Source organism: Oryctolagus cuniculus, chromosome 13 (assembly GCF_051225735.1).
Source record: "Oryctolagus cuniculus isolate XC-2025 breed Fujian yellow rabbit chromosome 13, ASM5122573v1, whole genome shotgun sequence".
In the NCBI taxonomy this organism is placed as follows: domain Eukaryota; kingdom Metazoa; phylum Chordata; class Mammalia; order Lagomorpha; family Leporidae; genus Oryctolagus; species Oryctolagus cuniculus.
In genome coordinates this window covers 3,694,514-3,838,692 of record NC_142879.1, presented here as the reverse complement: position 1 = coordinate 3,838,692, position 144,179 = coordinate 3,694,514, and the positions used below count along the sequence as shown (strand labels likewise).

General features: G+C 41.1%; 1 non-coding gene and 1 pseudogene across 1 annotated transcript; both read left to right on the top strand.

The window, feature by feature from the left end:
* Positions 1-82,865: 82,865 nt before the first annotated feature.
* On the top strand, positions 82,866-134,931 carry LOC127483490 (mortality factor 4-like protein 1 pseudogene; annotated as a pseudogene).
* On the top strand, positions 126,870-126,976 carry LOC127483665 (U6 spliceosomal RNA). The gene has a single exon (XR_007910086.1). It is a non-coding gene; the product is annotated as a U6 spliceosomal RNA (small nuclear RNA).
* Positions 134,932-144,179: the final 9,248 nt, after the last annotated feature.

Here is a 144,179-nt window from a genome sequence, read left to right as displayed (position 1 = left end):
GCACATAATTTGAAACACTAATCACTCCCAAACTTATGTCTCCAGGACCAACCACTAATTGTCAATTGACAACCTCTCCACCAAGATTAATAAGTTTACTTGCTTATTTAATATTTCTGTCCTCTTAGTAAAATATACCTCAAATAATAATTACTCCAGGTTGAAGACACCAGTACCCTCTAGCTTTTAAGCAAAGAACTCTTTTCTTTCACACTTCTAGCAAAATCAGCAGCAATCTTGTTGACTATATGCCACAAACACCACAGTCTGTCACCTCTCCTCCAGCTCCACTACCTACTCAGTTTATCAGTCCCTTCACTGGTGTTGAATCTTCTTTCCCCAGTGCAAACCATTCTCCTTAGAGCAGTGAGAGCAATCATTAGCTGAATCATTTCTAAACTTCAATCAGATCTTGCCTCTTTCTGTTCGGCATCTTCCTGTGGCTTCTACTACATGAGGGATAAATATAAACTCCGTACCCTATCCTATGTAAAGCTCAATGATCTATGCCTGGCCTATCTGATCTCATTTATTATAATTCCCTATTTATATTAGTCCATTTTCTGGTGCTACTGTAACAGATTACCTGAGACTGGGCATTTTTTTTTCAATAAAGAAATAAGGTTGACTTTGGCTCATGGCTCCAGATGTTGGGAAGTTCAAAAGCACGGCACCAGCATCCGACTGGCTTCTTTGAAGGGCCTGCACTGAGTCAACCACTGAAGGAAAGACTCAAGGGCAAATGGGCTCATGCAAAGGAGAAGGGACATTGTAACAGCTAAGCTGCATTGGGGAGTCCATTAATCCCTTCACGAGAGTGGAACCTTGTGACCCAAACACCTGTTAAAGGACCCACCAGCTCCCAATTCCATTACACTGGCAATCAGATCTCAGCACGAGTTCTGATGAGGACAAACCACGGCCTCACTTGTATTCATTGTGCTCCAGTCCCATTGACCTGCTTGTGATTTACTCCATCCGTGGAGACTCATAAGCTGTTGTGCCAATTGAGACTGTACTTCAAGTAGTAGAGGATGGCCCAAGTGCTTGGGCCCCCACACCTGCATGGGAGACCCAGAGGAAGCTCCTGGCTCCTGGCTTCGGATCAGTGCAGCTCCAGCCAATGTGGCCATCCGGGGAGTGAACCAGCAGGTGGAAGATCTCTCTTTCTCTGCCTCTCTGTAACTGCCTTTCAAATAAATAAATAAATAAATCTTTAAATAAATAAATAAAAATAGACTGTTTCAGGCCGGCGCCGCGGCTCACTAGGCTAATCCTCCACCTTGTGGCACCGGCACACCCACCGGGTTCTAGTCCCGGTCAGGGAGCCGGATTCTGTCCTGGTTGCCCCTCTTCCAGGCCAGCTTTCTGCTATGGCCCAGGAGTGCAGTGGAGGATGGCCCAAGTACTTGGGCCCCGCACCCCATGGGAGACCAGGAGAAGCACCTGGCTCCTGCCATTGGATCAGCGCAGTGCGCCGGCCACAGTGCGCCGGCCATGGCAGCCATTGGAGGGTGAACCAACGGCAAAGGAAGACCTTTCTCTCTGTCTCTCTCTCTCACTGTCCACTCTGCCTGTCAAAAAAAATAAATAAATAAAAAATAAAAAAAATAAAAATAGACTGTTCCTTCTGCAGATTTTCAGATGCTCCTTGACATTCAAATCTCAGCTCTGTCGCTCCCCCTCTTCGTGGAGGAACGACACTAAGCCCTGCCTAGGCTTCATATCCGAGTCACGGCACCATTATGTCGCTCCCCATCTTCGTGGAGGAACGACACAGGACCCTGCGCTGTTCTTTTGTCTGCTCGGCCCTCCCCGGGTTTGCTGCTGGTTCTTCCCGGGTTGGCTACTGTCCCTTCCACCTCCGTGGAAGGGTGGTTCCCCCTGCCACTTTCCCCACTTCCGCGGGGGAGCGGCACACCGCCGGCCGGCTCTCTCGGGGGCTGCACAGGTGTTCCCTCAGATGTTCCCCTTAGATGTTCCTGGTGCATGTTGTCTCTCTCCTCCTTTATAGTCCTCTTCCACCAATCCCAACTCGGCTGCCCACGCCGAGTATGCTGCTCTCCTCCAATCAGGATCAGCTCCTGCAGCTTGTCAAGTTGGTGAGAGGCAGCTGGGTAGAAGCTGTTGCCTCCTCTCCCAGCGCCATATTGTGGGAGAGCAGATGCACAGAATAAGTCTTAATTCCAGTAACTTAGTCTAGTCCGAGTTGCTCCCCACAAGCTCAAATTTCCCCTCCTAAGAAAGGCCTCTTCCTGCTACCCAAACTAAAGCAAATACTCAGGCTGTTGCTGCATTTTCTCTCTCTTTCTTTCTGTTTTTTTTTTTTTTTTTTTTTTTTTTTTTTTTGACAGGCAGAGTGGACAGTGAGAGAGAGAAACAGAGAGAAAGGTCTTCCTTTTTTGCCATTGGTTCACCCTCCAATGGCCGCCGTGGCCGGCACACCGTGCTGATCCAATGGCAGGAGCCAGGTGCTTCTCCTGGTCTCCCAGGGGGTGCAGGGCCCAAGCACTTGGGCCATCCTCCACTGCACTCCCGGGCCACAGCAGAGAGCTGGCCTGGAAGAGGAGCAACCGGGACAGAATCCGGTGCCCCGACTGGGACTAGAACCTGGGGTGCCGGCGCTGCAAGGCAGAGGATTAGCCTAGTGAGCCGCGGTGCCGGCCTCACTGCTGCATTTTCTTTATACCATTTATTTCTCCCTATCTGAAATGATTCTGTTTTGTGTGTTTATCGGTTTACTAACTTTACTCTCTCCAGAATTCTGTATCTGTGAAAACAAAGACCTTGCTGCCTTGTTCATTGTTCCCAAAGCAGTTTCTGGCATCTAAAAGGCATCAAAAATACATGATTAAGTAATAATAATAAGCCTCATGAAAGTAGACTACGTGGCAACTCTTGAAGAAAGAGTAAGATTTTGGAAAAGAGAAGTATTCACTTTGGGAAAGTCTGGCAGTTTCTTCCACAGCTGAACATTCACTTAACAATATGTAATGATTTCCATTCCCACTAATAAAAAATTGCTACAAATTTATCAACTAAAATTAGGCAAATTCATTACCTAAAGTTCTGGAAGTCAAAAGAAATAAGTCATTTGAGCTAAAATCAAGGTGTGAACAGGTCTATGCTTCCAAAAGCTCCTGAGGAATCAGTCCTTGGCCTTTAACAGCTTCTAGAGACTTCCTTTATGTCTTGGCTCACGGCCCATTCCCCCATCCTCAAAGTTAAGAGTAGCATCCTCTGCTGTCTCAGCCCCTGGCCCTCTTGCCTCCAAAGAACCATTCTGATCACCACAGCCCCACATACAGAATTCAATAAAATCACCCCCTTTTTTTATTTTTTAAACTTTTACTTAGTAAATATAAATTTCCAAAGTACAGCTTATGGATTACAGTGGCTTTTTCCCCCCATAACTTCCCTCCTACCCGCAACCCTCCGATCTCCCACTCCCTCTCCCATTCCATTCACATCAAGATTCATTTTCAAATTCTCTTTATATACAGAAGATTGATTTAGTATATATTAAGTAAAGATTTCATCAGTTTGCGCCCACACAGAACATAAAGTACAAAATACTGTCTCAGTACTAGTTATAGCATTAATTCACACTGGACAACACATTAAGGACAGAGATCCTACATGAGGAGTAAGTGCACAGTGACTCCTGTTGTTGACTTAACAATTTGACACTCTTGTTTATGGCGTCAGTAATCTCCCTAGGCTCTAGTCATGAGTTGCCAAGGCTATGGAAGCCTTTTAAGTTCGCCAGCTTTGATCTTATTTAGACAAGGCCATGGTCAAAGTGGAAGTTCTCTCCTCCCTTCAGAGAAAGGTACCTCCTTCTTTGATGCCCCGTTCTTTCTACTGGGATCTCACTCACAGAGATCTCTCATTTAGGTGTTTGTGTTTGTTTGTTTTTTTTTTTTTTTGGTCAGAGTGTCTTGGCTTTCCATGCCTAAAATACTCTCATGGGCTCTTCAGCCAGATCCGAATGCCTTAAGGGCGGATTCTGAGGCCAGAGAAAATCACCCCTTTTTCAAGATTCTTAATTTCTTCAAATTTACAAACACCCCCTTACCATGTCAACATATCCAGGGGCTACAGGGACTAAGGCATGGACACCTTTGGGAGGACCAATATTACCATATCATACAGCCCAATACTGCACTCTGAGCATTCATCCCAGGAAACTAAAAACCTATGATAATGCAAAATCCTCTGTGCGAATGCTCACAGCAACTTTGTTCTTGACCATCAAAAACTAGAAAGAACCCATCTGCCCTTCAATAGGTGAATAGTTTAAAAAAAAAAAAAAACAACTGTGGTGTATCTATGTCACGGAATACCACATAGCAAAAAAAGGAACTATTGAAACCTGAAATAGGAACTTGAAATGGAACTCATGGAAATTATATGAATTGTATGTAGTGAAAAAGTCAGACTTATAAAATTACCTACTAGGGGGAGAAGCAAGATGTGGGCTGAGTCATAAGCTCTGGCGACCATCTTCCCCCAGAGACACCAATTTGAGCAGCTATTCAGGCATCAAGTCCCCTTCACAACAGCTATGGAAGTCAGGTAAGAGACCATGGCGCCTGGTAAGAAGCATCACATTGAAGAAGGCAGGAAGGAGAGAGCTGCCCACATTACCACTCTTACAGCTGCAGGTAACACAGTATAGAGAGATGTCTCTTACTTAGAGGAGGAAGAAAGAATAAGTCCAGTCCTTAGACTTGAAGACCAGTGCGAGGCTCACTGCGATAAAACTCAGAGTTGGACAGGGCCCCACGGGCCTCTCTCCAGACCTGTATCTGCAGGCAGTATTTGGACTTTTACAACCAAGTGGCCAGGGCACCACCTCGGCCACACTTCTTCCAACTTGCAGCAGAAAGCACAGCAAGACAGAAGCTGCTTCAGAGCAGAGCAGGAGAGGGAGCTTAAAGCCTTGCCTTGGAGTTCAGAGCCAGGCCCAGCATTTTAAGACACAGCACCCAACAAAACCCAAGACCCCTCTTTCCAGGCCAGTGCTCACAAAAGGAGCATCCAGAGTTTCCCTGGCTTCTGGCAGAGATGTATGGTCAAGTGGCATGGACTTGTTCCAGCATGTATCAGCACCAGCCTCAGGTGGGCCTGGTGTGTACCCTGGACACTTCACAGGGCCTGGCAACTGTGAGACCCAAGTAGGACCCAGCTTAGGGCTTGCCTGGACAGATGAGGAACTGCCTCTGCCATCTCTCTTCCAACCTTGGGCAGACAGCAAGGAATCACAGAACTGTACTGGAACTCTGGTAAAACCTAGCATTGATCTGATCAATAGTCCTTGTCCCCAAGACTGCATCCGCAGTCTCCAGACCTGCTCCAGTGCCAAGCAGAGTTCTACGGCCCCAGGTGATCAGTCCTAGACCACAGCCAGTGTCATCACAGGCAGGCCTGAGTGGTCTCAGGCTGTGAATTCACCTCTCTAAGGTACCGAATTAGACAAGGATGCTACAGAGTCAACATGCAAAAACCAGTAGTGGATTATCTGAAAAAGAAATCAAGAAAGCAATCCCACTTCCAATAGCTACAAAAAAAAAAAAAAAAAAAAAAAAAAAAAAAACACCCTAAAATTAAATCCTTAGGAATAAGTTTAACCAAAGAAGTGAAAGATCTATAATGAAAACTATAAATCATTGATGAATGAAACTGAAGAGGACACAGAGGAATAGAAAGACTCCCACTATGGATTGGAGGGAACAATATTGTTAAAATGCTCTTGTTATCAAAATTTATTTACAGATTCAAGTCAATCTTTATCAAAATACCAGTAAAATTTTTCATAGAACTAGAAAAAAAAAGTACTAAAATATGTATGGAACCACAAAAGACCTAAAATAGCTAAAGTGATTCTGAGCAAAAAGAACAAGGCAGGAAGCATACCACTTGACTTTAAAATACATAAAAAGCTATGGTAATTAAGACAGCATGATACTGGCATAAACACAGATTCATAAACTAGTGGAACTGAATAGAGACCCTGGAAGTAAACCCATATAACTACAGCCAACTAATCTTTGACAAAGGTGCTAAGAACATGCATTAGAAATAGGAGAGTCTTCACTAAGTGGTGCCGGAAAAATTGAATACCCACATGCAGAAGAATGAACTTAGACTCCTATCTCTCATCAGTCACAAAAATAAACTCAAAGTGGATTAAAGATTTAACTGTAATATTTGATATGTGAAATTTTAGAAGAAAATATAGAAGAAATATTTATGGACATTGGAATGGACAAGTATCAAACCCCAAAAACACAACAAATGAAAACAAAAATAGACACATGGGATTTCATCAAACCATGTGAAACCTGCACAGCAAAGGAAATAATTAAACCTGCACATCAAACCTGCACAGCAAAACAAATAATTAAAAGAGTGAAAGGACAACATATCTGACAAGGGGTTAATACACAGAAAAAAATGAGGAACCCAACTCAATAACAAATTAGAGTAACAATCCAATTTAAAAGTGGGAAGTAGATTTAAATACACCTTTATCCAAGGAGGACAGTCTAATGTCCAACAGGCTCATGAGAGAATATGCTCATCATTACAAATCATCAAGGAAATGCAAATGAAAACCACAGTGAGATATCACTGAGTTAGATTGGATATCATTAAAAAGAAAAAAAAAATAACGAATGCTGGCAAGGATATGAAGAAAAGGGAACACTTGCACACTGTGGAAATGTAAATTAGTTCAGCCATTGCGGAAAACAGTATAGAGGTGCCTCAAAAAATTAAAAATAGAACTACCTTATAACCCAGTGGTATATATCCAAGGGAAATGAACTCCATTGAAGCATCTTTACTCCCATATTTATTACAGCACTTCTCGCAATAGTCAAGAAATGGAAGCAATCCAAGTGCCCACCTACTGATGAATGGATAAAGAGAATGTGGCACATACACCCAGTGGAATATTAGTCATAATCAAGGGTGAAATCTTGTCATTCACAATGATATGGGTGAACTTGGGAGTCATTATGTTAAGGGAGCTAAACCAAACACAGGAATGATCAAGTACTACATGACCCCACTCATGAAGTTAAAATGATGGTGATCTCATAGAATTCCAAAGTATGATGGTGGTTAGCCTGGGGAGGGAAGGGGGAAGGACAGATTGGGAAAGGTTGATTAATGAGTATTAATTTACAGTAAGACAGGAGTAAGAAGATCTGAGGTTCTCTCATGCAGGAGGGTGCCCATAGATAACGCTAATGTACTATTTCCCTGTTTTAAAAAAAACCCTAGAAGATAGGATTTGAATGCTCTCAACATAAAGGAATGTAAAGTGTTGGAGGACATAGATATATTTACCCTGATTGAGATAGATATATATAAAACATCACATGATATCCCATGAATATGTATAATTTTATGTGTCTGTCAAGAAAAATTTAAAATAAATAAATAGTATAGTCTGTTAGCTCTTGCTTAGAAAAAATGATTTCCTCTCAATTGCAGAAGGTTGGGATTAATCCTAAACTAAGTTTATATATTACATTTAATTTTAGTGCACACACACATACGTAACCAAAAGTTATATATGTTTATTTATATTTATATGTAGTATTTAACAGAAACCTTTCTAGGATTTCTAGTGTCAGTTCAAAAGTTTCACATGTGGGCATCAGAAAATGAGGCACTCCTCACATCAGTATGAGAAAAGCAACTTGACCTCTAAGGGGCAGAAGTGTCTCTTCTTGTGTATCGGAGACTCTACCCCTCACCTTGTTTTGTGGCAGGGAAATGTCTCTTGGTCATGTCCAACGTAGCTTTCACAGTGTCTGATTTCTGAACCATGTTCTGGTTGCTGGGTCCTGCCACATGGGCCCTGTACTCATTTTGAACATAACTGTGCTACATCACTCTTTTGCAGATTAGTATAATAAAGGAGGGATATGCCATAAGCAAAACAGACATTGAACAACAACAAAAATTACATAATATATGATTTCCTTTATATATCATTCTCAAAATTAAACTATAGCAACAGATAAAATATTAATGCCAGATCAGGGATCAGGACAATTAGAATGAAAGAACCTTGTTCTGCTTGAACAGTTCTGTACATGGTTGAGCTGGTAGCTACACAAAGCTACATATAAGGCATAACTGCATGGAACTGTACACACACACACACACACACACACTCAAATGTGTGTATAGATGGTAAAATCTGAATCAACTCCAGGACTGTACCTACGTACTGTCCTGGTTTTGATTCTGTATTCTAATTATATAAGATGTCAAAATTGAGGGAAGTGTTACAAAGTATGGATTGTTACTCCCTACAAGTTCCTTTAGAACTTCCTGGGAATGTATAGTTACTTCAAAATGAAATATTACAGACAATAAAAAGGAAGAGATTCAAAGTTCTTCTTGTGAAGAGAATAGGTTTTGGATGATTTTGAACTATGTGATTTCTTCTGTCATTTTATCTGAAAGGCGGAGGGGTGGAGAGAGAAGAGAGGGAGAATGAGAGAGAGAGAGAAAGAGACAGAGAGATATCTTCTAACAGTTGGTTCATTCTCCAAATGCCTGCAATAGCCGGGGCTGGGCCAGGCCAAAGCCGGACGCTAGGAGCCAAATCCAGGTCTCTCACATGGGTGGCATGACCCAAATACTTTAGCCATTACCTGCTACCTTCCAGGGTGTACACTAGCAGGTAGCTGGATTGGAAGTAGAGCCAGGACTGGAACCAGGCACTCTGATATGGGATGTGGGCATCCCAAGCAGCGTCTACGCTGCTACACCAAAATGCATACCTCATATGATTTCTTTAACTGTCATAAGCTGCCACAGTAGATTGCAATCTGAGTGGACACGCAACCCAAGTTGGGAAAATAAAATTCTCTATCCTAGAAATTTGAAATTAGGATAGAGATTCTAGATTAGTGTAACAATTTTTTACAGTTGACAATGGTATTAATGCAATCTAACTGGTAAACCAGAAAGTTTTTTTAATATTATTGGAACAAATGAATATCTATATGCAAAGAAAGAACATCAATTGTACATCACAAATTAATTCAAGGTGCTCATAGATCTATATACAAAAGCTAAAACTAAAAGGCTGCTAAAGAAAAAATAGGATAAGATTTTTATGAATTTGGGATAGGCAAAAATTTTAGAGAACCTCCAGGAAATACTAATCATAAAAGAGAAAACTAATTAAAGAGACTTCATAAAATTTAAAAAAATTTCATCAAAAGAATACATGAAGAAAATTAATTGATATACTGCAAACTCATAGAAAATAGTCACAATCACATATCTAACAAAAGATTTGAATATAGAATATATCAGTAACTCCAACTAACTAGCAAAAATCTCAAACAATAAAATTATACAAAATATGTAAGTAGGAAATTTGCAAAGCAAAATTAAATGAATTTCCAATAAGTGCATAAAACTGTGTTCAATATCATCAGTCATCAGGGAAGTACAAATTAAAACCATTTTGAGGTACCACTACACACCCACTAGTATCATTAAACTTTAAAAGATCAACTGTTGGTTGTTAATTTTATATGTCCACTTGACTACGTTATAGCACCTTTTTGGTCAAATGTTTTTCCAGATGTTGCTGTGAAGGTTTGTTTTAGATGTGATTAACACTCATATGAGTAGACTCTCCATAATGTGGTGGGTCTCATTCAATCAGACGAATGCCTTAAGAACAAGCAATAAGGTTCCCCAAAGGAGAAGGAAGTTTTAAGATTGCAGCATAGGAAGCTGTCTAAGTCTCCAGCCTCCTACCCTGGTCAGCATAGTACTTGTTAGGACAGATGGTGACTTCCAAACTCCCTCCTTGTAGGAGCAGAAATTGAAAGTCCAATAATTACATTTTAACAAGTTAATTTATAATTTAACATTATAGACTTAAGACCCTCAACATTGCTTTTTTTCCCTATTGTTTTCAACAAAGCTGCAGTTTAAAATAAAAAAATGATTTAAAATCATAATGATCCCTCAATCCCATACTGAATTTGATTATTAAAGACTCAGACTTTTGCAGAACTGAGCCATAGTCTGACTATAAAAGAAACGGAGTGGCTTCAGATACTTAGTAAAAATTGGGTAAATCATTCTGGTTTTCAATCAGACAAGATAATACAATAGACATTCAAAAGTGATCAGACTGGTCTCATTACAGTAACTCATGTTAAAGCCTTTAAATTAGATACAATTTATTTCAGCACACCATGTAAATTTTCTCAAAAAAGTAAATAGCCAATAAGCTTTTCCCCTGGGAAGCACTTTAGAGAACAGATTATTGCCTGATGGAAGTAAGGACACAGGACCAGTTATCTCCATTTTACATCCCAATCAACTTCTTTCCTAGATTTGTCATCACAGAAACCAAGTGCAAGCTGAGATCTGGGCTGCTCCTGACTCTTGACCGCTCACATTTCGGCTTCCCTTGTTCCCTTGCCCTCCGGGCTTCCTGCAGGTGGACTCTGTCCAGGTGACATTCACTTGCCCTTTCACGTTCCTTATTGTTCCTAGCAGGTGATGTGGCTGCAATATAGCGTGACTCCTCCTTGGCTAATGCCCAAATCCGTTCACGACAATATTCACAAAACACAGGGTGGGGTACATTTTGCATGCTCTTGAAGGAGTGTCTTCCGTTTACAAAGCACTCTGAAAGAAGTAAGGAGAAAAGGCACCAATGGGGAAGCAACCTTACTCCTTGCACAGAAAAAAGTGGGGGATGATGCAAAGGACAAGAATGTTCCTTTCACCCACACCCTGAAACCTAGCCTTTAAAATGTAAATTTTCTGAAACACCATGGTGTATTTTATGTAGACTTGATTTATCACTATTAAGTAATATTCTAAATATTGGGCTATCTGCAATGCTGTTTGAGCTCAAAGTAGTCTGCTTTAAACAGAGACTGAGAGATTTTGAATGTTAGAAGCAGTATAATTGTGTTAAAACTCCAATTTGGGTGAGTTAACATCAAATCGATTGATTCAGCTCTTCCTGTTCTCAAGTTCTCTCTCCTTATTCATTTAAAAGGTGGTACACATCATAAATGTTATTAGCAAAATAAATTTACATAACAGGTTAATGTAGAACAATTTCTAGTTTATATTTAGAAATTTAAGGTAGTGTTTGACATAGAGATATCTTTAATAATTACAAAACATTTGTGGATCTCTAGATTAATTCAGACCTGACAAGTCAAAAACATTAGTTTTCATAATTCCTGATGTGGTCTGAGTACTGCTCAACTTTCAGCAGCATAATTAATAAGAGCCCCTACCCCTCACCTGTAAAAGATAAAATGAAAACACCAGTGCCTACTAAGTTCTTAGTTCAGGATTTAAGGTGGCCTTTTTTTTATTTTTATTTTTTCTATTTCAGACTGTAACTTGAGGCCAATGGTGTGTCTGTTTCCTCATTTTTCAGTCATAACAAATCATTATAATGCTACCGCACGGAGAAGATAAATTTGAGACAGCAGCAGCAACGTGAGGCTGTAACCACAGCTTTCTGAGACATCAGAACGAGAATCTGCGGGCTTCAGTTTATTATCAGAAGTTTTGGAGAAGGCTGAATATCCTTTTCCTCATTTTTGAGTGCTAAATGAACATCCGCACGTCCTGCGGTAATGTAATACAGTTCCTTGTTTCTCAGTCCTTTGACTGTGCATGAGAAAGTGAGAAAGCGGCTTGACAGCTCGGGAAAGGGCTACCTTTTGTGTAGGTATTGCAAACATCACCTAGAGGGGGCCGGCGCCTTGGCACAGCGGGTTAATGCCCTGGCCTGAAGCGCCAGCATCCCATAGGGGCACGGGTTCCTGACCTGGCTGCTCCACTTCCAATCCAGCTCTCTGCTGTGGCCTGGGAGAGCAGTAGAAGATGGCCCAAGTTCTTGGGCCCCTGCACCACCGTGGCAGACCTGGAAGAAGCTCCTGGCTCCTGGCTCCTGGCTTCGGATTGGCGCAGATCCTTGTTGCAGCCAATTGGGGAGTGAACCAGCGGATGGAAGACCTCTCTCTCTCTCCCTCTGCCTCTCTTCTCTCTGTGTAACTCTGACTTTCAAATAAATAAATAAATCTTTAAAAAAAATTACCTAGAATGTTTTTTTTTTTTTTTAACTTGGTAGTTGTGATAGAAACAATAATATCTCCCCCTGCACACCCAAAGCTGTCCAAATCCTAATCCTTGGAACCTGTCAAATGTTACTACATTAGGTAGGTGAATAAAGGCTGCAGAATTAATGCTGCTAATCATCTGGCCTTAAATCATACCGGATTATCTGGGCAGCCCCAGTGTAATCATTACAGTCCTTAAATGTTAAGAGAGAGGCAGAAAAGTCAATGTAGCCGCAATGCAGTATGAGGAAGACTTGAGCAGTCTTGCCTGGCTTTGACGATGGACAGGGGTCAGAGACCAAGGAATGTGCGCAGTCTTCTGGCAGCTAAACAGAAACAGAAAGAAAACTTACTGTCCCCTAGAGGTTCCAGGCAGAAGTGGCATACCCAACAACATCTTGATTTTTGTCTAATGGGGTCCATTGTGTGATTGCGAAGTACATAACCAAAACGTATTAAATTAGTATTATTTTAAATAACTAAATTTGAGATCATCAGCAGTGGGAGATTAACATGCTAGATAATGAGGACAAGCAAGGAACAGGTTGAGTGCGATAGGACCCACCTCCTGTAGTGAGAAGAATCTCAATTACTCAAGATAAATATACATTTAGCAAATCATTTAGTGCATTTTGAGCTTAGTCTTCTACTACACACTAAGGTTATGGTCCCCTTTTGGATAAGCTGTGGGCATCCCATGTGAACTGGCAGAGAGGGGACTTCTTGCCTCAAGGTCCTTATACCTATAGTTATTTGTATTATTACTTAGTTTTCTTAGGTCTTCTTTTATGCGCTTGCTTTAAGTACAGTCTTTAAGTCCCTATAATTTATCACTGGATATTTTTGGATATTTTCCTTTTTAATTTTTTTCTCTACAAATTCTGGCTATACAGTCAATTTTATCTTTCTTAAATGTATGAGTGCTCTCTTCTGTATCTGCTGATATAAACTCTAGCCTATATTTTGTACAGCAAGGAGGGAGATTTTAAAGAAGGAGGTGTAATGTTTTGTGAGAATTAAAATTGAAAATGAATGCCTCCATTTGTCTACTTGTAAAGTAGATGCAACACCAAACCTTCTAGTCTCACAACATAATATCAGCTCAAATGAGAAAGCTAGTCTTAGACATTTCATGCCCAGTATCCTACAGCTTTCATGCTGAAGATGCAGAAGGAGGAAGCAACTTGACGATTATTAAATGTAAAAAATAAGTTTTTATAGTCAGAGAGTTAGACAGTGAGAGAGAGAGAGAGAGAAAGGCCTTCCTTCCGTTGGTTCACCCCTCAAGTGGCCGCTACGGCCGGCGTGCTGTGCCAATCCAAAGCCGGGAGCCAGGTGCTTCCTCCTGGTCTCCCATGGGGTGCAGGGCCCAAGCACTTGGGCCATCCTCCACTGCACTCCCAGGCCACAGCAGAGAGCTGGCCTGGAAGAGGAGCAACCGGGACAGAACCGGTGCCCAAACCGGGACTAGAACCCGGTGTGCCGGCGCCGTAGGCAGAGGATTAGCCTAGTGAGCTGCGGCGCCGGCCCACTTCTAACTCCTTAACATTCATTCTTTCACTAGGTCCTTATAACAGAATTATGATACTCTTTTTCCTGTTATTACCATGAAGCACAGGACGGGGGACATCTGAAATACACCTCGCTGGCTTCTTAGTGGCTTTGCTCTAGCCAGCACAAAAAGGAAGCTGCCGGTTGAGGCCGTGTCACCCTGGCAGATGCAAAAGTGATTTCCCAGCCTATCTGCCTTTGCTGTCATCGCCTACTTTGCAAGTCTGACAAAAACTCTGCACCTAATAAAGCCAGATGACACCAAAGAAATTCACAAAACTTCAGATGGCTCTTTAGACCCGAAACATGGCTGAAGTGAAGCACCTCAGGCAGTAGATTTTCCTGCAAAGAAAGGTAATTGGCAGTGACTTGGGAAAGACTTAGACAACTACACAAAAATGGAGGACAGAATTGCCACAGTAAGAGCTTTCAACTGAGAAAAGAGCAACTAAGAGATGGTTTGCCATGAATTTACTTCAGCAAGTTATTAATAAGGTTTCGGCACAAAACATGAGAAGAATGTTTAATGTAAATTATCTTTAGGTTTCTTTTAATCCCGAGTTACCCCCATTCTGTCTGGACCTGGTTCTGCTTTACAAAGTTAGGGCGTTGGTGTTACGGATTGAATGTGTCTTCCTAACGCTCCTATGTCGAAGTTCTAACAGTGACTGTATTTGGTGACGGGGCACCGAGGAATGAGCTCAGCCTCCCTCTCCCTCCCTCCCTCCCTCCCTTCGTCCCTCTCTCTCTCTCTCTCTCTCTCTCTCTCTGTTCCCCGTCTCTCTCTCACCTTCCTTCCCTTTGAACATGTACAAAGGAGAGGTCATGTGAGCCCACGGTGCGAAGGCAGGCTTCTACAACCCCCAGCAGGAGCCTCAACAGAAATCAAATTTGCTGGCACCTTGATTTTGGATCTCTCAGCCTCTGAACTGAAAGAAAGAGACTTCCTTTGTTTCCACAGCCCAGTGTGTGACACTCTGTTAGGCGTCCCTGGCTGACTGACACAGCTGGATTAGACCATCCTAGAGTTCTAGTACCACTGGTATTTCCCTGTGAATCTCTAACTGTCCTATTCGGGGTGCTATTATAAGGAACAGCTATAGATGGGCATCCTTTGTATCCTTTGTGAAATGATTCCCTGAAGTACAACACATTAGATTTTCTTTGTTTGGTAGACTTCACTACCTCTTATTTACTAACGAGGAAAAAGTGCACCTAGATTGATTAAAGATGATCATCTGGGGGAGAAGCTGCATCACTTAAATGCCGTTCAAGGCACGACCGTAACACATTGTTCTAAGTATAGCAATGTGAATCACTGTAGCTCCCTGGCATTTGTGACCTAAACACTGAAGTGCTGGAGTGTTTTTGGCGTGGGCAGTCAGGGCTAGGTTAGGACATTTTAATGTCCTAAATTAAAACAAACACAGGTATGATATAGCCTGGGAAAAATTATTTTTAGAGAAAGCATTTCAATAAAATAAATAAATTCAACAAGCACTCTTTTTGAGTGCCTCCTTTTCTGTACCTTCCAGTGAACATCTTAAAATTCTTTTTTTCTTTTTGTATTTTTAAGATAAAACATCTAAAACCAAAATATTTTTAATTTTGAAATTACTTAAAACACATCCTTGAACCATGCTTTTGCCATAAAATGGTTTCAATAATTAATATATTTTTATCTCTTAATGATTTTAAAATTCTAGGTAATAAGGTACAAAATTGTTATCAAAAATTTCCAACCCAAGGGCCAGCCTTGTGGCACAGTGGGTTAAGACACTGACTGCAATACCAACATCCTGTATGGGCACCGGCTCCTCTCCTGGTTGTTCCACTTCTGATCCAGCTCACTGTGAAAGCAGTGGAACACAGCCAAGTGCTTGAGTCGCTGCCAGCAACTTGGGAGACCCGGATGAATCTCCTGGCCTCAGCCTGGCCAGCCCCGGCCATTGTGGCCATTTGGGGACTGAACTAGCAGATGGAAAACCTCTCTCTCTCTCTCCCTCTCCCTCTCCCTCTCCCTCTGTAACTCTGCTTTTCAAATAAATGAAGAAATATTTTTAAAAATTCTCCAAACCAGTTACAAATACCGTCCAGCTTCCTAAAAACAGAAATAAGTGTGAAAGATATCCATATTCCCTGGCATTCACTATATCCCTGAAATAAAAAACATTTTGTTTCTCATTACTATTATAGGGCAACATATGGATAAAATTTTATAATGTCTTTTTTTTAAGATTTATTTGTTTAGTTATTTGAAAGTCAGAATTGCAGAGAGAAAAGGAGTGACAGAGAAAGAGAGTGAGCATGCAAGAGAGATCTTCCATCTTCATCTTCCCAAATGCCAACAACAGCCAGGCTGGGTCAGGCAGAAGCCAGGAACTTCATTCAGCTCTCCAACATGGGTGTAGCAGTCCAAGCACTTGGGCCATCTTCTGCTGCTTTCCAGGCACATTAGCAGGGAGCTGGATCAGAAGTGGAGCAGCGAAGACTCGAACCTGCACACATTCGGGATGCTGGCACTGCAGACAGTGGCTTAACCCACTATGCCACAGTGCTGGCCCCATAATGCTTATTTTCTTAGATGAATATAAGAAAAACTATATAATTTCCACAATAGTAATTATAAAATCAGATTCATAAAAATTATGTCAAGTGTTCCTGACTTAACAGTTAGTTGGGGACCAGTACTGTGGCACAGTGGGTTAAAGCCCCAGCCTGAAGTGCTGGCATCCCATTTCGCTGCCGGTTCAAGTCCTGGCTGCTCCACTTCCGCTCCAGCTCTCTTCTATGGCCTGGGAAGGCAGCAGAAGATGGCCCAAGTCCTTGAGCCCCTGCACCCATGTGTGAAAACCAGAAGAAGTTCCTGGCTCCTGATTCTGGATTGGCTCAGCTCTGGCCATTGCAGCCATCTGGGGAGTAAACCAGCAGATGGAAGACCTCTCTCTCTGTCTTTACCTCTCTCTGGAACTCTGCCTTTCAAATAAATAAAAATAAATCTTTTTTTTTTTTTTTTTTTTTTGACAGGCAGAGTTAGATAGTGAGAGAGACAGAGAGAAAGGTCTTCCTTCCATTGGTTCACCCCCCAAATGGCCGCTACGGCTGGTGCGCTGCATCGATCCGAGGCCAGGAGCCAGGTGCTTCTCCTGGTCTCCCACGCGGGTGCAGGGCCCAAGCACTTGGGCCATCCTCCACTGCATTCTCGGGCCACAGCAGAGAGCTGGCCTGGAAGAGGGGCAACCAGGACAGAATCTGGCGCCCCGACTGTGACTAGAACCCGGGGTGCCAGCACTGCAGGCAGAGGATTAGCAAAATAAATCTTTTTTGAAAAAAAAAAAGAGTTAGTTGTTACTGTGCACAAAATAATTTTAAAAGAAAGTAAAAAGGGACAAATTAATATTTCTGTATAATGACAGAAAACACATCCTAAGCTTGTTGACAAAATTAAGAAAATGTTAACTGTGCCCACATACACAATTTTTTCAGAAATATTCATTAATATTTAATTTCTGTTAAACAAATTAGTTCAGATTTGTCTTAATCTGCTGTAAAGGTTCCATTACACATTGTATGATACCAAGTCTACAAGGCTATATTCAGTTCAGTTTATAATCGAAGTTAGCTGGTGTGATCCAATATTAGCTACAGAAATAAGTACGCTCACATACCACTCAGCACACTTCTGAGACACCAACTAAGGGTGCTATCATTTAATTCCACTCTGATGCTCTCTACCTGGAAACAGATCCACAGCTTGAGGTTTCAGTCGCCCGGACTGCCGCCCCTCCACTGCGGATGTCAGTCACAACCCTGGGTTACAGCCTGTGCTTCCCACCCATGAGTACAAATTGGGGTTTCCATGACCTCTTCCTCCCAGGACTCGGAGGAACACTTCCCTGCACTTACCATCTGTTGTGTCAAGAATACCCTGAAGGCTGTAAAGGCACAGCTAGCTGAAGAGACACTTGGGGCAAGGTCTGCAAGGGCCTGGTGCCCCGCAGTTTCTGTCTCCAGACAGAAATGCCTCTTGGCATGTGGGTGTGTTCTTGTTTACCACCTAGAAACTCCACTCTGTCCTCCCGGGCTCTGTGGAGGCCTGGTTAGGGAGGCATGATTGATTGCTTCACTAGTCACTGGGGAACAACTCAGCCTTCAGTTCCCCTGCCCTCCTGCACAGGACGGGAGTTGGGCTGATCACGCCTTACAGGAGGTACAGCCCTCATCCTGAAGCTCCGTGGGAGCCCACAGCTGTCAGTCAACCATTCGCATACCAAAGGTCTCTTAAAAGCTGTGTATCAAGAACCAGGAGCAGAAATCAAACATGTATTTTTGGCCGGCGCCGTGGCTCAATAGGCTAATTCTCCACCTAGCGGCACTGGCACCCCGGGTTCTAGTCCCGGTTGGAGCGCTGGATTCTGTCCCGGTTGCCCCTCTTCCAGGCCAGCTCTCTGCTGTGGCCCGGGAGTGCAGTGGAGGATGGCCCAAGTGCTTGGGCCCTGCACCCCATGGGAGACCAGGAAAAGCACCTGGCTCCTGCCATCGGATCAGCACGGTGCGCCGGCTGCAGCGGCGGCCATTGGAGGGTGAACCAACGGCAAAGGAAGACCTTTCTCTCTGTCTCTCTCTCTCACTGTCCACTCTGCCTGTCAAAAAAAAAAAAAACATGTATTTTTTATTATATGTCAATATCATACCCAACATGCTCCCAAGGATAATTTGATGTTGCTTACAACAATTATGATAAAAATAATAAATAGGCCGGCGCCGCGGCTCACTAGGCTAATCCTCCGCCTAGCGGCGCCGGCACACCGGGTTCTAGTCCCGGTCGGGGCGCCGGATTCTGTCCCGGTTGCCCCTCTTCCAGGCCAGCCCTCTGCTGTGGCCCGGGAGTGCAGTGGAGGATGGCCCAGGTGCTTGGGCCCTGCACCCCATGGGAGACCAGGAAAAGCACCTGGCTTCTGGCTCCTGCCATCGGATCAGCGCGGTGCGCCGGCCGCAGCGCGCCGGCCACGGCGGCCATTGGAGGGTGAACCAATGGCAAAGGAAGACCTTTCTCTCTGTCTCTCTCTCTCACTGTCCACTCTGCCTGTCAAAAAAAAAATAAATAATAATAATAATAATAAATAAAAATATACGAGTCTAAAATAAACTAAATAAAGAAAAAAGAAGAAAAAATGCAAAAGTTGAGCTAGCTCTATTCTTCACAGAAAATTTCCAGGATGTTTTATATTAGATGTTTTGGACAATAAAATTTGTGATGTCCTAGAGAATAGTTACATATAAGACAGAGCAATTGCCCAGAGAAGGTTGTTTCTCACAAAAGTTCTGAGTAAAAATATCCTACAATATTAAATATATTTCTGTAAAGCAATTTTATTCAGTTAGAATTATATGGCCCAAGCATACAGATCTCTAAAAATAAATATGTCTAAATTGGGAGTAGTTTGATGCTGACTAACAATATTCCTTTTTCTCAAATGGGAAAGGATTCAGACAAGGAGAGGGGTCTGAATTGTGATGAAATACAGAGTTTCTGCAACATACAAACTTAAAAAAATACCTATAATGCTTGACAAGAGATTCCAAAGGCCTTACTGCAATAAAGTAGCTAACACTTAACAATAATAATGCATAATTCAAGATTCTTTGAGTCAAATTTGTACTCTAACATCCTAAAATTTTTAAAAATCAAATATTACCAATTGTTGGTTAAAAAGATTATCTTCTAATATATAGCATATTTCATAGAATCTTATACTATTAATACACACCATTATTTTATATACAACTAAGAAAATGCAAAGATGTTAATTGTAATATGCTATTGACCATGGATACATTCAGTACTAGTTTCTCTTATGTTAGAATGAGAACATAAAATGTGCATCCAATAATTTATTAAATATTATTAAAAATTTGTACTTATTGTTTATAATTCACTATCTGCAGAAATCACTTAACAGACAAGAAAGCAAGGGCTAGAAATACCATAAAATGACTAAATGTGAAAGAAATCTATGATGCCTAATTGACGCTTCAAACTAAGGACGCTATGTTAACTGAAAGGATGTGCCCTGTTTGTAGTCTAAAACGAGGTGACCTGGGGCTAGCATGGTGGCACACAAGGTTAACCTCCACCTAAGTGCCAGCATCCCTATGGGATGCTAGTTTGAGTCCCAGTTGCTCCACTTCTGATCCAGCCCCCTGCTAATGCACCTGGGAAAGCAGCAGAGGATGGCTCAGTGCTTGGGTCCCTACACTCATGTGAGAGACTGGAAGAAGCTCCTGGCTCCTGGTTTAGGCCTGGCCTAACCCTGGCTGCTGCGGCCATTTGGGGAGTGAACCAGAGGATGGAAGATATCTCCCCCTGCCTCCCCCATCTCTCTGTATCTCTGCCTTTCAAATAAATAAATAAATAAATCTTTAGAAAAAAAAAAAAAAAGGTGACCCAACCAACAAACAAAATCGTGTCCACACATCCGAAATATTGATGACACAGTTTCAGGATAAAATAGAACTCTGACTCACCGGGGGTATATTCCCAGAGAGCCAGGTTAAAATAAGTAGACTCCCACAGGACTGTAAATCATTTAAGAAGCTTGAGCCCATATTATACCAAGGAGGAAAATACAATATCGAGGAAATACCAGTTGACTGTTAAGCCTAATTTGCAAAGGCCAAAAATTGCTCTTTTTAGATTTTATTTTAATTTTAATTAGTTTTTAACAGATTCAATGTGATTTGTAGCTACAGTTCTAAAGGCATAATCATTTTCCCTTCCTCCCTCCCTCCTTTCCCTCTATCCCCCTCTTTCTTTCTCACTGTCTGTCCCTCTCTCTCTTTTCAGTTTTTGAGATAACATATTCTAAATCTACATTACAATAAAAAGTCTTCATTAAAAGAAGGTACTATATTGGTCATATCTCCATCAGTGTAATGAAAAACCTGAAGCAGGCTATTCTATAAAGAAAAGAGATTAATTTGGCTTATGGAGGCCTGGAGGTTCTAAACACACAGCATGATGCAGGTTTGGGTGGGAGCCCTTCCTCTGTGTGTCTCTGTGTGGTTTCCCCTCCTGACAGGGCCACCACGATTCCACCATGGGCCCCCCCCCCCAGTCACCTAGTCTAATGTAGTCACTTTCCAAAAGCCCCACCTCTCAACTCACATTAGGATTAAGTTTCCAATTTCTTTTTATCAGTAACGCAATATTTTGGGGATTAAACTCCTGTATGAGTTTGGGGAGACAAATCATGCCCAAACCATAGCAGGTGTAGGTGTGTGTGTGTGTGTGTGTGAGAGCGTGAGAGAGAGACAGGGAGAGAGATGGAATGAAAATTGGTCTGTTTCTTAATTTGGGGGATGAGAAGTCAGCAGAATTGAAAAAGTTCTGGTAGTAAATGGTCTCCCCTGTATATTTCCGTTCAATTCACTCAAAACGTATGGGTTCCTGGAACCCAGCAGGGAAAGTCTAGGATCTGCAAAATACTGAGTTAATAGTGAAGGACTTTGGAGTTGGAAGAAGAAATGAATTTCCCAACTGGAGGGAGCTGCACACAGCGGGGTTATGTTCACCACTCCCCCTGCCTGCTGGTGGAGGAAGGAACAGTCCTAGAATCTGCAGTCATGGTTGGCACTACTCACAAACACAGGACCACCCACAGAGAGCAGAACCTAGCTGGCTTTTATTATAATTGTTTTATTTATTTATTTATTTTTGGGAGGGGGAGATGGTTTAGGTAAAGGGTGGGAGTGGAAATGTTTATAAAAGAAAATAAATAAACTGAGTTCTTAAGTAACTTCCTCTGAATGAATCTGACTAATCTTGCCGGTGTTTTCTTGGCTTCCAGGCAATCTTCATCAAACCAGGAAGCGGGTCAGCCAGACCCGGGCAAACAGGACAATGGATGGTCCATAAACAACGGGAGGGCTTCCCCGGTGAGTCTGCAGGGGATTTGTAAAACTTCTTACCTTAAAATGTTGTTTGTCGAATCTCAGAGGCTCCCCCACTTCCTTCGCTTTGAAGTCACTGCTCCAATTAGGTATGCATCCGAATTCAAAGGTGGCAATATTTAGGAGCAGTTAGTTTATGAGAAAGTGGAAATGTTCAATACTACATGAGATGTTTGTCAGATAATGTTAAAAGAGGAGAAATAGATTAAATGCATGACCTTTTAGTTAGATTAAATAGGATGATCCTTTGTTAAAATGTTATTCCTCCTAGATTGATCCTGAAAGCTGCTATTTATGACCAGCAGGTCTTAGTTACAGGTTGATATGATGGCATGTTTCTTTGAATAAAGTAGCAAATCATAGAGATGCAGCTACCGACTTCTCAGTCCATATTACATTCAGACAATTCTTTACTAGGCATTGAGGATTTTGGTTCATGGCCCAGTCTTGCTCTTCCCCACAACTCTCATTTGTCTTGTAGGAGATTTCAGGGATTTGTAGATAAATCTTTCAAAGATCTATGAGTTCCAATTCTACCCCAGTCAGTCACCATCCACCCCTTTTGAAGCAGCCCTTATAATCAATTCACACTGTACTATCTCATAAAACTTAACCCATAATTTTCCCACCAACTTTTTTTTAAGATTTATTTTATTTAATTGAAAGGTAGAGTTACAGACAGTGAGAGGGAGAGACACAGAAAAAGGTCTTCCTTCCGTTGGTTCACTCCCCAAATGGCCGCAACGGCCGGAGCTGCGCTGATCTGAAGCGAGGAGCCAGGAGCTTCTTCCAGGTCTCCCACGCAGGTGCAGGGGCCCAAGGATTTGGGCCATCTTCTACTGCTATCCCAGGCCACAGCAGAGAGCTGGATCGGAAGAAGAGCAGCCAGGACAAGAACAGGCACCCATATGGGATGCCAGCACAGCAGGCGGAGGATTAACCTACTGGGATTAACCACAGTGCTGGCCCTTCCCACCAACTTTTATACCTAAGTTTTCTTTTTGTCTTCACTGAGACCACTTACTCTCCTACCTCATGCAGGCCTAGCCCCTCATTTCTCAGTTTTATTTCAATCAGTTTTTTGTTTTTTTAAAATTTTTGTTTCTTCTCTGTCATATTTTCTCACCATTCAAAGATAACTTTTCCTTATATCTTGGTATAAAGAACATTAAAATATTATTGTAACAAAAATAAATTTTACAATTATGTATAGTTAAAACTATTCTATTTTTTCTCCAGATTTTTGGGGGTATAACTGACAAAAAATTATACATGGAAGGGTACATCAAAGTCTTCATGTGAAAAAGGAATTAAAAGATAATGGAAATTTTTCATGAACTTTTTGAAGACCCTTTATATTTATGGTGTGCAACATGATGTTTTAATATATGTATACACTGTGAAATGATTACTACCATAAATCTACAATCACCTCACATCATTATTATTTTAAGTGTCATGATAACATTTAAGATCTATTCTCCGGCTGGCACAGTGGCTCACTAGGCTAATCCTCCGCCTACAGACCAGTACTCCAATTCTAGTCCCGGTTTGGGTGCCGGTTCTGTCCCGGTTGCTCCTCTTCAAGTCCAGCTCTCTGCTGTGGCCCAGGAAGGCAATGGAGGGTGGCCCAAGTGCTTGGGCCCTGCACACTCATGGGAGACCAGGAGGAAGTACCTGGTTCCTGGCTTTGGGTTGGCGCAGCGCGCAGGCCATAGCAACCATTGTGGGGGTGAACCAACAGAAGGAAGACCTTTCTCTCTGTCTCTCTCACTGTCTAACTCTGCCTATCAAAAAAAAAAAAAAAAAAAGATCTATTCTCCTAGCAATTTTCACATGTACATTATTAGCTATAGGCACCATGCTCTATAATAGACATACAGAACTTATCCTATTAAACTGAAACTTTTTTGTGTGATTTTAGATCTTGTTAAAAAGTCTATTCTACTAATATAGTTCTATGTTTCACAACTAGATCTTTAATCCATCAGGAGTCCACCTTTGCAGAAGTGGGGAAGTGAAAACCCTTCAAGGAACTGAAATCTGAGAGGCTTCCAGGAGCACAGGTGGCATGGGCTGGACAGGTGAGCTAAGACATTGGATGCCCTATCCTTTGCAGCCCTGAATTGCACTCCCAGCTGTACTCCCCAGGCAGGAGACCACAGGCGCACTTTCAGAAGTTAAGTCAGGTTGACTTGAGATTCCAGACAGTGGAGGGAAGAGTAAAAGAGCAGGTTTCCAAATAAGAAGAAAAAGCAAACAAACAGTGGGATCCTAGTGTACCCCCGTGTCCAAAACAAACCCATGTCTTCCAAACAAGAGATTGGAAACTTCTTTTCCTAAGACAGTAGATTGTGCCATGGAGAAGTTCTCCACAAGCCTGTATTTTGGTGTACAGAGCAAAAAGCCAGGGCACTGCCTGACAGTGCCACAGTGATTCACTGGCAATTTGAGAACAGCTTCCAGTAGAAAAGAAAGGGACCAAACCCACCACAAAGGCTCAGATGAAAAAAAGATAATGCTGGAAGTGTAGGAACATTCAGCAAAACCCTTACCTTAATCAATATGCTTAGATGAGAAGTTTTGACATTCCTAAAACAAAAGATTATCCTCTGAAAATGAACTAATTCATCTAATTAGCAAGTTCAGGGCAACTAAACATTATCATTGTCAGTAAAGAAGTGTATGTAGACAGCTAACCTCAAGACAGTCTCCTGGAAAGTAGAATAAAAGACACGTGAAGAAAATGGAAAAGAAGAGAATTAGCAAACCCAGTTTCTAATAGAGAGGAGATTCAGAAAGAGAAACAGAAAAATATAAGAACCTTTTGTTGAAATTATAAATTGAAGAATGTCCTACAGTGATAAGAAGTTAATGAATATTAGCCTGGAAAAGGAAAAAAGACTGCGACCATAAGGACATGGAATTTCAGAATGCTAGTAACGAAGAGAACCTCAGAATTTCAGAGAAATTAGATAAGGTAAGTGACAACGCAGATCATGAAAATCAGATGGCCTTGGTCTTCTCAGGACAGCCCTTGACACCATTTGTAGGACAGTGAAACCTGCCTATATCACAGAAGGACATGCAGCAGCAGATTTTGGAGGGATGGTGACAATTTCATTTTGGACTACACTGGTAGCTTAAAGCTGGTAGACATGACACCAGAATTTAAATCTGTGGATCACACCTTTGACCTTCAGCCCCTCATAGCCAGTGGTCTGCTAGTCATATTTCTTTGGATGTCTTCTTCACCATTACCTAAAGTCTAATCTCACCAAAACTATGATTATCTCCCCTCTACATCACTCCCCTTGCATGATCTCTCTCAGTTGGTGGTATCATCATCAATCCATTCACCCCAAACTACAAGTCTGGAGTGGGGTGACCATTTCCTTTCATTCACAACAGGCATTTTCTAAGTTCTGCTGATATGGTTACCTAAATTTTTTTTTACCATATGCTGTTATCTGCTTTCACTGACCTAGCCCAGTCTTTTGTCATTCAAGTCCTGAAGTACAGTAGTCAGTTTACAGTTTTGTATCTCTCAATTCTATCCTTCATATAATCACCTAAGTGACTGTGATCCTACCACGTTTACACCTCAACTAAATGAGAGATTCTAACACTTTTGTGTATGTTTGTGCATTTGTGTATACACAATTGATTTTGGAAAAGAAAAAAATTGAAAATATTAAGGTAGGGGCCAAAATACTGAAAGTCTTAATAATTCAGTAATAATTTCAAATCAATTTAACACAGTGACACAACTGCATTCATTTATCCAATCAAAGTGTAGTTATGGAGCACCTACCACTATGGACCAAGGGTGCTGAGGACTGTGCAGCAGCCAAAGCAATGAGAATCCCTGTTGAGGCCAGCACTGAGGCATAGTGGGTAAATCCGCCTCCTGCAGTGCCAGCACCCCATTTGGCGCCAATTTGAAACCCGGCTGCTCCACTTGCAATCCAGCTGTCTGCTGTGGCCTGGGAAAGCAGTACAAGATGGCCCAGGTCCTTGGACCCCTGCACCCACATGGGAGACCCAGAGGAAACTCCTGGCTCCTGGCTTTGGATTGGCTCAGCTCCGGCCATTTTTGCCAATTGGGGAGTGAAACAGCAGATGGAAGACCTCTCTCTCTTTCTGCTTCTCCTGCTTTCTGTGTGTAACTGTGACTTTCAAGTAAATAAATAAATCTTAGAGAGAGAGAATCCCTGTTGTCATGCAGCTTGCACACAGTGTGTAGAGACAGAAAACTAACAAATTAAACAAATAGATGGTGATAAGTACTAGAAAGAAAATAGTACATAAGATTGGGTAGATCATTTTATTTAGAGAGGCCAGTGGAGGCTTCAAGGATTAGGCAACATCTGAGCAAAGTCTTGAGAGAGGTGGGAGAACCCTGTGGGTAACTGAGAGAAAAATTAATCAAAGAGGAAGCAACACTTGCAAACCTCCTGCAATAGGAGTGCTTGGAGTGTCTGAGGAACAGCAAGGAGATGGGGGCAGAGAAGAAGCCATGTGTCAGATCATCTAGGGCTTCACAGACTACTGTAATGACTGGGTTTATCCTGAAAGTTAGGGAAGGGCTTTGAACGGAGGTGGGGTAAGAACTGACTACTCTAGCCGGCGCCATGGCTCAATAGGCTAATCCTCCACCTAGCGGCGCTGGCACACCGGGTTCTAGTCCCGGTCGGGGCACCGGATTCTGTCCTGGTTGTCCCTCTTCCAGGCCAGCTCTCTGCTATGGCCCGGGAGTGCAGTGGAGGATGGCCCAAGTTCTTGGGCCCTGCACCCCATGGGAGACCAGGAGAAGCACCTGGCTCCTGGCTTCAGATCAGTGCGGTGTGCCGGCCGCAGCATGCCGGCCACGGCGGCCATTGGAGGGTGAATCAACGGCAAAGGAAGACCTTTCTCTCTGTCTCTCTCTCTCTCACTGTCCACTCTGCCTGTCAAAAAAAAAAAAAAAAAAAAAAGAACTGACTACTCATCATGACTGTCCACCTGAAGCTTTACTTATCTATTGGTTTGAAAGGGAAAGTGAGAGAAAGAGAGAGGAGAGAGATCTTCCATATCCTGGGTCACTTTCCAAGCGGCCATAATGATGTAAAGGCTGGGCCTGGGCCAGGAGCCAGGAACTCTATCTGGGACTCCCAGGTGGGAGCAGGGGTCTGAGCAGCTGGGCCACCCATCCTCTGCTGGTTTCCCAGGCACATTAGCAAGGAGCTTGAATAGAAGTGCAGAAGCTGAGACTTAAATCAACACTCAAATAGAATGTGATCATCACAGTTGGTGGACTAACCCACTGCACAACAACACCAGTCCCCTCTGTACACTCTTGATTCATATAAATTCTTATCAATTACAACCTTTGTTATCTCTTCTGTCCTCCTTCTGCTGTCTTTGTAAGAAGAAGGATCCTGGAGCTGGCCCTGTGAAACAGTGGGTTAACCCACTGTGTGCAGCACCCACATCTGAAGGGTGCTGATTCGAGTCCCAGTTGCTCCACTTCCAATCCCGCTTCCTGCTAATGAGCCTGGGAAAGCAGTGGAAGATGGCCCAAATGCTTGAAACGCTGCACCCACATGGGAGACCCAAATAAAGCTCCTGGCTCTTGGCTTTGGCCATTTGGGGAGTGAACCAGCAATGGAAGATCTCTCTTTCTCTCTCCCTCTCTCTAACACTGACTTTCAAATAAATAAATATTTTTAAAAAGAAAATCCAATGTTAGCTGATTTTAAAGCATGAGTTGGGAGGAAATGAAGAATAGTTGAGGTCTTCAGTCCAAGATAAGGTCTCTTTTCTCTTAATGTACAAACACACCTATCACAGGATATTGATTTTATTTAACAAACTTTACTTATGATGACAGAGAGATTCTACTCACAAATCTTTGACCTTATTTTGAGACAGCTAATATTAATATGCCTGGTATAATTTTGCAAAAATAACATCCATTTTCTCCTTCCACTCCTACTCTGAATTGTGTTGCAAAGCACTCTTTTTTCTTTTTTGTTGAAAACTTTAATAAATATAAATTTTGAAAGTACAACTTTTGGATTATAGCAGTTTTTCCCCATAACCACTCTCCTACCTGCAAACCATCTCCTTCTCTCTCTCCTATCCCATTCTTCATTAAGATCCATTTTTAATTATCTTTATATACAGAAGGTCAACTCTACACTAAGTAAAGATTTCAACAGTTTGCACCCACACAGACACACAAAGTATAAAGTACTATTTGAGTACTAGTTATGCCGTTAATTCACATTGTACAACACATTAAGGACAGAGGTCCTACATGGGGAGCAAGTGCACAGTGACTCCTGTTGTTGATTTAACAATTGACACTCTTTATTTATGACCTCAGTAATCAGCAAAACACTCTTGAAAAGACTAACAATGAAGAGTGTTATGTCTAAATTAGCATTTTTTGCTCATTGTAGACTGACTTCCCCATGTGGAAGGAAAGATTAATTGATGGCATATCCTGATCACGTTGTCCATCTCTGAGACCACAAAAAGAATTCCTCTTCTCTAGTTTCAGTAAAAACTCCAAAAGGAAAGCTTCTGGTTGACCTGGCTGGGATCATGTTTATCCATGGCTCAATTGTTGTGGGTACAGGAGTGAATAAGCCACTCTGAAAGACCATGTCCCCAGGCTGGGTGCCTACCCCAGCCATGGGGAGAAGGTATTCTGTTGGACAAACTAGTAGGAAGGGGAAAGAAGACAAGACAGACAAAATTCATAAGCAACTCCTGTAGATGGCTTACACAGTCTCCAGACCACCTCCATCTCCAGTCTGGTCTTATGCCACTCCTTAATTCAGATTTCATGCTCCAGAAGAAAGGCAGAATGGTTCAGAGAATGAACTTTAAAGATAGCAGATCTAGGTTTGCAGTCCAAATTTGCAGTTTACTAATTATGTGATTTTGGGCAATTTTTTTTGACAGGCAGCATGGGCAGTGAGAGAGAGACAGAGAGAAAGGTCTTCCTTTGCCATTGATTCACCCTCCAATGGCCGCCGTGGCCGGCGCGCTGCGGCCAGCGCACCGCGCTGATCCAAAGGCAGGAGCCAGGTGTAAGTGTCCCCTCCTGGTCTCCCATGGGGTGAAGGGCCCAAGAACTTGGGCCATCCTCCACTGCACTCCCGGGCCACAGCAGAGAGCTGGCCTGGAAGAGGGGCAACCGGGACAGAATCCGGTGCCCCGACCAGGACTAGAACCCGGTGTGCCGGCGACGCAAGGTGGAGGATTAGCCTAGTGAGCCGCGGCGCCGGCGACTTTGGGCAATTTTTAAAAACCTCACTAAGCCTTGGTTTCTTAATTTCTTCAGGACAGTAATAGAGCCAAAGGATGTGACACAAATACTGGAGAAAGCTGGAGATGTGAGATTTTAGGGGACTGATAAGTAGCACCCCTCTTATTCTCATTCAAGATTTAGAAAGATGTGCAGGATCCAGGAGAAGGGAAACACCTTAAAACTTGTAGGATCATGTCCCACCTTTGTACCTTTGTCATTTTGGGAATGTTGTGTAAATAGAATCAGAGTACATAACCTTCTGAGATTAGCTTTTTCCACTAAGCATGATAACACTGAGATCCATCCAACTTGCTTCATGGATCAATGGTTCACTTTTCTTTTTTTTTTTTTATAGCTGAGTAGTAATTCATTGTATGGATATACCAGTGTTTGTCTAACCATTCACCCAGTGAAACACAATTCAGTTGTTTCCTCTCAAATTCATTTTTAAAAGTTTAACCTGCAGGTCTTTTACTTTATAAATAACTTTCAGGAGCCAGTGTTGTGGCATAGCAGGGAAAGCCTCTGCCTGTGAAGCAGGCGTTCTGTATGGGTGCCAGTTTGAGTCTTGGCTTCTCTGTTTCTGATACAGTGCCCTACTAATGGCCTGGGAAAGCAGTGGAAGATGGCACAAGTCCTTGGGCTCCTGCTACCCACGTGGGAGAGCTGGATGAAGCCCCAGGCTCCTGGCTTCAGCCTGGCTCCGTTCTGGTTGTTGTAGCCATCTGGGGTGTGAACCAGAAGATGAAAGATGGATCTCTCTGTCTCACCCTCCCTCCTCCTCTCTCTGCCTTTTGAATAAATAAATCTTTCAAAATCCACCTCAGCAATGACTCAGCCATTGAGTATTGTGAGCAAGATGAATGCAGTTAGAAGGGAGAGCAGGTGGCTCATGAAACCTGCTACCATTCATAATGAGCATTGCATGGGACATCATTCTGAATAAATGTGCTTTTCAAAGCATAGTTTTCAAACTCCCTAAACACTAATTAGCTAACAGCTTAATTATAAATTGTGTCAAGTCTCTGGAGGCTGTAGGAACAGGTAACCAGAGGGAGTGGGCGCTACACAAAGAGGCGTTGACCTAATTGGAATTTTACATAAGAGAAAGGAGGAGTGGTTAGGGAAACGGTGGCAGAGGAGCAGAGCATCATCTTTCCTGTGGTTCTGAAACAGGAAAGGTGACCACACAGGCATCAGTCACTTCCCTTTTCTCTCAAGTCGCCTGTGGCTGGACTATCACCGTCATAATTCCACGCCCCTTTAGCCCACATTTTATGCCTGGAAAGGATCAGTTCATGATTGATTTTACACAGCTATACATATATTTGAAAGGAAAATAAGAAATGACACTGTTTTGTGTAAGAATAAATTCAGAAAAAAATGTGTCCTACGTCAATTAAATTTCTACATATTTGAGGTCAGCATTAGTCCACCTTGGGAAAATAACTCACCCTATCTAAAGTGCAGTGGTTACACCTGCCAAGGACAATCACCTTATCTTCCTGAAGATAATGAAACAAGTTTCTTGTTTTTTTGTTTTTAAAAGTTTTTGAATAGCCACTCTCCTTATTTCATTAAAATACTATTCTGCCAAAATATTCAATGGGAAAGGGATTTTGTGATTCGCTAGGTACACAAATATACATATATTTTAGACACAGCCCCTGCTCTCAAGGGACTCAGAATTTTTTTTTTTTTTTTTGACAGGCAGAGTGGACAGTGAGAGAGAGAGAGACAGAGAGAAAGGTCTTCCTTTGTCGTTGGTTCACCCTCCAATGGCCGCCGCGGCCAGCGTACCGCGCTGATGCGAAGCCAGGAGCCAGGTGCTTCTCCTGGTCTCCCATGGGGTACAGAGCCCAAGCACTTGGACCATCCTCCACTGGACTCCCAGGCCATAGCAGAGAGCTGGCCTGGAAGAGGGGCAACCGGGACAGAATCCGGCTCCCCGACCGGGACTAGAACCTGGTGTGCCGGCGCTGCTAGGCAGAGGATTAGCTATTGAGCCGTGGCGCCGGCCTCAGAATTTTAACTGGAGAAAACAAATGTTGAATGTGTACACATGAGTATATGCAAATAGCATTATTATAGCAACTAAAATTGAGTATCTATTGCTTCACTGACATTCTCTTCATCAGTAAGTTTTTCCTCACTTACCTTAGACCACTTTCTGTTGCTATGACAGAATACCTGGGTATTTATAAAGACAAGACATTTACTTTGAATCAGGATTTTGGAGACTGGAAAGCCTGAGATTTGGTGGTTAAATCCGGTGAAGGCCATTTGCTCCGTTACCTTGTAGTGCAAAAAGGGAAGGGAAAGTAGTGTGGGCAGAAGAGAGCACACATGTGAGGGAGTGAAGGGCCAGGCTCTCTTCACAACAACCCAGGCTCCATCACCAGTCTCATGAGAAAGACAGGAATCCATTCATGAGGGTAGAGCCTGCAGGACCCAATTACTCTTAAAGGTTCCACTTCCCAACACCTTTAGTCTGGTAATCAAATCTCAACAAGAGTTTTGACAAGGAAAAGCACATCTGAGCCCTAACACTCGCCCCACCTTAGTTGTCCAATCTCATGGTTATCACCTAGACAGAGTCATCAAACAATTAAATCAAACATCCTGCTCTGTGGCCATACCCTCCTATCCTTGCAGGTTGCTTGTTCAAATATTCCCAGTGAGATCACTCCCGGATCTCCTCCAGTCCTCCCAACCTTTAAGCACTTCTACATTACCTGCTCTTTTCATTGCTTTTTAAAAAAATATTTATTTATTTGAAAGGCAGAGTTAAAGAGAGGAAGAGGCAGAGAGAGAGAAAGAGAGGTCTTCCATCTGCTGGTTCACTCCCCAGATGGCTGCAAAGGCCAGAGCTGTGCCGATCCAAAGCCAGGAGCCAGGAGCTTCTTCCTGGTCTTCCACGAAGGTGCAGGGGCCTAAGGACTTAGGCCATCTTCTACTGATTTCCCAGGCCATAGCATACAGCTGGATCAGAAGCGGAATAGCTGGGACTCGAACTGGAGCCCATATGGGATGCCAGCACTTATAGGTGGCATCTTTACCCACTACACCACAGCACCGGCCCCGATATCTCTCTTTTCTTTAGCTCCCTTCACTCTTCTCCCTCTTTCCAGAAGAGATGCAATCGTCCATTACCTTAGATTCCATGGCCCCCTTTTTATCCCTCTTTCGTTGTAAAGTCTCTGGAAGAAACAATTCACTTGCTCAAACATTTTCTCCACATTTACTCCACACTCATACTTTCTCTAACTTCCTCCACACTCATGAACCAGAAATGAAAAAGCCATACAGGAGAGACAACTGTTACCCTTACAGATTCATGATTACTAAATTCAGATGTGCCTTCAGGGTTCCTAATAAACCCATGGTATTGCTTTGACAGCTCTCTTTTGCCTTTCCAAGAGGGCTTTTTCACAGCTTCTGTCTCTGCAAACTTCTACCCTGGTCCCTTTCCTCCTCTTGCTCCATGATGATGACCTACTACAACTTAATAGAGAAAACAAAGGCCGGGAGATAGGAGTTCCCACAGATTCCTCCGATCATACCTAGAGAAGTTTCCTACTCTTGGCCCCACTCTAGCCACCTTCACTCCTGCTTCAGCAAATGTGCCCTTGTTCTGTTCAAAGCATGGTAACCTGGGCTCCCACTCTCTTTTGAACCTGATGCCACTCAGTGTAGCTTCTTTCTCTGGCCTCTTTACCACTTCCCCTCTGATCAGTCCTTCCCACCAGCATTTGATTGAACATGCATGCCTATCTCAGAACAGAGCTCCTCCCTTCATCTCAGGTCTTCCTCTTCAGCTACCATCCCCACACTCCTTTCCAGCTTACCCTATGCTATGGTTTGAGTATGTCTCCAAAAGCATGCACTGGAAACTTAATCCCCAATGAAACAGTGCTAGGAGGCAGGGCCTGCTTGTCATGAGAGGTCTATGCTCACAAATGAACTGTTGCCAGTTATAAAAGGACTTGAGGCTATGAGTTCACCCTCATGTTTTCTCTTGCCCTCTTTTCCCCCTTCTGGTATGGCAGAGCAAGGAAACCTTTGCCCAATTCTATCCCCATGGCCCCAGCCTCCAGAACCTTGACTCAAGCATTTTCTGTTCATTATAAATCACTCAGTCTCAGAAATTCTGTTATAGTGGCACAAAAAAATGCCATGAAAAAATATAGAACTGTTTACTATGATGACTACAATTTATCCCCATAGTTATCCCTAGTGCCACCCTCCCTACCTGACCCTCTTCTTGGAAAAGACCACAGCTCCACGGCAGACGTGAACATGTGCCCCAGGCTTGAGCAATTATGGTTATCCTTGAGCCTCACACGTCAGGACTGGCATGGCATACTGTAGAACTCAGGGTCCATGAGGCTAAACAGAAACCACGCTGGGTATTTCAAAGAGAAAAGAATCCAGGAAGCTTCTTCCATAAGTACTGGAAGGCTGAAAGAGCAAAAAGGAAACTGATAACTGCAGGAGGGAGTCACTACCCCCAGGGCAAGAGAAGGGAAAGAAGGGTGAGCTGTATAGACCTAAGAGCTCACTGGAGGGTCTCCTGTAGAGGTGGGGCTCCAAACGCAGGGGGAGCTCTCCACAGTGCGGGTGGGGATAACTCTGAGGAGACACTTGGCCAGAAAGATGCATGGACAACCCAAGGGATGAAGCCTAGTAGATGATATGAAGCAGGACAACTATAATTTCAATTGCACAAGGAAAAGGACAGTTGCTGGCTCCTCCAAGGAACACAATAGGAGAGTTCAGAAAGGAGCTGGAAGCTGGAGCCACACTTTCCTGCTGATGCATAGGGGGATAGGAACTGGGGGAAAGGGCAGTTCCTTTCTGCCCTCCTTTTTCCTTCTAATCCTCTTCTAGTACCCTCCACTGGTAGAGTCTGAGAGAAACTGGATGACAAAGGTGTCTGAGAAACATAATTAGCTGACTCCCAGCCCCAGTGTCATAGAGAACATTACAAAAGTTGAGACACAGGGCGGCACTGTGGCGTAATGGGTAAAGCCACCGCCTGCAGTGCTGGCATCCCATTTGGGCACCGGTTCGAGTCCCAGCTGCTCCACTTCTGATCCAGCTCTCTGCTATGGACTGGGAAAGCAGTGGAAGATGGCCCAAGTCCTTGGGCCCCTGCACCCATGTGGGAGACCTGGAAGAAGCTCTGGGCTCCTGGTTTGGGATCTGCAAAGCCCCAGCCATTGCGGCCAACTGGGGAGTGAACCAGCGGATGGAAGACCTCTCTCTCTATGCCTCTCCTCTCTCTGTGTAACTCTGACTTTCAAATAAATAAATAAATCTTTAAAAAAAGTTCAGACACATCAGCATTGATAAATAAAATTTGGTATATGAAGGGACTTCAACAGCTTCATGGAAATGGAATTAAAAGGTGATTATTTGGTGCAAAAAAACCTGAGATACATGGATCACTTTTTCATAATACTCACTTTCCATGAACTATGTGAAGACCTCTCACCAAGCCAGACTTAGGATGGAAGTCCAGATGAGTAAGAATCATGTTCCTCTCCAGTCATAGTGCCATGAGGACTGCTCTCAGTGAGCCACTGTCCATGTCCTAGGATTGTGACAATGTCTGACCAGAGGCAACACTAGAAGGAACCAGGCTGGACAGGGGAGTTTTCACACGGTCCCTGCCTGGCTCCTGAATCCCTGACGTTATCAGGAGAGACGGAATGCGATCTCCAACAGCATCCACCAGGGTGGGGGAGACTGTCCTGTAAACAGATTCTAGGGAACCTTTGAAAACTAAGTTATGCTTTGGTTCTGTCAGTGTATGTACTTATTCAATACAACAATGACTCCAGCGTCTCTGAAGAGGGTCCTGGAGCAGGAAAAGCCAGGGAAAGGAGTGGGAAAGCTCTTCATAGAGAGGCAAAAAGGTCAAACAAAGTCTTCAAAGTCAGAGCTCGACAGCTTTCAAGAGCTGGACAGTGGATTTAGTGCCATCCAAAGAATTAATATGCTGAATGACTGATTAGGATAATGATTTGTTGCTAGCAATCCCCTGCTAAACATTTGCAACCAATGATTCATTTTATAAATAATCCCACACCCAAAAAAACCCTTTCAGCAAATTCTTTCTAGATTCCCGATTCCATCTGAGGGCAAGATTCCTGGTTTATTGTTTGCAGAGTCTACTTTCTTCTTCCTTATGAAAAATGAAGTTATTAAGCTAAAAACTAGGCGACAGCCCCACGCTATTGCCCACTGAGTACACAGAAAACAAAAACATGACTTGGCTCTGTTGCCAAAGGAGCCACAGACCAGCAGGATGACCCCTCTGATTTGAACTGAGCAGGTCTACACCTCCAGCCAGCTTCAGGAAAAAGTCATGAATCTTATTCTCTGCAACAGACATATTAGCAATTAGTCTTTTAAAAATCAGAAAAGAGTTACTGGGTCATTTTTCCATTTCATATCCTGTGTGTTAGTTTGCTAGTGCAACCGTGCCACAAATAGGGTGACTTAAACAACAGAGGTTTTTTTACAGTTCTGAAAGCTAGAATTCCTAGATTCATGCCAGCAGGTTTGGCTTCTTCTGTGGCCTCTCTCCTTGGATACAGACGATTACATTCTAGCTACATCCTGAGACAGTCTTTCTTCTGTGCTCACACTTGTCTGTCTCTAATCCCTTCTTCTTATAAGGTCATCAAGTCTTATTGGATTAGGATCTACCCTAATGACCTCACTTCATCTTAATTGCCTTTTTAAAGGCCCTATCTCACAAAATAGGCACCTTCTGAAGTACTGGAGGGTAGGACTTCAAAATTGAATTTGGAGACCGAGAGACACAATTCAGTCCATAACCCCCTGAAAATCCATTCTACACAGTGCAGTGGTTTCAGCAGTCAAGTTCAGATGGTCCATAATAGTAGTGGATAGGGGCCAGTGCCGTGGCGTGGTGAGCTAAACTTCTGCCTGTGGTGCCGGCTTCCCATATGGACAACCATCCCTGTCCCAGCTGCTTTTCTTCTGATCCGGCTTTCTTCTACGACCTCAGAAAGCAGTAGAAGACAACCTAAGTGCTTGGGCCCTTGCACCCACGTGGGAGCCCTGGAAGACGCTCCTGGCTCCTGGCTTCAGGTCAGCCCAGCTCCAGCTGTTGTGGTCATCTGGGGACCGAACCAGTAGAGATGAAAGACCTTTCTCTCTGTCTCTCTCTCTGTGTCTGCAACTCTACCTCTCAAATAAATAATTAATTTTAAAAAAAGAGTAGTTGATAGTCCACAAGGATGAAGGTAATTTCCTAATTCACCAAACAACTTACTTTTTTAAAGAATAGGAAAAAATCGCAGTATTTTAAGCCAGACTCTAAAAACCTGCCTAGGAGGAAACATCGTCTACCTAGTAAAATGAGCACTTATAATGGGGCTCCCTCAACTCTCCGCCCAGTTGCCTGCTGACACAAGTCTTTGGACTGGGTCAGCTCCTCTGCTTTTCACGGCAATACCTGGATGCAGTAATTGCTATTCTCTTTCCAGTCCAGGTCCTTTACTGAAAAGTCCCTGGGGGTGTGTATGGTGTTTACTTTTTTTTACAGCCCTGCATGGCAACAGGACTTGCTGTCTCCCTCGTTTTAACAGCGCCTTTCCGTGTCTGTTGCAAGGCCCTCTAGGACGGAAACATTTTCCACAGATGCTGCTTGTGTCTCTTAGTAGCTGACTATACCTGTATGTTTGTTTCCAAAATACTGCCCGTTAGGACTTGTATAACTTGGAAGCAGGCATATCTGTTCCTTATGCAAAAGTCTACATTTATATGAAAATTTGCCTCCTTTTCCTGCAGGCATCAAGTTGCAGTGCCCTGCCCTTCGGAACCATTCACAGGGCTTAGAAGGGCAGGGCAACAGCAGAACACATTCACATCCCTGCCACCTATGAAGAACCGGCTGGTCTTAACGCTCCCCAAGGGAAAGTAGGTGACTTCCATTGGAAGACAGGGAGGGAAACCCTACAGCTTTTATTCTAAGAAATTCCTTTGGAGAACTGGATGACGTAGGAACCTGAGATGAGACTCAGCCTAGAAACAGTGAACGCCAAACAAATGTATAAACAAAAATCATCCTTACTAATGTCAGATCGTTATATTAATTCCCAAAGAGTGAATGAGTATGCTGATATGAACTCCAAAGTAAGACATCCATCTTTTAAATTTAAGACCTAAGAATAGCACTTCCCCCACAGGGAAACTGAGACACTTTTTTTTTTTTTTTCGGTGCTGTGATATAATTAACAGCTTTCTCCATCATGTCATACACGACTCAGGAGTGTACCCCAGAGGGTTTACAGGTGGGCCCAGCATTGGCCTCTCCAGCCTTCAGGCTGGCTGCAGGGCAGGCTTAATAAAGCAGGCTCTGTTTTCTCCATGTCTCTTAAAATAACTACATCATTTTGTTTGTGCTATGATATGGTAAGCGGTAAGAAGTCTTTAAACATGTAATCCTATTTCACTCCTTTTTCTTCTCTTGTATGCTGGGAAGCTCTGAGGCAAGTGTCAAGTTCAACGAAGTAAACTATTATAGTTAGGGTATTTTTTATTTTATTTTCTCACTTTGCTCTGATTTTCCATTTTATTGCCCTTATCTTTCATGTCTTTGTGCAGAGAAATCAATCATTTTGGGGGAAAAAAACACAAAAATTTCAATTGGTGTTATTAGATAAATTGAAATATGAAATGTACTCATACAAACATTTCCCTGGGTGCTTAGCAAATCCTAAAAAGACAACTAGATCTTTTATGAAAATCCTAAACTAGATTTCAGCTAAGCACATGTTTTAATATTAATTCATAGATGTTTTTCCACATGGTCATTCACTACATTGTTCAAAAATGAATGTCTAATGAATGTTCATTAAATCAATGCTATCGAGTTTGTTACCGAATAAAAACACAGTTAATGTGTAGTGGCTGGAATGAAGGACGGGCAGAAAGCCGGGCATCTCGTTCAGCCTTCAGTCCTATTCTACCATGTTCTACCTTTACCATGGTTTGTCGTACGTAGCATAATTTACCAAAGTCTTGCTATCAAAGAAATCAATACCTGGAATCAGCTCCACCATGGTCCACAGCACTAAAATATTCCACAAATCCATTTCTCCTATGACTGGTACACAGTAATGCTGAGATACTACTAAAATTGGATAAGTGTTATAAAATACATCAGAGTGAAGAGAGACTAAAAACATAACCAGCAATATAATTAATTGTTCATAGGAATGAAACAAACCTCCACTCAAAAGAAGCCCAAATATTCCTGGTTTTCAATTCATAAATGAACCACATCCTGTACTCACTGTGATACAATTAAAAAAAAATGGTTGCCAATACTTTTCCACTATAGGCTAATGTGTAATTCCTAAGATTTGTTAACAATGATGCATTTATGAGTGGGTATATTACATATCTCTAAGAAAATAGTTCAGAAATATTTGTTTTTTCTACCAACTCTTTTTCAAGTATAGAGTAGAAATGATTATGAGAATTTTACTCATTAATAAATGCTTGGAGCTAAGATTTTCAAGGCTATGCATTAAATGACTCATTAAATTTAATAGTAAAAGAGCTAGAGGTAGAACTACAACAATAACCTGTAATAATTTTAATGAGGATAAAAATCTAAATAAAAGGATCCTGCATCGCCAGATAACAGTAAATACATCAGTGAATGCATCAATAGACGTGTCTCTTAATTAATTTTTTTACTGAAAAAATGTAATTCAGCCCCTTTTCAAATTTTACTTGTATTATGAACAAAACCATAAATCTAGAAACAAGATTTTTGTATTTATCTACTCATAATTTTCATTCTAAATGTCTAAATTAACATAATACCAAAGCTGGTGTTATTTTGGACCTTAGCGAATTACATAACTATTCCAGCTCTTAGTTTTCTAATCTGTGGAATGGAAATGACAATATTCCCTACTTCATGGACAGTCTGAAAATACTATTTTATGAACATTATACAATGAACAGTATACTGAGTATTTGAAAATTAAAATTCCACATATAAGGCAATTACCACAGGTCTGGCACATACTAAACGCTCACATTGCTGGAAAGGAAAGGGAAGAGGATGAGAAGAAGGCAAGCAGGGAGGCAGGGAGGCAATATCTCAGAATTGTATCTACAAATCACATTGAGCCTCTTAAAAACTAATTAACATTAAAATAAAAAAATTTAAAAAGGAATTATCCCTATGATAGTGGTCTTTAACATCACCCTGTCAGCTCTCCTCCAGGGACCCTCACATTTAAAACCATCTCAGATCCCAGCTTTTTTCAATGTTTTCTTAATTTTTCTCCTACAGTATTAGACACAGGAACTCCAGGTAATATCCTGATGATGATGATGATGATGACGACAATGATAATGATGACAATAAAAACAATATCCCAAAATAAATAGTTTGTTACAAATGGTCAGAGAGTTTGAAGAATTTACATAGAATTGCAGTCATGAAAGCCAGGAATGCTTCAATCTTTACCTAATCATTTCTCCTCCCATGATTTTCACAAACAAGAACTATGCACAAGGGTTGATGGATTATGGCAAAGAAAAAATGTCCTGTGCTTAAATTCTAGTGTGGAGATCTCTAGGCAGCTGAGTTGGCAAATGCAGCCTGGCAAAAGGGATTCCTGTAAGTACCCTTCTCACCAGTTCAGGTAGAAGCCCCTGTCTCAGGGTCTTATTAACTTCATGTTGGCTGCTTATATAAATGATCAGAGAGATGAGTATTTGCGGATAGCAAGGACAGAGAAAGCAGAATGGCTAGATTTACTTCTGAGGAAGACTTTTTGAGTTTCTCTGGCTCCTACTTCAAGGGACAAAAGGAAGAAGGGAAACTCACAAGCAAAGGCAGGGCCTTTTAATGTACTACAAGCCCATCATCCACATGTAATTGTAGCTTAAGGATGGTTAAGACTTGGCTCCAAATGGATTAGTATTCACTTGAAAGGCTAATTCCTTGGAAGGAGACCCCCTTTTACTTTTTTCTCAATCAATGGTTCAATAACTCTTTGAGCCTATAAATTAAGAGGAAATATAACTCTACAATACATCAAAGCACGAAAATTTCTCCAAAATGTTCTCATTATAAAGAAATGTGGAGGTCTTGCCTTTTAAGCACTCTAGTAAAGCACGTTTCTATGAACTAGCTAAAAAGACCCCACATGTATAAACAAGAGCATCTTTCTGGGTCCAAGAGCTCTGATCAGCATAATAGGTTGTTTGTTGGTTTAACCCTCAACCATATAGTGATTAATCATCAATAAATACTTCTTTTTTAACTTTTATTTAATGAATATAAATTTCCAAAGTACAGCTTATGGATTACAATGGCTTCCCCCCAATAACATCCCTCCCACCCGCAACCCTCCCCTTTCCCACTCCCTCTCCCCTTCCATTCACATCAAGATTCATTTTCGATTCTCTTTATATACAGAAGATCAGTTTAGCATACATTAAGTAAAGATTTCAACAGTTTGCTCCCACACAGAAACATAAAGTGAAAAATACTGTTTGAGTACTAGTCATTGTGGGGAGCAACTCGGACTAGACTAAGTTACTAGAATTAAGACTTATTCTATGCATCTGCTCTCCCATAATATGGCGCTGGGAGAGAAGAAAACAGCTTCTACACAGCTGCCTCCAGTTCAGCCAATAAACTGTAGGACTTGCTCCTGATTGGAGGAGAGCAGCGTACTCGGCGTGTGGGCAGCCGAGTTGGGATTGGCAGAGGAGGATTATAAAGGAGGAGAGAGACGGCATGCACCGGGAACATCTAAGGGGAACATCTGAGGGAACACCTGTGCAGCCCCCGAGAGAGCCGGCCGGCGGTGTGCCGCTCCCCTGCGGAAGTGGGGAATGTGGCCAGGGGGAACTGCCCTTCCACGGAGGTGGAAGGGACAGTAGCCAACCCGGGAAGAACCAGCAGCAAACCCGGGGAGGGCCGAGCAGACAAAAGAACAGCGCCGGGTCCTGTGTCGTTCCTCCATGAAGAGGGGGAGCGACAGTCATAGCATTAAATCTCAATGTACAGCACACTAAGGACAGAGATCCTACATGAGGAGTAAGTGCACAGTGACTCCTGTTGTTGAATTAACAAATTGACACTCTTGTTTATGGCATCAGTAATCACCCTAGGCTCTTGTCATGAGTCGCCAAGGCTATGGCAGCCTTTTGAGTTCACCGACTCTGATCATATTTAGACAAGGCCATGGTCAAAGGGGAAGTTCTCTCCTCCCTTCACAGAAAGATACCTCCTTCTTTGATGACCCATTCTTTCCACTGGGATCTCACTCGCGGAGATCTTTCATTTAATGGTTTTTTTTTTTTTTTTGCCAGAGTGTCTTGGCTTTCCATGCCTGAAATACTCTCATCGGCTCTTCAGCCAGATCCGAATGCTTTAAGGGCTGATTCTGAGGCCAGAATGCTGTTTAGGACATCTGCCATTCTATGGGTCTGCTGTGTATCTCATTTTCCATGTTGGATTGTTCTCTCCCTTTTTTATTCTATCAGCTAGTATTTGCAGACACTATTCTTGTTTATGTGATCCCTTTGGTTCTTAGTCCTATCATTATGATCAATTGTGAACAGAAATTGATCACTGGGACTAGTGAGATGGCATTGGTACATGCCACCTCGATGGGATTGAATTGGAATCCCCTGATATGTTTCTAACTCTACCGTTTGAGGTTAGTCAGCTTGAACATGTCCCGAATTGCACATCTCTTTCCTCTCTTATTCCCACTCTTATATTTAACAGTGATCACTTTTCAGTTAAGTTTCAGCACTTAAGAAGAATTGTGTATCGATTACAGTATTCAACCAAAAGTATTAAGTAGAACAAACAAAAAAATACTAAGAGGGATAACATATTAAGTTGTTCATCAACAGTCAGGGTGAGGGCTGATCAAGTCACCGTTTCTCATAGTGTTCATTTCACTTTAACAGGTTTGCTTTTTGGTGCTCAGTTAGTTGTCACCTATCAGGGAGAACAAGTAGTATTTGTCCCTTTGGGATTGGCTTATTTCACTCAACATAATGTTTTCCAAATTCCTAACAGAGATCACTTTTCAGTTAAAATTTAAACACCTAAGAATAATTGTGTGTTAATTACAGAGTTCAACCAATGGTACTAGAACAAAAAAATACTAAAATAAATACTTCTAAATACACAGATGGAAATCTTTCACAACAGCTTCAAAATGCAAAAGAAAGCAGAAAGCTCAGAGATTCTGTGTATGTGTGTGAAGTCCTCACAGAGATGTCTGACAGTACCTAAGACCAAGAATATAACAAATAAGTGGGACAATATGCTTAGAGGCACTTAGTGCGCCTGCATAGTTCCAACCAACCACCTGACTACTGTAACTGACAGTTTTACTATAATCTCATTTTGTTTAGAACATTAAATACATTTTCAAAAGTTTATAGATGCAAAGCAAAGCACCAGGAAGACTAGTCCAATGTTCCCCTTATTTGATCATAGAAATAATACAAAACAATAGAATCTAGAACCTTTCTGAGCATTTTTAAATTTTTCTTTGTTGGGGTTGAATCATACCAGGTTGTGAGCATTTCACAGATCTCGGGAATATCAGTTACACTTCCATTTTTGGTTGTCCAAAACATTTTTATAAGGGCCTTTATTTTTAAGAGCAGTTTTAGGTTCACAACAGAACTAAAAGTACTGTGATTTCCTATATACTTTGTGTCCTGTCCCATGTATAGCCTCTCACATTATCAACATCCTCACCAGAGTGGTACATTTATTAGAAATGTATATGGAAATATTTTTATTCACACCTATGGAAGACACAACACCAAAGGTAAACCCTAATACAAACTACAGCCTCTTGCTGATAATGTGTCAAATGTAGGTTTATCTGAAACCATACTCTACAGGGTTAGTAAACAGAACTAACCAAAACCTTGAGATTTCAGAGAAGCAAGATAATTTTTGAGATTCCTAAGCAAAACCAGTGGGAAACCAGCCAGAACAACAAGACAACAAAGACTACATGTGCTATAGATTCACTGCAGGATGAACTGATGACATTTTGGGCCAGAATTTTCCCATAGGGGCTGGTGCTGTGGCTTAGTGGGTTAAGCTGCCATCTGCAGCACCAGCATCCCATATGGGTGCTGATTCATGTCCTGGCTGATCCACTTCTGATTCAGCTCCCTGCTAATGCTCTTGGGAAAAGCAGCAGAGATGGCCCAAGTTCTTGGGCCCCTGAACCTATGTGGGAGACCCAGATGGAGTTCCAGTCTCCTGGCTTCAACTTGGCCCAGCCTGCCCATTGAGGCCATTTGGGAAATGAACCAGAAAATGAAAGATTTCTCTTTCTGTCTCTCCCTCTATTTCTGATACCTACTTGACTTTCAAATAAATAAATAATTTTTTTTAAAAAATCTCCATTTCTTATTTAACCAATTAATCCCATATCCCATCCCTACCTTGCTTGCTTTCCAATAAATATCCTTTGTAGAAACTGTTTGAGGAGTCAGAGTTGAGCACTGCTTGATCATCTCACAGTAAACTTTTTCTTCACAAAAGATCATGGTTTTGGTACCTGGCTTTCCAACATAAGCGGGAAGAGATTCATCTCAGTTTGGTGAGATGCTCATTATTCAGACAGTTTAAAACTAGTTTTGAAATAAAATTGGCTCAGGCCAGTGCCGCGGCTCACTAGGCTAATCCTCCGCCTTGCGGCGCCGGCACACTAGGTTCTAGTCCCGGTCGGGGCGCCGGATTCTGTCCCGGTTGTCCCTCTTCCAGGCCAGCTCTCTGCTGTGGCCCGGGAGTGCAGTGGAGGATGGCTCAAGTGCTTGGGTCCTGCACCCCATGGGAGACCAGGAGGGGACATCTGACTCCTGCCTTCGGATCAGCGCGGTGCACCAGCCGCGGCGGCCATTGGAGGGTGAACCAACAGCAAAGGAAGACCTTCCTCTCTGTCTCTCTCTCTCACTGTCCACTCTGCCTGTCAAAAAAAAAAAAAATGGCTCAGACTCCCTCACCCATTTATCTGCTGAGAGCATAATCCTCAAAAGACACAATCAAGGGGCAGGGATGTGAAAGGGAAACCAGCCTGGTGCGGATGCAGGGACACAGTATTGTGCATGTAGAGGAGAAGAAAGTCACCGCCTGCAGTGACAGGGCAGAGGTACGGAAGAATTCAGGGATAAGGTGGAAAAGCTGTCTAGAAGCATGACTAAGAGAACCAGGTGGACAAGCAGCGCACGAGGGGTGGCGGAGGTGGAGGAAAGATCACCCCAGGAGGAAGAAGCTGTAGACACACACAGATGCATGGCACAGTGTGCTGCTTGCGGGGGAGTGTGGGGTTGGGGGAGATGTTGACAATCCTTTTGGCCTAAAATTCACAAAAGAACAACAAAAAAATCCATGACTTAGAATGTTTGGAGATGAAGTAAGAAGGTAAAGTAGTAAGCCGGTTGTAAAATTAGGCACAGTGAGAAGCTGGAAAGCAAGTCTCTCCTGATTTCTGAGGGAGGAATTAGTGGCAGCTAATTTGGAGAGTGTCTTTCAAAGCAAAGAAGGGATGTGAGTAAAAAGGCAATCGTTAAAATCAGTGTTTTATTGAACTTCAGCATGGAAATAACAGGAGGGATGTATTTAAGATTTAAAAGAACAGGACAGCAGGACAGATTAGATGTTGATAATGGAGAAGAAATTATCTAAGATGAATCCCTACTATGATATGAGTTAATAAATTATAAAAATACAGAAGCTCAAATTAGTGGGAGACGCCTGTAAGTTTGACTTTGCATGTATTGGATTTGAGATGCTTCAGAGACAACCAGAAGAAGCTATTACATTGCCATTTGGGTAAAGGAAAAGGAGTTTGTGACCAGGAGAGAGATGTGGGTAAGAGATAAAGATATGTAAGCCACTGACATTCAGTTGGCAGCCTCAGTAACTCAATTGAAGAAGACAGCCCAGAGAAAAAAATGTAGAAGAAAAGTGAGTCATTGCCTACTGCGTAGCAGCTGAGTCATCAGACGTGTTTCTCTGCTGTGCTAGTCTACTAATTGTACTGAAAGAAGACCTGGGTAGGGCTGAAATCCCCCAAAAGGCAAGGAGGGAGCTCAGTAAGTGCCCCACCAGTAAGGGTGGAAAAGTTAAGTTCCCTGGTCATTTTTTTTTTTCAGTTTACTTTGAATTCTTCTCACCCTTTCTATCCCTCCCTCTCTCCTGCCCCCGCTTTGTGTTTCAATGCTTCTACACAGTCTCCTGGCCCTTCTCAAACCTGATCTCAACTTCCCACAAGCCTCCTCTGCAATCCATCTTACACACTGTTTTCAGGCCAGGTTTCATTGACACCACTTCACCCCTTCCAACCATCTTGCCTCCTCTCTTCCCCCCAACCCCATCCACATGCACATTTTGTAAAAATGTCCAATCAATGAATTTCAGACACTTCACAGAAAGGGCAGTGCTGCAGAGTCAAAAGAGTTGAGCTTTGGGGCTGAACCAATCTGAACTCAATTTCAGTTCCTACAGAGAACACTATGTTGAACCATATGGAACTGCTGCAAATACTCCTAACTTTGTAGGCCTGGACAAGTAAAGTTAACCTCTTCAAACTAATTCTATTCACCTCATAGTTCACTAAGCTAGTGAGCCCTGACAGTTTTACAGGTGCTTTCCCAGGTCAGCTTTCTAAACTGAAGAGCAGTGAGAGAAAAGATGACTTTAGTCAAACTTATTAGCAATTCTTTTCTCCTTGGGGAAGAGCCAGAAATATAAGTAGAAAAATCAATTTTCTCTGGATGGAGACAGAACTGGCAAGAGAGGAAAGACTTGGGACCCAACAAATGGCATGTGGTAGATCCATCAGCAGAAGTCTTCCTGATTGGACTGGAGATAGAAAAGTCTGGCTTTCGTTCTTCCATAGTCTACTGTGGATCTCTCTCTCTCCCTTCCTCAGAAATGAGGGACATAGTATTTCTTCAGAAACATTAATATTAAGGAATGGACTGAGTCCATTCTTGTTTTTTTTTTTTATTTTTATTTTATTTATTTGAAAAGCAGATTGACAGAGGGGAAGAAACAGAAAGAGAAAGAGATCTTTCATATGCTAGTTCATTCCCCAAATAGCCACAATAGTCAGAACTGGACCAGGCTGAAGCCATGAGCCAGGAACTCCATCCAGGTCTCCCATTTGGGTGGCAGAGACCCAAGTATTTGGGCCATCTTCTGCTGCCTTCCCAGGTACATAAGCAGGGAGCAGGCTCAGAAGCAGAGCACCTAGGACTAGACCCAGTGCTCTGATATGGGATGCAGGTATCACAGGTGGTAGCTCAACCTTCTGCACCACAATGCCAACCACAGGTCCATTCTTATTCAGTTCCTAAGAACTACCTCTTTCTTCACAATGATTTTATCTATTTATGATCTTATTTATTATTTTGAATTTTATAGTTTAAATTTCAGAGGTAAACCTCATTTCTAAGTTCTTGGCTCACTGTGTTCTGACAGTGGTTCCTGGAGAGAGAAGAGAGAGAGAGAGAAAGAGAGAGAGAGGAGGTAAACAGAACATAGAAGATTATCCTACGTAACTGATGAAAGAAGAGCTGCTCCAGTTGAAGTAGAAGCGGGATTAGAGGCACAAAAAGCCCCAAGAACTGCCTCCGTTTTGCCCTTGATGCTCCACGTCTCCACAGAATCACCATGGGCCCCACAGTAACGGCTGAGGATCTTTCAGTGTGACTGAATTTCTGCCAAGTGTATGCATGTGTTGTGTGTGTTCATGTATGTGCATATATGTCATGTATTTGTGTGTGTGTTCTATAGTTCCAATTCAGAAGCCAATACACGTAATCCAATGCTCCTTCCAATGATATCTTTTAAAAATGATGGAAAACCTTAACAGACTGAAACGCAGACAATCAGGACATTAACTTGAAAGTCTGTCCACAGATAATGTGCCGTAAGCTCTCCAAGGAAGAGCATTCTCTAGCTCACCCCGACTGAGTTCCTCCTCAGCCACCGGGTTGAGTTGTCATGCAGCTGTTCACCGACACAGAAATGCACAGAAATGCTCAGGCCCAGAAGTGTTCTGGATTTTAGCTTTTACAGATTTATGAATATTTATCTTGAGATATCTTGGGGAGGGAACCCTAGTCTAAACATTCTGAAATTCATTGATGCCTCACATGCAGATGGCATGAAAGAACTTTTATACAGTATTTTTAATGTGCCTGTGTTTGGATTGTGATCCATCACATGAAGAGGTTAGGTGTGGAATTTTCCACTGTGGCATCAAAAAGCACTCACAAAGACTGGAAGTTTGGAGAATTTCAGATTTTTAGATTTAGAGATTAGGGATGTTCAACCAGTAGCTTAACACGACAAAATTTATTTCTCACCCAACGTTCAATGCAGGTGTTGGTGTCTGATTTTTGTCACTCAGGGAAACAGACAAATATCTAGACAATGTTGTATCATCATTGGTAGTGGGAAAGCAAATGTGGTTATCGTGTTCTGAGTTTTGGAGTTTCTGCTAGGAAATTATCATTTCTACTCAAATCTCTTTGGTCACAGTAAAGGATCTGGCACGTTTAACTTTAAGAAAGGGGCCGAAAGGGATCCTCTTCTGTATCCCAAGAGAGGACAGTGAGATTTAATGAACATTCTATTATCTTTCCCTCACGAGTTAGTTTTAGGGGTTATTCCCATTTCTGAGCTTCCATGAACATCATTACACATCTTTTTTCTCTGGAAAGAAAGACTTAAAGTTTTTCTCAGGAACAAGTGACCATATCCAGCTTCTAAACTATGGTAGACTTAATAAGGATCCTCATTAACTGTTTATGAAATATGATCTATTTATAATATTCTATTTATATGAAAGGCAGAATTACAGAGGGAGTAGGAGAGACAGAAAGATAGAGGAGATAGAGATAGAGATAGAGACAGAAAGATAGAGAGATAGAGAGATAGAGAGAGAGAGAGAGAGATCCTTCATTTGCTGTTCACTCCCCAAATGGATGAAAGGGCTGACACTGGGCCTGGCCAAAGCCAGGTGCCTGGAGCTTCTTCCAGTTCTCCCACATGGGTGCAGGGGCCCAAGCACCTGGACTATTTTCCACTGCATTCCTGGGAGCATTATCAGGGAGCTGAGTTGGAAATGGAGCAGCCAAATCTCAAACTGGCACCAACATGGGATGACTATGTCACAGGCAGAGGCTTAACCTGCTACATCACAATGCCGGTCCCTGTTTCTAATATTCTAAATTCTTCATTTGAGCTATAAATAATTTTACTCAAACCTTCCAAACTTAAAAAAATCAATCCCTTAGCTGCAGGTAACTTCAGTATAAAAATGTGCTGTTGTAATTTTGATAAGGTGGCAAGCTCATCGTCAGTTTTTATGGAAGAATGGAGTCAATGATGCATAGAACACGAGTGCCATAGTTCCCATTTCCCAACACTCTTGCACTCCAGTGGCATGCAGCACATACAAGCATTTGACTATCATCTCTTGTAAAGACATATCTATTCTTCCAGGTCTTCCCATAGGACACTGTAGAATTTTTGCACCTGCTTCACTGACCCATAATTGTCTGAGTGCCTTTATGCCTCATTAAACTGCAAGTTCATTCACTCAACAAATATTTATGTTTAATCTGCTTTACATTTCTGCTCAATACAGGGCCTAGCACACATGACCATTCATAAACTATAAATAAACAAATGAATAAATTAAGGAATACTATTATTGTAGTAGTATTTTTATAGTAGTACTTACTATTGAAAGAGAGCCAGGATTCCTAACTAATTTATTGAGCTCTTTTTCCATTCTGGGGTTTGTGGTAAATGTTTTAGCATATGACCTCTTAATCCTTGTAACATTCCCAGAATATTAGTACTATCCCTAACAGATGACTCCACTGCATCTCCGACACCTTAGTTATAAATAATGAGTGCTTGCTAATATTTTTAAAATTCTTCATTCATTTGAGAGGCAGAGAAACAGACAGACAGAGAGCTCCCATCCTCTGGTTCATTCTCCAAATGACTGTAACTATCTCTGAGGGGTGGAGGGAGAGTACAAAGCCAGCTAGAAATGATCCAGGTCTCTTCACAGGTGCCAGGGACTCAATTACTTGAACTTTTATCTCCAAGGTCTACATTAGGAGGAAACTGGAATCAGAAATGGAGCCAGATATCACACTCAGGCCCTCCAATGTAGGACACAGGCATCCTAATTGATATCTTAACCACTAGAACAAATGCCCATCCCTGCTGTAGATTTAACTTAATTCATTTATTGAAGTCTGAACCTCAAGGATCTCAGAATTTGACCTTATTTGGAAGCAGAGTTCAAATAAGATGGAATTAGATAAGATGAGCTCATACTAGAGCAGGCGATGACTAATTCACCATGACTTGGCTTCCATATTGTGTCCCAAGGTGAAATGGAAAAGCAGAAGGTTGGCTACAGCCTGCTTTTAAACACATGGATAGTTTTGCACATTAATTCTGTTTGCATATGTCCACCAGAGCTGAGGTACACAGTCACAATAAGCTAGAAAAGCTAAGAAATATCTTTAGCTCAGAAGCCATGTGCCTACTAAAAACATCTATTACTATAGAAGTGGAGAACAGATCTCAAGGGCAAACTGGCAACCTCTGTCAGTCTGGCCCTTTGGTGATCCAGAAATCTGTTTGCACTACTTCTCCACACACAGAACACATTCACCACCTATGCAAAGAAACAATCTCCAAGTATTATCCGTTTATTACATTTAGCTCAATGTCCAGAATTGAGTCAAGAGGGTGAAGCAAAATCAGTATCTCTGGGTGCTGTTGAGTCCTTTGTATTAGGGCTGGACATTGATTTCATGATCCAGTGACTCACAGACTAAATGAAATACTGTCTCCACAAATCCCTGCCCCAATTGGTACATAAATATGGGATAAGGACAAAGTATGTACAATACAAACTCCAATTTAGAAAATGAAAAAACTGGGGGATGGCACTGTGGCTTAGTGGGCTAAGCCTCCACCTGTGTCGCCGGTATCCCACATGGGCTCCGGTTCAAGTTCCAGCTGCTTTGCTTCTGACCCAGCTCTCTGCTGTGGGAGAACAGTAGAAGGTATCCCAAGTACTTGGGCTTCTGCACCCTCGTGGGAGACCCAGAAGAGGTTCCTGGCTCCAGGCTTTGGATTGGCCCAGCTCCAGCCATTGCAGACATTTGAGGAGTGAACCAGTGGATGGAAGACCTTTCACTCTGTCTCTCCCTCTCTGCCTGTAACTCTACCTCTCAAATAAATAAGTAAATAAAATCTTAAAAAAAAAAAAGCGAACAGCAATCCTTAAAAAAAATGAAAGAACTGGAAATGCATAATAATCACAAGTCTCTAACAGTTTTCAATCCCATCATAAGGAACTGGAGAAACTCCTAACAATGAGGTAAGCTTGGCTCCTTTAATTCTCAATGTCTGGTTCAGCTCTCTAGGAAGAATTCCCCTGCCCACTGTTTTTTGTGGTTATATCTGAAGTGGGTGGTAGGGCACAATCCCTTCAGAAAACTAAACTTCTTTCACACCTGCTTCCTGATGGCTCAGCTTTGAGACTCCGGTGAGGGTCTTCCTTGCTGTGTCATCACATGGTGGAGGAGGGCATCATGTGACAAGAATGACAGCGAGGGGATGTGTCAGTTTACATCTCTCTTCCTCATACAAAGCCGAATCCCATCAAGGGCCTCACCCTCATGACATCACCTGACCATGTCTCCAGGCCCCACCTGCAAATACTATCAACATATAAATTTGGGGATGAAGCTTCCAACACATGAATTTTGGGGGGACATAGTACATTTAAACTATAGCAAGAGGTTGATTTAAAAAGTTAAAATCATAGGATCTTGAGAGCCGGACTTGTAGATTGTTAGAAACACATTTCTCTCTAAAACTTGGTATGCTTCTGGTGTTTCCAGGCAACCATAGCAAAGCATATCAACTGGTATGGTTGAAATCTCTAATATTTTACTTCCTGTATTTGGTGCTCTATCTACACCCATACCCAACCACAAAATGAGGTTGTTCCTGCCTCCCCCAAAAACCCCTGTATAGGAAAGTAAACCCTCAATCTGACAATGAGAAACTTTGCCATGAGTAAGTTCGCACATCTACCTGGGAAAGCTTAATGGGGATGCTATTCTCTATGCCACCTCCCTAGAGGCAGACCCATCTCATATAGACAGCATGTGTTCAGGTCTGTCTTGTGACCTGTGTAAAAGAGGTAAGGAACAGGTCACTCACACTAATGCTGAGTTTTCTAATTATTTTCATGTAAATTGCAGGCTCTAGTAGCATATGCTTTGTGTTCACAAGAACAGTTCTACCACTCTAAACTAAAGATCCCCAAGTTTTCATTCTGCAATATCTGTCCTTTGTACTCCAGCCAGCCAGCCACCAAGCCAATGCTGTGCATTTTGATTTTGTTATAAAACCAGAGTTCCAGAAATCAGATTCTCTATCCATAAGGTATGAGTGCAAGAAGCAGAAAACATTTTATTATTTTAGGCAGAAATGAGCTGAAATCTAGGGAATTAGATGCTTTGCAAATTGTTGGATGGGCTGGAGAAGTAGAAATTTAGGCAGAAGTTACATTTTTAGATAGGTCTTACCTCTGACAGGAGGAAATCAGGGAGAACTTAGCAGGCTGTGCCTAGAGATAACTGAGGTCAAAACACACCCCTGTGTCTGAGATCCAGAGAGCAGGAAAGCGCACTCAGGATGTTACTACCATCGCTGCTGCCACGCTACTTCTCAACACTCATGGAGCTGGATGCTGGTGCAGAGACCACGCCTCTGTGGTATTTCACAAGAAACAAAGCAACAGGAGGAGCTTCACCCATGTCTGCTTTCCAAGTCTCTTGCTAGTGCATCTCTTTGGTGGCATTTAATTCACATCTAGGACTCCAGAATCGAGGGAGTTTTAGAAATGGAGGTTGCCGGCCGGTGCCGTGGCTCACTTGGTTAATCCTCCACCTGCAATGCCAGCATCCCATATGGGCGCCGGGTTCCAGTCCCAGTTGCTCCTCTTCCACTCCAGCTCTCTGCTGTGGCCCGGGAAGGCAGTGGAGGATGGCCCAAGTGTTTGGGCTCTGGCACCCGCATGGGAGACCAGGAGAAGCACCTGGCTGCTGGCTTCAGATCGGCGCAGCACCAGCTGTTGCAGCCATTTGAGGGGATGAACCAACAGAAGGAAGACCTTCCTCTCTGTCTTTCTCTCACTGTCTATAACTCTACCTGTCAAATAAAAAAAAGAAAAGAATGTTGCCACTTTTCAGCCTCTTTTGTACATAAGACATTCTGGAAGAATGTGCAAATAAAGAAAGACCACAAATTAATCAAAACAACCAAAGTGGGAGGCAGGGAGGAAGGCAGGAAAGGAAGCAGCATTATGTTCTTAGAATTGTATCTACAAATTACGCTGAATCTATTCTCTTTGTATTAATATTACATTAACATGATGAAAACTGCATTCTAGTAATTATCATGCATTTGCTATGACCCTGAGAATCTAATGTATTAATAAATTCCTTTAAACCAAACAAAACCTCTAGATAAGATATGAGACTCATCAGCTGAAGTCAATGGGGAGGAGGTAAACAAGGGGAAGAGAACAGTGGAAGAAGAGTTTTGAGGACAGAAAAAATTACAAATTTAAGGGATTATCAATCAAATAAGCAGATCAGAGTCTCCAAGAGGAGACTGGAATTGAAAAGCTATAGAGCTGGCGCTGTGGCTCACTAGGCTAATCCTCCGCCTTGCGGCGCCGGCACACTGGGTTCTAGTCCCGGTCGGGGCGCCGGATTCTGTCCCAGTTGCCCCTCTTCCAGGCCAGCTCTCTGCTGTGGCCAGGGAGTGCAGTGGAGGATGGCCCAGGTGCTTGGGCCCTGCACCCCATGGGAGACCAGGAGAAGCACCAGGCTCCTGCCATTGGATCAGTGCGGTGCACAGGCCGCAGCGCGCTGGCCGCGGCGGCCATTGGAGGGTGAACCAATGGGAAAGGAAGACCTTTCTCTCTCTGTCTGTCTCTCTCACTGTCCACTCTGCCTGTCGGGAAAAAAAAAAAAGCTATAGAGGTAGAAGGAAAACCAGGAGAGTGTGTTGCTTAGGATCCCAAAGAAGGGAGCATGAAAAGAGAAGGGTAATAGTAAGACCAAAGAATGCTGAAAAGAATTGAAATGGTAACTAGATTAAGTAACAAAGATACAACCTGATGATGATGATGTTCTTTCCCTGAAATGATGAGAGTAGGAGACTGCGCAATTTCATGATAGTATTTAATTTACTGTATCATGATGTTTCGCTTTCTTTGTCTTCCCACCAGAGAATGACCATCTCTTGTTCCTTGGGAATTTCTCTGGGACAGAATAAGCACCCAGTACATTGATGTTAAAGGAATAAAAGGTTCCTTTGGGGGCCCAACATCAAATTCTTGCATGGGTTTCCTCAGATGCCTTTTCCACTGCATTGGCCTAAGGGACTGTAATCGTGAGACAGCAGGAGTGAGAGTGTATTTACAGAAATCTGTCACTCAATCTTAGTTGTGTATGCAGGCCAGGAGAACCACTTATTCTTAAAAAAATCAGCATTTTTCCATGAGTAAGATCTTCAGCTCCACAGCTGGAAGACCTGGCTGAGTGTCTTAGCGCTGCCACGTGTTCTTGGGAGCTTCGTGTAAATCATGGGCAATTCTGATAGGCACACGTTCTCTCATGCACGTTACAGAGTTTTCTGGGGCCAGCAAGATGAGAGCAGATTGGAGAAATGTCACAGTTCTTATTTTTTTTACATCAAAAAAGTGGGATAAATTAAGGAAAACTGTTTAGCAGTTAGTTCTTGAATTATTTTTATTATACTTACCACTACTTGACACAATATTCTTATCTACTTGTATAATTAATTATTCCCTGTCTTTCTTTTTTAAAAAATTATTTGTTTATTTATTTGAAAAGGCAGAGTGAAGGAGAGGAAAAGACACACAGAGAGAGATCTTCCATCCACTGGTTCACTCTCCAAATGCTCACAACAACCATGGTGGACCAGGCTGAAGCCAGGAGCCATCTGAGTCTCCCAAGAGGGTATCAGGAGCCCAAACACTTGCTTATCGTCTACTGCCTCACAGAGGCATTAACAGTAAGCTGGATCAGAAAGCACAGAGTAGCCAGGACTCAAACTGGCAATCTGATATGAGATACAGGCATCCCAAGCCACAGCTTAACACACTGAATCACAACACCTTCCCCTGAAATTATCTGGTTTTATCACAATGTTAAAAACTAGTAAAGAGTAGTTCCAGGTTTATATATTTTGATATCAATTTCTTTTCAAGTTTATTTTTCCTAAAAATGTGCTTTGGTGGTAAAATCATCAAAGGTGGCCAGCACTGTGGTGCAGCAGGTTAAGCCACTGCCTGCAACACTGTCTCTCATATGAGTGCCAATAGGGGAAGTTCCACTTCTGATCCAGCTCCTTGCTAATGTGCCTGGGAAGTTGGCTCGTGGATTCAACCTTCTCCAGTCCCAGCATTTGCAGCTATTTTGGGGATGAACCATTGGATGGAAGATCTCTCTCTCTCTCTCTCTCTCTCTCTCTCATAACTCTACCTTTCATATAAGCAAAGTAAATATGTTTTAAAACTCATAACTGGCAAAACAGTCAAATATTTCTTAGGACAAAAAAAGTAAATAGCTGGCTTAAAAGAAAAGCTAATATGTTCATTAAAAGTCAATATGGACTCAGAGTAAAATGATACCATTTCCATGAACAACTGTAGTGAGCTTATAAATTTCAAATTAGGCTGGGAAGTCAATAATTTCTAACCAGAGCTATCTGAAATATGAAAGCAGACAAGTCTATTATTTTTTTGAAAAAATTTTCCATTTACTTATAAAGTAAAATTTCTTTATAAAGTAAAAACTGCAATCAAATGAAATTTCCTGCTGGAACCATTTACCCAACTCACTGTGTCAGTGATTGTTTTGGTGTCATGTAGATAAAGAATTTCCCAAAGGGATTGAAAAACTAATCAATAATAAGGTCCACCCTGAAAAAGTCCAGGTTTGCTTGATTATAAACCCAAGACCAGAGCGGGCAGGGCCTTGGCATCTCCCGCAGAAGCACATGAGTGGCTCTGGCTTCTGTCAGCATGAGCAGGTGGGCTGTCTAAACACCTCACTCAGCTGAAGTGGGCTTGTCCTAAAATAGCAATGGCATACCAGTTTCACTGACTGTCCCAAGAAGGAGAGACCATACTAAACGTGTCTAGTTAGGCAGGGTTTAAAACAGAGCCACATTATACTTAGAAAAGGCAACATTTTAAATCACAGATCTGCCACCCAAGCAAGGCATTTAGAAAGCAGTTCCAAAATGATTTTACGCACAGAGCAGAAGACTAGTAAAAGTGAGGTCACAGAGGTCATGTTGACAACAACTGCAGCTGAGCTCTCAGACCTGGAACCACCAAGGTAGGCACGAGCATCTTTCCTTTTCCTAGACGGCTCAGACTTTACATTTGTCTTTTAATATCTCAACATCACTAAACAGGCAAGCTAAGAAAGGAAACCGCTGAACCACAGAGCCAAGCTGAGGAAGCAGATGAGAGAACCAGGGGAACTCAGCTGAAGAAAAAAGGGACAGGCTTACCCAAGAAACGTGTTCAGAATTGTATTCTCGACATGGCTTCAAGGAGAAAGAAACAAGGAGGGAACTGCAATGCAGAAGCCTCTGAGAGATCAGTGCTTTAGGTTCTTCCAGGAAGAATGACAGCTAAAGACCTTGCCAACTCTGTGGCTCTTAACTGTTGTGATGATGAGAAAAGTGTCTACTGTCATTTTCTTGGACTATTCCTTGAACTGTGTTGCATGAACTTTGACTGTGTAAGACCCACATGAGTTAGCTGCAATTAACATGATCTGTTTAGGGTTCAAGTAAACTAACTATGGGTCCAGCACTGTGGTATAGTGGGTAAAACCACTGCCTACAGTGCTGGCATCTCATAGGGCGCCAGTTCGAGTCCCAGCTGCTCCACTTCTGATCCAGTTCTCTGCTGTGGTCTTGGAAAGCAGTAGAAGATGGCCCAAGTCTTTGGGCCTCTGCACATACATAGGAGACCTGGAAGAAGCTCCTGACTCCTGGCTTCAGACACAACTCCAGCCATTGTAGGCATCTGGGGAGTGAACCAGCGGATGGAAGACTCTCTCTCTCTCTCTCTCTCTCTGCTTTTCTGTAACTCTGACTTTCAAATAAATAAATAAAATATTTTAAACTGAATTAACCAATGGCTTCATTTTAACCAGTCTATTGTTGGTTGGGTTGTACCAGCCCTCACAGCTCTGCCCTCTGCTAAGCCATTAATCTCGGGCCCACTCACTGCTGGTGGAAACAAAATGGCCAAGGGCATAGTACAGAGAGCTCAGACATTTCCTTTAAACATTTATTCCAAATCACAGAGCAGCATTCCTGACCCAACAGAAATGGTAATTGGTGAGGAAAGTGGAAAGAAAGAACACATTCTGATTCAGTAAGTTTTGGCACAGTAACAAAAATTTTAGGTTGTATGTTTGTAAACCTACAAAAGCTCCACAATTTTTTTTGACAGGCAGAGTGGACAGTGAGAGAGAGAGAGACAGAGAGAAAGGTCTTCCTTTGACGCTGGTTCACCCTCCAACGGCCGCCGGGGCCCATGCGCTGTGGCCGACGCATCGCGCTGATCCAATGGCAGGAGCCAGGTGCTTCTCCTGGTCTCCCATGCAGGTGCAGGACCCAAGGACTTGGGCCATCCTCCACTGCACTCCCGGGCCACAGCAGAGAGCTGGCCTGGAAGAGGGGCAACCAGGACAGAATCCAGCACCCCGACCGGGACTAGAACCCGGTGTGCTGGCGCCACAAGGCGGAGGATTAGCCTATTGAGCCGCAGCACCAGCCAAAAAGCTCCACAATTTAAAACAATTATTCTATAACTTTTGTCACAAACACCTTTAGATCCACCCACATCTAAACTCCAATTTTGAATCTCACCATTAAGACACAGGTTACATCTGTGAAATGAAGAGAGGCTCAAGAATGAGGCAGGGTGGGAAACAGGGAGAGGGTCAGATGGAGCTAGGGATGGGACAAGTGACTAAGTATGGCTCAGAAACTGGGTAAAGCTGAGCCATGGGGACATCAGAGATGGGCTGAGAGTTGGTGAACCTGCAAGTCACTCCATGGTGAACTACACCACAGGGTTCAGGCAGGAGCAGTGCTACATTCAAGGAGAGAATAGCCTGGTACTGACCTAAGAATAAACATGTGGACCAATGGAATAGAATAGAGACCCCAGAAAGTAATCCACACATCTACAACCAAGTAATCGTTGATAAATGAGCTAAAACCACTCCCACTCCCTGGAGAAGGACAGTCTCTTCAATAAATGGTGTCAGGAAAATTGGATCTCTGTAAGCACAAAAATCAACTCATGGTTGATCAGGGATCTAAATCTAAGACTCAAAATCATTAAGTTACTAGAGGAAAACAAAAGGGAAACACTGAAAGACATTGACATAAGCAAAGGCTTCTTGGATAAGACCCCAAAAGCACAGTCAATAAAGCCAAGAATAGACAAATGAGATTGCCTCAAGCTAAGAAGCTCCTGCACTGCAAAAGAAACATTCAACACAGTAAAGAGGTAACTGGCACAATGGGAGAAAATATCTGCAAACTATAAACCTGATAAAGGATTAACATCCAGGATATATAAGGAGCTCAAGAAACTCAACAACAAAACAAACGATCCAGTTAAGAAATGGGCTAAGGATATGAACATGAATTTTTCAAAGGATGAAATACAAATGGCCAATAGACACATGAAAAGACACTTAGGACTACTAGTCATCAGGAAAATGCAAATAAAAACCACCATGAGGTTTCACCTCACACGAGTTAGAAAGGCTATCATCCAAAAATCAAAAAATAACAAATGCTGGAGAGGATGTGGGGGAAAAGGTACCCTAATACACTATTTGTGGGAATGTAAACTAGTACAGCCATTGCGGAAAACAGTATAGAGATTCCTCAGAAATCTGAAAATAGATCTACCATATAACCCAGCCATTCCACTTCTTGGAATTTACCCAAACAAAATGAAATCAGCATATGAAAGAATTATCTGTAACCCCATGTTTATAGCAACTCAGCTCACAATAGCTAAGATGTGGAATCAATCCAGATGTCCACCAGCTGATGACTGGATAAAAAAAAATTGTCATATAATGGAATTACACTCAGTCATAAAAAGAATGAAATCCTGTGTTTTGAAACAAAATGGATGCAACCGGGAGACATTAGGCTTAGTGAAATAAGCCAGTCCCAAAAAGACAAATATCATGTTTTCCCTGATTTGCGGCAGCTAATACACAAAACATGAGAAAATGTAATGTATATGTGTGAAACTGACATCTTGTTTTTGATTATTGTTTATAGGCCTTCTCTATACTCTTGAGGAACAGTTTTTTTCTACTTACTACTTGATGAATTCTTTAGTTAGTGGAAGATTAAGCATATGATTATAAAATAAATTGAAACCATGGCATTGTAAAAATTAAAAGAAAAATAAGAAATGAAAGAGGAAGGAGGGTAGGAATGAGGGAGACGGAGGCTAGGGTGGATAGTATCATTATGCTCTTAAAACTGCATATACAAAATACATAAACTTTGTTCCCTTTATATAAATTTAAATAGTTTTTTAAAGATTTATTTATTTATCTGAAAGTCAGAGTTACACAGAGAGAGAAGGAGAGGCAGAGAGAGAGGTCTTCTATCTGCCTGTTCACTCCCCAATTTGCCGAAATGGCCAGAGCTGTGCCAATCTGAAGCCAGGAGCCAGGAGCCTCTTCCTGGTCTCCCAGGTGGGTGCAGGGGCCCAAGGACTTAGACCATCTTCTGCTGCTTTCCCAGGCCATAGCAGAGAGCTGGATTGGAAGTGGAGCAGCCAGGACTTGAACCGGCACCCATACAGGATGCTGGTACTGCAGGCTGTGGCTTTACCAACTATGCTACAGCACAGCCCTAAAATTTTTTAAAAGGAAGTCTGACATTGATTTATGTTCATCTTAATGAGAAACCAAGCTCTGAGATCTACAGTAACTTGTATTTCAGTTTCTGTCCTTCTCAATTCTCTAATATCCTGAAAATTCAAAATACTCATCACCTCCCTACCCAGGAAGGCACTCTCAATACTGTCATTTTGTTTTCCTAATCTCCCTGATATATCTCTCCTCTCTGAGCTGGAAGTTTCCTCAGAGTTTGCTAATAATATGTCAAATGCTCTGACACCATCAAGCCTATAAAGGGATCAATGTATCTTTGCTTTTCATTCCTTTTCCTAAACTATTTTTCAAAAATAGTACACAAAATTTATCTTTTTCCATACTTCAGATTCTGCACAATGTTCTCTAGATGCTGAGTGAGGTAGAACCTTTAGGAAACATAAGAAAAGCAAAATCTAAGAACATCATATATTAGCAATTTTTGTCCACTCATTCATACACTACATGGTAATTTTAAATACATTATTTTCAAATTTATTCAATTATGAGAGAGAGAGACCATGCTCCCATTTACTGGTGAATCCCCACATGCTCACAATAGCTGAGCTAGGCCAAGCTGAGGCTTGGAGCCAGAAACTCAACTCAGACTCTCATGTGGGTGGCAGGGACCCAACTACTTCACCCATCACCACTGTCCCCAGCGTCTGCACTAATGGGAAGATGAATTGTGAACAGGGTAGGAACTTAAGCATTCTGATGTGGAATGTGGGCATCTTAACCAGTGTCTTAACCACTAAGTGCTTGCAGGACACAATAATTTTACAAGATATCTATTTAAAATTTTAGTTGAAAAACAGGTATGAAAATCAACATATCCACAATAACCTAAACAATGGTCATGGTGAAAGGCCACTACTCAAGAGAAGAGGACAGATGTAAACATCCACTAAAAATAATAGAATGAGCTTCTGTCCTGTGCTATAACAGAACAATGATGAAGAAGACCCAAACCTACCGACAGAGAGGCCATACACATGCTGAATATTGTCATAACAGTCTTATCTTGTGTCTAAAATTTGCTAATATGAACAATCTTAAGTCCAATTTGGAATGCACTGCTCCCCTTATTTAGGTAGTTGGTAGTAGCAATACCGCAAATCCATTGCCAAATTCTGAATTAAGAAGATTTGTGTAAGCAACAACTCTAAAGTCTAGAGACTTCCAACAACAAATTAAACTTTCTTCCTGTTACATATCAGTACCTGTGGCTCTGTTCCACCAGTCATACCCTCAGAGGACCCAGGGTTAAGGATCAGTCCCTATGTAGGACATGTATTCTAGTGTCAAGAAGTTGGTGGATACATATAATAGCTATTAAAGCTTCTATCTGATTGAAGGAAATATCATTATCTGTTTGTGATCTTTGATCAAAGCAAGTCAGATGGTCAAATCCAATGTATTATGCTTGTAATCCAAAGAAAGCCCCTAAGTCACGGGGTAGTGGATGGGCTGTATCATCCTCTTAGGAAAAAGGGGAATGTAAGGCTGGGATTGACAACAGAATCTACCATACATACTTAGCAGTGGGAACCCTGGGAAATTATTGAAAGATTTCCATAAAGGAGTTGCAGAGTCAGGTTTGGGTTTAAGACTGATTGGCAAAATTTGAACAGGAAAAAATGCTCCTGTGACAAAACATTCATGGTCCCTACTTCAATAATTCTAGATTTTCTTAAGAAACCACCTCAGCTCCAGTTTGCTCTTCTAGACAGCTTCCCGTCTTTATCCTCATCTTTTCTTTTCTGTTGACTTTTATATCCAGAAAATAAATCCACCCAAGGAGGACCTCATAGTCATCTCCCTGCCCTCACAGGCCAGTTCCACGAAGAGTTGTGTGCAGGAACCAGCTCTGCTCTCTAGTAACCATGTGGGTTCAATTATTCATGCCATTTTAATTCACCCAAAGTACACTTAGAAAGGGCACTCTCATCCAGTGACCCCTGAGTCCCCTTTACAATGCATCAACTTTTGACGTCTTTGATCACATTCTCTACATCTCCTTCATCCCTCAGGTTCTAGGGTAAAATTCCCTCCTGGATCCTCCCTGACCCTTCCTTCTCTTTGCCTCCCATGTTCTCTTTCCTTCCCCTTGAGAGAGCTGTGGTTCTCCTGGTCCTCTACTGTTTTCTTCCTGTTTGTGCCCAGTCTGTGAACTCTTATCCATGACTTAACTGCCTCCAGAGTTAAGGTAATTCTACAGCTGTGACTAACACAGACCTCGATCCTGCTCTTCACACTCATGAGTCCCTGTTGGGTATTTCCCCAAGCACTTCATGTTTCCTCATAGCTCCAGACCTTCATAATCCTGTTCCTCTGTCAAAGAGGCCCTCCCCCTTTTATAGCCTAACCCTTATTTGGATTTTGATATTCAACCCATGTATTCCCTCTCCAGAAGCTCTCCAGCTCCACATTGAGAGTTGGAAGCCTCTTCCATGGAGTCTTGTGAGTGACCCATCATGTAACGCGTCACACAGTATGAGTACTGTCATTAGTGCTACACTAGTTGGGATATTAGTTTGGATGTACCACCGAAGGCCCATGTGTTAAAGGCTTGTTCCCTAATGTAGTGCTAATGGGAAGTGGTAGAATTTTTAGGAAGTATGGCCTAGTGGTAGGTCATTAGGTCATTGTGGATATTGTCCTTACAAAGAAGTGCTCGGGGCTGGCACCATGGCACAGTAGGTTATTCCTCCACCTGCGGTGTCAGCATCCCATATGGGCACCCCATTCTAGTCCTGGCTGCTCCTCTTCCAATCCAGCTCTCTGCTATGGCCTGGGAAAGCAGTAGAAGACTACCCATGGCCTTGGGCCCCTGCACCCCCATGGGAGACCAGGAAGAAGCTCTTGGCTCCTATCTTCGGATCGGCGCAGCTTCATCTGTTGTGGCCATCTGGAGAGTGAACCAATGGAAGGAAGACCTTTCTCTCTGTCTCTCCCTCTCACTGTCTGTAACTCTGCCTCTCAAATAAAATAAATAAAATCTTAAAAAAAAGAAGTGCTCATGATAGGATTATTGTGGGAGTCTGGGTTTGGAACCAGAGTGTGTCTGTCTCTTTCTCTCTCTCTCCCTTTCACACACACATACACACACACACACAAACTCTCACTCTTTCTCCTTCCTGGCTCACCATGTAAGCCTTCCCCTACAAGCAGTCCACCATTGCCATCTGCCACCCTCACCAGACACCAAACAAATGGGGCCACCTAATATTTGGACCTCCCAAACTGTGAGATAAAAAACCTTTTATCTTTATTAAGTTACTTGCCTCAGGCATTCTATTGTAGTAACCAAAAAGCTGACTTGCTTTTCCTCCTTATTAGAAACTTAGCCCCCTTAGGGAAGAGATGGTGATTTGTCTTTGCCTACTCAGCAACATGTCCATGTCTAGAATATAGCAGGTACTCAACAGTGCCTTAGAATGATTAGATGAATAGGAAATGATTGAATTCTTTCAGTCAGGAGATAAGTTTGGAGAAAGAGTTGAGGAATCTACTTTTTTTCTTCAGAAAAGTTTAAGGCTACCTGTCTCCTACAAAGGAAAGTGGGAAATATGAGAATATTAATTGTTCAAGTTCTCAGAAACTTGTTAAGGATACAAACAAGAATGATAGGAATATTTTTCAAGATAACCTAGGATACCATATGAGAATTTTTTAAATATTTAAATTTCATTTTCTTTTTTTTTTAAAGATTTATTTTACTTATTTGAAAGGAAGAGTTGCTGAAAGAGGAAGAGACAGAGAGAGACAGATTCCATCCACTGGTTCATGCTTCAAATGGCCACAACACTCAAGGCTGGGCCAGGCCAAAACCAAGAGCCTGGAACCCCATCCAAATTCGCACATGGGTGGCAAAGGATCAAGTACTTTGCCTATCTTCTGCTGCTTTCCCAGGTGCATTAGCATGGAGCTAGATTAGAAGTGGAACAGTTAGGACTTGAAGCAACACTCACATGGGATGCTGGCATCGCAGGTGGTGGCTTAACTCACAGCACCACAATACCAGCCCTCAAACTTCATTTTTATCATCAACAAATAAGTTTATTTTGAATTATGTGGATGACCTCATTATAAGCATATATTTCATATGATTTTACTACTTGTATTTTCATTAGTGTTTATGACAATGTAATTATCTTGACTGTATCAGAAAGGCAGTTCAATCAAAGAATCAGGGCTATCACTACTTTATCCATCTAGGAATTTGTCCTCAAAGGACTGGGCATTGGGTAAGAATCGGACTATAAGTCTGGTGTCTTTGCATCTGATGCTAGAGTGTGAAACCTATGAGAAAGCAGCCAGGAAGGGAAGTCAGGTGTAAAGTCAGGGAGACCAAGAATAAGCAAGAACCCACAGCACAGGCTGAGACCTGCAGCGATGGACTTACACTTGTGTCAGTTCTTATTCCCTCTGCTCTTGGTGGTGGGCCCATCCAGCGTTCTTCACCAAACACACCTGTCCTGGAGCCAGAAGAGCTGTAAGAGGATGCAAATGAAGGCAGAGGAGCAGTATACCTAGCCACCGCCTTACACAAGCTGTGTGAGTCAGCATGTGGGTGACAATGTGTGTGAACCACAGAAGAACTGCCGTTTCACCTCAGCCCCCAGATCTTACAGAAGAGTCTCTCTGGAGGCTCACTCTAACCAGAAACAAACAGAAAAGGTGATATCCAAACAAGCCAAGTTGACACACTGCAAAGCCAGGACGCTGGCTCATGAAAAGTAAACTAGGCTGTCAGCATCCACAGGGGGATTGGTTCTGGAAACCCCCTGGGATAACAAAATCCAAGGATGCTTTCTACAAAATGGCATGGTATTCACATATAATATGCAGTGCTCCCATGTACTTTAAAACATCTCTGGGGGCCAGCACTGTGGCATAGCAGATAAAGCTGCTGCCTGTAGTGCCGGCATCCCATATGGGCACTGGTTCAAGTCCTGGCTGCTTCATTTCTGATCCAGCTCTCTGCCATGGCCTGGGAAAGCAGTAGAAGACTGCCCATGGCCTTGGGCCCCTGCATCCCCATGGGTGACCAGGAAGAAGCTCCTGGCTCCTGGCTTCAGATTGGCACAGCTCCGGCCATTGCAGCCATCTAGGGAGTGATCCAGCAGATGGAAAACCACTCGCTCTCTCTCTCTCTCTCTCTCTGCCTCTGTCTTTCTTTAACTCTGCCTTTCAAATAAATAAATAAATAAATCTTTTTTTTTAAATCTGGATTACTTATGTAAATAGTTGTTAAGTTATATTGACTATGGAATAATGACCAGAAAAATGTGTGTACATGTTCAGTACAGATTCATATTCTTTTTTGACAGGCAGAATTAGACAGTGAGAGAGAGAGACAGAGAGAAAGGTCTTCCTTCCGTTGGTTCACCCCCTAAATGGCCGATCCGAAGCCAGGAGCCAGGTGCTTCCTCCTGGTCTCCCATGCGAGTGCAGGGCCCAAGGACCTGGGCCATCCTCCACTGCACTCCCGGGCCACAGCAGAGAGCTGGCCTGGAAGAGGGGCAACCGGGACAGAATCCGGCGCCCCGACCAGGACTAGAACCCGGGATGCCAGCGCCGCAGGTGGAGGATTAGCCAAGTAAGCCACGGCGCTGGCCCAGATCCACTTTTGCTGTGAGTAGTTTCGATCTGCATTGGTTGGATCCAAGGGTGTAGAAACTGCAGGTGTGGAGAGCAGATTCTATAAATGATGTGCTGTATGTCAAAGGACGTCGCAGCCTGGTGCATAAATAATAATAATTACAACTTACTGAAAATGTCATTATGTTCCATTCTCTGGGCATCAACTCAATGAATCACCACAACCCAGTGCTAGGGGGTGTTACTGCTCCCATTTTCCAGATATGGAGGCTGAATTCCAAAGTGGTTAGGTAACTGCTAGAGGTCACAGAGCCAGGACGTGGTAGCAGAGGCAGGACTTAGGGCACTCAGGCCGCAGCAGAGCTGGGCAGCACACTCAGGGCAGGCTCAGCACGTCATGCACACGACTTGGGCCATAGCATGCCCGGTGGTGAGCAGAACAATACAGTTTAAATCTTGCTTTAATTTTTTAAAATTTATTTTTATTTATTTTAAAGGCAGCATGACAGAGAAACCAGGTCAGGGAGAAATCTTCCAACGACGGATTCACTCCCCAGATGTCCACAACAGCTAGGTCTGCATCAGTCCCAGCCAAGAGCCTGGAACTCCATGTAGGACTCTGGACGGGCGGCAGAGACTCAAGTACTTGATCATGACCTCCTGCTTCCCAAGGAGTGCACTAGCAGGAAGCCAGATCAGAAACAGAGTAGCTGGGACTCCTACCAGCACTCCAATCTGGGATGTCCCAAGCGGCCACTTAACACACTGCCACAACACTTGCCCTTGATTTCACTTTTTATAGGTTCATTTTTATTTTTTTTTATTTTATAAAACGCTGAAAAATGTAAGGAATTTATTCACCATTTGTTCTAGAATGTATTTTTGTACTGAAAAGTTAAAATCAATATGGTTCTGAAATAGCAGCTGTACTCACTGGCAACAGCTTGGATGTCTGTGGCAGAGAAAGGAGACTTGAGAAGCCAACATCGCTCAGTGTTTTTTTTTTTTCTTTTTTATTGAGAGGTAACTACAGAGAGGAGAGAGAGACAGAGAGAGAACCATCCACTGGTTCACTCCCCCAGAGGGCTGCAAAGGCAGGAGCCAGGCCTATTCCCCGGTCTCCCAAACAGGAGCAGGGCCCAAGCACCTGGGCGATCTTCCACTGCTTTCCCAAGCCATCAGCAAAGAGCTGGAAGGGAAGAGAAGCAGCGGGGACATGAACCTGCGCCCATAAGGGACAACCGTGGGAAGATCAGCCTGCTACGCCACAGTAAATGAAAGGGTGAACAAGCCCCCGCAGACAAATGAATAATTATTCATTAAACCCAAGGGGGCATGCTCTTTGGGAACTCTCCGGAGAGTTGCTTTGTCACACGATAGCAGGCTCTTGAACTAACCAAGGCGCGTGCAGTTTTTCTCGCGAATCAAATTTCGCAACTGCGTGCTCTCTTCCTCTTTGTCTCTGGCTACAGGTCTTCAAAATGCCCCAAACGCGCCCTTGGAGGCCGAGGCACGGGAACCCAGGCTGCCTGGCTGGAGCCCAAGGCGTCCTTGCACAACCCTGTGTGTAAGCCGGCTCTGGGCGATGGACGCGCCGGGGGTTTCTGAGCCAGTGACTGCGTCCGTGTTGCCCAAGCGCGCGGCCTCCCGCCGCTGAGCCACTTCCTCCGGCGCGCGCAGCGCGTCTCCTGGCCCTACACCAGCCGCTCCATCCTGAAAAGCTCCCTCGTGCGCAATCCCGACACCGCCGCGCTCTAAAAGTATTTCCATTTTGCAGGCAGTGTGCTTTCCCCGAGCCTCGCCTGCAGAAGCTCCGCCCGCCTGGGAGCTGGAGCCCCGCGCCGGGCGCTGCCGGCCACACCCGCCCAGATCGCTGCTGGGAACCCGGGTCCCTTACCCGGTCCCTGGTGATTCCCCACGGAAACTTCCCCAGACCTTTCACTTCCCCCAAGTCAAATCAGCTGCTTCTCATCCTGGCCAAACCCGCCGCGCGCCCGCCGCCCTTTCTGCAGACGCGTGGGCACCTGCGTGCCTTCGATGCTGGTCCCCGGAGAAGGGTGCCCGGTTCAGAGGAGACCGGCGCCCGGCGGCGCCCCGCGCTGAACCCACTCTGCCCCCACAGCGCACTCACACCTCGCTCGCTCGCTCGCGCTCTTCTCTCTCTCTTCTCTCGCTCGCTCTCTCTTCTCTCTCTCTCTTCTCTCGTGCTCTCTCTCTCCCTGTCTCTCTCTCTCTCTCCCTCTGTCTCTCTTCGCTCGCTCTCCCCCCCCCCCTTTCTGTCTCTCTCTCTCTCTCTCTCTCTCTCTCTCTCTCTCTCTCTCTCTCTTCCTCCTGGTTTTTCTGACTTGACTCTAGGTACTGCCAACACTGCATTGCCTTTTGATTAAAGTTAAAAGTCCTGGGTTTCAATTCTTCTCTGATCTTGGGATATTGTTCAAGTCATCTAATCTTTTTAATTTTCGGTTTTCTTATTTGCTGTGTCTCAATAGTGATCATAGTAAAATATAACAACAAACATAAGATTTAGCTCAGGAGTGGTTGGTAGAGTCAAGCACTTTACACATGTATTAACTTTTTAACAATACAGTGATCAATTTTTAGCATATCTACGCCACATAAAAACAAATCAAACATCCCAAGTTAGAAGTCTGTGCTCTCTACAGACCACATGGAAAACGTACGTAGTTTTACTGTTAACAATGAAAAACCGTGATGCATGGAACTGTACTGATGACATTATAAGTAAAATCAAGTCTTAGCAAAAAGTCATTTACATGATAATTTACATTAAAACTATACATCAGCTATCATGATAGTCCTTTCATAATATAGATTTTCATAAACTGTTTGAGTATCTTTTGTATGCATGCATTTAAAAAATTTTGTATCAAAATAAACCTATCTTTTAGTTCCATTTCCCATAAACTTTTTGAAATACACTATTTCTCTCTTTACCATAAATCTGTGGTATACACATACACAGGTACACGCATATAAGGATCAATTTTTTCAGAGCCTGACTTTATACATCTGTATAGTTTACATTTTTCAATGAGCATTTTAAAGATAAATAGGAAAAATATGCTACAAAAAGAAAATCTGGGTTTAAGAAACATACCAGCACTGCCCATTTAAGTAAATTAGTATTGCAGTTATAAAAATAGAAACTTGTCCAGATGTTATGTTTATTCTAATAATAATAAAAGAATAATCTTGATGTAACTCCTCCAGGAACAAGCCATTCTTGCATTTTTCTGAATATCCCCAACCCCTCCAGAAGGCACAGATTCTGAGATGTGTGATTTCTTTTTTTAACCAACAGTGGTCATCTGTCATCACAGCTGATGAATAACATTGCTAATCACGTTGAGTAATGCTGATTTTAGTCAAAACTGTATCACAGACATCTCATTTTCATTCAAGGAGCTCTGATTTTTAAGGGATTTTTCAGGGACAAAAATTCACTCCCTTTACAGGACATACAACTTCAAAATTTTTCCAAAGTTTATTTCAAATTTATACACTTGATTATGCTTTGTGGGAAGAAACCTGCCCAAACAGTGTAGATAAACACCCAAGAAAACAAATCGGCATGGAATTCATTTTCATTTCGTACACACCAATAAATGACTTACCTCCAGAGCCACAAAAGAAAGCTCCCTTTTCTCACTCATTAAATATTTAAATTATTTCAATATTTTTATTATTTTATCTATTGTGTTTTGGTATATTTTAACAAGATCAAGAACTCCTTATATCTATTTAACACAAGTTGAACTTTACAAATATCTCAGAACTATTTAGTGTGGTACAGCCTTTTGCTTTTGTTATTGTTGATTTTTGTGCTTTTGCTATGTTTTAACAAAAGAACGTTTAATTATCTAATTTTCATTCAAGTTAGATGCCAATTGGAACAAATATTCAAGCATTTTAATAATTCCATCAGTACTGGAAGCTACTAGATAAATTCATTACTTTCAATCCTGGAAATTTCTGCAACCTTCTTTTAATAATACTATTCCTGTGATTACCTCATAGATAAAAGCAATTTTCTTTATTTTTTACTTTGATTTATATACATTAAAATTTTTTTGGACTCTATATTAGTTATTACAAGTCAGAGAAAACATATGATATTTGTCTTTTGGATCTGGCTTAATGCATAATAGTTTCCAGTTGCATCCATTTTATTGCAAAACAGAGGATTTCACTGTTTTTTTATGACTGAATAATATTTCATCAGGCATACATATGACATTTTCCTTTTTTTCCAAAGAAACCTTTTATTTAAGGAGTACAAATTTCATAAGTACAACTTCAGGAATATAGTGGTTCTTCCCACCCATATCTGCCTTCCCATCCCTCTTCTTCCTCCCTTTCCCATTCCCAGTCCATTTCTCCATTATGACTCATTTCAATTAACTTTCTACACAGAAGACTAACTTTATATTAAGTAAAAATTTCAACAATTTGCACACACACACAGACACACACAAAACCGAGAATAAGTTTTACAGTTAACTCTCATAATACATCTCATTGAAGATAGAGGTCCAGCATGGGAAGTTAGTACACAGTGACATCTGTTGTTAATTTAACAATTAACACTCTTATGTATGACATCATTGGCCACCCAAGCCTCTTGATACGAGCTGCCTAGGCTATGGAAACCTTTTGAATCTGCAAACTCCATCAGTATTTAGACAAGGCCAAAAGCAAGGTGGAAGTTCTCTCCTCCCTTTAGAAAAGTACATCCTTCTTTGATAGCCACTTCTTTCCACTAGGGTTTCACTCACAGAGATCCTTCACATAGAACATATTTTCCAACAGTGTCTTGGCATTCCATGCCTGAAATGCTCTCATGGCCTTTTCAACCAGACCAGGATGATTTAAGGGCTGAATCTGAGGTCAGAGTGCTACTTAAAGCGAATGTCATTCTGTGAGTCTGCTGTGTGGACTGCTTCCCCCATTGTCTCCTTTATAATTCTATCTATTATTATTACCAAACACTTGATTCTATTTTTATGATCTTTAACACTTAATCCTATCTATATGTTCACTTTAACACTTAAGGTGCCATTTTTACCATCCAACTTAATGGGATTTGGGGTCCCATGGCAAGTTTTTAAACTGTAACCTTAGAAGTAAGTCCGTAGGAATGCATGCAGAACTATACAGCTTTATAGTTACAAACTTCTTCCTCCTTCTCTTATTCTCACTCTTATTTTTTACTGAGATCTATTTTCAATTGACTTTATAGACATATGATTAACTCTATGTTAAGTAAAGAATTCAACAAATAGTATGAAGAAAAAAAACTGTTAACAGTCAAGACAAGGACTGTTCAACTCATTGCTTCTCAAAGTATCAATTTCACTTCTACAAGTTTCCTTTTAGGTGCTCTGTTAGTTATCACAGATCAAGGAGAACATATGGTATTAATTCCTTTGGGACTGGCTTATTTCACCAAGTATGATGTTTTCCACATTCATTGATTTTGTTGCAAATGACCAGATTTCATTTTTTTAATCGCTGTAGTATTTCATAGTGTTCATATCCCATAATTTCTTTATCCAGTTTTCAGTTGACAGACATTTAGGTTGATTCTATGTTTTCTCTATTGTAATTGAGCTGCAATAAACATGGGGGTGCAGATAATTCTTATTTACTGATTTCATTTCCCTTGGGTAAATTCCCAGGAGTGGGATGGTTGGGTCACATGGTAAGTCTCTATTCAGATTTTTTTATGTATCTTCATACTGTCTTCCATAGTGGCTTTACCAGTTTACATTCCCACCAATAGTGGATTAGGGTACTTTTTCCCCCCATCCTCACTAGCATTTGTTGTTTATTGACTTCTGTATGAAAGCCATTCTAACTGGGGTGAGGTAAAACCTTATTATGGTTTTGATTTGCATTTCCTTTATGGTTAGTGATCCTGAACACTTTTTCATGTGTCTATTGGCCATTTAGATTTCCTCTTTTGAAAAATGTCTGTTTAAGTCCTTGGCAAATCTCTTAATTGCATTGTTTTGTTGTTGAGTTTATTGATGTTTTTGTAGATTCTGGTTATTAATCCTTTATCAGTTGCATAGTTTGCAAAGAATCCCTCCCATTCTGTTGGTTGCCTATTTACTTTCCTGAGTGTTTCTTTTGCAGTACAGAAGCTTCTCGATTTGATGTAATCATGGCTTTGATTGCCTATGCCTCTGGGGTCTTTTACAAGAACTCTTCACTTATGCCAATGTTTTGCAGGGTTTCCCAGTGTTCTCTAATCATTTGATGGTGTCAGTTCATAGATTTAGATCTTTAATCCATGTTGAGTGGATTTTTGTGTAAGGTGTAAGGTAGAGGTCTTGCTTCATACTTTTGCATGTGGAAATCCAATTTTCCCAGCACCATTGTCTGTGTATACAAAGGGTTTTGATTTTTGCCTATTGATTTTATATCCTGTTACTTTACCAGACTCTTCTATGAGTTCCAATAGTTTCTTGGTGGAGTCTTTTGGATCCCCTATATAGAATCATGTCATCTGCAAATAGGAATAGTTTGACTTCCTCCCTCCCAATTTGTATCCCTTTGATTTCTTTTTCTTGCCTAATGGCACTGGCTAAAACTTCCAGGACTACATTGGCAAACAATGCTGAAAGTGGGCATCTTTGTCTAGTATTGGATCTCAGAGGCAATGCATCCAACTTTTCCCCATTCAATAGGATGCTGGCTGTGGGTTTGTTATAAATTGCCTTGATTGTGTTATGTTCCTTCTATACCCAATTTGCTTAGAGTTTTCATCATGAAAGGGTGTTTTATTTTATCAAATACTTTCTCTTCATCTAATTAATTAATCATATGGTCTTTGTTCTGCAGTTTGTTGATGTGATGTGTCACATTGATTGATGAGCAAATGTTGAACCATCCCTGCATACCAGGCATAAATCCCACTTGGTCTGGGCGGATGATCTTTCTAATGTGTTGTTGGATTTGCTTGGATAGAGTCTTCTTGAGGATTTTTGCATCTATGTTCATCAGAGAGATTGGTCTGAAGTTCTCTTTCTCTGTTGCACCTTTTTCAAGTTTAGGAATTATGGTGATGCTAGCTTCATAGAATTTGGGATAATTCCTTCCCTTTCAATTGTTTTGAATAAAAAAAACTTGGGATTCCAGAGAACTGGAATTAGAAACAGAGTAATTACTTGATCCTATGCACTCCAATATGATGCAGGTTTCTCAAGTAGCAGCTTAACTGCTCACCAAATGCCTTCCCTTCCGTTTATTATTTGATAACTACTTTTTGATGTGTGACATATTATTTGAAAAATATTAGGAATATTTTTGTGAACAAGACAAATTCAAGGAGTTTAGAGCCCAGAATAAAGGTTCAGATGATAAAAATAAATAAAATTCAAGATGGTAATATATACTTGAAGATAATATAAATATTTAGGAGGCTAGAGATATAAATTAGTCATGAGATAAACAAGGTCAAGAGGACTTCTCTGTAGAAGATACACTGATTAGAGACTGAATTAGAGGCAAAAGTTGGCAATTTAAAGTACAGAAATCTTTTGTGGCTACAGCACAACATAGAAGGAGTAAAATGGCAGCACGGAAGGTCAGAGGTCAGCAGATTATGCAGAGCCAAGTGGGTCATGGAAGAGTTTTGGTATTCTAAGGATTTATCAGAAGATGTGGGAACACCTTACATTGAGAAATACCAAAATTTACTTTATGTTTTTGAAAGGTCACTTTTCTGTATGAAGAATGAACTCTCTGGAGTCAAGAGTAAAGCTAGATACACAAGTTAGGAGGCCCTACGGGCATCTACAAAATATTGTTCACTTGGAGAAAGACAGCAATGGATACTATCAATAATGGGAGAGGGCAAATGTAAGACACAGCTTGAAGATGTTGCTGATGGATTGTATGTGGAGGATGAGAAGACCAAAAGACAGAAGACCAAAGACAAACCCACATCAGGGCCAAGGCAAATGGTTAAATGGTGATATTTTTCATCTGGAATGTGTCTGGCTGAGGAACGACAAGTTTAAAAGGGAGTACAATCCAGGAAATCACTTAGGACATCACAAATTTGGCTTGGCTGTTACTTGTTCTGGTGGAAACAAAAATGCAATTCAATTCTTGAGACAAGACCTCTAGAAAGAGAGTGAGATTGGAGTTGGAAAAAGGCAATGGAATTAGGTAGTATTACAAGAGAAAGTTGGTAGAGAACAGTGCTGAGAACTGAGCCCTGGAAGCAGGATCAGAAGGTTCCAGCAAAGGAGGCAGAAAAAGAAAGGTAGGAGGAAGGCCAAGAGAATATGGCTACTTGTAAGCCAGGTAACATCAGCAACTCAAACTTGTAAAATGAATATCCTGTGTCCATTTCTTTGATTTATGCCATTTTACTTTCCCTCAAAGAAGTTCCTTTGGTTCACTGGATCAAATGACTTTAAAATTTTAAAAGGCTAACCAAGGTATGAATCTCAGCAAGAATTCTGGAACCAACAGATAACCTAACTGCTAAATAGGAAACTGATGCTGAAGTCTAATTGGGCTGCAGTAATATTCGTGCACAAGTGGCCCAGTTTCGCTTTAACCAAACAGATTACTTAACAATGGCAGTATAAAGTAATCTAATATTCTACACTCCTTGGAGGCCCTGACATTGCTGGCACTCCTTGGGTTGTAAAGTGGCTCAGACACCGACCTGTGTAGTTGGTAAGAGAGACTACAAAGAAAGAGAGAGAGAGAGACAGAGACAGAGAGACAGAGAGACTACATGATTACATGAGCCAAACTTCTATGGGAAACGCAGGAGGTGATCACACTGGAAACCAGAGTCAGGACTTCTCATTTTACATCTACGGTCTACCTGCTTTACTTGGAAAGCAGTTGAGTGGAAGTTCTTATTGTTCTGATTGGTGATTTTTTAAAAAAAAGATAGCATTCACAGTGTAGTATAGTCACCACCACTATCTACACCCACATTTTTCATTATTCCCAATAAAATACCCTATACCCAGAAGCCCTGGGGGATTTTCCATATTTGAAGTCCAATAAGTTTACTAAGATATATCTTAGAGTTGACCTTATGTGAATATCCAGGAATCTTTACACCACACTTTGAGGACAACTATGCCATATAATATCACTCATCAATTTGACATATTTTGTAAAGATTTATTATTCATTTATTTGAAAGTCAGGGACAGAGGGAAAGACAAGGAGAGAGAGAGAGAGAGAGAGAGAGAGAGAGAGAGAGAGAAACTTCTCCACCCATTGTTTATTGAATCTTCCATCCGATGGTTAGACAAGAAGAGAGAGAAAGAGCACTTTAATCCATTGGTTAGATATCTTTCATCTGATGGTTAGCCATCCCCAGATGGCCACAATGGCCAGGGCTTGGCCAGGCTGAAACTAGGAGCTAGGAGTTCTTCCAGGTCTCCCACATGAATTGCAGGGGCCCAAACACTTGGATCATCTTCCACTGCTATCCCCAAGCCATTAGAAGGGAAGTGAATCAGAAATGAGGCAGCCAGGGCTCAAACTGGCATCCATTGGGTACCAGAGTCACAGGCAGAGGCTTTACCTGTTATACCACAATTCTGGCCCTGACAGATATATATTGAGTTATTACCATATGTCAGCCACTTTTCTACAACTAGAAATACAAAGGAATCTTTAACATGAACTTTTCCTTCTTTGAGCATATTGTTTTTAACATATTACCTCTGATGGGGGGGGGCGGAGCCAAGATGGCGGAATAGTGAGGGCGCGCACCGATAGTCCGGGAAAATTTAGTTTAATAAAAGGGGAGTTACGGTAGCCTCAGAAAAAAGAACCAGGAAAATATTGCAGAGGAAACCCTTCTGGATCGAGTGGCTGTGAATCAGAGGACCTACTGGGAGAACAAGGTCGCCCACCATGCGGAAGCCGAGCCACGGGACCGAGCCGCGGTAGCCGCAGGGTCTGCGCGCCAGTGCTCGAAGGGGTGTGCATGCCACACAGACAACAGCGGGGAGACTTGGGACGTCCAGGGCTCCGAGTCCACACATCGGCGCTGGAAGGGGAGGTGAGCTCAATAACCCGAGACATTGGTGGGGAAACGGGGGTCAGAATCTAGAGGGGGGCCGGAAAGTGCAGCAAACTCACTACCGGAAAGAAGGAAAAAAAAGCTTCGGGGTTTCTCTTCCCCCTAACCTTGCAAAGGTTGCAAGGCTGCAAGGCTTGAAGAATTCCCAAGAGACAAAGGGCAGGCCCCCTCTCTGGATTTACATATCAATGGGGGAGAGCTAAGGAACTGAGTCACTACAATTCAGTAGCCTAGGCAACCCAGTGGGAGTCCAGAGGAGCCTAAATGGACTCTGTGGGTAGAGAAGCCAGAGACTGGAAGCTAAATACCATCAATTCTGCAGAGCCATGCGGTGCGGTGTTACTTACCCCCTGAATAAATAAAATAAATAAATAAATAAAAAGAGAGAGATTTACCACGCATAACCTGAGGGTGTCACCTTTGCACACCCTTAACCAGGAAGAACCAAGCAGAGCTCTCAGGCCGCACCCATCTCAAGCCTCCAAGGCTCCCCCAACAGCAGGCAGTCCACTTAACACGGACATAGTATAAAATAAAAAAAAAAAAAAAAAACGCACAGTGACGCAAGAAGAATTAACTATGCCAAGTAACAAACACAGAAATCGAGGGAACAAGATCAACGATGACACTATGATGCCTCCAAATAAACAAAACACCCCAAACCAAGATTATGAAGATGATGAGATAGAAGAAATGCAAGATACGGATTTCAAAAAATTTATGATAAGAACATTTAGAAGTTTTCAAAAGCAAATCCTTGAACTACAGAAATCCTTAATGGACAAGATTGAAAATCTCTCTCGTGAAAATGAAATTTTAAGGAAGAAACTCAGAAACTAGTAGAACAGGAAAGTGTGATAGTGAAGAGAAATCAAAATGAAATGAAGAGCTCAATAGATCAAATGACAAACACATTAGAAAGCCTTAAAAACAGAATGGGTGAAGCAGAAGAGAGAATATTGGACTTAGAAGATAGAGCACAGGAAAACATACAGTCAAACCAAAGAAAAGAAGAGGAAATTAGAAATCTAAAAAATATTGTTGGGAATCTACAGGATACTATTTAAAAAACCAACATTCGAGTTCTAGGAGTTCCTGAAGGCATGGAGAGAGAGAAAGGATTAGAAGGCCTTTTTAGTGAGATACTAGCAGAGAACTTTCCAGGTTTGGAGAAGGACAGAGACATCCTAGTACAGGAAGCTCACAGAACCCCCAATAAACATGACCAAAAGAGATCCTCACCACGACACGTGGTAATTAAACTTACCACAGTGAAACATAAAGAAAAGATCCTAAAATGTGCAAGAGAGAAACGTCAGATTACTCTCAGAGGATCTCCAATCAGACTCACAGCAGACTTCTCATCAGAAACACTACAGGCTAGGAGGGAATGGCGAGACATAGCACAGGTGCTAAGAGAAAAAAATTGCCAGCCCAGAATATTATATCCTGCCAAGCTCTCATTTGTGAATGAAGGTGAAATAAAGACCTTTCATAGCAAACAGAAATTGAAAGACTTTGTGGCCACTCGTCCGGCCCTGCAAAAGATACTTAAAGATGTGCTACACTCAGAAACACAGAAACACGGCCATCAATATGAAAGAAGGGAAAGGAAGAACACCTACCAGTAAAAGAGCATGGGAAGCTCAAAGCATATACTAGAAAATATTTCCGGGAAAATGGCAGGGCAAAGTCACTACGTATCAATAGTCACATTGAACATTAATGGTCTGAATTCTTCAGTTAAAAGACACCGTTTAGCTGACTGGCTCAAAGAACACAACCCAACTATTTGTTGGCTACAAGAAACACATCTCTCTAACAAAGAGGCATGCAGACTGAAAGTGAAAGGTTGGAAAAAGATATTCCATGACAACAGAAACCAAAAAAAAGCAGGTGTAGCCATATTAATATCAGACAAAATAAACTTTAATACAAAAACTGTTAAGAGAGACAAAGAGGGACACTATATAATGATTAAGGGTTCAATTCAACAGGAAGATGTAACTATTATAAATGTATATGCACCTAATTACAGGGCACCGGTCTATTTAAAAGATATGTTAAGGGACTTAAAGGGAGATTTAGATTCCAATACAATAGTACTGGGGGACTTCAATACTCCACTCTCAGAAATAGACAGATCATCCGGACAGAAGATCAACACGGAAACAGCAGATTTAATTGACACTATTGCCCAAGTGGATCTAACAGATATCTACAGAACTTTCAACCCTACATCTACAGACTTCACATTCTTCTCAGCAGTGCATGGAACCTTCTCTAGGATTGATCACATACTAGGCCATAAAGCAAGTCTCAGCAAATTTAAAAGAATTAGAATCATACCATGCAGCTTCTCAGACCACAGTGGAATGAAGCTGGAAATTAGCAACTCAGGAAACCCCAGAAAGTATGCAAACACATGGAGACTGAACAACATGCTCCTGAATGAACACTGGGTCATTCAAGAAATCAAAAGAGAAATCAAAAACTTTCTGGAAGTAAATAAAGACAACAACACAACATATCAAAACTTATGGGATACAGCAAAAGCAGTATTGAGAGGCAAATTTATAGCAATAGGTGCCTATATCAAGAAATTGGAAAGGTACCAAATAAATGAGCTTTCAGCGCATCTCAAGGACCTAGAAAGACTGCAGCAAACCAAACCCAAATCTAGTAGGAGAAGAGAAATAATTAAAACCAGAGAAGAAATTAACAGGATTGAATCCAAAAAAAACACTACAAAAAATCAGCCAAGCGAGAAGCTGGTTTTTTGAAAAAATAAACAAAATTGACACCCCATTGGCCCAACTAACTAAAAAAAAGAAGAGAAAACACCCAAATCAATAAAATCAGAGATGAAAACGGAAACGTAACAACAGACACCACAGAAATAAAAAGAATCATCAGAAATTACTACAAGGACCTGTATGCCAGCAAACAGGAAAACCTATCAGAAATGGATAGATTCCTGGACACATGCAATCTACCAAAATTAAACCATGAAGACATAGAAAACCTAAATAGACCCATAACTGAAACAGAAATTGAAACAGTAATTAAGTCCCTCCCAACAAAGAAAAGCCCAGGACCAGATGGATTCACTGCTGAATTCTACCAGACATTTAAAGAAGAACTAACTCCAATTCTTCTCAAACTATTCAGAACAATAGAAAAAGAGGGAATCCTCCCAAATTCTTTCTATGAAGCCAGCATCACCTTAATCCCTAAGCCAGAGAAAGATGCAGCACTGAAAGAAAATTACAGACCAATATCCCTGATGAACATAGACGCAAAAATCCTCAATAAAATTCTGGCCAATAGAGTACAACAACACATCAGGAAAATCATCCACCCAGACCAAGTGGGATTCATCCCTGGTATGCAGGGATGGTTCAACATTTGCAAATCAATCAATGTGATTCACCACATTAACAGACTGCAAAAGAAAAACCATATGATTATCTCAATTGATGCAGAGAAAGCATTTGATAAAATTCAACACCCTTTCATGATGAAAACTCTAAGCAAATTGGGTATAGAAGGAACACTCCTCAATATAATCAAAGCAATTTATAAAAAACCCACAGCCAGCATCCTATTGAATGGGGAAAAGTTGGATGCATTTCCACTGAAATCTGGCACCAGGCAGGGATGCCCACTCTCACCACTGCTATTTTTTTTTTGTTTTGAGTCACTACTTTTATTCTTTATTGTCACATTTTCCAAGTTTCAGCACCCCAACTTTCACCACTGCTATTTAACATAGTTCTGGAAGTTTTAGCCAGAGCCATCAGACAAGAAAAAGAAATCAAAGGGATACAAATCGAGAAGGAAGAAGTCAAACTATCCCTCTTTGCAGACGATATGATTCTGTACTTAGAGGATCCAAAGAACTCTACTAAGAGACTATTGGAACTCATAGAAGAGTTTGGCAAAGTAGCAGAATATAAAATCAATGCACAAAAATCAACAGCCTTTGTATACACAAGCAATGCCATGACTGAGAAAGAACTGCTAAGATCAATCCCATTCACAATAGCTACAAAAACAATCAAATACCTTGGAATAAACTTAACCAAGGACGTTAAAGATCTCTATGATGAAAACTACAAAATCTTAAAGAAATAAATAGAAGAGGATACCAAAAAATGGAAAAATCTTCCATGCCCATTGATTGGAAGAATCAACATCATCAAAATGTCCATTTTCCCAAAAGCAATTTATAGATTCAATGCAATCCCAATCAAGATACCAAAGACATTCTTCGCAGATCTAGAAAAAATGATGCTGAAATTCATATGGAGGCACAAGAGACCTCGAATAGCTAAAGCAATCTTGTACAACAAAAACAAAGCCGGAGGCATCACAATACCAGATTTCAGGACATACTACATGGCAGTTGTAATCAAAACAGCATGGTACTTGTACAGAAACAGATGGATAGACCAATGGAACAGAATTGAAACACCAGAAATCAACCCAAACATCTACAGCCAACTTATATTTGACCAAGGATGTAAAACCAATTCCTGGAGCAAGGACAGTCTATTCAATAAATGGTGCTGGGAAAACTGGATTTCCACGTGCAGAAGCATGAAGCAAGACCCCTACCTTACACCTTACACAAAAATCCACTGAACGTGGATTAAAGACCTAAATCTACGTCCTGACACCATTAAGTTATTAGAGAACATTGGAGAAACCCTTCAAGATATTGGCACAGGCAAAGAATTTCTGGAAAAGACCCGGGAGGCACAGACAGTCAAAGCCAAAATCAACTATTGGGATTGCATCAAATTGAGAAGTTTCTGTACTGCAAAAGAAATAGTCAGGAGAGTGAAGAGACAACCGACAGAATGGGAAAAAATATTTGCAAACTATGCAACAGATAAAGGGTTAATAACCAGAATCTACAAAGAGATCAAGAAACTCCACAACAACAAAACAAACAACCCACTTAAGAGATGGGCCAAGGACCTCAATAGACATTTTTCAAAAGAAGAAATCCAAATGGCCAACAGGCACATGAAAAAATGTTCAAGGTCGCTAGCAATCAGGGAAATGCAAATCAAAACCACAATGAGGTTTCACATCACCCCATTTAGAATGGCTCACATACAGAAATCTACCAACAATAGATGCTGGAGACGATGTGGGGAAAAAGGGACACTAACCCACTGTTGGTAGGAATGCAAACTGGTCAAGCCACTATGGAAGTCAGTCTGGAGATTCCTCAGAAACCTGAATATAACCCTACCATTCGACCCAGCCATCCCACTCCTTGGAATTTACCCAAAGGAGTTTAAATTGACAAAAAAAAAAAGCGGTCTGCACCCTAATGTTTATTGCAGCACAATTCACAATAGCCAAGACCTGGAACCAACCTAAATGCCCATCAACGGTAGACTAGATAAAGAAATTATGGGATATGTATTCTTTAGAATACTATACCGCAGTAAGAAACAACGAAATCCAGTCATTTGCAACAAAATGGAGGAATCTGGAACACATCATGCTGAGTGAAGTAAGCCAGTCCCAAAGGGACAAATACCATATGTTCTCCCTGATCGGTGACAACTGACTGAACACCAAAAAGGAAACCTCCTGAAGTGAAATGGACACTATGAGAAATGGTGACTTGATCAGCATAGCCCTGACTGTTAATGAACAACTTAATACATTATCCCTCTTAGTATTTTTTTTTGTCTGTTCTACTTAATATGACTGGTTTACTTCTGTAATTATCACACAGTTATTCTTAAGTGTTGAAAATTAACTGAAATGTGATCCCTGTTAAACATAAGAGTGGGAATAAGAGAGGGAAGAGATGTATAATTTGGGACATGCTCAAGCTGACTTGCCCCAATTGGTAGAGTTAGAAACATACCAGGGGATTCCAATTCAATCCCATCAAGGTGGTATGTACCAATGCCATCTCACTAGTCCAAGTGATCAATTTCAGTTCACAATTGATCATAATGAAAGGACGAAGAGTCAAAGGGAGCACATAAACAAGTCTAGTACCTGCTAACACTAACCGATAGAATAAATAAAGGGGAGAGTGATCCAACACAGGAAGCGAGATACTCAGCAGACTCATAGAATGGCAGATGTCCTAAATAGCACTCTGGCCTCAGAATCAGCCCTAAAGCCATTCGGATCTGGCTGAAAAGCCCATGAGAGTATTTCAGGCATGGAAAGCCAAGACACTCTGGCAAAAAGATCTCTGTGAGTGAGATCCCAGTGGAAAGAACAGGTCTTCAAAGAAGGAGGTACCTTTCTCTGAAGGGAGGAGAGAACCTTCACTTTGACTATGACCTTGTCTAAACAATATAAGAGTCGGAGAACTCAAGGGGCTTCCATAGCCTTGGAAACTCATGACTGGAGCATAGGGAGATTACTGATGCCATAAACAGGAGTGTCAATTTGTAAAGTCAACAACAGGAGTCACGGTGCACTTACTCCTCATATAGGATCTCTGTCCTTAATGTGCTGTACATTGAGGCTTAATGCTATAACGAGTACTCAAACAGTATATTTCACTTTGTGTTTCTATGGGGGTGCAAACGGTTGAAATCTTTACTTAATGTATACTAAACTGATCTTCTGTAAAAAGAAAAAAATCATCAATTCCCAACTTGACTCTCACTGGGCTTAAACATGACAATAGGTCTGATCTGATTTCATCATCATTTAAAAAAAATCATCTATTATTTTTCACTTTATGTTTCTGTGTGGGAGCAAACTGTTGAAATCCTTACTTAATGTATACTAAGCTGATCTTCTGTATATTAAGATAATCGAAAATGAATCTTGATGTGAATGGAAGGGGAGAGGGAGTGGGAAAGGGGAGGGTTGTGGGTGGGAGGGACGGTATGGGGGGGATGCCATTGTAATCCATAAGTCATACTTTGGAAATTTATATTCATTAAATAAAAAAAAAAACATATTACCTCTGAGGACTCTTCCATAATGAGGATACTAACTTGGAGACAATTCCTCTCTCAGAGATATTTTGGAAGCCAAAATGTTTCCATCTCCAACCATACTAGGGAATACACAGTCTGCAAAGACAAATGGCACTTTTTGGGTATGTAAGTAAAGGTAGGGCAATAAAACCTGTTTATACACACACATCCTGCATTTCTTATCACTTGTACCATCATGATAAACCACCCATAGAGATTCCTCACTCTAATGCCTCCACATGTGAACGCCGGATGCCATCATCTTCTTTCAAAAAAATTCCAGAATCCCCTGTATCACCTCCAACCTTTTTCATTCCTGAGGCACAAATTCATATAAACCATTACTTCATAAAGTGACCTCATAAGTCAACTCTGTGAACCCTGTGTTCATTAATTAAGCCAGAATGATTTAAGATTGGGGAAAACCCCATATTCTTTCTGTGCTTGATGATTCCTAATCAGGCTATTTTTTTTTTAACTACAGTCAGCACTACACTATAATGTTCAATGATACAGCATGGTTTCCTAATCTGGCTGTGAAGACAGACAGCTTAATCAGAAAAATGGAAAAGTGTTTTTTAGGCTGTTTTCCTTAAAATTTAATCATGAAAATATAAGTTTAATATTAGTACTGAGAAGAGAAACTATCTGTACTATAGAGCAGGGGTTTTCTTTGTGTTCATATTTGCAATTACTACATTCTCTAATTAAAGCAATTGATATATGAATGTTTGCTAAGTTAAAAGAGAGAGAGAGTCAGTCCAAATAGGGGAAAATAGTTTCATAATTTAAATGAAAAATTCAGAAACAAAAATTTACCTGGCAAATAATTACACTACAGCTACAAAAACAACTGAGAGTTTTCATCTAAAGAATAATTTTAATAAATCATTAAAAAGCACCTAAATCTTTAATTTTAAGATGAGAGGAGGAATATTTTCCAGCTTTAGCTGCTAAAGAATTAAACAAAAAAGTAGACAAGAAGCACCCAGCATAATCCCTGGCAACTAATAGGCACAGAACCCAATGCCTTCCTCCTGTCTGAACCTCCTCTATAAGGATCCTCCTGGAACATGCTTCTTGATGAGGCACAGAACCCAATGCCTTCCTCCTACCTGAACCTCCTCTATAAGGATTCTCCTGGAACATGCTTCTTGATGAAGGCACAGAACCCAATGCCTTCCTCCTACCTGCATCTCCTCTATAAGGATTCTCCTGGAACATGCTTCTTGATGAAGGCACAGAACCCAATGGCTTCCTCCTACCTGAACCTCCTCTATAAGGATCCTCCTGGAACATGTTTCTTGATAAACAAGCACAAAATCATAAGCATCAATCACACTGGCAATGACTTGAAACTTTTATAAAATGTTTTTAAACTATAAAGAGATCAATTCAACAGGAAGATATGACTATAATAAAAGTATATGCACCCAATGCCAGGGCACATGGTTATTTAAAACAAATGTTAATGGACCTAAAGGGAGACATAGACTCCATTACAATAGTAATGGGGTACTTCAACACTCCAGTTTCATCAATGGACAGATAATCTAGACAGAAAATCAACAAATAAAAGAGCTAATCTATATTATGGACCCAATGGACTTAACTGATATCTAAAAACTTTTCTTTTTTTAATTTTTTAACTTTTATTTAATAACTATAAATTTCCAAAGGACAACTTTTGTAATATAACAGCTTTTCCCCCCCATAACCACCATCCTACCCACAACCATTCAATCTCCCACTCCCTCTCCCAACCCATTCTTCATCAAGATTCATTTTCAATTATCTTTATATACAAAACATCAATTTAGTATATACTAAGTAAAGATTTCAACAGTTTGCACCCACACAGAAACACAAAGTATAAAGTACTATTTGAGTACTAGTCATACCGTTAATTCACATTGTACAACACATTAAGGACAGAGATCCTACATGGGGAGTAAGTACACAGTGACTCCTGTTGTTGATTTAACAATTGACACTCTTATTTATGACGTCAATGATCACCCTAGGCTCTTATCATGAATTGCCAAGACTATGGAATCTTCTTGAGTTCGCCAACTCTGATATTATTTACACAAAGCCATAGTCAAAGTGGAAGTTCTCTCCTCCCTTCAGAAAAAGGTACCTCTTTCCTTGATGGCCTGTTCTTCCCACTGAGATCTCACAGAGATCTTTCATTTACGTCTTTTTTTTTTTTTTTTTTTTGGCACACTGTCTTGGCTTTCCATGCCTAAAATACTCTCATGGGCTTTTTAGCCAGATCTGAATGCCTTAAGGGCTGATTCTGAAGCCAGAGTGCTGTTTAGGACATTTGCCATTCTATGAGTCTGCTGTGTATCCTGCTTCCCATGTTAGATAGTTCTCTCCTTTTTAATTCTATCAGTTAGTATTAGCAGACACTAGTCTTGTTTATGAGATCCCTTTGGCACTTAATCATATCGTTATGATCAATTGTGAACTGAAACTCATTTTTTTTTTACAGGCAGAGTGGACAGTGAGAGAGGGAGACAGAGAGAAAGCTCTTCTTTTGCCGTTGGTTCACCCTCCAATGGCCGCCAAGGCCGGCGTGCTGCGGCCAGCGCACCGCGCTGATCCGAAGCCAGGAGCCAGGTGCTTCTCCTGGTCTCCCATGGGGTGCAGGGCCCAAGCACTTGGGCCATCCTCCACTGCACTCCCTGGCCACAGCAGAGAGCTGGCCTGGAAGAGGGGCAACTGGGACAGAATCCGGCGCCCCATCTGGGACTAGAACCTGGTGTGCCGGTGCCACAAGGTGGAGGATTAGCCTATTGAGCCATGGCGCCAGCCCTGAAACTGATCATTTTGACTAGTGAGATGGCATTGGTACATGCCACCATGATGGGATTGAGGTGGAATCCCCTGGCACGTTTCTAGCTTGACCATTAGGGGTAAGTCCGAATGAGCATGTACATCTCCTCCCTCTCTTATTCCCACTCTTATATTTAACAGGGATCACTTTTCAGTGAAGTTTAAACACCTAAGAATAATTATGTGTTAATTAAAGAGTTCAACCAATGGTATTAAGTAGAACAAAAAAATACTAAAAAGAATAAAGTGTTAAGTTGTTCCTCAACAGTCAGGACAAGGGCTGATCAAGTCACCGTTTCTCATAGTGTCCATTTCACTTCAACAGGTTTCCTTTTAGGTGCTCAGTTAGTTGTCACTGATCAGGGAGAACATATGGCATTTGTCCCTTTGGGACTGGCTTAGTTCACTCAGCATGATGTTTTCCAGATTCCTCCATTTTGTGGCAAATGACAATTCCTCCATTTTGTTGCAAATGATTATGGGTACATATCCCATAATTTCTTTATCCATTCTTCTGTCGATGGGCATTTAGGTTGATTCCAAGTCTTAGCTATTGTGAATTTAATTGCTATAAATATTGAGGGGCAGACAGCTCTTTTATTTCACAATTTAATTTCCCTTGGGTAAATTCCAAGGAGTGCAATGGCTGGGTTGTATGGTAGGGTTATATTCAGGTTTCTGAGGAATCTCCAAACTGACTTCCATAGTGGCTTTACCAGTTTGCATTCCCACCAACAGTGGGTTAGTGTCCCTTTTTCCCCACAATCTTTGCCAGCATCTGTTGTTGGCAGATTTCTGTATGAGAGCCATTCTAAGCAGGGTGAGGTAAAACCTCATTGTGGTTTTGATTTGCATTTCCTTTATGGTTCATGATCCTGAACATTTCTTCATGTGTCTATTGGCCATTTAGATTTCTTCTTTTGAAAAATGTCTATTGAGGACTTTGGCCCTTCTCTTAAGTGGGTGGGTTGTTTTGTTGTTGTGGAGTTTCTTGATCTCTTTGTAGATACTGGTTATTAATCCTTTATCGGTTGCATAGTTTGCAAATATTTTTTCCCATTCTGTTGGTTGCCTGTTCACTTTCCTGACTGTTTCTTTTGCAGTACACAAACTTCTCAATTGGATGTAATCTGAATTGTTAATTTTGGCTTTGACTGCCTTGCCTCCAGGGTCTTTTCCAAGAAGTCTTTGCCTATGACTATATCTTGCAGGGTTTCTCCAATGCTCTCTAATAATTTGATGGTATCTGGTCGTAGATTTAGATCTTTAATCCATGTTGACTGGATTTTTGTGTAAGGTGTAAGGTAAGGGTCTTGCTTCATGATTCACATGGAAATCCAATTTTCCCGGCACCATTTGTTGAATAGACTGTTCTAGCTCCAGGAATTGGTTTTAGATTTTTGATCAAATATAAGTTGGCTGTAGATGTTGGGATTGATTTCTGGTGTTTCTATTCTGTTCCATTGGTCTATCCATCTGTTTCTGTACCAGTACCATGCTGTTTTGATTACAACTGCCCTGTAGTATGTCCTGAAATCTGGTTGTGATGCCTCCAGCTTCGTTTTTGTTGAACAAACTTGCTTTAGCTACTCGAAGTCTCCTGCATTTCCATATGAATTTCAGCATCATTTTTTTCCAGATCTGGGAAGAACGTCTTTGGTATTTTGATTGGTATCTCACTGAATCTATAAATTGCTTTTGGGAGAATGGACATTTTGATGATATTGATTCTTCCAATCAATGGGCATGGAAGATTTTTCCATTTTTTGGTATCCTCTTCTATTTCTTTCTTTAAGGTTTTGTAATTCTCATCGTAGAGATCTTTAACGTCCTTGGTTAAGTTTATTCCAAGGTATTTGATTGTTTTTGTAGCTATTGTGAATGGGATTGATCTTAGCAGTTCTTTCTCAGCCATGGCATTGCCTGTGTATACAAAAGATGTCAATTTTTGTGCATTGATTTTATATCCTGCTACTTTGCCAAACTCTTCTATGAGTTTCAGTAGTCTCTTAGTAGAGTTCTTTGGGTCCCCTAAATAAAGAATCATATCATCTGCAAGAGGGATAGTTTGAGTTCTTCCTTCCCAATTTGTATCCCTTTAATTTCTTTTTCTTGCCTAATGCTTTGGCTAAAACTTCCAGTACTATATTGAATAGCAGTGGTGAGAGTGGGCATCCCTGTCTGGTACCAGATCTCAGTGGAAATGCTTCCAACTTTTCCCCATTCAATAGGATGTTGGCCATGGGTTTTCATAAATTGCGTTGATTGTATTGAGGAATGTTCCTTCTATATCCAATTTGCTTAGAGTTTGCATTTTAAAAGTGTGTTGTATTTTATCAAATGTTTTCTCTGCATCTATTGAGATAATCATATGTTTTTTCTTCTGCAGTTTGTTAATGTGGTATATCACATTGATTGATTTGCGCACATTGAACCATCCCTGCATACCAGGGATAAATCCCACTTGGCCTGGGAGGATGATCTTTCTGATGTGTTGTTGCATTCTATTGGTCAGAATTATATTGAAGATTTTTGTGTCTATGTTCATCAGGGCAATTGGTCTGTAATTCTCCTTCTCTGCTGCATCTTTTTCAGGTTTAGGAATTAAGATGATGCTAGCTTCATAGGAAGAATTTGGGAGGATTCCCTCTTTTTCAATTGTTCTGAATTGTTTGAGAAGAATTGGAGTTAGTTCTTTTTTTTTTTTTTTGGCAAGGCAGAGTTAGTGAGAGAGAGAGACAAATGAGAGTTATAGACAATGAGAGAGATACAGAGATAAAGGTCTTCCTTCCATTGGTTCACGTCCATAATGGCTGCCACAGCTGCGACTGCGCTGATCCGAAGCCAGGAGCCGGGTACTTCCTCCCAGTCTCCCATACGGGTGCAGGGACCCAAGCACTTGGGCCATCCTCCAATGCCCTCCTGGGCCACAGCAGAGAGCTGGACTGGAATAGGAGCAACCGAGACTAGTACCCGGTGCCCCAACCGGGACTAGAACCCGGGGTGCTGGTGCCACAGGCAGAGGATTAGCCAAGTGAGCCATGGAGCCGGCCAAGTTAGTTCTTCTTTAAATGTCTGATAGAATTCAACAGTGAATCTATCTGGTCCTGGGCTTTTCTTTGTTGGGAGGGACTTTATTACTGATTCAATTTCTGTCTCAGTTATGGGTCTGTTTAGGTTTTCTATGTCTTTTCATGGTTCAATTTAGGTAGGTTGTATGTGTCCAGGAATCTATCCATTTCTGATAGGTTTCCCTGTTTGCTGACATACAACTCTTTATAGTAATTTCTGATGACTCTTTTTATTTCTGTGGTATCTGTTGTTACATTCCCTTTTTCATCTCTGATTTTATTGATTTGGGTCTTTTCTTTTTTAGTTAGTTGGGCCAATGGTGTGTCAATTGTTTTAATTTTTCAAAAAAAAAAAAAGCTCTTCGTTTGGCTGATCTTTTGTAATTTTTTTGGATTCAATTCTGTTGATTTCTTCTCTAATTTTAATTATTTCTCTTCTCCTACTAGTTTTGGGTCTGGTTTGCTGCAGTTTTTCTAGATCCTTGAGATGCACTGATAGCTCATTTATTTGGTGCCTTTCCAATTTATTGACATAGACACCTGTTGCTATAAACTTTCCTCTTAACACTGCTTTTGCTGTATCCCATAAGTTTTGATATGTTGTGTTGTTATCCTCATTTACTTCTGGAAAGTTTTTGATTTCTCTTTTGATTTCTTCTGTGACCCACTGTTCATTCAGGAGCATGTTGTTCAGTCTCCATGTGTTTGCATATGCTCTGGGGATTCCTGAGTTGCTAGTTTCCAGCTTCATTCCATGTGGTCTGAGAAGATGCTTGATATGATTTCAATTATTTTGAATTTGCTGAGACTTGCTTTATGGCCTGGTATGTGGTCAATCGTAGAGCAGGTTCCATCTACTGTTGAGAAGCATGTGTATTCTTTAAGTGTAGGATGAAAAGTTCTGTAGATATCTGTTAGATCCATTTGGTTTATAGTGTCAATTAAATCTGCTGTTTCCTTATTGATCTTCTGTCTGGTTGATCTATTTCTGAGAGTGGAGTATTGAAGTTCCCCAGTACTATTGTACTGGAATCTATGTCTCCCTTTTAAGTCCCTTAACATATCTTTTAAATAAACCGGTGCCCTGTAATTAGGTGCATATATGTTTATAATAGTTACATCTTCCTGTTAAATTGACCCCTTAATCATTATATAGTGCCCCTCTTTGTCTCTCTTAACAGTTTTTGTGTTAAAGTTTATTGTGTCTGATATTAAGATGGCTACTCCCGCTCTTTTTTGGTTTCTGTTGGCACAGAATATCTTTTTCCAACCTTTCACTTGCAGTCTGCATGCATCATTGTTGGAAAGATGTGTTTCTTGTAAGGGGCAGATGGGTTTTTTTTTTAATCCATTCAGCCTGTCTGTGTCTTTTATCTGGAGAGTTGAGGCCATTTGCATTCAATGTGACTATTGATAAGTAGTAACTTTGCCCTGCCATTTTTCCAAAGATATTTCTAATATATGCTTTGAACTTTCTATGATCTTTTACTGAGAGATTTTCTTCCTTTACCTTCTTTTGTATTGATGACCATGTTTCTGTGTTTCTATGTGTTGCACATCTTTAAGCCTTCTGCAGGGCTGGATGAGTGGTGACAAATTCTTTCCATTTCTGTTTGCTATGAAAGGTCTTTATTTCACCTTCATTCACAAATGAGAACTTTGCAGGATATAATATTCTGGGATGGCAGTTTTTTTCTCTTAGTACTTGGGCTATATCTCGCCATTCCCTCCTAGCCTGTAGTGTTTCTGATGAGAAGTCTGCTGTGAGTCTAATTGGAGATCCTCTGAGAGTAATCTGATGTTTCTCTCTTGCACATTTTAGAATCTTTATTTTTCACTGTGGTGAGTTTGATTACAATGTGTCGTGGTGAGGATCTCTTTGGGTCATGTTTATTGGGGATTCTATGTGCTTCCTGTACTTGGATGTCTCTTTCCTTCTCCAAACTCGGGAAGTTTTCTGCTAGTATCTCACTAAAAAGGCCTTCTAATCCTTTCTCTCTCTCTATGCCTTCAGGAACTCCTAGAACCCAAATGTTGAGTTTTTGAATAGTATCCTGTAGATTCCCAAAAAAATATTTTTGATTTCTAATTTCCTCTTCTTTTCTTTGGTTTGACTGTATACTTTCCTGTGCTCTGTCTTCTAAGTCCAATATTTTCTCTTCTACCTCACTGATTCTGTTTTTAAGGCTCTCAAATGTGTTTTTCATTTGTTCTATTGAATTCTTCATTTCATTTTGATTTCTCTTCAATATTCAATTTCATGTTCTACTAAATTCTTCATTTCATTTTGATTCCTCCTTAAGATTTCCTTTTCACAAGAAAGATTTTCTGGCCTGTCCTGTATGGATTTCTATAGTTCATGCATTTGTTTCTGATAATTTCTGAATGCTCTTATCATAATTTTTTTGAATTCCGTATCTTGCATTTCTTCTATCTCATCTTCATAATCTTGTATTGAGTGTCATGTTCATTTGGGAGCGTCATGATGTCTTCCTTGTTCTTGTTGCCTTGGTTTCTGCATTTGTCGTTTGGCATTGTGGAGATATTCTTTGGTTTCTTCTTTTTTTGTGTTTGTTTCTCACTGTGGTGGCTTTTCTCGTTATACTATGACTCTAGATTAAGTGGACTATCTGCTTTTGGTGAATCTCTAGAGGCTTGTGGTGGGTGTGGCCAGAGTGCTCTGTTCAGTTCTTCAGGGTTAAAGGTGTGCCTTAGGTGACACACCCAGGTTTGGTGTGGTAAATCTTTCCTCTTTCTCTCTCTCTTTTTTTATTCAGAAGGGAAGTAACTCTGCTCAGCTGAGCTCTTCTCCTTAATGGCAATCAGTGCCTGAGCGCTAGCCCCAGTGGGTATAATATTCGTCTGTTCTGTCCCAAGGACCACACAAAGGATCTGTGCAGTCCTCAGTGTAAGCTCAGATTCCCCTGCAATGTCTCTCACTGTGTAGCCAAGTCTACCAAGTTTGTGGTGTCTCATACCAAGACTACTCACGTCTCAGCAACACCATGAGTTCTCCCACACACCCTCAATTTTTTTTTCTACAGTCCCAGTTCACAAGCTCCACACATTCACAAGGTCTAGCCTCCTGTTATTACTCACAGCCAGAGTCAAGTTTTTCTGTTCAGTTTAGGGCAGGCACAGCCCATAGCTAGTGCAGTTGTTACTTATGTCTAAAATAGCGCCTACTCTATTGTCTCATTTGCCTTTGTAAGGTGAGTGGAGAGTCACGTTAGTACCATCCCTTTTGTTTTTTTCTCTCTTCTAGGTAGGCTGGTGTACTTTCCCCCATGGGCTTCAAGCCTCATTCCCTCTAGGCTCTTCCTGCTGCTTTATGCCAGTGTCTCAGGCTACTGCAGTTTTTGCCTCATCTCCATTTCCAGTGCTGGTGTGGGGAGAAGACTCTCAGCAGCTGGGCTCCTGAGCCATGGGTGTCCATGTCCTCCACGTAGATCCAGCGTGTCCCTCTAATTTCAGAAGAGTTCCCTCTGCAGTTTTTTCCCTAACTCTTCCCTTGAGACTTCACTATCTCCACTTTTATTAAACTATCTTTTCCTGGACTATCAGTGAGCTCCCTCCCTATTCCACCATCTTGGAGCCACTCCTACAGAACTTTTCATTCCTCAGTTGCAGAATACACATTCCTCACATCAGTGTATGGAATTTTCTCTAGGATAGACCATATGCCAGGCCATAAAGCAAGTTAGCAAATTCAAGAAAATCAAAATCATACTATCATCCTTTTTGACCACAATGGAATGAAGCTGGAAATCAACAACTAAAGAATCTCTAGAATATATGCAACCACATGGACATAGTACAACATGCTCTTGAATGAACAGTGGGTAATATGAGTAATAAAAAATTTCTGGAAATAAATGAAGATGGCAATACATCATGAAAACTTATGAGATACAGCAAAAGCATTGTTAAGACAGAAGCTTATAGCAATTGGTGTCTACATCAAGAAATTGTAAAGGCAACAAATGAATGAGCTATCATTACATCTGAAAGATCCAGAAAAAAAAACAAATCCAAAATTAGAAGGAAAAAAGTAATTAAAATTAGAGAAGAAGTAAACAAAACTGAAACCAAAAAAATATGAAAAGATAAATGAAATGAAGGAATGATTTTTTGGAAAAAAAAAAGACCAATTGCCTAACTAACCAAAACACAGAGCACAAAGACCAAAATCAATAAAACCAGAGATGAAAAAGGAAATGTAACTACAGACATAAGATATAACTACAGAAATAAGAAAAATCATCAGGAATTACTACAAGGAACTGTATGCCAATAAGTTGGAAAACCTAGGAAAAATGGATAATGAAAAATTCCTGGACACATACAATCTACCAAGATTGAGTCATGAAGACATAGAAAATACTAATTAACACACTAATAACCAAGATCAAGATTAAATCAATATAAAGACCCCCCCCAAAAAAAAAAAAAAAACACAGGATGGTTTCACTGCTGAGTTCATTTAAAGAAGAGCCAGAATTACTCAAGATAATTTAAAAGAAAGAAATCCTCCCAAACTCCTGCTATGAAGCCAGCACCACCTTAATTCCTAAACCAGAAAAAGATACAACAGAGAAAGAGAACTATAGACCGATATCCCTGATGGACATATATGCAAAAATCCTCAACAAAATAAGAGCTAATCGAATCCAACAACACATTAGAAAGATCATTCACCCAGATCAAGTGGGATTTATGTAGGTATACAGGGAAGGTTCAACATTCACAAATCAATACCTGTGATACATCACACTAACAAACTTAAGGACAAAAACCATATGATTATTTCAATATATGCAGAGAAAGCATCTGATAAAATACAATATCCATTCATGATAAAAACCTTAAGCAAATTGGGTAGAAGGAACATTCCTCAACACAATCAAGGAAATTTATGGCAAACCCACAGCCAGCATCAAATAGAATAGGGAAATGTTGGAAATGTTCTCTCTGAGATCTGGTACCAGACAAAGATGCCCACTCTCAGGTCTCGCGCTGTGGCACAGTAGGTAAGGCTGCCGCCTGCAGTGCCGGTATCCCACATGGGAGCCACTCGAGTCCCAGCTGCTCTACTTCCAATCCAGCTCTTTGCTGTGGCCTGGAAAAGCAGTAGAAGATGGCCCAAGTCCTTGCTCCCTGCACTCACGTGGGAGATCTGAAAAAACTCCTGGCTCCTGGCTTTGGATCAGCACAACTCTGGCCATTGTGGCTGGTTGGAGAGTGAACCAGTGGATGGAAGACCTCTCTCTTTCTCTCTCTCTTTCTCTCTCTCTTTCTCTTGCTCTCTCTCTGCCTCTACTTCTCTCTGTGTGCAACTCTGACTATCAAATAAATAAATAGAGGCCAGTGCTGTTGCACAGTGGGTTAACACCCTGGCCTGAAGCGCCAGCATCCCATATGGATACCAGTTCTAGTCCCGGCTGCTCATCTTCCGACCCAGCTCTATGCTATGACCTGGGAAAGCAGTAGAAGATGGCCCAAGTCCTTGGGCCCCTGCGCCCACATGGGAGACCCTTCAGAAGAAGCTCCTGGCTCCTGGCTTTGGATCGGCGCAGCTCCATCCATTCTCATCTGGGGAGTGAACCAGCGGATGGAAGACCTCTCTCTCTGTCTCTACCTCTCCCTGTGTAACTCTTTCAAATAAATAAAATAATTCTTTAAAAATAAATAAATAAATAAATATTAAAAAACAAAGATGTCCACTCTCACCATTGCTGTTCAATATAGTCCTGGAAGTTTTAGCCAGAGCCATCAGGTAAGAAAAAGAAATCAAAGGATACAAATTGGGAAGGAGGAAGTCAAATCATCCCTATTTATAGATGACATGATCTAAATATAGGGTATCCAAAAGACTACATTAAGAGATTATTGGAACTCATAGAAGAGTTTGGTGGCTGGCTCCGCGGCTCACTAGGCTAATCCTCCGCCTTGCGGCTCCAGCATACCGGGTTCTAGTCCTGGTTGGGGCGCCGGATTCTGTCCCGGTTGCCCCTCTTCCTGGCCAGCTCTCTGCTGTGGCCAGGGAGTGCAGTGGAGGATGGCCCAAGTTCTTGGGCCCTGCACCCCATGGGAGACCAGGAGAAACACCTGGCTCCTGTCTTCGGATCGACGTGGTGCGCCGGCCGCAGCGCGCTGGCTGCGGCGGCCATTGGAGGGTGAACCAACGGCAAAAGGAAGACCTTTCTCTCTGTCTCTCTCTCTCACTGTCCACTCTGCCTGTCAAAAAATAAAAATAAATAAATAAATAAAAAGAGTTTGGTGAAGTGGCAGGATACAAAGTCAACATGCAAAAATCAATAGCCTTTTTATACACAGCCAATGCTATGGCTAAGAAAGAACATTTAAGATATATCCCATTCACAATAGCTAAAAAAAATCGAATCCTTGGAATAAATTTAACCAAGGAGATCAAAGATCTCTGTGGTGGAAATTATAAAACACTAAAGAAAAAAATAGAATACACCAAAGAATGGAAAAATCTTCCATGTTCATGGATTGTGAGAATTAATATCATCAAAATGTCCATACTACCAAAAGCAATTTACAGATTCAATGCAATCCCAATCAAAATACCAAGGACATACTTTTCGAATTGTGAAAAAATGATGCAAAAATTCAAACAGAATACAAGAGACCCTGAATAGCTCAAGAAATCTTATACAACAAAAACAAATTGGAGGCATCCCCAGAACTGGTCTGGGGAAACTCACTAAGAGGTATACATGTGTATAGACCTAGATGGTGTAATACTAAACATTTTCCCAACACAACTACAGGGCAGTTATGATCAAAACATCCTGGTGCTGGCACAAAAAGAGACATAAAAACCAACGGAACAGAATAGAAAATCCAGAAATCAACCAACTTATCTTTGAGAAAGGAGCTAAAATCAATCCCTGGAGCAAGGACAGTCTCCTCAACCAATGATTCTGGGAAAACAGGATCTCTGCATGCAGAAGTATGAAACAAGACCCCTATCTCACACCTTATATAAAATTCCAATCAAAACGGATCAAGGACCTAAATCTAGGACTTGATACTATCAAATTATTAGAGAACATTGGGGAAACTCTGAAAGGTATTCAAAGGGGAAAAATGCTAGTTCTGTAAAAGCAAATCTCTTATTAGAAGCACAAGAGACATTGGGCAACCAAAAAAATAAATATTTGCCACTTCTAGAAAATGCTAAGAATATAATAGTTTTCATTTCATTCTTATTTAGCAGGAAATCCTGTTATTAATACTATGAAATCCAGGGGCCAGTGGTGTGGTATAGTGGTCTAAGCTCCTGCCTGCAGTGGCAGCATCCCATATGGGCACCAGTTCTAGACCCAGTTGTTCCTTTTCCTATCTAGCTCTCTGCTATAGCCTGAGAAGGCAGAGTAAGATGGCTCAAGTGCTTTGGCCCCTGCACCTGCTTTAGAGACCTGAAGAAGCTCCTGGCTCCTGGCTTCAGATAGGCCCAGCTCTGGCCATTGCAGCCATTTTGGGGAGTGAACCAGTGGATGGAAGACCTTTCTCTGTCTCTCCCTCTCTGTCTGTAACTCTACCTCTCAAATAAATAAATAAAAATGTTCTAAAATATACTGTGAGATCCAATATGATTTTAAAAACAAAAAGGAAATAGAAGAGATCAAATTATCTTTTAGGATGAAATTGAGATAGTGAACCATAATTTCTTCCCCTTTTATCTATCACTTTCCTTATTTATTTTTCTCTACTTTTACTGTGACTTCTTGGATACTACTTACACAACCTGATTTTGTTATTACTAGATGTAGCTGTTTGTACAGTTCTCCTTTGATTTCCCATTTTTTCTTTCCTCCTTGGAAAGCAACAAAAGAGATTATAGTCCTCTCTCCTCATATAGAGGGATATATTACAAAACAGCAGGTGGGGCTGGCGCCGCAGCTCACTAGGCTAATCCTCCACCTTGCGGCACCAGCACACCGGGTTCTAGTCCCGGTCGGGGCGCCAGATTCTGTCCCAGTTGCCCCTCTTCCTGGCCAGCTCTCTGCTGTGGCCCGGGAGTGCAGTGGAGGATGGCCCAAGTCCTTGGGCCCTGCACCCCATGGGAAACCAGGATAAGTACCTGGCTCCTGCCATCGGATCAGCACGGTGCGCCAGCCGTGGCGGCCATTGGAGGGTGAACCAACGGCAAAGGAAGACCTTTCTCTCTGTCTCTTTCTCTCACTGTCCACTCTGCCTGTCAAAAAAAAAAAAAAAAACCAGCAGGTGGATGCCTGAAACCACAGATAGTACAGAAGCCAATATATACAATGTTTCTCATATATATATATATATATATAATGTATGAAAAGGTTTTATTTATAAATTAGGCACAGTAAGGGATTAACAACAACGACTAACTATAAAATAGAACAATTATAACAATGTGTAATAAAAGTTATGTGAATGTGATCTTTGTCTCCATCTGTCTCTAAAAATACTTCATTGTGATGTGCTCACCTTTCTTGTGAAGATGTGAGGTGACAGAACATCTATGTGATGAAATGAAGAGACACGGATGACCTGGACACCATGATGTGGCATTAGACTACTCCCAGCCTTCTGATGATGCATGGGGAGCAGGATCTTCTGCTTCAGGTGATCCTGGTCATCCGGTTGTGATGATGCTGGGCAGGTAACGTACGCAGTGTGGACATGCTGGACAAAAGGATGACTCACATCCCGGGTGGAACAAGGTAGGCTGCTGTGAGGTTGTATCACACTACTCAGAATGATGTTCAATAAAACTTATGAATTGCTCATTTTTAGAAAGTTCCATTAGTAATTTTGGACTGCAGTTAACTGTAGATAACTAAAACTTGGAAAGATAAACAATGGGTAGGGGGACACTACTGTTTTCCCAAACTGATGACAAATTTTCTCATGTCATTCTTCTGCTTCCTTGCTCAGTCTGGAATTCAGCACTTCCCCTGGTCTAACTCTGCCCCAGTTTATTAACCTTCAAGGTGTGGTGTAATACTAAACATTTTCCCAACTGACTCATATAAATAAGGACAGCTTTTACATTAACGTTTAACAGTTTGTCATCCGCTGGGCCCACCTCAAATGGATGTGATAAAATACTGTGAAGACTGCTGAATTCTACCAGACATTTAAAGAAATAATTCCAATTCTTCTCAAGTTATTCGAAACAGTTGAAAGGGAGGAAATCCTCTCAAACTCCTGAAATGAAGCCTGCATCACCTTAATTCCTAAAACAGAAAAAGATACAACAGAGAAAGAGAACTATAGACCAATATCCCTGAGGAACAAAGATGCAGAAATTCTCCACAAAATACTACCTAATTGAATCCAACAATACATCAGAAATAAATATAAGACACAAAAATGGAAAATTTTCCATGTTCATGTATTGGAAGAATCACTATCAAAATGTCCATATTACCAAAAACAATACACAGATTCAATGTGATACCAATCAAAATACCTGGGATATTCTTCTCAGATATAGAAAAAAATGATAATGAAATTCATATGGAACAGTTAAGCAATCCTACACAACAAAACCAAAGCTGTAGGCATCACAGTACCAGATTTCAAGACATACTATAGGGCAGTTACCATCAAAACAGCCTGGTAATGGTACAAAAACAGACTTGTACACCAATGGAGCAGAATATAGAGAACATTGGCAAAACCATGCAAAATACTGGCATAGGCAAAGTGTTCTTGGAAAAGACTCCAGAGGCACAGACAATCAAAGCCAAAATTGACAAATGGGATTAGATAGCTGAGAAACACTCAGCAAAGTGAAGAGGCAACTGACAGACCTGGAGAAATTATTTGCAAACTATGCAACTGATAAAGGATTTTTTTGAATGTTTAACAACGTTAGGAATATACTGATTCTTCCCACCGTACCCACCCACACTCCCAGACTTCTTCCTCCTCCCTCTCCTATTCCCATTCTTATTTTTCATTAAGATCTATTTTCAATTAACTTCCAATAAAGCATTAATAACCAAAATATATAAAGAGATCAAGAAACTCTACAACAGCAAAACAAACAACTCAGTTAAGAAATGGACAAAGAACCTGAACATTTTTTTTTTTTTTGACAGGCAGAGTGGACAGTGAGAGAGACAGACAGAGAGAAAGGTCTTCCTTTGCCGTTGGTTCACCCTCCAATGGCTGCCGCGGCCGGCGCACTATGGCCGTTGCACCGCGCTGATCCGATGGCAGGAGCCAGGTACTTATCCTGGTCTCCCATGGGGTGCAGGGCCCAAGGACTTGGGCTGTCGCTCCCCCTCTTCATGGAGGAATGACACTAAACCCTGCGCTGTTCTTTTGTCTGCTTGGCCCTTCCCGGGTTTGCTGCTGGTCCTTCCCGGGTTGGCTGCCGATCCTTCCACCTCCGTGGAAGGGCGGCTCCCCCTGCCACTTTCCCCACTTCCGCGGGGGAGCGGCACACTGCCGGCCGGCTCTCTCGGGGGCTGCACAGGTGTTCCTTCAGATAGATGTTCCTGGTGCATGTTGTCTCTCTCCTCCTTTATAGTCCTCTTCCACCAATCCCAACTCTGCTACCCACACGCCGAGCACGCTGCTCTCCTCCAATCAGGAGCAAGATCAGCTCCTGCAGCTCATCAGTCAAATTGGCGAGAGGCAGCTGTGTAGAAGTTGTTTACTCCTCTCCCAGCGCCATATTGTGGGAGAGCAGATGCATAGAATAAGTCTTATTCCAGTAACTTAGTCTAGTCCAAGTTGCTCCCCACATTGGGCCATCCTCCACTGCACTCCCTGGCCACAGCAGAGAGCTGGCCTGGAAGAGGGGCAACCGGGACAGAATCTGGTGCCCCGACCGGGACTAGAACCCGGTGTGCCAGCGCCACAAGGTGGAGGATTAGCCTAGCGAGCCGCGGCGCCAGCCTGAACAGACATTTTTCAAGAGAGGAAATTCAAATGGTCAACAACATGTGAAAAAATAATCAGGCTCACTCAATGTCAGGGAAATGCAAATCAAAACGACATGAGGTTTCACCTCACCCCAATTAGAATGGTTCTCATAAAGAAGTCAACAAACAACAAACACTGGTGAGGAAATTGGGGGAAAGTCACCCTAATCCACTGTTGGTGGGAATGTAAACCTCTGCAGCCACAGTGAAAAACAGTGGCAATATCTCAGAAATCTCAGTATAGACCTACCATATGACCCAGCCATTCCCCTGGGAATTTTCCCAAATGAAATAAAATCAGAATATGAAAGAGTGGTCTGTACACCCATGCTTATTGCAGCTCAATCTACAATAGTTAAGATATGGAATCAACCCAGATGTACATCGACTGAAGACTGGATAAAGAAATTATGGTATATATACACTGTGGAATACTGCACTGCAAAAAAAAAAATAAAGATAAATAAATACAATCCTGTTGTTTGTAACAAAATGGATGCAATTGGAAACCATTATACCTAGCGAAATAAGCCAGTTCCAAAAAGACAAATATCTAGAGCCAGCTCTGTGGTATAGCAGGTTAAAGCCCTGGCCTGAAACCAATCCCATATGGGTGCTGGTTCTAGTCCCAGCTGCTCCTCTTCCAATCCAGCTCTTTGCTATGGCCTGGGAAAGCAGTAGAAGTGGCTAAAGTCCTTGGGCCCCTTCACTCACATGGGATACCTGGAATAAGTTCCTGGCTTCAGACCAGCACAGCTCCGGCCGTTGTGGCCATTTGGGGAGTGAACCAGTGGATGGAAGACCTCTCTCTCTGTCTCTACCTCTCTCTGTAACACTGTCTTTCAAATAAATAAAATAAATCTTAAAAAAAAAGACAAATACCATATGTTTTCTCTTACCTGTGGTAAGTAATAGAGTTAAAAAATAACCTATAACTTAAAAAATAACCTATAGGAGTGAAATTGACGTTTTGAGATGCTTGATTTTGAACAACCCTGTCTCAACTGTTGAGGAATAGTATTTTTTCTTCATAGTGTTTGTTGAACTCTTTACTTAGTGTAGAGTTAATCTTATGAGTATGAAGTTAATGAAAATAGATCTTTGTAAAAACAAGAATGTGAATAGGGAAGGGAGGAGAAATAAGAGTGGGAGTGTGAGCAGCAGGTAGAGCAGGATGGAAAGCATCACTGTTCCTGAACCTGTATATATGAATTACCTGAAATTTGTATACCTTAAGTAACATTTTTTAAATAAACATAAAATGAAAAATACTGTGAAGAGTGAAATTCTTTATTTTCACAAATAAAAATGCACTATATTATTTTAATGTATTACTCAGGTGGTGGTGGAATGATAGCCATGATTTGTATCCAAAGCATTGCAATTACTGATTATTATCTGATGTTATCTCTAAGTTGTTGAAAGCAACATGAGAAAAAAGTGACAAGATCCATAATAAATTCACATTTCAGTGTGCTTCCAGGAAAATCTCCAATAAATAATTCCCAGGAACAGGTATAATGGGATAAATTTCAACCTACACAAAACAAGGTAGATTGAAAAAGATACAGTTAGGGGCCAGCGCCATGGCTCACTTGGTTAATCCTCCACCTGCGGCACCAGCATATCATATGGGTGCCGGGTTCTAGTCCCGGCTGCTCCTCTTCCAGTTCAGCTCTCTACTGTGGCCCGGGAGGGCAGTGGAGGATGGCCCAAGTGCTTGGGTGCCTGCACCTGCATGGGAGACCAGGAAGAAGCACCTGGCTCCTGGCTTCAGATCGGTGCAGCACCAGCTGTAGCCACCATTTGGGGAGCGAACTAACAGAAGGAAGACCTTTCTGTCTCTCTCTCTCACTGTCTATAACTCTACTTGTCAAATAAATTAAAAAAAAAAAAACAGAAAGAGATATAGTTATAGTTCAAGGGTAAGTCCTTGAATGATATGGAGAAACTGAGGCTTTCAGGGGCTGGCATCGTGGTGTAGTGCTTAAAGCTGCCACCTGCAACACCAGCATCCCATATGGGTACCAGATCGAGTCCTGGCTGCCTCGTTCTCTATCCAGCTCCCTGCTAATGGCCTAGGAACAGCAGCGGAAGATAGCCCAAGTGCTTGGGCCCTGCACCCATGAGAGATTTTGGAGTAACTCCTGGCTCCTGGCTTTGGTCTGGCCCAACCCAGCTGTTGTGGCCATCTGGGGAGTGAATCAGCAGATAAAAGAACTCTGTGTGTGTGTCTCCCTTTGTCTCTGTAATTCTGTCTTTCAAATAAATAAATGAATGTTAAAAATTTCATAGAATTTGATTCCAGTACATCAGAACACTGTAAAGAGTAAAATGTGGGGGCTGCCACTGTAGCTTAGTAGGTTAAGTATCTGCCTGCGGTGCCAGTATCTCACATGGGCACCAGCCTGAGTCCCAGCTGCTTCACTTCCAATCCAGCTCCCTGCTGTGGCCTGGGAAAGCAGGAGAAGATGGCCCAAGTCTTGGGCCCCTGCACCTGTGTGGGAGACCCAGAAGAAACTCCTGGCTCCTGGCTTTAGATTAGCCCAGTTCCAGCCATTGCAGTTGTTTGGGGGAGTGAACCAGCAGATGCAAGACTCTCTCTACTTCTTCTCTTTTTCTGTAACTCAGAATCTCAAGTAAATAAATAAATCTTTAAAAAAGAGTAAAATGTGGTAGATCTAATTTTTGATGCACTTGAGCTACTTCTAATGCCTCCCTGGCTGCTGAATAAACTTGGGCTGGTTCCTGCCCTATTCTTTGTGTGACAGTAGGTGGGATTTCACTTGCTAACCCCCATCCATCTCTAACATGAATGAAATAATACTTCATATACAGAGTTGTTGAAGGAGTTCCTCAGACTATGTGTGTAAATCTCACTAAACAGTTATGAACACACAAGACACTCTTGATCAAGGAAGCGTGTTCCCAGAGACACGCCACAGACAATGAGATTTAACACTAACGATTCTGAAGGATCCACTGAATGAGATACATTTCCAGCGATGCAACCCTGAAACAAGGGCTGCGAATAAGAAAGTCCTTTTTTTCTTTTACCCAGAGTAGAATTTCTAGGGAATATGTCAATTGTTTATTATAAATGCCTCCTGAGGGGGCCTGCACTGTGGTGTAACAGCTTAAGCCACCACTTGCAGTGTTGGTATCCCATATGGGTGCTGATTCAAGTCCTGGCTGCTCCACTTCCGATCCAGCTCCCTGCTGATGGCCTGGGAAAGCAGTAGAAGACGGCCCAAGTGCTTGGGCCCCTGCACCTGCATGGGAGACTAGGAAGAAGCTCCTGGTTCCTGACTTCAGATCGGCCCAGCTCCAGCTGTTGCAGCCATTTGGGGACTGAATCAGCGGGTGGAGGATTTCTCCCTCTCTCTCTCTCTCTCTCTGATTCTCTCCCCCCTCCTCTCTAACTCTGTCTCTAAAATAAATAAATAAATCTTTTTTTAAAAAAATCTCTCCTGAATTCAGTAGTGGTTGCACTGTGTTTTTTATTTAATTTGAGTCTATGACAGTAATATCTAGATTTTTTAAATACAGTAATTAAGACATTTCTGCAGAATAAACAAAGGTAGAAAAAGTACTATCAAAAATAATAATGAAACAGCACTTTTCTGAGCCTGTTCCTCAGCCACAGATGTAGGGACTCCAGATTCTCCCAATGTGTACCCAGAGGCACCAGGGTTTACCATTGTTCATCATTAGCTCTCTGGGACCACAAGGCTTCCTCTTCTCCTCCCTCATTACTGTTGTTGTCTCTTAGTGTGACACTCTATCCTGCTTTTCCCTTTTCAAGTTGCTCTTGTCCATAACTCAAGCTGCTCCAAAACTCAACCACAAGGAGAGAAATCTCCCTGAACGCACAGTTTGCTATACTCTGCTGCACAGGACATGTGCAACTGTTGCCTGTCCTCTCAAGTTTTTAAATCTCTTATTTTTATATCTCCTCTTTGGGGGCTCTGTCCTAAGTCTCTTTGGGCAAGGATAAAATAAAGGGACAAACTGAGGAAAACAGCCACAGCCTTACTCAGAATTATTCCTACATTAATGACACATTTTTATTCTTTTGAGTTTTTATAAAAATGTTAATCTCTTTGAAAGGCAGAGAGAGAGAGAGAGATTTTCATCTGCTGGTTTACTCCGCAAATACCTACAACAGCTAGGGCTGAGCCAGTACAAAGCCAGAAGGCTAGAACTCAATCCAGGTCTCCTGTGTGGGTGGCAGGCACCCAACTACTGGAACTATTACCATTGTCTCCCAGGGTGTTCACCAGCAAGAAGCTAGAATCAGAGCAGAGTCAGAATTTAAACCCAGACACTCTAATATGGATGCAGGTGTCCTAAGGAGCACCTTAACTGATGTGCCAAACACCTACCCTGACAATGATGTTTTAATTGGGGTTGACTCACTCTTCTCTCAGCAGAGGTCTGTTTTGGATAGCTCCCCAGCCACTTACAGAAATTGATTCCTTGGATCTTTCTAACTTAGTCCTTTTTTTCCCAAAGATTTATTTCTTTATTTGAAATGTAGAATTACAGAGTGGCAGATGCAGAGAGATAGAGAGAGGTCTTCCATGCACTGGTTCACTCCCCAAATGCTGGCAGTGGCTGGAGCTGGGCGAATCTGAAGCCAGAAGCCAGGAGCTTCCTCTGGGTCTCCCACGTGGGGTGCAGGGGCCCAAGGACTTTGGCCATCTTCTACTGCTTTCCCAGGCCATAGGAGAGAGCTGGATGAGAAGAGGAGCAGCCAGGATTTGAACCAGCACCCATATGGGATGCCGGCACTGTAGGTGGCAGCTTTACCCACTATGCCACAGCACCCCCCCACCAAGTTTTGTCTTAGAGATGACAGCATACATGTTTGAATTCCACAGGGAACCCAGATGATAGCCCCCAAACAAAGATGTTTGCTCCACAGGAAAAGGGAACTTCTCCCTGGATGTCTAGTGTGTCCTCGCACCCTTGCTCTTGCAGAACACCCTGAACAGCCCCTGTTGCCCGAGTACCGGGATATCTGTTCTCAATTCCTTGTCCTGAGAGCTGTCATTTGGCACTGTTTCAGTCAAACTTGTGGCTTTCTTTCTACTTCATTGTTTCTGAGATGAGGGTAATGATTGCGGTGTCTATTTTTCTAGTGCTTATCATTTTTACAACAGGGAAAACAATCATTATGGAATTTTCTAACCACCTATTGTATATGTAAACTTGGGTGAACTCAAAATATTTTAGCTCAACATGTCCAAAACACATTTCCCTTCCTTATTTATTCAGGTCTGTATTCCTGTCTCTATCATTGCCATCATCTATTTCCCCATCTGAGAGCCTCTTTCTCTCACACTCAATATCAGACTCTTGACGTTCAGTTATTACAACACACTGATTATACTTCCAAAGTGACTCTGAGACACAGTCCTTCTCCCTAGATCCACTGTTGTAATCTTGTTGAATCAATCATCATATATCAATTAATCAATAATTATTGTCCAATGTCTTCTCATTTGTACACATCTTTCAACATTATCCAAAGTTACTTCTAAAACCAAATAAATGGATGTCACTCAACTGGTTAAAACCTTTAATAATTTCCATGGCTCATGACCTTTTATAATTTGTTTCCAACCAATCTTTCTACCATCGTCTCTCTCAAGTTTCTTGCATTTTAGTGAAGAGTCTACTCTTCATTTTCTGTACATGCCATTCACTTTTGTACCTTTCTGCCTTTCTTCTTGCTGCTTCCTGCTTCTGAAATGCCTCCTTTTCTTTTTTTATTATACAACGTTCAGATGATACACTTAATATTTTTATAAATTCTTTTAAAAATATTAAACCCTCAAATAGCTTATCTAGGATTTTTTGTACACTGAGCCTACTAAAGTGATCTTTACTTAAACATTAAATGCTAGCTGTGAAAAATAAATCTGGCGGCCAGCATGTGACACAGCAGGTTAAGTTGCCATCTACAGTTCTAGCATTCCTTATGGGCACCAGTTCAGGTCATGGCTGTTCCACTTCTGATCCAGCCCCCGGGAATTGGCCTTGGAAAGGAGGCAGAAGATGATCCAAGTGTCTGGACACCTGCCACACATTTGGGAGACCAAGATAAAGCTTCTGCCTCCTGGCTTTGGCATAGCCCAGTCCTGGCCACTGTGGTCACTCGGGGAATAAACCAGCAAATAGAAGATCGATCTCTCTCTCGTTCACTCTGTGTGTGTGTGTGTGTGTGTGTGTGTGTGTAAAACTCTGCCTTTAAAATAAATAAAATAGGCCAGCGCTGCGGCTCACTAGGCTAATCCTCTGCCTGCGGCGCCACCACCCCGGGTTCTAGTCCCGGTCGGGGCACCAGACTCTGTCCCGGTTGCTCCTCTTCCAGTCCAGCTCTCTGCTGTGGCCCAGGAGAGCAGTGGAGGATGGCCCAAGTGCTTGAGCCCTGCACCCGCATGGGAGACCAGGGGGAAGTACCTGGCTCCTGGCTTCGGATTGGTGCAGTGCACCGACCATGGCGGCCATTTGGGGGGTGAACCAAAAGAAGGAACAACTCTCTCTCTCTCTCTTTCTCTCTCTCTCTCTCACACACACTCTCTCTCTCTAACTCTGCCCATCAAAAAGTAAATAAATAAAATATTTTAAAAATAAATAAGTAAAGGGCCGGCGCCGCGGCTCACTAGGCTAATCCTCCGCCTAGCGGCGCCGGCACACCAGGTTCTAGTCCCGGTTGGGGCGCCGGATTCTGTCCCGGTTGCCCCTCTTCCAGGCCAGCTCTCCGCTGTGGCCAGGGAGTGCAGTGGAGGATGGCCCAGGTGCTTGGGCCCTGCACCCCATGGGAGACCAGGAAAAGCACCTGGCTCCTGGCTCCTGCCATCGGATCAGTGCGGTGCGCCGGCCGCAGCGCGCTAGCCGCGGCGGCCATTGGAGGGTGAACCAACGGCAAAGGAAGACCTTTCTCTCTGTCTCTCTCTCTCACTGTCCACTCTGCCTGTCAGAAAAAATAAATAAATAAATAAGTAAAATCTGAATTTTCTATGGATAACAGGAATGGTATAAATAGTGACTAGGGTGTCACTATAATTGAATTGTCTATGCCTAGATGGTAGTAAGTATAATTATTTTGGTGAAAAGTAACTGAACTGACTCAAGTAAAACAGGCATTATTATCTGTCACGGCTGTGTCACTGTACATAAGGACAAAAGAGCTGAAACGAGGACTCAGTCAGGAGTCTCTGCAACCATCATCTGTGCTCGTCTCTCACAAACTGCTTCATTCTTCTCTCACCATTCCTCTCTCCAATCTCTTCTCTTCTCTTCTCTTGCTTCTCTTCTTTTTATTTCTCTCTCTCTTTCTCTTTCTCCCCCAACCCCAGCCTCCATCTCTCCTCTTGGCCACTACCCCTATTGTTTTGGTTCTAGAAATATGTCACACCAGAACACAGAGTTAAGGTCTAGGTGTCCACTAAGTTACTGTTCTCTCTCTTTTTACAGCTTAATATTTTATTTCTTTTGAACCAATTTAAGTCAAATGGCCACTTGCCATCTAACAACTATGGCCAGAAGGCAGGATTTCAAAATAAGAACAGCACAGTTTTCATGCTGTAGTGGGGAAGGGAGGGGCCATGTCTGGAAAAGGAGAGTGGAAAGTTGCTAGAAGATGGCAGGGAGGGGGAGTGCAGTTGCTGGTAAGCCAATCAAATAAGTGACTGATTCACAAGTTCAACCAAAAGCTACATCCACAAACTACTTGAAATTTAAATCTTCTATTCCATGACTATGATTTAGTTGAAATGACTTATTAGCATGATTAGCAATATAGAACAAATGATGATCAAAGAGTCAGGATACTCAAACACTGAGCAGTAGCTAAATAAGCAAAAAGTGACCATACACAAAATTTACTAAAATGCAGTCTTGGAAGCACTAGGACCATCAAATGTCTCAGGACAAAACTGTTCGGGGAAAAAAAAAAAGCAAACTACAGCCCTCGCCTGGAGAATCATGACATATGTTTTAAAGTTCTAAAGACCGGAGAAATAATTCTCTATAGACACCAGGAAATGTTCACATTCTAAACAGTCCTTTTTAATGACTTTGAACTACTCGACCACTTATGTCATCACATGACTACTTCCTTTGCTCCCCACGTCCTTCTATGCCATGAAGTCCCTGGATACTGCCTGAACTCTGAGCTGCTAATGGTTGTGGGCTCCCCAGTCAGTTTTCGAAGGGTCTAGAGCAAGCCTGGAGGCTTGCAAGGCCGTTCAGCACATTCACTCAGGACTGACAACTTCACCTCTAATCAACCCTTCGCCAGACTTGTTAACAAACCTTATATCAAGTTCTGAAGACTCTATTATCCTCATTTTACTTCTGAAGGAACTAGAGTTTGGGAGAAATTTTATGTAAGTTAAGAAAAGAATGTTAAGCTAGTTTCCATGCTTAAGGGCTCAATGTGCACCATAGGTGGATTTATTTGTAATAATGCTAATCACAAAGATTTTATTGTTCAAGTTTTAGAACCTTATTAAGTCTTTGTTATGTTAGGGGTTTTTCTAAGAAATCTAAAGAAATGCATGGTACAAACTATTTTTATAGTCAGAGGTAATAGAATCATCCACTACTTTCAAAATTTCTCATTAAACCCCTAATTTTGATGGGAATTTCCAACACCACATCCTCCCTGTAAAGTTTATTTTTTGAAAACTTCTAAAATAGTTAACATGGAACGTGACATCTGCTAAGTCAACCAGACGTTGTATTTCAACATATATTAAGTCATCATATTATAAAGTATGTTGACACAAAGCCTAGGGTGTCATAGGAAACTAAAAACTAGCATATTTTGCATAAAAAGGAAGAAGGAATTTTGCCAAGACAGCTATGGTTGCAAGACAATTTTATAGTTAAAGTAATGCTAGGTTGCATAGCTTCTTCTCTACAGGGATTCAGGTCTAAAATGTTACCTGTGAGTCACCAAGCATGGAGAAGGACTTCAGTGACCCCAAGGACACGCCTTGCCAGGTGTTTTCTAATGTGTCATTTCTAAAAAGGAGTCATGGGGCCATCCCATGTTGCAATTATGCAATTATGAGAAATTTAAAGGGAAATGTTTGAAAACTAAAGCATGGAAAATCCCTAATGCTTCCTTTATGATGGAAAAATCCCATGTAGTTGAACAAATAAATAAAAGATATATCCAATCAGAGGTCACAAAAAAGTTATCAGTGTAGGCATGAATCATGCCATGTAGAAACTGAGACAACTATGGGTGTGTATTTCTAAATATGAATATATTTGCAGGTGATAAAGATAAAAAGAAGACTTTTATCTGCAAATCTGTACATGTAGCTCTAAAATAAAAACATATAAAATGAATTGTAAAACAAAGTTTTAGAATAAATATTAGAACTTCTATGGAGTCCTGTGACTTCCTTACTAATAGAAGTATTTAGAAATGTATTTCAATGGTTGGATTTAATCTGCCTCCTGTATTTGTTTAATGGGAACTTTAAACCAAACTGTATTCTCTTTGAAACTGAAAATATTTTGGCTAAGCTTCAGAAATAACTTAAATTTCATTGGCATCTGAACCTACAAAATTTTTAAATTCAAGTTTTTATAATCTGGGTGTTAGAGGTGTGGGGGGAAAGGATGGACGGGATTGAAGCAACTTGCCTTTATTTACATATTCAATAAATATTTGTTGCATATCTATGTATTCTCCACCCCACAATAGTATCAGCTCTACACAAAGAGAGGTAAGGAAAAGAGTGCAGTCCTTTTTCTCTTGGTACTCACTTTCTGTTGGGGATAACAAGTAGTTAAATAAGTAAAACATGGAGCCCAGCCAGTGCTGTGGCATAGTAGCTAAAGCCACTGCCTGAATGAGTCTCCACTGCTCCACGTGCAATCCTGCTCCCTACCAGTGGACCTGGGAAAGCAGCAGAAGACAGATCAAGTACTTGGACTCCTGCCACACATATGTGAGATACAGATGAAGCTCCTGGCTCCTGGCTCCTGGCTGAGACCTGGCCCAACCCTGGCTGTTGCAGCTATCTGGGGAGTAAACCAGTGGATGGAAGATTCCCTCCCTCTCTCTCACTCTCCCTCTCTCTCTCTCCCTCTCTCTGCTTCTGCCTCTTCCTCTCTGTAACTCTTTCAAATAAATAAATAACTCTTTAAACAAATAAATAAATAAACAGAAGAAATTTAAGCAAAATAGAGTGTGCTAAGAGTTTAGAAAGTAGAATAATAGAGTACAGCGGAGCCAAGATGGCGGAATAGTGAGGGCGCGCACCGATAGTCCGGGAAAAGATAGTTTAATAAAAGTGGAGTTACTGTAGCCTCAGGAAAAGGATCAGGAAAAAATTGCAGAGGAAACTCTTCTGGATCTAGTGGATGTGACACGGAGGACCTACGGGGAGAGCAAGGTCACCCACCACGTGGAAGCCGAGCCGTGGGAGCCGCCGGAGCTGCGCCGCAGAGTCTGCGTGCCAGCGCTGGAAGGGGAGGTGAGACAAAGACCCCGGTAACCCAAGACATTGGCAGGGAAAGGCAGAAAGAGCCTACAGGGAACGAGGCCTGAAGCCCCACTGGGGAAAGTTCACCAGGATGACTGGAGGAGAGAAAAAAACGAATAAATAAGGGGAACTGGCATGGACATTAGCCTCTCTCTCCACTCACCTTACAAAGCCGAGCAAGACAAAGAGTAGGTGCCATTTTACGTATGTAAAGCGGTGCCTGCTATTAACCAAGCAGAAAAACCTGACTCTGGTGGGGAGAAATAACAGGAGGTTAAGACCTAGTGAAAGTGTGGAGCTAACAAACTGAGACTGTGAAAATCTGAGGGGGGGGGGACGAGAGAACTCACCAAGTACACAAACTCAGTAACCTGGGCAACCTGGCGAGACTGCTGAGAAATTTGAGACCACACTGAGGGCTGCATAAACTCTTTGTGTGGTCCCAGGGGTAAGCAGACGAGTACCCACAGGGGCCAGATTTCATACATCAACTACCCTCAATTCCACTCAGCTGTGTGGAATTACTTCCCAACTGAGTAAAAAAAAAAAAAAAGAGAGAGAGAGAGAGAAAGAGAGAGAGAGCAAGCGAGCAAGAGAACAATCTGGGTGAGTCATCTTTGGCACACCCTTAACCCTGAAGAACCAAACAGAGCTCTCTGGCCACACCCATCACAGCCTCTAAGGATCCATCAAAAGCAGACAGTCCATTTAATCTAGAGTCACAGTATAACGAGAAAAAACACCACACCGAAGAAACCAAAGATAATCTCCAATATGCCAAACAATAAACACAGAAACAGAGGTAACAAGAAAAAGTAAGACACTATGACGCCCCCAAATGAAATAAACACCCCAATTCAAGATTATGAAGATGATGAGATAGAAGAAACGCAAGAAGCGGATCTCAAAAGATTGATAAGAACAGTAAGAAGTTCTCAAAAACAAATTTTTGAACTACAGAAATCCTTAATGGACCAGATAGAAAATCTCTCTCATGAAAATGAAATATTAAGGAGGAATCAAAATGAAATGAAACAACTAGTAGAATATGAAACTGTGATAGTGATGAGAAATCATAATGAAATGAATAATTCAATAGATCAAATGACAAACACATTAGAGAGCCTTAAAAACAGAATGGGTGAAGCAGAAGAGAGAATATCGGACTTAGAAGACAGAGAACAGGAAAATGTACAGTCAAACGAAAGAAGAAGAGGAATTAGAAATCTAAAAAATATTGTGGGGAATCTTCAGGATACCATTAAAAAACCCAACATTCGGGTTCTAGGAGTTCCTGAAGGCATGGAGAGGGAGAAAGGATTAGAAGGCCTTTTTAGTGAGATACTAGCAGAAAATTTCCCAGGTTTGGAGAAGGACAGAGACATCCTAGTACAGGAAGCACATAGAACCCCTAGTAAACATGACCAAAAGAGATCCTCACCACGACACGTTGTAATTAAACTCACCACAGTCAAACATAAAGAAAAGATCCTAAAATGTGCAAGAGAGAAACGTCAGATTACTCTCAGAGGATCTCCAATAAGACTCACAGCTGACTTCTCATCAGAAACCCTACAAGCTAGGAGGGAATGGCGAGTTATAGCCCAGGTACTAAGAGAGAAAAACTGCCAGACCAGAATATTTTATCCTGCAAAGTTCTCATTTGTGAATGAAGGTGAAATAAAGCCATTTCACAGCAAACAGAAATTGAAAGAATTTGTCGCCACTCATCCAGCCCTGCAAAAGATGCTTAAAGATGTGTTACACACAGAAACGCAGAAACACGGTCATCAATATGAAAGAAGGTAAAGGAAGGAAATCTCACAGCAAAAGATCACAGGAAGTTCAAAACATATTAGAAAATATCTTTGGCAAATGGCAGGGCAAAGTTACTACTTATCAATAGTCACATTGAACGTTAATGGCCTGAACTGTCCAGTTAAAAGACACCGACTGGCTGATTGGCTTAAGGGACAAAACCCATCTATCTACTGCTTACAAGAAACACATCTTTCCAACAAAGATGCATGCAGACTGAAAGTTAAAGGCTGGAAAAAGATATACCATGCCAACAGAAATGAAAAAAGAGCGGGCGTAGCCATCTTAATATCGGAAAACATAAACTTTACCACAAAAACTGTTAGGAGAGACAAAGAGGGGCACTATATAATGATTAAGGGATCAATTCAACAGGAAGATATAACGATTATCAATGTATATGCACCTAATTACAGGGCACCGGTTTATTCAAAAGATTTGTTAAGGGACTTAAAGGGAGACTTAGACCCCAATGCAATAGTACTGAGGGATTTCAATACTCCACTCTCAGAAATAGACAGATCAACAGGACAGAAGATCAACAAGGAGGCAGTAGATTTAAATGACACTATAGCCCAGATGGATCTAACATATCTACAGAACTTTTCATCCTACACATAAAGCATTTATATTCTTCTCAGAAGTACATGGAACCTTCTCTAGGATTGATCACATACTAGGCCATAAAGCAAGTCTCAGCAAATTCAAAATAATTGAAATCATACGATGCAGCTTCTCAGACCATAAAGGAATGAAGTTGGAAATTAGCAACTCAGGAATCCCTAGAGCATATGCAAACACATGGAGACTGAACAACATGCTCCTGAATGAACAATGGGTCATAGAAGAAATTAAAAGAGAAATCAAAAATTTTCTGGAAGTAAATGAGGATAACAGCACAACATACCAAAACTTATGGGATACAGCAAAAGCAGTGTTAAGAGGAAAGTTTATATCAATAGGTGCCTACAACAAGAAATTGGAAAGGCACCAAATAGATGAGCTTTCAATGTATCTCAAGGATCTAGAAAATCTGCAGCAAACCAGACCCATATCTAGTAGGAGAAGAAAATAATTAAAATCAGAGAAGAAATCAACAGGATTGAATCCAAATACAAAAACATTGCAAAAAATCAGCCAAATGAGGAGCTGGCTTTTTAAAAAAATTAACAAAATTGACACACCATTGGCCCAACTAACTAAAAAAAGAAAAGACCCAAATCAATAAAATCAGAGATGAAAAAGGGAATGTAACAACAGACACCACAGAAATAAAAAGAGTCATCAGAAATTACTACAAGGACTTGTATGCCAGCAAACAGGGAAACCTATCAGAAATGGATAGATTCCTGGACACATGAAACCTGCCTAAATTGAACCAGGAAGACATAGAAAACCTAAACAGACCCATAACTGAGACAGAAATTGATACAGTAATAAACGCCCTCCAAACAAAGAAAAGCCAAGGACCAGATGGATTCACTGCTGAATTCCACCAGACATTTAAAGAAGAACTAACTCCAATTCTTCTTAAACTATTCAGAACAATCGAAAAAGAGGAAATCCTCCCAAATTCTTTCTATGAAGCCAGCATCACCTTAATTCCTAAGCCGGAAAAAGATGCAGCAGAGAAGGAGATTTACAGACCAATATCCCTGATAAACATACATGCAAAAATCCTCAATAAAATTCTGGCCAATAGAATGCAACAACACATCAGAAAGATCATCCACCCAGATCAAGTGGGATTTATCCCTGGTATGCAGCGATGGTTCAATGTGCACAAAACAATCAATGTGATACACCACATTAACAGACTGCAGAAGAAAAACCATATGATTATCTCAATAGACGCTGAGAAAGCATTTGATAAAATACAACACCCTTTCATGATGAAAACCCTAAGCAAACTGGGTATGGAAGGAACATTCCTCAATACAAACAAAGCAATTTATGAAAAACTCATGGCCAACATCCTATTGAATGGGGAAAAGTTGGAAGCATTTCCACTGAGACCTGGTACCAGACAGGGATGCCCACTCTCACCACTGCTATTCAATATAGTACTGGAAGTTTTAGCCAAAGCATTAGGCAAGAAAAAGAAATTAAAGGGATACAAATTGGGAAGGAAGAACTCAAACTATCCCTCTTTGCAGATGATATGATTCTTTATTTAGGGGACCCAAAGAACTCTACTAAGAGACTACTGGAACTCATAGAAGAGTTTGGCAAAGTAGCAGGATATAAAATCAATGCACAAAAATCAACAGCCTTTGTATACACAGGCAATGCCACGGCTGAGAAAGAACTGCTAAGATCAATCCCATTCACAATAGCTACAAAAACAATCAAATACCTTGGAATAAACTTAACCAAGGACGTTAAAGATCTCTATGATGAAAATTACAAAACCTTAAAGAAAGAAATAGAAGAGGATACCAAAAAATGGAAAAATCTTCCATGCTCATGGATTGGAAGAATCACTATCATCAAAATGTCCATTCTCCCAAAATCAGTTTATACATTCAATGCAATACCCATCAAGATACTGAAGACCTTCTTCTCAGATCTGGAAACAATGATGCTGAAATTCATATGGAGACACAGGAGACCTCGAATAGCTAAAGCAATCTTGTACAACAAAAACAAAGCCGGAGGCATCACAATACCAGATTTCAGGACATACTACAGGGCAGTTGTAATCAAAACAGCATGGTACTAGTACAGAAATAGATGGATAGACCAATGGAACAGAATTGAAACACCAGAAATAAACCCGAACATCTACAGCCAACTTATATTTGATCAAGTATCCAAAACCGGCCCCTGGAGTAAGGACAGTCTATTCAATAAATGGTGCTGGGAAAATTGGATTTCCTCGTGCAGAATCATGAAGCAAGACCCCTTCCTTTCACCTTACACAAAAATTCACTCAACATGGATTAAAGACTTAAATCTACGACCCAACACCATCAAATATTAGAGAGCACTGGAAAAACCCTGCAAGATATAGGTAATGGCAAAGACTTCTTGGAAAATACCCCCAAAGCACAGGCAGTCAAAGCCAAAATTAACATTTGGGATTGCATCAAATTGAGAAGTTTCTGTACTTCAAAAGAAAGTCAGGAAAGTGAAGAGGCAACCTACAGAATGGGAAAAAATATTTGCAAACTATGCAACTGATAAAGGGTTGATAACCAGAATCTACAAAGAGATCAAGAAACTCCACAACAACAAAACAAACAACCCACTTAAGAGATGGGCCAAGGACCTCAATAGACATTTTTCAAAAGAGGAAATCCAAATGGCCAACAGGCACATGAAAAAATGTTCAAGATCACTAGCAATCAGGGAAATGCAAATCAAAACCACAATGAGGTTTCACCTCACCCCGGTTAGAATGGCTCACATACAGAAATCTACCAACAACAGATGCTGGAGAGGATGTGGGGAAAAAGGGACACTAACCCACTGTTGGTGGGAATGCAAACTGGTTAAGCCACTATGGAAGTCAGTCTGGAGATTCCTCAGAAACCTGAATATAACCCTACCATACAACCCAGCTATCCCACTCCTTGGAAATTACCCAAAGGAAATGAAATTGGCAAACAAACAAGCTGTTTGCACATTAATGTTTATTGCAGCTCAATTCACAATAACTAAGACCTGGAATCAACCTAAATGCCCATCAACAGTAGACTGGATAAAGAATTTAGGGAACATGTACTCTATAGAATACTATACAGCAATAAAAAAAACAATGAAACCAGGTCATTTACAACAAAATGGAGGAATCTGGAAAACATCATGCTGAGTGAAATAAGCCAGTTCCAAAGGGACAAATATCATATGTTCTATCTGATCGGTGACAACTAACTGAGCACCAAAGGGGAAACCTGTCGAAGTGAAATGGACACTATGAGAAACAGTGACTTGATCAGCTCATGTCCTGACTGTTGATGTACAATGTAATACTTTATCCATTTCAGTATTTTCTCTTTGTTTTCTTCAGGTACTATTGGTTGAACTCTATGATCAACACACAATTATTCTTAGGTGTTTAAATTTTAACTGAAATGTGATCCCTGTTAGGAATTTGGAAAACATTATGCTTAGTGAAATAAGCCAGTCCCAAAGGGACAAATATCATATGTTCTCCCTGATCCATGACAACTAACCGAGCACCAAAAAGGAAACCTGTTAAAATGAAATGAACACTAGGAGAAACGGTGACTTGATCAGCCCATGCCCTGACAACTTAATACGTTATCCCTCTTAGTATTTTTTTGTTTGTTCTACTTAATACTTTTGGTTGAATACTGTAATCAATACACAGTTGTTCTTATGTGTTGAAGCTTAACTGAAAAGTGATCACTGTTAAATATAAGAGTGGGAATAAGAGAGGGAAGAGATGTGCAATTTGGGACATGCTCAAGCTGACTTGCCCCAAACAGTAGAGTTAGAAACATACCAGGGATTCCAATTCAATCCCATCAAGGTGGCATGTACCAATGCCATCTCACTAGTAGGTTAGGGTGGGAAGTATCATTATGCCCTTAAATGTGTATATAGGAAATACATGAAATTTGTTCACTTTATATAAATACTCACACTTGAATGGAGGGAATTAATATCTCCAAGTCATCAATTTCTGTTCACAATTGATCATAATGATAGGACTAAGAACCAAAGGGATCACATAAACAAGACTAGTGTCTGCAAATACTAACTGATAGAGTAAAAAAGGGAGAGAACGATCCAACATGGGAAGTGAGATACACAGCAGACCCATAGAATGGCAGATGTCCTAAACAGCACTCTGGCCTCAGAATCAGCCCTTAAGGCATGCAGATCCGGCTGAAAAGCCCATGAGAGTATTTCAGGCATGGAAAACCAAGACACTATGGCAAAAAAAAAAAAATGACCTAAATGAAAGATCTCCGCAAGTGAGATCCCAGTGGAAAGAACAGGCCATCAAAGAAGGAGGTACCTTTCTCTGAAGGGAGGAGAGAACTTCCACTCTGACTACGACCTTGTCTAAATATGATCAGAGTCGGTGAACTCAGAAGGCTTCCATAGCCTTGGCAACTCATGACAAGAGCCTAGGGTGATTACTGAGGCCATAAACAAGAGTATCAATTTCTTAAGTCAACAACAGGAGTCACTGTGTACTTACTCCTCATGTAGGATCTCTGTCCTTAATGTGCTGTACATTGTGATTTAATGCTATAACGAGTACTCAAACAGTATTTTTCACTTTGTTTTTCTATGTGGGTGCAAACTGTTGAAATCTTTACTTAATATATGCTAAACTGATCTTCTGTATATAAAGAGAATTGAAAATGAATCTTGATGTGAATGGAAGGGGAGAGGGAGCGGGAAATGGGAGGGTTGCAGGTGGGAGGGAAGTCATGGGGGGGTGGGGGAGCCATTGTAATCCATAAGCTGTACCTTGGAAATTTATATTAATTAAATAAAAGTTAAAAAAAAAGAGTTTAGAAAGTAGAAAAATACAACAAAAACAAGTAGAATAATCAACAGTATGCAATGTTTGAGAAATAATGTTTGAATTATACAAATTTCCAGCCACATAAAAAAACTAAGTTGTTCCATTTGCAGGGAATAGCCACTGCTAAGACCTCCAGAAGGAAACAAGGCAACTGGAGCATCAGTAGGGAAGAGAGGTGTGAAATGAGCTTACCAAGGAAGGAAGAGCCCACGATACTGTAAGGAGTCTGCATTTTATTGTAAATGCAGTGATCAACCATTGACCTTCCTAGATAGGCTTAGACAGTAACAACAAGATAAAATCGTAAGTATCTCAATATTTCAGCTAGAAGTTTCAAAATGTAGGCATTATTTTGAGGAAGTTTTTTCATAATAAAATCTAACATTTTTCTTATATGCTCTAGCAAATCCCTGAACAGAAGATTTTAGTTATGAGGTTAAGTTTAGCTTTATCTGGAAGAATATTATTTGGAAAATTGAGTTTACATTTGGAAATGATTAGTTTTTATAGATTATGAATATGGAAAAAATCCATGTGGATGAAGTGGTTTTGGTAAGAAGATAAGAAGGTTTAGAAGTTGACTAAGTTTTAATGCTTGAGGATTAAGGAAGGCTTTCTGAAATAGGAATTAACAATATTCATTATTCAAAAATTCATTAGACGTTACTTTTGATTTATTTCTAGGCTTTCAATTGGCACATAGTAATTGTACATATTTAAGGATACAGTGTGACATTTCAATAAATATAAACAATCTGCAATGAATCAGATTAGCATAATCAGCATATCCATCACTTCAAACATCTATTATTTCTTGGTGTTGGAAACACTCAAAATCCACTCTACTTGCCATTTCAAAATACACAGTCAATTGTTGTCAACTACACCAACCCTATTTTGCTATGGGACATCAGAAGTTATTCTTCCTATCCAACTGCACCCCGGAACCATCAACCATCCTCTCTCTATGCTCCCCACCCTCAAACCTTTCCCAGGCTCTGATGAGCCCTATTTGCCCTCTACTGTTATTAGACCAACTTTTCAGCTTTCACATTTAAGTGAGAACATGTGGTATCTGTCTTTTTGTGCCGGACTTTCTTCACTTAACATGTCCTCCAGGTTCCATCCATGTTGCCACGATGACAGAATTTCATTCTTTTGTTGGTTGAATAATATTCCATTGTGTATATATACCATGTTTTCTTTATTAATTCATCCAGCAGTTGACATGCAGGTTGATTCCATATCTTGGCTATTGTGAATGATGCTGCAATGAACATGCAATTGTAGATGTCTTTTTGACATTCTGATTTCATTTCCTTTGAATATATACCCAACAGTGGGACTGCTGGATCAGTTGGCAATTCTATTTCTAGTTTCTGAGGAGCATCCATACTGTTTTTCTAAGGGATGAACTAATTCACACTTCTAAAAACATCGTATTAGTTTCCCTTTCTCCCTATTAGATGCTAATTTTAATGAAGTTGGCAGTTACAGAAAAAATCCAAAGAAGGAAGTAATAATCACACCTAACACTACTTTCTAATCTTTTCTTATCATTATGACATATTAGGTAAAACCCCAATTTTACAGCATATGGAATTTTGCTGTTTGTCTTAACTTGATATTTTGTTTTTGGTAACTTTTCATGTCAAAGAGTATTCTCTGGGGCTGGTGCTGTGGCACAGCTGGTTAACGCCCTGGCCTGAAGTGCTAGCATCCCATATGGGCGCCGGTTCTAGTCCCGGCTGCTCTTCTTCCGACCCAGCTCTCTGCTATGGCCTGAGAAAGCAGTACAAGATGGCCCAAGTCCTTGGGCCCCTGCACCCATGTGGGAGACTTGGAAGAAGCCCCTGGCTCCTGGCATCAGATCAGTACAGCTCCAGCTATTGCAGCCATCTGGGGAGGGAACCATTGGATGGAAGACCTCTCTCTCTCTGCCTCTCCTCTCTCTGTGTAACTCTGACTTTCAAATAAATAAATAAGTCTTAAAAAAAAGAGTATTATCTGACAATATCATGTTAATATTATCATAATAATTCTCCCTGTGGCTATATTTGCAAGTGCCTTAGAAGATACATGCAGTAGTGTAAGAAAGCCTAATAGGGACTTGTCTGGGGAGTCAGGAACATCCTCCCCAAGGAAGCTCCCAAGGAAGCTGAGTTGAGATCTGAAAGAAAAATAGAGGTTAACTGGGTACATAGGAAAACTTTCTCCCCAAGGAACAAATTAGAGATGTATTGCTTGAACAACTGTTCTGAATACCAGGAAAGAAAGTTTTTTTAACTAGTTCAAAGTGCTACTTAAGCTTTCAAAGAGTCTAGTCAGTTTCTTAGTTACATGTGTACAATTTGGCAATGTCATTTACTAGGAAACTGTCTCCAACTCCAAGCAGATGTATAAGCATTAAGAGAGAATGAGAAGCACACTGTCTTCAGTGTTCTCTAATTTAAAGCATTTGACCTGGAGCCTCATTTAAAAGAATAAAGTCCTTGGGATTTTTTTTATATAGTACTGCATGTCATTAAGTATGAAACAGTAATTGTGGGGAGTTGGGGAGTACAAACACAGAATTACTTCCTGCTTTTAAGATGGATTTTAGTTATAAAGACAGGTCATGTTACTTCTGTGCCCATATGAATTTACCATATCAGCTGGAAAGAACACACCATGACAAGTCTTCACAGAGAACTGGCGTCCAGAATAGTACTGATACTCCTCAGCAGTAGCATCAATGGTCTTGTGTGCTACAACTTAATCAAAACTCTCAAAACTGCCAATAAGTAGTAGAAGTAGTCAGAGCAGTAGTAATGGCAGTCCTAATAATTTGCTGCTGTTTATTCTGAATTTACCACAGACTGACCAGACCATTGCTATTGTTTTTTCTTTAATATTTACTGTTTTGGGCCAAGACAAGGAATGTGATGCTTTAACAGATAGTAGCAATTCAGCCTGGGTCTCTCTAACTTCCAGTTCCAAAGCAAACCTGTTGGGACCCTGAGACCCTGATTCTGGTTCTGACAATACCAGTTTCTCTCAGGGTAATTCTCTGTTTTCACAGCAACCAAATAGCAATGTCCCCTTTACATCATAAGTATTTCAGGTTAAATCAAAGCAGAAAATTTGCTTTAAAATTATGTTAATTTTCTTCCCAAATGCTAGACTAGGACCTGCTCCTGACTGTATCCCCTGCCTCCCTGGCTTCTTCCTCTGTCTCCTTTGTTGATGTCCACCCTGACTCCGCTCCTAAATGATAGGCTTCTGTATGTCTTGTGCTCTCTCTGATGACTTCTTTTTCTCCTTTGCTGATCTCATCATTCCCTTGGTGTGACCACTACTCCCATATCTGTATTTCTAGTGCAGACTTCTCACCTGCAGAATGCATGTATAGTTTCTTCTCTGGCATCATAACTAGTATATTCTGTCACCATTTCAAACTTATAATGTCTAAAACATGAAATGAAGCCTGGTCCTTATCTGTACTCCAAAGCTTTTCTATCTACCCAGTTGTTCACCCCAAAATCTAGAATTTCTTCCTGAAACATACTCCCCATTTCAAATTTATCAACTGCAAATCTGGTTGATTTTTTTCTCTAAAATACATATTCACCATGCTTTCCTCTATCCATCTCCCCTCTGACAAGAAATCAACTACAAAAATCTTGTATTATAGACTCTTCCAGACACACTGTGATTTTTATAAACTCGACCTCATTAAATCTTCATGATAATAATGTGATAAGGACTAGAAAGGAATTAGACTCTTGTTAAATGTAAATGATTTAACCAAGTTCACACAATAAGCAGGGTAGATGAAATGCAAAACCAGTGTGCTCACAGGTATGTGAGGAAATGAGAACATTTTAAATCCCAATATGTGTGAAGCATTTTCCATATTTTATCATACTTAATCCATTTAATCATAAAGTATAATTATTATATTAAAACTCAAGCTTAGTGGTATTAGGGTGAGTTGACCCAAACGGCGGAGTTCTCTTTACTCCCAGTCTCAGCTTCTTCCTTTCTATTCTTCTCAATATCACTACAGATGTTTGTTAAAAACACACTCCTCTCCTTAAAATCCTTCAATAGTTCAGAAGTAGCCACAGAATAAAGTCTCTATGGTGCCACTGAGTTGCTGCATGACCTGGCCCCTGCCCACTTTTCAAACTCTCGTTTGCTTCCACTTCACATCATCCCTCCTGGATTTGCAGCCACATCAGCTCCAACAGGCTGTGCTCGCTCTCCCTTTCTATCTTTATCCCAGCTGCTGCTGCTGCCTTGAATGTTCTTCCCGTGCAGTAGACACGGTTGCCTTGCTAACATCTGTTTTTGTTTCTTCTAATAGCTACTCTCATTTTTGGTTAAATTCCATACTTCCCTTTGAGCTTGGTTCAACTCTAGCCAATCGGCATGATTCTGCACCCTGCTTACATTGCTTGGTTCAGGGCACCCAATAAGAGGCTGTGAAGCACAGGTGATGCTTATGTGGAGAAAATTTCCTATTTTCGGAAGGAGTTCTGGGATTGATACTCTCCCACCACTGATCTGCAGTTGGCACCTATCCTATGAATGTGAGGGAGAACCTGTCTTAGGCTGAAGCTCAACACCCTGGAAGGCAGAGAGGGGGAAACAGCAAGTCCTTGGTCAAGGATGGGCTCCGAAAGGCCAACTCCCCAGTGATGTGAGCTATTTTTCTGCTACCCAGTGGCCCCGGAAAGCAGCTGAATGTCACAGCACATTTGTCATCTGAGTGGTCCCTGCTGATGACAGCCCTTCTTCAGTTGCTCAGACAGTGTTAAAGGTTGTTTGCTTACAATCCTGTAACCCTGTGTACCTCCCTCAAAACCCAGGTTACATTGCTTTGAGGTTTAGTCTGCTGTCCCAAGAGACTGAACATTTTGAGGAAAGCACCTTGTGTTATCTGCTGCTCTGAGCTTGTTTAAAGACTGAATGTGCTGAATAAGTAATTTCTCAATTACTGATATTTGCGGCCAGATAATTGTGTTTTGTGGAGTGTCCTGTACAATGTATCCACAGCCTCTACTCATTGATGCCAGTCACATCACTTCCCCCACATTTTGACCATCAAAACTATCCACCAGCCGGTAAAATTATCACCAGTTGAAAACTACTGACCTAACACAATGGTCAAGAGTTTAGATTTTATTATAAACATCTTGTGCTCTTCAGCCAATGGCAATGTATAGAGGTTAATTCCTATAGGATCCTATTATATCCAACCCTGAATATACAGGGAAGGCTCAGGCTTGGTATGTCACAAAGGAGTGCTGGGGCAAACTCCACCCTCCCTGGGTGCAGGATGTGATCCCACACACCAAACCTGCTTTTCTCATAAGCCAGCTCCTCCCATCCCAAAGGGATGGCTCACTTTCACTACTGGAACAGAACGGACCAAAGAAAGGTAAAATGGCTTATACAATAGGAGTAGCATAGTGGGTGTCTGCAGAACAGCTTGGCACCAGACATCTTTTATCACCTCCTCATTTCTTAACACATACCCAATCTAATCCCCAGATCATTTCTCGCCACTTAGAGGGAGAACTTTCAAACTGTTACTAATTATAAGCGCCTTCAGAGGCCAGGTGTTTTCACTCAGAACATGCAGGTACTTGAGCCCACACAACCTCCTTGGCCTTGGGCAAGAACTTCTGCCTGAAATACCTTCTCTAATAGGTAGGATGATGAAAACGGAAGCTATGAAACTGAGTGAACTGAGCCAAAACCTTTTCTGGATGATGAAGTTTTCTCTAATATATAAAGAATTCAGAGAAATACTTCAAGATGAATGTACTTCACTATGATCTGGCATAACATAGTCCTTATCATTATGTCCAAAGCATAGTTATATTCATAATTAATCACTACTAAAATATTTGTATTTGATAATGTGAACTACTGAGGGGAAAAATACAAATTATAAACATTCGTTTTTTTTAGCTGAGATCAGCTCACTTTATTCTTTACTATTTATTTGAGAGGCAGTGAGACAGAGAGAGAGACACACACAGAGAGAGACAGAGAGCTCCAACCCACTGGTCATTCCTCAAATGCCCACAACAGCTGGAGCTCGACTGGGGTTAAAGCCAGAAACCAGGAGCTAGCAGCCAGCAATGCAATAAAGTTATTCCATGTGAATAGCAAGAACTCGACTGTTTGAGACAATACCACCACCTCTTAGGTTCTGCTTTGGCAGGAAGCTGAAGTCGGGGGCTGCAGTCAGGAATTGAAATCAGGTACTGAAATAGCGGATTTGCACATCTGAACTGTGAGACCCAAAGCCACCAAAATATTCATTTTCATTTTTATTTTTTTCTCTTAGGTTGAAGCTAGCTAACACAATATTTGCCTTTGAATCCAAAGGTAGTTTTAAATGCTAATTTTCATATATATGCTTATTAAGATATTTATAAGACCTTAACTAAAAGTCTTGATTCCAAGCATAAAGAAATGAATGAAGTTCATACTGTTGAATATAATGAAATTATATCAAGAATGACAATGATTCATGGTATATATACTGATAAATTATCCGTCCTCCACAAAAACAAACAAAAAAAAACCCTGAGGACTCTCAAGTAATACTCTTATTCTTATTTTACAGATGAGGAAACAGTTTAGAAAAGTTGATTTGTGGTGTGTGTGTGTGTGTGTGTATATATAATGAAATACCACTTAATTATAAAAAAGAATGAAATTCTGTCTTTTGAAACGAAATAGATACAACTGGAGACCATCCAATCACAAAAAGATAAATATCATGTTTTCGCTGGATAAAAAACATATAAGAATGAAACTGACATTTTAGGACCTGATTATTATTTTTAGCCCTTGTCTATTCTCCTGTGGAACAGTGGTCTTTCTACCTTTTGCCTGTTGAATATTATGGCTAGTGTGCATTAAGCCCATTATAAAGTAAGTTGAAATTATGTTATTGTAAAAATTAATTTGTGTATTTATTTCTTTGAAAGGAAGAACGACAGAGAGAGAGAGAGAGCAAGATCTTGCATTCGCTACTTCATTCCCTGGATGGTTCCAAGAGCCAGAGCTGAGCAGGTCAAAGACAGGAGCCAGGAACTCTGGTCTCTTACATGGGTGTCAGGTGCATCAACAGGAAGCTGGAACAGGAGTGGAGTATCCAGCAAGCAAACCTGCACTCTGATACAGGATGCCAGTGTTGCAGCTGGCAGCTTAACCCACTGTGTCAAAATGATGGCCCCTTCCTCTTAAAAAAAATCAGAGTAACTCTTCTTCTCTAAACTTTTGTCATTCCAATACAATTTTTCAAAGACTACCAATGGAGAGATTTAAAGTCACATCTCAAACTTTTCCAAAAACCAGGGTGTGTTGGGGCCAGGGCTATGGCATAGTGGGTAAAGCTGTCACCTGCAGTGCTGGCATCCCATATGGGCACAGGTTCCAGTCCAGGCTGCTCCACTTCTGATCCAACTCCCTGGAAATGTGTCTGGGAAAGCAGCGGATGGTGGTCCCAGTCCTTGGGCCCCTGCACCCATGTGGGAGACCCAGAAGAAGCTCCTGGCTTCAGAGTGGCCCATCCCCAGTCATTGTGGCCATCTGGGGAGTGAACCAGTGGATGGAAGAACTCTGTCTCTCTCTGTCTCTCTTTGTCTCTCTCTCTCTCTCCTCCCTCCCTCTCAAATAAATGAATGAATGAATTTTAAAAAAAAATACCAGGGTGTAGTTCCACTGGATCTGTAGCTCGAATACAGTCTGAAGTTGTTAGTTATTACTTACCAGGTTAATAAAAAGAAAAATTAAGCGCCACAACACCTTTTCATTATTTTAACTAAAATACGTGGAAGGAGCATCTTAGGCAGTAATGCGTATTTCAGTTTACAGTTTTGGAAGTTCACAGTCCAATACTGGAGTCCCTTTGGTCTAGTGTCTGATGAAGGCAGTAGAACTCATGTGGAGGGAAGATCACATGGAAAGCCAGGAATCAAAGCAGCCAGTCTGAAACTGGCTTTAACAACCAGCCTTTTCACTAGAATTACCTTCCAAAGGCAAGCCTCCTAAGACCTAACATTCTCACGGCGGACTCACTTCCTAGAAACCATAATTAGATCAATTCTCCACTCAGTCCACCAGCTATTAATTCACTAACCATAAAACACAAGACTTTGAGGATAAATGTCTCATGAAGCTGGGTAACCAAATCCTGTTCAAAGTATAACAAACATTATTGAATGATTATTTTATTTGATCCTATCTTAATCCTGCAGTAGGTATTATTATTCCCTCACATGATAAAGATGAAGAAAATGAAACATCAGATGCACTCACTTTGAATAGATCAAACAGCTTTCCTAGTCACATACCACATAAAGCACAGATTCAAACCCTGGTTCAATACCAGACCACAATTTTTTCATTATTCTTTTCTCTAAGATTAATTAATTTATTTATTTGAAATTCAGAATTACAGATAGACAGGGAGAGACAGGGAGGGAGATCACCCATCTGCTGGTTCACTCCCCAGCTGGCCCCAACTCCCAGAGCTGGGCCAGGCCAAAGCCAGGAGCCAGGAGCTTTATTCAGATCTTCCACATGAGTGGCAGGGCCCCAAACACTTGGGTAATCTTTTGCTGCCATTCCCAGTTCATTAGTAAGGAGCTGGATTGGAAGTGGAACAGCCAGGACATTAACTGCCACACATACTGGGATGCTGGTGTTGCAGGCAGCAGCTTTATCTGCTCCGTCACAATGCCAGCCCCTTTTCTAGTATTCCATACTGGCATTGATCCTCTTAGTCCCGTCTCAAATTGCAATTTTCCGTTTTCAATCACCCATTAGCTAATGTCAGCACATCAGTTTAAATGCCATTTTTTAGACGAAGAAAAAGCAAAGCACTTAGGGAATAATTCCATTTTCTTTTTGTGATGTGTTAATTTTAGTTCCCCAATTCTAAGCAGTAGAGCTCGCGCTCTCTCGCTCTCTCGCTCTCTCTCTCTCTCTCTCATGTTTTGTATTTTGAGCATCACTAGGAAGAAAGGGAAGAAGGGAGGGAGGGAGGGAAGAACTGGCAGAAGTAGCAGGAAATAGCATTTTTTATCATTTTGTAATTCTGAAGATTATGACCTTCAAGATGACATAGGCATAGTCTCCCAAGTTTCATGTTATTCACACATTTCTCAATCGATTCTTTGTTATAAAGCAGAGAAAGAGTTTCTCTTATCATTTCCACTTAAGAAATTACATTTTCAAAAGGAGGTGAACAGTTGGCCTAGTGGTTAAAATATCTGTTTGGATGCCGACACTTCATAATGGAGCACCTGGGTTTGAGTCCTGGCTCTGCTCCCTATACCACTTCTTGCTAATAAGAACTCTGGGAGGCAACAGGTGATCACTCAGGAAGGTGGATCTCTGTCACCCATGTAGAAGAATTTGGTCAATCCAGAATTTAGCCCAGCCCAGTTCTAGCCTTTCTGGGCACTAGAGGAGTGAACCAATGAATGAGAACTCTGCCTTTGTGTTTTTGTCTGTCTCTGCCTTTCAAATAAATGTTTGAATGTTTTAAAATATAAATAAATTTTCAAAAGAATTACAAATTTCATAAACCCTACTTTAATAGTGGCATTACCTTGTTAGTAGAAATCACTCATAATCATAGTATCTCATTTAGACACAATAGTGTTTGACAGTTAGAGTAGCTTAATGGAGAGAATTTGTTTCAAAGTCATATTTAAGAGGTTCAGCTTGGTAAAAAAATCCACATACAAAAAAATGGTAGCTTTTCTACACACTAATGGTGAACTCACCAAAAGAAAAGTCTTGAAAGAAATTCCATTCACAATAGCCAAAAATTAAATACTTAGGAATATATTTAACCAAAGAAGTGAGGGATCTCTACAACAAAAATTATAAAATACTGATGAAAGAAACTATCAAGGATACAAATAATAAGGAAGCTATTCCTTGCTCATGGATTGGAAGAATCAATATCATTAAAATGTCTACAATACCTAAAGCAATCTCACAGATTCAATACAATCCCTATCAAAATATCAATGATATTCTTTACAGAATTAGAAAAAAAATCATAAAATTCAGATAGAATCATAAAAGATCTAGAATAGCCAAAGCGATCCTGAGGGGAAAAAAAATCAAGCTAGAGGCATCACAATACCTGACCTCAAAGCATGCCATGAAGCTATAATAATTAAAACAATGTGTTACTGGCAAAAATCCTGACACATAGATCAATGGGACAGAATAGAAAGCCCAGAAATTAATCCATGTACATGCAACCAACTGATTTTTGACAAAAGTGCCCAGACCATACAATGGAGTAAGGATAATCTCTTCAATAAATGGCACTGGCAAAACTGGATGTATAGTGTTCGCTTTGGCAGCACATATACTAAAATTGGAACGATACAGAGAAGATTAGCATGGCCCCTGCGCAAGGATGACACGCAAATTTGTGAAGCGTTCCATATTTTTCAGAAGTGGAGAAGCTGGTACTTGAACCTGTGCCCACATGGGATATTAACACTGCAGGTGTCAATTTAAAAAAAAAAAACTGAATGTATATATGTAGAAAATGAAATTAGATCCATACTTGTCACCATACACAAAAATCAACCCAAGATATATCAAAGACCTAAATTTAAGACTTGAGAATATGAAGTTGCTGTGAGAAAATGGAGGGAAACATTTGTGTAGGGGACAACTTCATAGATAAGACCCCCGAAGCACAGGCAACAAAAGCAAAGCTAAACAATGGGATTATACCAAACTCAGAAGCTTCTGCATAGCAAAGTAAATGGTCAATAGAGTGAAGACAAAGCCAACAAAATGGGAAAACACATTTGTGAGCTATCTATCCAACAAAGGATTAACATCTAGAATATACCAGCAACTCGAAAAAGCCAACAGCAACAAAAACAAACAAACAAACAAGCAATCCAGTTTTAAAAAACTGGGCAAAGGACTGCAATAGACAATTCTCAAAAGAAGAAATACAAATGGATATATGAAAAACAAATATATGAAAAAATGCTCAACATCACTAGCCATCAGGGAAATGCAAATCAAAGCCACAAATGAGATGTCACCTCACCCCTGTCAGATGGATATTATTCAAAAGACATAGCGTAACAAGTGCTGGTGAGGATGTGGAGAAGGGGGAACTCTTTTTTAAATATTTATTTATTTGAAAGGCAGAGTTACAGAGAAAGAAGGAAAGACAAACAGATTTTCCATCTGCTGGTTCACTCCACAAATGGCCACAACAGCCAGGGCTGTGCCAGGCTGAAGCCAGGAGCCAGGAGCTTCATCCAGGCATCCCACATGGGTGCAGAGGCCCAAGCACTTGGGTCATCTTCTGCTGACCTCCTGGGCACAGCAGCAGGAAGCCAGACAGGAAGTGGAGTAGCCTGGATTCAAAATGGCGTCCATATGGGATTCTGGTGATGTAAGCAGAAGCTTAACCTACTACACCCTAGCATTGACCCCTAGAGATTTACTAAAAACCTACAAATAGACTTTCCATATAATCCAGCAATCCCACTAATGGATATATACCCAAAAGACATAAATATGTTGTATCAAAGAGATACCTGCACCACTATTTTTTTTGTTTTTCTCAGAAACTTTTTATTTAAGGAATACAAACTTCATAGATTTAATAAATAAAACTTTAGGAACATAGTGATTCTTCTCATCAAACCCCACCCACCAGCCTTCTTTTTCCTCCCTCTCCTATTCCCATTCTTATTTTTCACTAAGATCTATTTTCAATTAACTCTATACTACTTAGTGAGTTCAACAAATACTTTGAAAAAAAAAAAAACTGTTCCTCAACAGTCATGACAAGGGCTGTAGAAAGTCATTGTATCTCAGTGTCAAATTCATTTCTATGGAATACCTTCTAGGTGCTCTATTAGTTATCAAAGATTAGGGAGAATATAGGGTATTTGTACTTTTGGTACTGACTTACTTCACTGAGTATGATGTTCTCCAGTTTTATCCATGTTATTGCAACCACTGGATTTATTTCTTTTTTTACTGCTTTGTAGTATTCCATGGTGCACATATCCCCATAATCTCTTTATCCAGTCTTCATTTTATGGACATTTGTGTTGATTCCATATCTTAGCTATTGTGAATAGAGCTGCAAAAGACATGGGTGAACAGATCACTTTTTCATATGCTTATTTAATTTCATTTGGGAAAATTCCCAGGAGTGGCAAGGCTGGGTCATATGGCAGATCTATATTCAGATTTCTAAGGTATTTCTATACTGTTTTCCACAGTGGCTGGACCAGTTTACATTCCCATTGACAGTGGATTAGCATACCTTTTTCTCACATCCTTACCCACATTTATTGTTTGTTGATTTCTGTATGAAGGCCATTCTAACTGGGTTGAGGTGAAACCTCATTGTGGTTTTGGTTTGCATTTCTGACAGCTAGTGATCCTGAACATTTTTTCATGTGTATATTGGCCATTTGGATTTTCTCTATTGAAAAATACCTGCTTAAGGCCTTTGGCCATTTCTTAACCGGGTTGTTTTGGTGTTGAGTTTTTTGATCTCTTTATATATTCTGGTTCTTAATCCTTTATCAGTTGCATACATTGCAAATAATTTCTCCCATTCTGTTGGCTGACTCTTCACTTTGCATGGTGCTACTTTTGCAGTGCAGAAGCTTCTCAATTTGATGTACTCCAATTTGTCAATTTTGGCTTTGATTGCCTGTGCCTCCAGGGTCTTTTCCAAGAACTGTTTGCCTATGCCAGTGTTTTGCAGGGTTTTCCCAGTGTTCTCTAATAATTTGATGGTATTGAGTCATAGATAGAGGTCTTTAATCCACTTTGAGTGGGTTTTTGTGCAAGGTGTAAGGTAGTGGTCTTGTTTCATACTTCTGCATATGGAGATACAGTTTCCCCAGCACCATTTATAGAAGAGACCATCCTTGCTTCATGTATTGATTTTAGCTCCTTTGTCAATGATAAGTTGGTAGTAGATGTGTAGGCTGACTGCTGGCATTTCTATTCTGTTCCATCAGTCTATCCATCTGTTTTGGTACCAGTATCTGGCTGTTTTGATGATAACTTCCCTGTGGTATGTCTTGAAATCTGGTATTGTGATGCCTCTGCCTTTATTTTTGTGTATAAGATTGCTTAGCTATTTGGGTCTCCTGTGCTTCCATATGAATTTCAGCATCATTTTTTCTATACCTGAGAAGAATGTCTTTGGTATTTTGATTGGAATTCCATTGAATCTCGAAATTGCTTTTGGTACTATGGGCATTTTGATGATATTGATTCTTCCAATCCATCAACATGGAAGATTTTTTCATATTTTTGTATATTCTATTTGTTTCTTTAACGTTTTGTAATTCTCATCATAGAGATCTTTCACGTCCTTGGTTAAATTTATGCCAAGGTGTTTGAATTTTTTGTAGCTATTGTGAATGGGATTAATCTTAGAAGTTCTTTCTCAGCCATGGCATCTTCTGTGTATACAAAGGCTATTGATTTTTGTGCATTGATTTTATATCCTGTCACTTTACCAAACTCTTCTATGAGTTCCAATAGTCTGTTAATGAAGATTTTGGGTCCTCTCTATATAGAATCATGTCATATGAAAATAGGGATAGTTTGACTTGCTTCTTTCCAATTTCTATCCTATCATTTTTTTATTCCTGCCAAATGGCTCTTGGTAAGGCTTTCAGGACTAATTGAATAGCAATGGTGAGAGTGGGGATCTTTGTCTGGATCTCAGTGGGAATGCTTCCAACTTTTCCCCATTCAATAGGATGCTGGCCGTAGGTAAGTCATAAATTCCCTGACTGTGTTGAGGACTGTTCCTTCTATACCCAGTTTGTTTAAATGTCTTCATCATGAAAGGGTGTTATATTTTATCAAATGTTTTCTCTGCATCTATTGAGATAACTGTATGGTTTTTGTCCTTCAATTTGTTAATGTGATGTATCACATTGATAGATGTGCAAATGCAGTTGCACCCCTGCACACCTGGGATCAATCCAACTTGGTCCAGCTGAATGGTCTTTCTGATGGTGCTGTTCGATTCAATTGGCTAGTATTTTGTTGAGGACATTTGGTGCTATGTTTATCAGAGAAATCGGTCAGTAGTTCTCTTTCTCTGTTTCATCTCTTTCTGGCTTAGGAATTAATGTGATTCTGGCTTCATAGAAGGAGTTTGGGAGGATTCCCTCCCCTTACAGTTTTTTTTTAAATAGCTTGAGGAGAATTGGAGTTAGTTCTTCTAAAATGTTTGGTAGAATTCAGCAGTGAAGCCATACGGTCCTGAGCGTTTAATTTCTGGGAGGTTCTTTATTACTGATTCAATTTCTATTTGGTTATTAGTCTGTTTAGGTTTTCTATGTCTTCCTGGCTCAATTTAGGTATATATCCAGGAATCTATTGATTTCTTCTAGGTTTCCTGATTTGTTGGCATACAGCTCTTTGTACTAATTTATAATTATTCTTTTTATTTCTGTGGTGTCTGTTGTTACATTTCCTTTTTCATCTCTAATGTTATTAATTTAGGTCTTTCCTTTTTTTAGCCAGTTGGGCCAACGGTGTGTGCAATTTTGTATATTTTTTCAAAAAACCGGCGCTGCGCTGATCCGAAGCCAGGAGCCAGGTGCTTCCTCCTGGTCTCCCACGCGAGTGCAGGGACCCAAGCACTTGGGTCATCCTCCACTGCCTTCTCGGACCACAGCAGAGAGCTGGACTGGAAGAGGAATAACCTGGACTAGTACACGGCACCCCAACTGCGACTAGAACCCAGGGTGCTGGCACCACAGGCAAAGGATTAGCCAAGTGAGCCTTGGGGCTGGCCCGCTTGTTGTTTTTATAACATAAAACCAGGTCAATTCTATTCTTTTAATGAACTTTGTTTAGAGTTGACAGATTTTAATATTTTTAGAAATCAATGCAAATACTTTAAAACCCAACTGGGTTTGGGGGCTTTTCAGGTTCCTTGCCAGTTGACATTTCTAATTAGAATTCTTTGCAGCTTGAATTATCTCCATCTCTCCTAAGGAAACAATTCCATATTATTAAACCATTTACCACAGCACTACGTAAAATACAAAGTCGAAAACAACTTCAGTTTCTAAAAGTATTATAAATACTAGATTGGATGTAACAGTACAGTGTTTAAAACACCCTTGTTGGGGCCAGCACTGTGACACAATGGGTTAAAGCCCTGGCCTGAAACGCCGGCATCCCATATTGGCGCCAATCTAGTCCCGGCTGCTCCTCTTCCAATCCAGCTCTCTGCTATGGCCTGGGAAAGCAGTAGAAGATGGCCCAAGTCCTTAGGCCCCTGCACCCATGTGGGAGACCTGGAAGAAGTTCCTGGCTCCTGGCTTTAGATGGGCACAACTCTGGCCGTTGTGGCCATCTGGGGAGTGAACCAGCGGATGGAAAATCTCTTTCTGTAACTGTGTCTATCAAATAAATAAAATAAATCTTTAAAAAAATACCCTTGTTAATTAAATTTCTTGAAAGTAGAACACAAATTATGTGAGTATTATGGTCACAAACACATAAACAAAGATTACCTAGAGATGGGTAATTGGGATTCTTAAGGAAGAGATCCCAAAATGTCAATGATGGTTATGTTCAGTTTACAGATTTGTAGATTATTTTTCTCCTTTTACTTCCAAAACTGTAGGGTTACTTCTTCATTTTTCAATTTATTTGAGAGGTTGGAGTCATAGTACTGCCAGTTGGGATGCCGAAATCCCATATTAGAGTACCTAGTGGAGTCCAGGATACACCTCTACTGATCCAGCTTCCAGAATATTTGCCTGGGAAGGCATCAGATGATGGCTCAGATGTTTGGGTTCCTGTCACCCTCATGGGAGACCTGGGTAGAGTTACAAGCTCCTGACTTCTGCCTAGCTCAGCCCAGGCTATTGCGGGCATTGGGGAGTGAGCCAGACAATGAAAGATTACTCTGTTTTTCAGAAGAATGAATGAATGAACAAATAAAGAACTACTTTATGAAGTAATAAGTTCTCAGGCAGTGACTCTACTGATAAACTAAATTTACTTATCAGTTCAGTAACAAACCAAATTTGTCAGTTTACTACTTTTATTTACAAAAAGGCAGACCACCTCCATGCCATTCTGCTTGTTCTCACACCTAGAAATTTCAAAGAATCCAACCTACCTCTAGATTTGTCTCCCCATATACATTCATGCTAATAAAAATCATCTTTAGGTATTACTTATATGATGGCTTCAAAAAGTTTATGTAAAGCTGGAATTAAAAGATAAGATTATTTAGGTGCAACCATTTTTTAAAATCTATGCAGTTTTTCATTTTGCATATTTTTCATGAATTTTTGAAGACTCCTTCCGTGCATGGATTTCAAAATAATTTTTGCAAGAAAAACAGTTAGCTGTACTGCTAAGTAGGTACCTAACAGAGACAGAAACAGAAAGGAAAGTGAAGGAAAGTGTTTTTACTACTCTCACACACATCATACAGCACAGAACACTTCAGGAACAAGATGGGGGAGTTTTCCAGCTCAGTTCACATACTGTCTTCCTGGACTATACCATAAGACTTGCCCCCTCCCCACTTCTGATGCCAACTGCAAGCCCCCGTTTGTGAACTTTCCTTCTGACATATCAGTTATCCTTGTAAACCAGGGTTCTCACAGCCACCTCTTGGGGTCATCTAATTTGCTAGAGCATTTCACCACTCAGGGGAACATTTTACATACATGTACCCATTTATTAGAAAGGAAGCAGGCAGATGGAGAAGATGCATAGGGTATGGTATTAGGGGACCTCCACACCCTCTCTGGGTATGCTACCCTCCAGGAACCACCACATGTTTTCCCTGAAACCAGTCCTTCAGGGCTTTTTCGGAGACTTCACTATCGAGACATCACTGATTAAATCACTGACCACTAGTGATCCATTCAACTTTCAGCCCCTCTCTCTTCCCTGAAATTCAGAGGTGGTGGGGCTGAATGGTAGAACTTTAATCATAGGGTCAGTTCCCCTGGCAAACAGGCCCTCTTCATGAGGTAACCCAGGAACGCTAAGCCATCAGTCATCTCATTAGCATAATAACAACACATCATTTAGGAGCTGTGTGTCAGGAAACAGAGATGAAGACTAAATACTTATTTCACCATATTCCAGTGCCAGATGTGGTGGGCCTGATAAGCATTAGGGCAGTGGATGCACTACACAGAGGCAAAAGGAACATAACATGCTCATATTTGAGTTTTTAAAAATACTTCTCTGGGGACCAATGCCGAGTGGGGAGTGAACCAGTGGATGAAAATCAGTTCTACAGTGAGATATCATCTCATCCTAGGTAGAATGGCCATTAGCAAACAGATTTAAAAAAAAGATGACGGTAAGAATGCACAGAAAGGGAACTCTCACAAGCTGCTGGTGGGGATGAAAGTTAGTATAGCCGTCACACCAAACAGTATACATGCCACAAAAACCTGGCAACACACCTGTGCTCATTACTGGATAATTCAGCAATCCCACTACTGTGCATATCCAAGGGAAAGGAAACACTCCCATGTTTACTGCAGCACTATTCACAATAGCCCAGACAGAATGGTGGCTAAGTATCCATCAACAGAGGAGTGGATAAGGAAAATGTGCTGGAAATCAGGCCCAGGATGCAGAGCTGGTGTTGACTGATGCTGCATTTGATGTGGAGTACGGTGGGGCAGACAGTAGGGGGCAGTAGCTTTGGGCTGTGGGAAAAGGAAGAGGCAATGAATCACTTATATATGGTGCCCAAGACAGACCCTAACCCTAAATACCAGGTGAGTAAGTGAGGGCTTCTTCTTTATGAAGCAGAGTGTGTAAAGATTAGCATAAAGACAAACAAGTAAAACATTTTCTATATTACAGTGGTTGGAATAAAAATTGGAATGAATGGGTCTCAGGCAGTAGAGCACCAAATTACGTGGACACCAATCTGCAGAAATTGCAAGAACTGCCACAAGCCAATCAGGAGTGATATGCAGAGGGAAGAGGTGTGGAGCTGCTGCAGGAAAGAAGGCATCCGTCCTGCACCAGAAAAACGCTCAGGCGAAAACAAGAAAGAGCAAAGAGAAGACACCTGGAAATGGGGTTGGTGATTCCTCCCTGAGAAAGAGCAAACATTCATGAACAGAGTTGAAGTTATGGATTGCTGAGGAATACAAACCATGGCTTGTTCCTGCAGGGGACTTAATTACCAGACAAAAACAGCTAGTTTATCTTCCTGCCAAGAGAATGTGCCTTGTATTCTAGAGAATGGTGCAAATTACTAGAAGTCTCAAGGAGACACAGATAATAAGGATATGCTGTTAGTGAAGTTGTGGCGTGGAGAGAAGCGTAACACAATGCCAGGGCCTCAGCTGCTCCACAAGTGTGAGGTGGTGGTGTGCTGAAACCACCAGATCCCGTGGTGCAGCTTCATCACGCGGTACGCTGGGGGCACTGAGCTTGCTAGTATGAACTGGAGAGATACTGGCTCATACACCTTCGGTGAGAAAAGCCTTGCTTTATCACTGAGCTACCTTCACGATTTCCTAAATTCCCAGCAAAGAATTCTGCTTCTTTGTTTGGTGCCGGCGATTATGAAGTGGCTCCTGAGGACCATCAGGCAGCAGTATGACAGGTACTTTGGCCCATTGTTGTTTGGATCTCTGTAAGCTCTTGTGTACTTACTGCTGTCATACAAATGTTGCACTTGGAAGATGCTAAGGTATAATGGAATTGATATTCGCTTTCTTTCTGGTTTTAAATAGGGAAAATAAAAGTGGATGCAAGTCCTTTTCTTTCCTTTTTTTTTTTCCACTTCCTAGTTGCTACCAATGTATGCAATGGTGGACAAAAGACGAGCTGTAGAGTGCTTTATTGCCTGGTTGACCAGGCTGCTTTTGAAGGCTGGTATTCTGCTTCTTTCACACCATACATTTATAAAATATATGTTAATGCTTTGTGACAAAATGGATGGTGCTTACAGAAACTATCCATTGCAAATCATCCCTACTGTTCCTGAGACATTTTATCTTTACTCAAATTGTGAAAGAATGGTGGCTTGTTTCATGTTTTTTGTATTTGTGTTTAATGCATCTGTTAATAAGAAAGAGTTGATGTAATATGTAACTGCAGTTTTCAGGAAAAATCAATCTTTAAGAAATGATTTTTCAAATATTCAATGTTTTTCTTTAAATTAAAAAAAAAGTAAAATATGCTGTGCATGTGTATATATATATACATATACATACACATATAATATATATATATATATATATATATATATGATGGGATATTATTCATCCATAAAAAACATGTGATCCTGCCTCAGCAGCAATGTGGGTGAAATTGGAGGTGAAGTAACCAGGCACAGAAAGGTAAATGCCACATGTTCTCGCTCATATTTAGATCTAGAAGCAGATGGCAGAAACAGTGGCTACTGGAGGTTGGGCAGGTTGGGGAAGGGAGGAAGAGACAGGATGGTTAACAAGTACAGGCACAGTAACTTGGACAGGGGAGTAACTTCAAATGTTCCATACCACAACAGGGTAACCATGTTGGACAACAATATTATTGTACATTTCAAAATGGCTAGCAGAATTTTGAAAGTTTCCAACACAAAGAAATGACAACTGCCCGAGTTGACGGACATGCCAATTATCCTCTGCTCATTGTATGTGCATTGAAATACCACTGTATCCCATAAACAAGGGTAATTATTATTTTTTAAAAGTTTTCAAAAATACATTGTGACTCTAACTTTTCCTAACGATAAAAAACGTTAGTCATATTCTGAAAAACATTTACATAAATTATTGTAACACAAAGGGGAAAAACTTCCATGAAAGTAAAAAACCAGATATTAGCGCCTAAGTGATAAAACTTTCCCGTCTGTTACAGAAGAGCCTTTCCCTTGCTCCATACAGCACATCCTAGTATTATTCAAATAAACAAATTCAAGCAGACACACTGAGAAGGTTATAACTCAGAATGACCCACAGGGCCTGCTTCCTGTTAACAGTCTTACCCTGGCTCTGCTCTGTAATTCTATCGGAATATATTTCAGCAATGATTCATCTTGTCAGACTGCCAATGGCCTTCCCTACTACTGAGCAAGTGGCATGTACTTCACGTACTGCAGCAGGAACACAATCGGGAATTTTGCTCAGACTGCCCTCAACTACTTATTTTACTGCTCAAAAATGTAACACTTTTATCAGTAATATGCCTAAGACTAAATATCACATGACAGTGAATGCCAATTTAAAAAACCAAAGGAACGGTACCAGAGGATGACTTTGACCTGTGTTCTGTGACCTGGCCTCCGTCAGTAAGGCCCACTGAATGGACTCTGTGTGTGTTCTGCCTCTGGGTCCAGGGAAAGCCACCTCCCTTCATCCCAGCCCACACCAGCGGGCGCCATGATAGCAATGATCGCACCACGCCTTTCTTAGTAGTTCTTGTGCCATAATGAATTAGCAAGATTTTGACCAAGACTATGATTTCATTATCATAATCTCAACTTACTGCCTCCCTTCCTCTACCTCAAGGTCAGATCAGAAGTTCATAAATAGCTCAGCTAAAGTAATAGTGAGAGCTAATATTTACTGAGTCATCATGTGTCAGAGACAGTTTGTTTTATATGCCTTAATCCGTTTAATCCTCACAATAACCCTATCAGATAAGTAGGAATGTTATCCTTGTTCTACAGTGAGGAAACTAGACCATACAGCAGTTGAGAACTAGCCTGTAAGTGAACTCTTGCTATTCACCTCCACACTACAGCTCCAGGGACCACACTTTTAACCACTTCACTACAACATTCTATTGCACTTGGGTTTGCTTTCTTCCTGTAATATTAGGATTTTAATGCATAAACCCTTTTCTAGGAGATTCCCAGTCTGACATGTAAATAGGTGAGGATCAGCACTAACCCTGACTTAAACACAAACTGGAATCCCTCAATTCCTGGGCAGTAGTGACCCCAGTTCTTCCTTGTCCTCCCACATCTTCCTCACATCATATTGAGTGCCCATATTGTAAATAGCACTCTTTCCTCAACTGGGCATGAGTGACAGCAGATGGCAATGAAGGGGTCCTCCCTCCTCCCTAGGTCAGAACAAGTGAAAGAAACCCTCTACTGCACACAAGTATGTGACAGAGGCTGGTTGGCAGCACAGACCATGTGATCTTAAGACCCAAATTCCTACCTGCATCTCCAGATTAATTTCCGTTAAAGAGAGCTGATTGAACCAGATCTGTGGCATTATCTCTTAAACCGTCCTCCCTAACTCTACCTTTAAACTGCTGAATTCAATCATCTCTCCAACTTCATCCTCAGCAATCTTGCAAAGGCTACCATCATCTCTTACCTGAATTTTTAAAATTTATTAATTTTTAAATTAATTTTTAAAATTTATTTGAAAGATAGAGTTAGAGATGGAAAGAGAGGCCAGCGCCACGGCTCACTAGGCTAATCCTCCACTTGTGGCGCCTGCAGGACCGGTTGGGGCACCAGTCCTGTCCCGGTTGCTCCTCTTCCAGTCCAGCTCTCTCTGTGCCCTGGGAAGGCAGTGGAGGATGGCCCAAGTGCTTGGGCCCTGCACCCGCATGGGAGACCAGGAGGAAGCACCTGGCTCCTGGCTTTGGATTGGCGCAGCACGCCGGCCATGGCAGCCATTTGGGGGGTGAACCAACGGAAGGAAGACTTTTCTCTCTGTCTCTCTCTCTCTCTCGCTAACTCTGACTATCAAAAAAAGAGAGAGAAAGATGGAGAGGGAGGGAGGGAAGGAGGGAGAGAGAGAGAAAGAGAGAATTGGTTTTCTATTCATTGGTTCACTCCCCAAATGGTTGCAATGTCCAGAGCTGAGCCAATCCAAAGCCAGGAGCCAGCAGCTTCTTCTGGGTCTCTCACATTTACCTGAATTATTGAAAACACATCTAACCTGGTTTCCCAAAGCCCCACTCTTCCACATTTCCATTCTATTTTTCACTTCTAGCCAAAGAATCTATGGTTAATGCAAGTCTAGTCAAGTTGCCTCTGCGCATATGATCCTTCCATGTCCCTGCACTGCTCTTAGATAAATCAAAACATTTTCTCATTGCTTTCAGTGTCCTGGCCCTGCTTTATCCTTTCCAGCTCATCTTTCATAATCCTTTCCAAAAGTAGCCCTTCACTCTCTTCCATCCCTGCACTCACAACCTCTTTGTTTTACTAAGCTCCTATGTTTCTTCTTCTGCATGTCTCTTCTTCCACACCTCTCACAGTCCCTTCTCCTTGGCAGGTTAACCCCTCCATATTTTGTGTGCTTACATATCACCCCATGCTTTCCCATTGTTTTCATGGATGGTTGCATCTTAATTATTATTGCATAGTTTGTATCTCTGGATAAACTGTAAGCTACACAGGAACAGGAACTACTTTATTTTAATTGCTATTGTATCCCCAGTACCTGTTACAGTGTCTGGCAAATAACAGGCACTTGGTAATCATTTATTAAATGAATGAGCACATTCCCTCTGCTACCTTATAAGTTAAAGTTCCCATGGATTTATTTAAAAGCTAAACTTCCAAATTAAGTTCTGGAACAGTGTGTTAATAATTTGGAATTTTGCTCCATTTTGTCTATTTGTTTATTTTAAAATGGAACATATTTTTATATAATCATCTGCTTTCATCGCTCATGGCTACTTCTAGATGTCTTACATGTGTTATTCAGTAAGGTAGACACAGAGTAAAACCACAATCTCAGGTAGAGATGTTAGAAATGGCATTATGACAAGCAGAAAGATGGAAGATGGAAAAGTTTAATGTCATTTGTAAAGTGCTGACAATTTATCTGGTATTTACGAAGAGCCTAAAAACCACAGTGCTGGCAACATAGAGTGTTTTCCTTTACTAACGAAGCAGCTTTTCAGAGCAGTTCTATCTCAATGTCCCTGACAGAGAAGAATACTGTGCAGATATTTCTCTGTCAGTAGAATCCAGCTTAAATGTTGGTTTTCAATTTTTACTTATAGCACCCCCATGGACTAAGTTTCTTATGGGCTATTCTTCCTATAGATTTCAAACCGTGAGCCTTTGAGGCACCATGAGTCTAGCGGAAGGTTTGGAAGTTACGTGTGCTTCTGAGAGGAGGAGGAGTTGTGGAGAGTGAAGTGGGGTCGGAGTTGGAAGGCAGCCCCAAGGAGTTGGGTTGCCCTAAGAACAGATGCTCACTGATGCTCACAGTAGGACTACCGCTGGGAGACTGAACATTAGGGAGCCCTGATCTATCAGTGGAACCTGAACTTTCAGCTGATCCAGGATCCTGAATGTTAGAACTCTAGTTGGTACTGTTGCCTCGTACAGACCCACTGGGATGTCACATAGTCAGATAAGGCAATTAGCACACAAAGTTGAAAAGAAACAGCAAGGTTAGCATTATTTACAGTCAGCAAGAACAATAATATATCAATAGACTTTGTGTATGCAGTTATAACAAAGAATTTGGAGCAAATATAAATGAATTGTGTAAGGATATAAAGAACTGCATCACAAAGATAACCAGTTAAAATCTGTGACCCCTTATATTTGAGAGGAAAATATGAAACAACTAAAAAAAAGATTGACTGAATAAAATCAGTCTATTGGTTAGGTAGGAAATGCATCTGAAGAGAGAATTAATGATGCTATATCTTAAAAAATGACAGGAAAACTATTCGTACTTTGGAAACGTATATTCATTAAATAAAAGTTAAAAAAAAAATGACAGGAAAATGTATCACAAAGAGAAAAGGAGACAGAGAATGTGGAAGATTCAGATGGAGAATGCGGCAGGGCAGGCCTGGCCAGCGTTCTAGTATGAGATTCTTGGAGTATAAGTCTCCGTAGATTTGGAATCATAATATATTCTAAGTAGCTAAGTTAAAAATAAAATCCAATCTCAGAAATATGAAGTTACACACAAACAAAAGACAGTCGGAATGACAGCAAAAGCAATGATGGAAGTCAGAGACAGTAAAATAAAACTCTGCACACGGCTGACAGAAAAAGTTGTCAACCTAGAATTAGGTATCCAGAAAAACTGTCTTTCAAGAATGTGCAGGTTAAAGACGGGTTTAAATAAACCACTGTTGTTAAGAAAAATACACTATAGTAATGTAAAAGAAGGAGGAAAATTAACACAGAGAATGATATGAGACTTCAGAAGAAATGAAAAGCAAATAAAGTGAAATAACCAAATAGGCTAGACAAGAAAATAGGAAAAAAGCAAGAAAAAAGAAGCAAGAAATGGGCACTCTTTTGCTAATTCATTAAGTATTTACCATGCACCTATTAAGAGTAGGCACACATTTAAGTGTGAGGCACTATTCCAAGAGTTACAGAAAAAAGCAGATCTGCAAAACCTTTAGCCTTTGGAATGTTCAATAACAAGTTTTAAAAAAACTATACTGACTATGTTTAAGAAAATAACTCATAAACTTATAACTATTTATGTCAAATGGGAAATCATGGAAAGTAAATAGCAGATGTAGGAAAGAACTAATTGGAACATCTAAGAAATAAAAATAAGTGAAATTTTGAAACATAATGGACAGAGTTAGCAAAGCTTGGATACAATGGAAGGAAGAACCAACTGCTGACTTATCCATAACACTGGAATAAAGCACAAGTGAAGAGAGATATGGACAGTGAGAAAGTCTACCTTGTGTTTGACTGGAGAACCATGAGAAGAGGAAGGCAAAAGTGTGACAAATTTAATATTTGGTGATAAAGGTTGAGAATTTTACCTATCGGAGAAGAGATAACAAACCACAAATTTTAGAAATTCAATACATCCCAGGAGATTTTTTTTTAATCTATACTTAAACATATCTTAGTGAAATATCAAAAAGCAAAAACATGAAGTGCTCAAAACAAGGAAGAGAAACACACACACACACACACACACATACAAACACCAGTTTCCTGTCAAGGGGTGTTGCTATGGATTCATTCTGAGAAGTACGGTGGAGGCAAGAGGCACGGAGTCACCACACAGACCCTGGGAGTCAGGTGAAAGCGGGCCAGAGGCGAGCAGCCTGCAGACTCATTTATTTCAGTTTGTAGAGCAGCTTATACAGCTGAGGCAGCCAATCCGGTCAAGGGGTGCTTTATGCCCTAACCAATCACAGCCTGTTGTCAGGCAGGCTCTGTTGCCAGGTGGTTTCCCAGGGGGTGTCCAAAGCCATTCCTGAGTAACTGACACTCAGCTTACTAGCTGCCATCTTGGCATGGCCTTCTCATTCCACCACAAAGGGGCAACAGTCACTCTGAAACTGACTTCTTCCAGCAGCAATGAAAGAAAGAAGACAACATCCTATCTCTAAAGTAATGAGAGGAAGAACACCAACCAAGACTTCTGTAGGAGGAAGATGAGAGGGTTGCTACTGACAGGCTTTCTCTAGAGGAAATCTCAGAGTGAAATTCAAGCAGAAAGAGTGATCCAAGATTAAAAGCTTGAGATGCAAAAAAGTAATGAAAGCCAAGATATTGATAAATTTATGAACAAATTTAAATAAACATCAACTGAAAATATTAGTGCTTTGCCATTCTTAAAAAATATTAAAATATCAAATAGCAATATATGTTTAAGTGGAAGACGCTGGATACCATTAAAGTATTAATTAAGGGGCTTAGACCATATTAACCACTCTATACTAGTAGAGAGAAAAACAAAATTAGACAAGTCAACTTTACAAAATAAAAAAGGAAAAGCAGTACAAACAGAGACAAATGGAAAATACAATATAAGAATAGTAAAATAAACTATATCAATAATTACATTCAATGTACATAGACTAAATGCCTTGGTTAAAGGTGAAGTTTGACAGACGAATTTCAAAACCCAACTAAATCTATTTTTTAAAAAACTAAAATGTAGGTTTAAAGGTAGATTGAGAGGTACAAGACTGAAAAAGACAAACTAGGCAAATTCTAAATAGAAGAAGTTTATATACTTTATAAACACAAAACAAAATTACCTTTGTTAAAAACATTATTGCACAGAACTAATAAGTCCAAATGGTAAAATGTTTAATTTAAGGCAAAATATACCAATCTACTTTTGTATACGCATAATGTCTTAAAACCATATGTGTGAATAATAACATTTTTATTTTTCCTTTCTCATCCTATGTCTGTTTTCATGTCTGTTTTTACCAACTAGAATACTTAGTAGAGTGTAATTGTGATAACAAGCATCCATGTCATAGTCTGGGTCAAAAACAGGAAGTCTTTAAAAATGTCACATCAACTGTGAGATTTACTCTATGTCTTTGTAAATACGCTTTATTAAGTTAAGGAAGTTTCCCTCTATTCTTGGTTATAATTAAGTTTTAATCATGATGAGATGTTGAATTTTAACAAATGTTTTTCATCTGTATATATCAGGAGGGTCATATAATTCTCCTTTAAACTGTTACATGGAAAATTATAGCAATTTATTTTCCAGTAATGCATTCCTAGGATCCAACCAGTTTGGTCACGGTATACCATCCTTTCCATGTGTTACTGAATTTGAGTTTGCTTAAATTTTAAACCAAAATGTTATTTCCATGCTTATGACTAGAATTAGCCTGTAATTTTCCTTCCCTTTTTCAGACTATTTCTGTCAAGTTTTAAAATCAAGTCATACCAGGTGACATTCCCCTTTGTTTGACAAAACCTTAGATGGGGTTTTCCTTTCCTGCAGGCCCCTGACCTTCCTTTTATTAAAACACTTACCTTTTTAAAAAAGTTATTGTAAATTATTTCTCTGTTATTTTGAGATGTAAATCCTCTCCAATCCAGGAATGTCTTTCTCTAGTACCTGGGGGTCACCCTTTTGAAATGGAATCATCATAAAAGATAGGATCCCTCTCTCTAAGTCTCTGTGACAGGGTAGGAACCTAATTGTTTTTTTCATTTGTATGTATCTCAAAAATACAACACTGGGAACATAGTTATTCTTCCCCCTGTACCCACCTTCCCACGCAGTCCTCCCCTTCCTCCTCCCTTGCCTATTTTGTCCGACAAAGAAAAAGAAACAGAAAGAATGAAAAGAAGAAACAATGGAATAAAAAAAAAAAAACTAAGAGAACTGAGGAATCTAATTTTATAAAGAATAATGAGCAAACCCAGATGGCCTAATTATATTGATCCATTCCTCACCCTACTCCCTCTATCCCCCCTCACAACCCTGACTGTGGACAAGTATTTTTCCATTAGTTCACCCAAGCTTTTAAAATCTTTCAGCCCTTTGTACTGAAATTGTCTTGAATAGTCTTCCGTATACTGGAATTGTCTTGAATTGTCTTCCTTGCCTGTTTAACTGATGTGGTACAATTTTTCTTCTACACTTCCTAACATGAGTTGGACTTACTTTTTCTGTTTTCTAATAGTTTTGTGTACAATTGGCACTAATTCTTCCTTGAATGTTTAGTACAAAACAAACAAACAAACAAACAAAAAAAAAAAAAAACAACTGGGCCTAGAATTTTCTTTGTACCAAGAGTTGTTTTTTTTTTTTTTTTTTTGACAGGCAGAGTTAGACAGTGAGTGAGAGAGAAAGAGAAAGAGAGAGAGAGAGAGAGAGAGAGAGAGAGAGAGGGGTCTTCCTTCCATTGGTTCACCCCCCAAATGGCTGCCATGGCC